The 136,003-nt window shown below is 40.5% G+C and overlaps 1 protein-coding gene across 4 annotated transcripts; it reads left to right on the forward strand.

The window, feature by feature from the left end:
• The first annotated feature begins 36,912 nt into the window (after window positions 1–36,912).
• On the forward strand, window positions 36,913–120,368 carry fat1a (FAT atypical cadherin 1a). 4 transcript variants are annotated; one of them, XM_042484523.1, is made up of 30 exons: window positions 36,913–37,029; window positions 38,601–41,887; window positions 55,950–56,264; window positions 68,448–68,509; window positions 74,147–74,476; window positions 76,611–76,827; window positions 77,603–77,671; window positions 79,222–79,361; window positions 88,276–88,551; window positions 88,856–89,066; window positions 89,677–93,750; window positions 94,371–94,567; window positions 94,689–94,842; window positions 96,694–96,927; window positions 100,915–101,301; window positions 103,308–103,522; window positions 104,781–104,918; window positions 105,115–105,258; window positions 107,525–107,722; window positions 108,338–108,934; window positions 109,198–109,420; window positions 109,518–109,649; window positions 110,599–110,756; window positions 111,658–112,126; window positions 113,467–113,620; window positions 113,992–114,102; window positions 114,226–114,869; window positions 116,325–116,462; window positions 118,315–118,350; window positions 119,600–120,368. In XM_042484523.1, the coding sequence occupies exons 2-30, from the start codon at window positions 38,629–38,631 to the stop codon at window positions 120,265–120,267; spliced, it is 13,950 nt and encodes a 4,649-aa protein (XP_042340457.1). In that variant the 5' UTR covers window positions 36,913–37,029; window positions 38,601–38,628; the 3' UTR covers window positions 120,268–120,368. The 4 variants fall into 4 exon arrangements, with proteins under 4 accessions (XP_042340457.1, XP_042340458.1, XP_042340459.1 ...); XM_042484524.1 differs by lacking the exon at window positions 118,315–118,350; XM_042484525.1 differs by lacking the exon at window positions 77,603–77,671.
• Window positions 120,369–136,003: the final 15,635 nt, after the last annotated feature.

Here is a 136,003-nt window from a genome sequence, read left to right on the forward strand (position 1 = left end):
TTGAGATGTGTTTCTTCTATCTAGACTCCCTCTTAGCGATTTTTCCCTTAAATATCTGTCTCTTTATCTAGTAAATACTCCCCTATGTGGGACCTTGACACTTAGCTTGGTTTAGCTTTTAGAGCTTTATTGCTGAAAACAGCTACCTGCTGTTGAAAACAGTGACTGTGACTCTCATTGCTAATTTCAGTGTGTTTTCACTTTAAACAGTACAGCTGCTGGGCTAAAAAACAAAACAATACAAAATAAATGCTTTAATAATGGTAAAGCCTGACCTGACTGCAAAGAATGATGGAATTTAGTTCAGCTTACATGAAGATAAATTCAGTTTTGTCATCTTGAAGCATAGCAATGATGCCCAAAAAATGTGGGATTTGTGCAATCATCATTATTATGTTTACATAACATAATTTCTTGTGGACCACATTGCATGTTCGACACAAGTACTGAGGCGTTTGCTTTGACAAAGCTTGTGAGTAAAATTAGGATTTTATAGCACATATCTTGAGCACGTTTGATTAGTTTCTCATGCACACAGAAATGAAAGTGGTTACATACTAAACCACATCGCAAACCGAAGACTGTACGACTTGCAGGAGAGATTAAAGCACCACTTGGTGGAGATGATATGGAGTGATTCCCATAGGCTCTTTCCCCCCTTTCAGCAGTGATGTGCAGAGGCTCACAGGTCGACTGTGATAAATGTTCAACATTAGAGATTATAGAGTAGTCAGTTTAATGATAAGTAGTGTTTTCACCCAAAATTACTTCGATCTATTTCCTGAGGCTCATCTTATTTATTAGCGAGTACATGGGCTGCATAAATCAGCCAGTTAATCGCTGGTTTCACATCAATTACTTTTTTTTCCCCATCGTGTGATCTGTATCACACGCTGTTGGGACCCTGATCTCAAGGTGGGTCGTCATCACGGGTTGCTGGACACGTGGCAACACTATTCCATTAATGGTTGACTCATGTCTGATGCGGGTCAAGGACTTAGTTGAAAAGGATCTCTCACCACGGACTAAAGCCTATGGGAGTATATACAAAACTTTACAGTGTGTCATATTAGTCTGTCTGCAAAGAACCTTTAAAATGTTTTTATATGGAAATTGAGGCTTGTGCAGTTGACATCAGGATGAACCCAGCTTTGTGTTCGTATGGTTTGACTCTGCCACGTTTATAAAAATAAAAAAGCTGAAGAATTCCCTTTGTTGTGCAGGTGTACAATTTCAAATGACTTCCTGCAGTACCTTTGAGATTTGAGATTTAACACAGCACATGGTGAATAATGGCATTTTGATGAGTGTTTTGCCTGTTTGAATTTGTCCTCCATCATGGCATGTGAATCTGTATTGAGGGGCCAATGGCTTCTAGCGGAGGCAGTGCTTAAGTTGCTCATTTGATGTTCCAGTTAGAAGTCTGAATATCGTCAGAGGCAGAGGGGAAATGTAAAGGACTCATTAGGTTTAAATCCAGGGCAGGGAGCAAGGGAGGGAAGATGAGGGAGAAAGTGAAAGGGGGGAACGGGAGGGATTGACTTTATAGTTTGCCTATGACAGGAAAAAAATGATCCAAGAGGGAGTTGGAATCGAAAAGGAGACAGGCAAACTTCCTAGGGGTAGAGGGAAATGATTATGGTAAATGATAGACAGCTGCGGGGGTTGGATGAGCTGAGATGATAAACGATACATAATCTGAGGCACATGGAAATCACGGGGGCCAAGTGACTGACAGATACGCCAATTGGTGGCCGACGAGTGGGGAAGGCAGGCTACAAGTCATGACTAAGTCAGAGTCCGTCATTCCAGTTCCCGATTTATTTGTCAGAGATAAATCTGTGTGCTCAGTATGACAGACGGAGTGCGTGCAGCACTCAGAATGATGGAGAAAGACCGAGCACACCAACTCTGTAATGTCCACACAGGAGTCTTGTTCAAAGGTCTAACCGAGATAAATTATGATGCGAACAGTTTTGTGAGGGAAGTGCAAAAATTACAATGCTCTCACTCCACGCAAATTTCCTTTTAAGTCACAGTCATTTCAGATAGTTTTGTGCACAGACCTCTTTTAGTGATGAAACACCTTTTTATGTCATGTAATACAATAAGCAAATGTTATCACAGCCACTGAATAACACTAAACATTTCACAGTTAAGGGATTAATGGAAGCACTTCAGGGCCGATGTGCAGGGTAAAGCCTTTATTAACAGAGCGGCTCTAAATGTTTTTCATATTAAACTGACCTGCCTGACACAAAGTGTGCGGATGGAGTGTGCACTTCACATTCCAGTTTCACGGCTGTCAGTTTTTCAAGCACTTCTTTTAAAATTTATTCAGTGAACGTTTGTACTTAAAAATTTCATCCAATTGGTGATGTACTTAATAGTCAGTAATCATGCAATGCAGCAATTTGAGCAACATACTTGCAATATATAGGGAATGGACACAATAACAATGCAATATAATACTGTGCCATCCAATAACAACAGTAGCATTATTGCACGGCTATTATATTTTTCTCATTATGGATTTTGTGGGTGGTTGCTTTTGCTTTTCTGTGGCTTGAATAGCATAGATGTTATTTTAAGCACAGTTTTAAATATTGTTTCTTATTATCTCCAACAAGGAGGTCATGTTTTCAGTTTGGTTTGTATGTAAGCAGGATTACAGAAAAAAACTACTCATCCATTTTTTATGAAATTTGGTGGAAGGGTGAAGCATGGGCCAAAGAACAAGTTTTTAAATTGTGGAGCAGATATGAATCACAGGGCAGACACAAATTATTTTTTACTTTTGTTATTATTGCGAGAGGGCATTTGGCTGAAGTAAGGGCTCTTTGAGTGCCCTTTTAGTTATATTGTATTGTCCGTACAATGTTGTATCCTAGTAACAGAGCATGAAATGCTGCCAATATGGACCCTATGAAATGAACTACATGTGCAGTGTTCAACTATGACAAAATAACATAATATTCTGAAAGGCTCCTTGTGCAGGTTTTGACCTTTTATAGTGCTATGGAATTGTTTTTCCATGAGTGGTCCAGATTTTATACATTTCATATCACACCAGGTGTTTTAAACGGTAAACACATTAGAGCGCCTCTAACATGTGCTTTTCAGTTAACTACTCTCCGGGTAGCTACAGCATTCCCGGCTGAATGCTGGTTTAACGTTTCCAACTGATGCTCTGTAAAAACCTCAATGTCGTATATGATCTTCAAGTAACATTTAATCACAAACTCTAACATCCTCCCTTCAGACTAAAATTAACCACTATTTACATTTCAAAATAACAATTGTGCAACTTTATTACTTACATTATGCTGTAATTTACAGTTAAATAGTGCCACATTATTTCAGAACAGCAGGCCTATATTGTCTACCAACCTAGCAATCATTTTCAAACTATGTAAAAACAATTACTTCTTAAATAACAAAACATGGAAAACCTTGATAACCCTCGGGCCCTTATCAGCTTCATCAATTTTGAAAGACACTTTTACAGCGCAGTCCGAGTTTTTCTCATTTTTATTTTTTTATTTAGCCTTTATTCAAACATGGGAGGCCATAGAGAGCAAGCTCTCTTTTACAAGGCTGCTGTGATTACATTACATACAAAAACAACAAAAGCACACCACAGTATACATCAAAATATAAGAAATGTGGCTGATACAAAAGTGCACTCTTGCCATTTTACAGGTGGTATTTCACCCTTAAATTAGGCGAAATCCATGTTTACACTGGACGCAGAGGCACTCCGATATGTCAGTTGTCAACAGTTGCCTGGTCGTTCTCACCACAAGCGCATTTCTCCATGCGGTCAGCAAGCAATTCTGCTCCTCTGCTCTTTTCAAATCAGATGTAGAGCTTTGTCTTTGTCTGCATGTGTGTGACAGAAAATTAGTGTACTTTGCAGTGCTTCTGCATCCAGTGTGAACCCAGTGTAAGCAACTTGGGGGGGGACAAATAATTATAGCATTATAGCATTTAGAAATGCCTGAAGATTGAGTACAAGTATACCTGACCACTTGTAATACACAACATTCAAAACCATTTGGTCAAATAAGGTGATTAACGATGGATTCAAAAGAGTATCTATTATTTCAGTTCAGTTTCAGTGGTTTAATCTTATGCAACTTGTGTATTCTTACATTTCTACAAATTTGCCTTGTAAAGCTTTAGTCCTTCACTTAGTGTGGAAACAGCTGTGTTCACGCAGGTTCACTGCTGTTTATTTGGAGTCATTAATCAAGTGAAGCCTATAGTAGCAGTATAATATATCATTCACCATAAACACACTTCCTGCTTTGTTACTCAGTAACTTTTGCAGAGCAGGGTTTAGAGCTTGTATGAGCATCATGTGATGTGGAAATTAAATGGTATGATTCATTGTATTTGTGGCATCAGGACATGAAAGAGACGTGGCATTTTTGGCAGAATGGATGTTCTGTGAGTAACATATCAAACAGCGAAAAAAGTCCATTGTATGGCAGATAAAAGACGATTGCCTTAGTGAGTAATTGCCTCACCTTCTCCAAACATCCCTGCCCAAAAGGTGAGGCTGATTCTTATCAAGGAGCAGGGGAAACTCAGAAGCTTTTCTTTCAGGTGACTTGTACTGTTATTTGATCCCAGTGGAAGAGTAAATGAGCTGTGAAGGTGAAGCAAGAAAAGAGAGGGATTGACACCTCTCTGACCACGGAAATGTGTTTACACTAAACCCCCCTTACATAAGTCAGCAGCTGGGTAGTCCACACAGTACACACACACACACACACGCACCGTTCTAGCAGATGGAGACTTCATTATTGGAGGAAGAAACAAGCCTTTGTTAAGAGCACAAGCACAGCAATTTCAGACCATAGTGGAAGACTGGCAGTCAATTTCCAACAGTAAATGAAGTCAGTCTGCTCCATGTGATCAGCCCTTTGTGACAGTCTATTGTAGCTTATAGATGTGATCACAGGGATATTGCATTATTTCATAATGTTGATTTGTCTTTTGGAAGAAAACAAAAGTGGGCACCTCATGGAGATTTTTTAGAAAACTCTCTGCTTGCAGTGGTATTGTTTATTTTAGAAAATCTATATACTGTTGAATATGGGTTTATTTGTGTGTGTTTTCTCTTTTTTGCTGTCTATCGGCAGCTCTGTAGTGTATGGCTGGCAGTCCCTTAGCAGGTGGAACAGCAAGCTGCTCTGGGATTCTGCTCAGATGTTGCTAACCACAAATCTGTCCCTACAAGCAAGAAACAGCAAGGAAATAGATTCTCCCTTCATCCTGCACACTAGGATGTACTGGTGGCTGCAAGCATGCAACCATAGAGACCATATTTTATTACAACCATACACGTTTCTATTGCAGCACCTCTGTGGGGCCAAACATAATTACAAATATATGATGTAGTTCTAATTCACAGAAGATATACAGTACAATGCAAGACTGTTTCAGGAGACATCAGCTTAGAAATGTTTCAATGTAAAGTGTAAAGACCTCATCAACTTCTGTGCATTCTCAGGAATACATTAAGCAATATATTACAATATGCTACAAGGAGGCATTGGTGTGATAAAATCTGTGACAAGTATTCATTTGTATAAGATTTAATTATCCATATTACTGCAGAAGGTGCTGATGAGATCAACATCTAAGCTTAAAAAGAAAAGGACACGTCCATAAGCTTCATGTTTGTAATGTATATATTAATATTGTTTGCACTCAAATTCACCCAGGCATGGCAAGGAAGTGAATTTCACACTTCAAATGTGAAATTAAACATAAAAGAATAAAAAACACTTTGAAAGGCATTAAAGATAAAAACAGAAATAAATCACGGTAATTCATGATGTAAGAGCAGGATGGATGAGGGCTCACACAAAAGTAGTGAAGACCATAAATATTTTTGGTCTAGTTTTACAGGTAATAAAAGTTGGGGCTCATCTTTATATCTTTCAAAGTTTGTTTCAGCTCTGTGGAACATACTTTTCTATGTTTAGTGTGGACTTTAGAAACTGTTTCACTGTACTAGACAGTCAGAGATGTGTTTTGTGCTCGACCATTGAGAGATTTAGAGAGGGGAACTCAATGCAGAGACTTTAGAATAGCTGGGATGTGTTCACTTTTCTTCGCCTTTGTGAGGAGACTAACAGCATCTTTCTAAAGTTTCCTGAGAGTTTCTCTTGGGAAACCTGAGAAAATACTGTTGCAGTAGTTGAGCTTACTGGAAATAAAAAAGTCTCTAAGTCATTCCCGAACATGACTTTTCTCATTCTTGCTAGATTTTAAAGATGGTTAGAAATCAGATCTTACTATTGATTTGACATAGCCATTAACAATGTGACTATCTCATTGAATTTCAAGAAAGAAAACTTCTTAGCTCTCCTCTATTTGCATCTCAACAGGTCTCAGTTTTGTCCTTATTTAGCTCAAAAAACAGTTGTAATTCATATCCAATTATTAATTTGTTCAATTCACTTGCAATAGGAATAAATGGGGACGTAATTACATGGTGACAGAGCTTTGCATAACATGACACCATGAAGGCATGTCGAATAAAAGAGACCCAAGGAATGAGCCTTGGGGAATGCCTCATGTCACATTTGTGTGCTCACATACCACATTGTGGGTCTGAGAGGATGGGTGGATGGATTGGCTGGTGAATGAATGACTAGTCAGAATGGATCTCTCAGTGGATGTATGAATAGATGAACGCAGACAGATGCATAATTGGATGAATGAATTATTGGATGTATGATGGCTAGACAGACAGATGCAGTAATCCTCTTTGTCTCAGTGAGAGATGGGCATCAGTTGTAGTGACTTATTGAGACTGAGTCATGTTGAAAACAGCAGGGATAAAGTGCCACTTGTGTGTGCGGGTGCTGCCCCATGAGTACCATTGTATCTTAACAAACCTCCTTTCTCTTCTTCAGAGGCAAACAAGTGATTATGCAGCTAACTAAGCTTACAGGCAGGATGAAGAAGAGTCTCTGAGGATATGTGTCTTACCACACAGAGCAAAGCTTTGCGGTGTCAACACAAACACACACCACATAAATGCAAGAGTGCTTACTTTACAATAAACACAACCTACCGTCTCTGAGAAGACAGCGACACACGTTTCTAATCTCATTATTTTTGAAAAGGTATGCAGGCACATTTCTGTATAATACTGGGAGGTTTCATGTCTGTAGTTGATACTACCTCAAGCAAAATTTAGCATTTAACGGTATTTATGTATGAGTTAAGCACTTCATGGGTAGCTATTAAAAAACCTGACTTTCAAATCTCATGCAAATTTTGTGTTTGGATTTGTGTGAGAGGGGTCTGACTGCAGTCTCAGTAGGGCGTTCCTGTGGCACACGGCTTACGTAGGATAGGAATGCTCAGTGTCATGACTTGCTTGTGGGGAAAAAAGGTGGTTATTTACAGGCTTCTGCTCATCTACCATCAATGCACAGCGGGTCTGGATTGTACTACCGTTATCTATTACTTCATTAGAAAAGATACACAAAGAATGACTGCAGACAACAGTAAACCAAGATGAGGTTCTCATATTATCCTTATCTTTTAAAGGCTATATGAGGGCATTTGGACATTCATGGTGTGCGTTTAAGCACACATATTACAAATTTTAAGACACATAAAGGCTGTTCAAACAGGACTCCATGTCCACTGATGAAATTAATCACCTTTTTGGGTAATATAGCTAAGCAGAACCGGGCTTTGAGGCCAATGTGACATAGTGGTGAAACCATAAAATTGCAATTTTCAGGTCCATCACAGGATGTCATGGGGCTCAGAGACTTTTCCCTAAGACTTACATCAAGAAAAAGACATGCAAAGCAGAATGTGTCTTTTTTGAGGTACATCAACTTCCCAGTACAAACACTTAAAAAGCCCCTATTTAAATCTTTATGTCAGAAAAGTGGTAGCTACTAATATAAAAAATGTTAGTGAACCCAAGAATGAGTGGTTGGGTTGGGTTAAAGGAAGTTTAGTGTACTTGTTCTAAGGGGGCCGTGGATGTGGAAAATACAGGTAATTTCATATCTAGAAGTTTAACATTTTGGCCACAGAGCAACTTTTATCGAAATTAGTTGGGCATAGCCGACACACACTTATACATTCATAAATACAACCTGCAAAATGAAAATGGTAAAATGAAATAAAACATTGACAAAAAAATGAGTTAAATTATACTGAAAAGTGAATGCACAGCCACTAATTTCCCAAACAAATAAGAACAGTAACCAGTGAAGTTACAGGGCAAAAAAAAAAAAAGAAAAGAAGAAGAAAGGCAGTCAGTAGTTGCTGGGCGAGCCTATATTACGTAAACCGATGATCTATGTGTTTTGGAGTCAGTGCCTTGAATTTTTTTGTTAAGTGCGAGTGTACATTTGTGTGTTTTTGTCTAATGCTTCACACTAACTAGTGCAGTGTGGATGCTGTGTGTTTAATGGTCCATTGGAAGTGCATATGCAGAGAGGTCACCAGCAATGCTCCTGTGCTGCATACACATGCTGACAAGCTCAGCCAGCTGCTTTCTGCCACTGCCAAGAGTGCTCCTGCGTGTGCAACGCATGTGTGATGAGATTATATATTAAAGGTAAACACCTATATCGCAGATTTTAGTTCAGTGATGTGAGATTTACATAGATTTTAGCTTTTACCATCCAGGGGAGTGCTTGTTTTAACGGTGAAGGTCTATGTATGTCTGTGCGTGTGTGTCTGTGTGCATGCGTGCGTGCGTGCGTGCGTTTGGTTTTAAGAATTATTTGGCAAAAGTAACTGTTAAAACAACTTCATGGCTTGTTTGTCACGCAGCAAGATTTACTCTTGCCCTAAACTTTTCTAGTCAAGGTTATTTATTTTCTTGATTTTTAGCTACAAATATGCAATATGTTTTTACACTTACCACAAGAACTTATAATTCTGCTTGTTCCAAAGCAGCTGGCCACTTCTGGGATTGAATCAGACATCAAACTATACTCGTGTATGTCCAAACTGTCAGCGTCAGCTTACATGTTAGGACTGTCCTTTGATGTTGTGCCTTACAGCTGTGACTCTGTGATCTTCATGGCTCAACTGGCACCGTGATTCACAAGATATTTATGACTGGAACATAAACAGCTTTTTGATACCTCAATACATATTTCAAGTGAACTTCGCTGTTGGATGCACTAAAAATAATTTGTACCTCGAGTGAAAAGTTTAAGTATTTAGGTTGTGTCAGTGCCACCTTTTGAGTTTCAGTACAGTAACTCTGGACAAGATGAAATATTTCTGGGGTCCCTTTTCCTAAATAAAATAATCCTACTAAAAGTTTAGTGCTGCGAGCCCTCTCCAGCTTTTAATGCCAGGAATCATCTCCTCATCTCTAAATTAAAGTCTAACTGTTACCTCCATCAAGGAGGTTAAAAGACAAGGCTAAAACATCTCATATGTTTCTATTTGGCAACAAAAGCCATTCGATTAGCAGCACCAACAACATTTAAACTTATTAACATGTATTCTCTTCTCTTCTGTGTGGCCACAGCTGAATATACTATAGGGATTTTTGAAGTGTTGCTGTATGAGATACTTATCTATAGTCTGTTTATAACATACTGTTTGCAGAAACAGACACAACTCGCACTCCAAAGCTCAGTGTTATATTGCTGTGTATGGGGCTTGACAGCAAAACATATTTTAGGGTCTTAAAAAAATGGTCTACCTAAAAAAATCTATATCAGTCTAAGTGGCCTACTTAGAAATACTCTGTCTCCATGGTATACAATAGAGTAGAAGGACTTTTTGCAGAGGGAGACTGAGAGGGGAATCTTCTGTGGAAACTGTGGAAGCTGTGTGTGCAAGCACAAGCTAACTGTGAACTGTAAACCCATGTTCATGGAGCTACCATTGCCTGGACTTGATTACAACACAACCTCAGGATCTTACTGAATCATAAGATGCCAGCAGTAGTAATACAGAAGTTATACGGTTGAGAAAATGTTGCGTCAAAGGAAAGGGTCGTCTGACAGCAAAGTAAAGCAGTGAAAATACTCAAAATATAGCATCCACTTAGATTCATATTGACCTTTTTTAGAGTGCCCAAAATACGTTTTGTTGTAACTGCCCCTTAATAGCAATGGATTGCTCAGTTCTTGGAGGGTAGTCCTGTGTATTTCTGCAAACAGGGAGCACGCCAACTGCCATCTACTGACTGTAGATAAATAGCTCATACAACCCCACTTTAAAAATCCCAAACTATCCCTTTAAAGGAAAGGCTGTCAATAATTCATTATTTTTCCTATTGGCAACCAAAGCCATGAAAAGTCAACTACAAAATAATTCTACCAGCAAGGTTTCAGTATGCAGGCAAAGCTTCATATAGAAACTTATTATTAGGGTGCCCAGTAGCTCACCAGGTAGAGCAGGTCCCCCGTGTACAGAGGCTGTGTCCTTGCTGCAGTGGCTGCAGGTTCGACTCCAACCTGCAGCCCTTTGCTGTTGTTCCTCTCTCCTCCTTTCACGCTTAATCTGTCCTATCTGTAATAAAGGCAAAAGCCCCAAAAATAATCTTTAAAAAAAAGAAACTCAATATTACCTTATTCCTCTGTGCCATAGACCTCCACTAAAAGATTAAAAAAACACACCAGTGAACCACAGCATTGACTGGCTGACATGTTCCTAAATTACATTGATAATAGGTACTGTGGTCTGTGGTTTGATTTTGACCCAATGCCAAAAACAACCTCCTGATGCCCTGAACCATCCATAGCTGAAAATAGTCCCCAACAAACTTACTATTTCCTCCTGTTAGAGTACCATTTGCTATACGCAGGTTGCAGCTGTTTCATGAAATTACAGAACCTTTTTTTAAACAGTCAAGCTACATATTTGTGAGTCGTTTTTAAAAGCTTTATGTCTTCAGTGGCAACCACTGGGCTTGGGGCTGATTGCCACAGACAGGATACATGGATGGAAGTCGAAGATTTTTGACGCTATTTCTGACATGTTGGTTTTGGACTCGGCACAAGTATCCCGTGATTGTTTAGAGCTATATTTTGTGTGCAGATTTGAACCAGATGCTGATTTTTTTTAATTCTACTACAATAGTGAATGCAGAGGGTGGTGCACTCTTGGCAGAGGTATCCAGTGTTTCCTGCATTTGGTCTGTGTTCATGGTCACAATGGTTCAAGTATTCATTTTCCCCAAAAATATAAACAATTAAAAACCGGCAAAGCTGGATGTTGGTTGTGACTACAGATTCTCCAAACATCTGTTAGTCAGATGGCAAAAACTATGATTCTGACTGCAGATTTGGAAACAGTATATCGCCAGTCACTCTCTGCCACAACCATTGCAAACTTTCACTCAGTACTGGTGTCCTGCCTTCAAGTGTAAAGCACCATGGCTAATTTTCTGTGGCTGCACCCCCCTTTAAAATCAAGCCTATCTTGCTACATTGTAAAATAACGGCCCAAAGTAAAGCTCAGGTCTGGAAGCAGGCAAGAAGTCAGAATGCCTGTGTTGATAACAGTATAACAGTGGGATATACTGTACGAGATTATAGTGATCACATACACATGTAGGCGGCCATGAGCAACACTGCTGAAACTGTAATCAAGTGCAGTGGGGTGTAAGATCACTGCCCTTACCACACCACAGTGTAATACAGTTTTTATGTGGGAGTTACCGATGGCCAGTGTTTCATTTTCTCTCATACAGCTTCAAGCGTCTGTGCCATATCACTGACCAGCCTGTGACTCGTCCACACACACACATACAAATACAGACATCACACATACATACTGAACAGCTGTCTTACAGTTTCACACTCCCTCCAGGCTTGTAGATGATGGATGTGAGCAGAATGTAACCTTATTTAGAAAGCAAATAATATTCTCTCGATGGGAAAAGCTGACATTTTCACTATCTGAACTCAGATCTTTTAATGGTTTTGAATGCAGTTTCAGTGCCGCTTTGAAGACACATTACAAACACCGTCTAAGTAAAAATCTGTGGGGTCTTATATTTTGTGAGAAGCTCAGCACCAACTTGTGTTTATCTATCCGTCTGTTTGAGGAGTAATATACAATCAGCCCTTTCCTTTTATCTCTCAAACCTGAATTCTCATTTCCATAACCAAGAAAGATAAAATGAATACCACATACCGCAAAGATGCAAATGCACCAATGCGTTAATTAGATATTTTCTGACATAAGAGACCCCAAATGTTTTTCCAAAAGATGAATGATGCTGGAAAATGTATCTTTACTCTACCCTGAGCACATGGCTATCAGAAAAGAAAATCAGGTTTGTCACTCACACTGAAGTGAAACACTTCCCTTGACTCAATATGACACGTGTTTCATCAGGCTAAACGGCACAGGTAGCTTCTTATTTCTAACTGGTAATTGCTTTTGCTGGCTGACCTTCTGCCAGCAGATATTGTTAGTTGTAGCTTGCTGACTAATAATCGTAACTTGGTTTCTGTTTCAAACAATGACCCTGTAAAAAGGGTCTTAAATATGCACTCAGTGGCTATATTCATATTGTCATGCTAATAAAAAAATAGGCTAAACATGTCCCAAGCACAAATCTGCATCCTCACGAGTTATCTGTAACGATACGGCAAGCCAAAACATTATAGCTAGGTCAAGATACCTTTTGTGATTTTATCCTTCTTGTGTCGCTTACTCCTTTCCTATTGCCACAGCTTCCTCCGGCAATGGATAATGCTGATGATACCGCTCTGGTATTTATTTGCTTTGCAACGACTCTCAGTCTGTTTTTCTTCGCCTTGAGTGCCTTATACTCATGAATTAATTTCAGTAACAGCTCCACCTCATCAGCAGTCCCAGCAAAGAAATCTCAGGTCTTACTTTTCATCTCCTCCGTAGTATTTTCTGTGCGTAAGCAACCAACCACAGAGAAAACAATTTGCTTCCAGTTTCAATGTATTCTCATACAACGGGTTATATGCTATCCTACAAAAATGCATGCACAACAGTTTGTATGATATCATACAGATTAGTGCCCTATAAATAACATTATATCCTTAACATACAGTTACATAATTACATGACAGAACATAAAACCTATAGCTATCAGTGAAACTCTCCATGTGTCATATTTTATTTATTTTCAGTTCATTTTATAATAAATACTCAAATATGATGATATTTGTATGACACATAATGCTATCCTTTTAATATTAAGATAAAATGAGATAAGATAACACAGTCTTTATTAATCCTCACAGTTGTTACAGCAGCTCAGTGTAACATTAAACATAAGAAATATTAAAAAACAAAAATATAAAATACAAAATATAGAGAAAAGGGGAGTATAGATATAAAACAGATGACCTGAGTTTAACAACTATCATAGTGACAGCTGCTAATTAATGCTATAATATGTAGTAATGGTCTGATTGTAACACAGCAAGAGTCTGACATTTTTTGTTACAGCACAGTGTTGTGCAGGCAGCGCCTCCCTATATCTTTGGTATTGGTATGTTTGCTAATGGTTCAGTTGTTGACATTAAGTAACAAGCCAAGTGAGATGATGTCAGTGTATTCTCCACAGGATAGATTAAAGCAGATGATCAAGGGATCCAAAGAGCAGAGATCGCATTAGAATGAATTGTTAATTAATTAGGTCTATCCGTCATTGCCACGAATATGCCGTGGGACTGCACAGAATATGTACTTGTTGATCCTGGTAGCGGCAGCTGTGGGGGTATCAGATTTCCCCGGAGTGTCCGTGAGGCTCAGGCGGCTGAGAAAAGAGCGAGCGTCTGGTGGCTGAGGCGCAGACAGACGCGGCCTGCTGACCTTTGAGCCAGTTGCTGATTCTGCTGGCGGTGGCATGAGGGTAAATAATGGTGACGTGCCTGTCACCTCAGGGTACAACTGCTCGGAAGTTTTGGGGGGGGGGGGCTGTCATAAATCCACCGGGGGCCAGATTGGGTGGTCCGCTGCCTCAACTGAAGGGCATTTCCATTTAGCTGTAGAGGAAGCTTAATGAACTAAATGCAATGACAGGAAAAAGGGCATTTTGAACATATCTTTCATCATTAAACATGGCTGCTGAGGCGCAAGCAAACGCAGTGGCTGCTTAGAGTGCAAGAGCCACCAGGGACCCCGAATGAAGAAATTACACGCTCTGTTCTTATTTCACTCGTAATTTAAAGCTTAATAAATCAATGTATTTTATATTAACATTGACTAAAATGACTATGTGTAATATGGAAGGGGTCACTCATAGTGACGAACCTACAGATAAACATTAGCGTTGCAGCTTTATGGAGCTTTTTTTCTGCCTCTTAAAGCTGATTGCTTTGCTTTCACTCTATGTCCAGGTCACATCTTTCTCAAACCAATTTTAGCAGCAGAGGGCTGTTTTCAACAACCAGTCCCCGATACACTGACTCTACTGTAAAACCTCCTCCAGCCTCCATTTAAGAATTACTTTACTACTTTTCTTCAGAGACATGGGAAGAAGTTACAAGTGACTACAATTTCCCTGAAATCAGGCAAAAAAAGGTAAAACAAAAAACAAAACAAAATGAATAAAAATGTAGATAAAATAGTTAATAATAATTGTACTTATTGTTATAAATATGATTATGAGGACTTTTTAAAATTATTATATTTGAATAATTTCTCTGTCTCTTTCCCTTTGTTAAACCTAATTTTCAGGTCTTTTTCTTTTCCTAATTTCTTGCAATATGCAGGACCTCTCTCGCCAAGTTGCTCATTGCCTTTTTAGCCATGTTTTCAAATAAATCAAACCAACTTGCTCAGGTTTCAAAGGTTTTAATGCATGTGAAAGGTGTCTGAACACAGCACAAGACTACTGAGGTTGTTCCAGGTTTCAAAAGGGACCACCATAGCTGACATACATAGTGCAATATCTGCAATTTCCAGTGCCATCCTATGACCTCAAAAGATAAATGTCTAAATCCAATTCACAAAATCAATTCAGTTCATTCGTCTTCTTGGTCCCAGCACCAACATGCTACTTAGCAACTTCAGTGATCAATAGAAAATAAAAGCCTGACAAAGATTTATGGTAGAAGCACCATCTTAAGAATAAATGAGCTGGAGGAAAAAAGGAAGTATGTACCCTTTGTTCACAGACTGCGGTCAATACAAGGGAAACACTTTATAAGTTGTCGGTGACAATATAATTGTATTGTGGCAATTTTCCACTGCAAGCAAACAGCACCAATTTTTCTTGTCCCAGTGGAAATGGAAAGTTGTAATTTCAGATTCTTATCATTGATATGGTTGAATTGGAGACTCTAATTGTTTGATTTTTTTTTTTACTCTGTAGATAAAACTCAGACACCATTTGGCTGATTTAATCTTGATAAACACTGACAGGGAAATCTAGTTTAAGAGATAAACAGTTGGTGTAAAAAGCATGTTACTGGTGTAAAGCACATCAAGATTTAGCAGTGCTGCTTGCTTTGTGGCCAGTTGGCAACTACAGTTTATTACTGATGCAACAGCCGATGCCCTAACCTTCATAGGTTACTATTATTTCTCATAATAAGGGCCAGCTGACAGATAAGTGAATAGAGGCCAATTGAAATATGGTTTCAGGGCATTTTCACATTTGTTGCACATAAATAATAAAGAAATGCATTACCAGGGGTTTCTGTGATATAATGTTGAATGGGGAAGCTGCCAGTAAAATCTGTTGCGTAAATTAAGATCTTCATTAAATCAAACCCCCTTTTTGATGATATATATGGTCTTCCTTTTATCAGCAATAGCCATTACATTCTGTAATGACTTCTCTATACAGGAGCTTTCATTGATAGGAGAGGAGAATGCCACTCATGTGTTGGCTTCAAATTACCTTTCTGCTCTCAAGGGATTCACAGGGGAAAAAAATGCATGCAAGCAATCCAGCGTTACTGTTTTTTATCTTATTGCATCTTATCAGAGTCACAGCTTCCTTCTATAATACTGCTTACACAAACATTTCCTTCTGTAACATTAAAATTGTTACAGTAGCAAGAGGTGGTTTTTAACAAGAGGCAGTCACAGAAAACACAAAGTATATGTCACTGGGGTTTGCTCTGACTATCACTCACTGTCAGTCAAAAATGTATCTTCAAGACATGGTCTTTTCTGCATTTTTTGAAATGCGGATCGGTTTTAAATATTGGCATTGGCAGTCACCCATGGACTATAAAAATAATGCATGTAGCCATTGGTTATGGACTCCCATTTTGAAGCCTCGAGTTTAGCATTTTGGCTTTTGCCATCTCGGGTTTTTTTTGAGTCCTAAGTGTCCATATTTGGATGAGAGGCTGGCGCTGTGGAGGAGCGAGCGGTGGGTCTGAACAAGGGGCCAAGGACACTATCTGCAGACAGCCTGTCAAATATGTCATTCTGCCCCTAATCATGCCTAATTTTAAGCCTTTAATGTAAATAGGTGAGTTGTATAAGAGTTTATCCCCGTACAGTTGTAATGAATGTTGACATTAGCTATGGAGACCAAAACTGTACCAGGTACACGTGTTTATTTCTGTTGTAAAGTGGGGCATTTTAACACGGGGGTCTGTGGAGATTGACTCTGGTTCGGAGCCAGCCACAAGTGGCCAGTCCACGACCTACAGTTTTTGGCACTGCTGGGATGATTTCATTTTTCAGCCCTGAAGTTTGCCGCTCCAGATGGAGCTTTAAAAAAGAAAATCTCGGGTTGCAGTCTGGATAATGTTCTTGGAATTATGATACCAGTACTAATATCAGTGCCATTACAGTGATACCAATACTGATAAAGTACTTCAAAAGATACGTTTTTTTAATTTTATTTAATTTGATAACTGTCATGTGAATGAGTGCATTCACAGCTGTGTAGTGTAGAGATACATCTGAACCTTTTGTTGGCATCTCTGCAGAACTTTCAACTCTGAAACACACCGCGCTTGACTTAACCACACCACAGAGTTTAGGGGTTGCAGCTGCTGCGGAAGTGGGTCAATCACACGTCACATTAAAATGAAGAATACTTGCTGTGATTGCTTTTTTTTCTAGATCTGGATAAAAAAAGGATTGGATGTAGGTATTGTTTGACCTGAGGAGTTTCAGTACTTGGTATAAGGTTATTTTGGTCAATACCTGCAAGGTGGCGCGAACCAATACCCAGCCATAAGTGTGGAAAGAAGTGAGTTTACCAGACCTCTGTCTGCTCCCTGATTTAATAAACAGTTTCTTAAAGTAGCCATCAAAATAGTCCCTGAACCACATGACTAGCATTTCAATGTGTTATTTTTAGAAGGGACCTAAATAAAGGAACATAATAACATATGGCTGAGCATAATGCCCAGATGTCACTGCGGAAGCGTTGCCCTCCTCTTGACTTGTGGGTCACAACATGAGCATCTGTGAAATGAATTAATGTATAACTGTATTTGCAATTTGTTGTGTCTTACCATGAACCCACAAGCCTAGGTCGTGTGCTCATGATCTTTTAATGACACGCCTTGATGCCTGAGCCCCGGCCGTTCACACAATGAAAAAAGACTAAGGTTATAAACATGCCAGAGAATGTAAAAGGTTGAAGATTGGACCTCATGTGTCACTAGCCAAGGGCAATTTCAGGGTGGAACTAAATGAATGATGATGATAATAACATTGTGGGTCACCCCTGCAGTCCTGTGAAATGCTTCTGTTCTATCTAATGTATTTTTGATTCTCCAGTATCAGCTATGTCCAACGGCTCTCCAGTCAGTGGCGCCCAGTTTGCTATCTATTGTCAGACTGCGCTGAAATGAAAGGATTAAATATTCACTGCTCTAACTTTGCAAAGGCACTGCAATTTTCATGATTTCTTTACTGCTTATGATAAAATAGTCATATTATTCTTTATCAATATTTTAAATTCCACGCTGACAATTTTTATGCTTTTCACAGAAAGCTTCAGTTTCACATGCTGCACACATTATATTACGAATATTGTTCTTCAAAGCTGAGCTCATATATATTACTGTATTTTGTACTAATGACCATGTGGATGTAATAAAACCCATGTGTTCATTCTGACTCTTTCGTAACGTATAGCTGCAGCAATTCAGTGCTGCATCACATTACATTCGCAACATATTATCCCTGTATAAAGACGACTTCTTGTCTCCCTCCTTAAGGTCCGGATCTCCTCAGTTTGTTTTCAATCCCAGAGGAGGTGGGAGATAACTCGGTCTGATCAAAGAATTTGAATGAATCATTCTGAAGTCTGTCGGCTTTGGCTCCAGGGAGAGTCACAGCCTGATTGGATTTTTCACTTTCAGGAGCAATCCTCTGTAATGTCACTGACACCTCACTAAAGCAACACTGTCATAGTCTGTTATCTGGTTCAATATTCTCTTATTGGCATTTTCCTCTCGGTGAAGAGCGGGGGGCAAACCAGCAAAATGAGGGAATATTCTCCTTGTTATTTCCACCCAGCGAGAGCGGCAGGAAAAAAAAATTACTGACAGAAATACGAAGCGGCCTCTCTCTGCAGGGAGTCGGTTGTAACAGCATTTTGATACAGGTAGCATTTAACAGCACCGTATCAAACTGTTAGATCCACAAGTACAACAGCACTTCATCAATTATGCTCAGAGACTAAACACGCAGGCTCATTGACTCTCAGGGGAATACTCAGTCTGTTCAGTTAGCTCGTGTGTTTGTGTATTCATGTGGGCGCATAATGGAGTACTGTTTGTGTTCTATTTGTTTCTGCGAGAACATAAATCATGAAGTCTCTAAAGGAAATTTTGACAAACCCACTTTATAAGGGAACTCTTTTAGGTGGAATACGGACGGACTACACTTTTTGTGACTTTAGCGTAGATGGTGTAAAAATAGTCTAATTTCCCGTCTTGCATTTATTCACCTGAAATATGCTGCAAGCTTAAAATAGTAGATGAAAGCTTTGCTGGAGATTATTCACAGCACTCAATTGTACTTATGTTACCTTATCATTTTCCCTCCCAGTTGGTATTCTCCCTGATCATAATACATGAATCTCTGATCCCTTACAAAAATATTGAATTTTGCCATCTCAGAGGGCAAAACTCCATTTATTTCTCTCTAAGACTTCGAGTCTGATGTGATTTTTATGAGGAAATGCAAATGACATTTCCTTGCAAACTTGCCAAAGTTGTGCCAGGAATCTCAAAACTTTTTTTTCCAATTTTCCTCACATGAAAACCACAGAGGATGTGCCGCTTGTGACAAAGTAATATAATAAAACCATTGCTAATGAAGTGGACGCCTGAAACTTTTAAGTGCTAACTTCTATTGTGGAGTGACAAGAGAATTCATACAAAGTATTTCTATTAAAGTATATTTGTGTGTTTTTCATCACCTGCCACCTATATCTAGAGCAGAAGACAGTGGACAAAGGAGCAGAATTAGCTAAAGTGATCTGAGTGTAAGCACACTAAGGTTCTCTTTCTCTGTCTTTGTTCTTTGGAGGCCAGTGTTCGATAGTAGGATTACATTACACTTAGTGATCCCAATAACATGTTTGAAGTTTGGTCAAGGGTTAATACATCAGTGTCTTGTCTGTATGTTCAGAGAAGTGCTAGATGCATTGGCTTGTGATGGACAGTCCGATTCTCTTCACGGTATCGCTTCCTTTGAGTTGATGCGGGTAAATATATTAAACCTCTTGAGTTTTGATACTGTTTGCAACATATGGTGTCAGTTTCTCTGTGACACTTCTTTGTAGTACATGCACATTCAAGAGCTATAGTGCTGTCAACCACCAAAACGTTTCCTCAATGCACCGAGCATATATTTTTAATGTTCTGTGTTATACGACGGCTGAAGCCTGATGTTTGCACAGCATCTATTTCTATTGTTTTTTCTTCGATTGTTAAACATGGTACATTTCGTTAATATGTTGTGTTCGGTATTAGTTACACTGTGTTCTTTTTGTAGTTACTGTCCCAAGGACTACAATCCCCTTGATGTCTTGCTAGTCAAGACTCAGTGATTGACACGTGTTCTGCATTAAGGTTAATGAAGTGATGTTCTCCCAGCTCCTTATGCTGCGGATTCCACGCTACCTGTTACACCTTGAAGCAGGTCTTCGACTGAAAGCTTGCATAGTTAAAATTATTTTTACACAGATGCGAATGTGCGATGTGCTTTTTTTTTTACTGTTGAGAACCATTCAGCTCCAGTTCCTCAGTTTAAGTCCAAATACCAAGGTGAGCTGTGTTTTTCTAAGATTTCAGTTGTTGATAGTCAATAATTACCGTCCAACTGTAAGACGGCTGTTTAAATAAAAAAATCTCTATTTCTACACTTTACTGTAAATAAAGGGGACTGTCCTCCTCCAAAATACGGCCAAATAGATTTTTTTTCTTTGTTAACAGAAATTATGACGTGTATTTATATTTTCAACGGGCAAGGACTTCTAGTGGCTGTAGTAATTATCATGGGAGCAAAAACCAAAAGTTATTTTTAAAAAAAGCGTAGAATGTCAAGTGGCAAACAAACACATTTAAAACCGAACCGTGATTGTTTTTGCTAAACCTAACCGAGTAGTTTGATTCAACTGTGCCCATTTATTAACGTTACCCACATTTTTTAAACTGTGACCATATGGGTTGGAGGACTTTTTGGAATAAAGATGTGAGTGTAGAGGTTTTGGAGCGGTTTAAAGGCACCTTTAACAGAGCTGTGTTACTCTTTGAACATAAAGTAGTTATGTAACATTTTTTTTCTATTGAGTAATTACATAAAGACATTTAATTACCTTTTTCATTAAAAAGTATATGTCATGACTACTTGAGTTAAATTTTCATTAACACGCCCAACACAAATCAAGGCCTTCATTTATCCTCAAATTTCTAATACATCTGCTTAAATGTAAAACAGTTCTTACAATAATAACAAACTCAATTTCAACTTGCTGACTTCTTTCTGGCATCTGTCGTTTCACAGCCGCCTCCTGACATCACAAAGACCAGCCTGGTCTCCAGCAATTTCGTGAAATGAGCACAATTTTTTAAAGATGATAACCTTCCCTGTGCAAGAAAAATGAAACAGTTACAGTTTTCAATCCCAACAGGATTACATAGCAGCAGTGCACCCAGAAAAGGCAATAGTTTGACACTGCAGCTTTACTCTCTACTGCTCTCTTTTCAGAGGTCAGGGGGACGAAAAGTTATTGCATTCTTACCACAAGTTTTCATTTTCACAAAACTTTACCTCTGCATGCTAAGAAGCTTGTGATGATATTACCGGTGAAATATTGCATCTTTTTCATGATGGAGTGTCATCTTATCGCTTGTCCACAATGTGTTTTAAATTTCAGGGCTTGTGCTCGCTTCTCTCACTCCTCTGAGGCAGTTTTGTCGTACTGACAGTGCTGCTCTTGGACTCTGGGAAACTGCCACTGCACAGAACAGCCTGTTCCCAGGTGCAGTCATATCAAGGCTTGCACAGGACAGTGATGTTTGAACAGCATAATCCTCAGCCTTCATTCTTCCAAAACTTCAATAGCCGCCGCTGTTGCCACTTCCCCCACAACAACTGCCTCTGTAATGTTTTGCACACAAACCCAAAGAGGGCCTGAGCTGCAAGAAACATTCGTTAGACCTTCAAAGGGGAGCCGAAGCTGCTTGATGATAAAACACTGTTTTGACCCATCGCTTTGAAGACTGTTACAATACATGAACTGTACCAAAAGCCTGAGCACACACAAACGCTCTCATCCACACACACTTCAACACACATACGTACAAAATGACACAAGGAAAAGATGGATAACGGGAGCGAGTACGGTCCATTTTGCAGCAACCTTCGGATCAATCCAGAAGCGAAAGGGCAGGGTTCTCGCCCTATCAGTATAACAGAGTCTGTTGACCTTTTTAAATGAGTGAAAGATACGCTAAGGTAAAGTAAACAGTGGTTTGTTTGCAGCATCATGGCAAGCTGTATTGATCCCTGTTCTCGGAAAAGGTCATGCACTTGAGAGGTGATTGTTATTAGATAAGCAAAAAAACAGACCGTGAACTTTTCAGTTTTTCGAGCGCAAAGGCAGACAATGACATTTAATTGCATTAGCTCCGCATTAGTTCAGCGCTGGAAGTTTATTTTCATTTCATGCACATTGTTGTGTTATGTACTGTACTCTCGCTTGGCTTGGGCCAGACATCTGTGCTGAGTCAGTAGTTGAGTTGTGTGTGGCAGGTCATTAACTAACGAGGGTCAGCATAATGTCTGCTAAATAGCTAATAACTGCAGTCTGAGGGAGGGCAGCCAGAAAGGGATGGATGTACTCTCAGCAGTCTCCACGTGGTGCATTTAATGTCTGTAAAGCTGTAGTTCTTTTGGCAACCAGGTCATCAAGGTAGCTTTGTTTATTTTATTTAAAAATATAGTGAGGAAGTGGATAGTTCAAGAAAAGAAAATCTATGAGTCATCTATCCTTCTTCCTGTCTGACTTTTACTCTTTTTGTCCTTTCTTTTTGGATCTGGAGCTGAAAACATTAATAAGTCATGTCTCATGACTACAAAATTGTTCAATAGGCATTTAAAGGTACCTTCTGTGCCACTGCATTTGCTCTGCAGGGGGAACCCCTCAGGTCCTGTTCCATCTTTGTTCATCTCCCTCTTTCTTTAAAATGTCCTGATGAGCTTATCAGAGTGAATAAACAGAAAATTCACAAATTCTGATGTGACACTGACAACAAAATACAGAGAACACATTTGGAGTTCAGTTAATTTGGATTCAATTAATTTATGCCACATTTCCACTGCATGGTGCAGCTTGACTCAACTCATATCTGGAACTCGATCCTTTTCTCTATTTCACTTTCTACTGCAGATGTCTAGGAAGGAATTTCAATCACATCAACATCGCAATAGCGCCGCTGGGTGAAAGTGCCATGTCATGGTATCATCTTCAACTCTACACTCCTTTCATCTGCAATCAAACACGGAACAAATAATTTTAATTTTATAAATTTAATTATATTTTTAAGACCAGTTTGTGCCACTGATATACTGATAATACAAAGCATAATGATACACCCTTTCGAAGATCAATGAACTTTAAATTCTTAAGAGTATACAGACATTGGTATTGGAATTTGAAAAAAAAAATTAAATAACCCAAAGAAACACAACTCACCATAGTTTTCTTACACACTGTGCCCAAGTCCTTATACTGGTCTGGAAAAACCTGCTGTTTAATCTGGTGTCATGTTAAAAATGTTGGTGACATTCTTATGACAACAAGCATGCGTGTTAACACAAGGCCAGTATTGTATTATTTATTGACATGATCTCAATCATGATAAGTATCTTGAAGTAGTCTTGATAAGAATATAAAGTAATTATTATAACATTATTGTAACAGGCCTAGACAGCCTGCCTGGACCAGCCCGTAGTTAGGCTGACATAGGTTTAACCTGCCGGGGGACTTCCCCTGATACGCTGAGCTCCTTTCCTTCTCTCAATGCCGCCATCAGAAATCATGCATGTCTGTTAACTGCATTGCCATGTGCAAGCTTAGCTTAGCTCTGTGATAGCCATGTGGTACTCTCACTACCTGGGGCTCGCGATTACAGAGCCTGGGTCTGTTGAACTGCACTACGCTAATCCTGTTGCCTTTCGGGAGCGTTCCTGCTCCCTTGTTTCCTAGTTTTCCTGGATCCTGGCCGTAACCTTGACTGTGCCTGACCGTGGTGATAGCTGTGCTGATGCTGCGACCCTGCCTTTGGTTGTGCTCGTGCTGTGGCTGTACTGATTCTGTGCCCCCCGCTCGCCCTGATCGTGGTCTGGTCCTGGTTGCGCCGATGCTGTGATCTTACCTTTAGACAACTCCCTTTCACATATGCATGAGACTGTTATCATCTCTATCAACATCATCATAGAGAGCAATTACTAATTTCACACCTACCATTATTGTAATATGACATGCATCTGTTTCTATTATTGCTGTGCCCCCCCCCCCCTTCCCCCACTCTCTTTCTCTTTCCTTTTTTGCCATGATTGTATTTCATTTGCTATTTACGACATCTATTGCTCGTCTGTCCGTCCTGGAAGAGGGATCCCTCATCATCCTCTACCGCTCTTCCTGAGGTTTCTTCCTCTTTTTTTTCCCCGTTACAGGGGTTCTTTTTGGGGAGTTTTTCCTTGGGTGATGTGAGGGTCTAAGGACAGAGGGATGTCGTACACTGTAAAGCCCTCTGAGGCAAACCATGTTTTGTGATAATGGGCTATATAAATAAAACTGACTTGACTTGACTTGACTTGACAGTAGCTTGGCTTTTGGAAAATGCTGGGTTTGTGCATTATGTCTGGTGTTGTGCCAGTGATGATTTCTGTGACTAATCAATGATCTGCAGCCTTTGAACTCCACCTTCTTGTATCAGCTCAGATCACTCAGAACGTCTGTGGTACAAAAAAAGTTCCAGGTATTAGCCACAGCTTTTGCTCATAAAATACAAAAAACAGTTAGTCGAGTTGGGTCCAGCCGAGCTGCACCATACCACGCAGCGTTTGGTTCCTAATAGCTAATTCTTCCTCTAACATTGCCATCATGACAATTATTGTTTCAAAAGGAGCATATTTAGGCGTATGAACTGAGGTGTGTTTGATCTGGGTGTCTCTGGCTTCCACTCTCAGCTGGTGCTTGTTGCTTGCTTGTCCCCTTTTCCATATTTTAACTTTCAGGCTTCAACTGCCAAGATGACACCAAGCAAATCAAACTCATCTCCAGACTTCAAAACATCTGTTCAGAAAGTGGCATGTGACATCACAAATTAAATATGACTGTTTTCCCAATATGATTGACATGAAGCAAATTCTGATACCAGATGTGAACAGCTGTGACTCTACATAGGATGTAAACATTATTTGGACACATGACATATGAGGGCCGTAAAACCATCTTTAGTCTCCTGCTTAAAGGCACCTTAATATATGAACATGTATTGCACCTATAGGCTTTATTCCGTTTAAACAGCCATATATACGTACAGTGTGTAAACTTACTACTTTTTATTATGTTGATGTGTTGTATTGATAATCAGTTGACTGACACGGCTGCCGTGTGCAACTGCCTGAACTTCTACATCCAAATAAGCTTAATATTACAGCAGCATCTCCAGTTCAAACTGGCTTTTCTTATACCAGCAAATCAAAAACTTACCAATTGAATTACTGGGTAAACCTTCTCCAAAAGCAACAAATCTATTCTGCAACAAGTGTCAAAAATGTCAGCGAGTATTGTGTGTGATGTCATTCTTTTAGGAGCAGAGGGTGGAAACTGATGTATCAAAAATAACCCTAAGCACTGCAAGCAGGCGCATTTTACCCCATTATATCTAATTGAATGAAAGACGAGTGAAGAAAGGGCTTTCACTCACAGAGCGGTTGACGAGCTCCAGCAGAGACGAGGAAGTTGATGAAAATGGAATGAGTTATTCTTCCAAGGTCTTTTTATTCTTTTAAAATGTTTACGTGCGGAATATTGATTTAAGACAAAACGTGACATGATAATGACCCTCAGCGACACAGTTTGGCTGCGTGTGTTTGCTTCTTGTTCATCTCTCTGTGCTGTTTGCCAGACTAAGAAAGAAAGAAGCCCATCAAACATTGATGAATGCCACTCTCCACCTGCTGCTACTCTGATTTGCATCTCTGTCCTGGCACTGATCTCCAGCTCTTGGTCTTGCAGAGGGGACTTTAACACAAAAATGCACCTCAATTTAAGTCACTATCTCTGAGCCAGTTCATTTATATAAAGTGTTACACACGTCACAAAAACACAATCATGACACACAGAGAGGAACATATCGCCTTACTGCAGGGACAGCGCTGTTAGTGCCACCAGCGCAGCCGTCCCTGAATATATCCCGAGGGTGGATTATGTGCCACCGAAGCACTTTGCCATTTTCCTGCTGAGAATCTGTGAGGAGAAGACAGAGCTGACATCCATCTCACAATGTCAGTTTCATGCACATAATGCACCGTGAGAATACATCTCATGTGCCATGAATTTTAGTAACTCTGGGGAGCAGGAAGCAGGCATGAAACAATATTTCTGGCTGGCAATCTGACCACCATATCAACAGCTGAACACGTTTTAGTAAAGATAAGAAAAAAAATACTGAACTGACTGATCAGTAAACCTCTATTAGTTACTATATGAATCAAGCTTTCTGTTCGTACACATGTACTTTAAAATGATAACATAGGCAGATTTATCACTCAGAATTCTTTGTAATTTTTTAAATAGTGTGTCTGATTCTAGACAGGGTTCAACAAAAGCAGCCTTGACAATTGTTGCTGCCAACAAATGACAAAGCTACGAGCTACTTATCGCCAGCTCCATGAGTTGAAAACTGTGGCTTGTGTCTGGATGACTTGTTTTAAGATGACAGCTCTGGAAAAAGGTCCCAAATATGGCTACATACATCGTGCTTAAAGACTGGGCCTGATGTTACAAGCCCCAAGCAAAAAGTCATCATGATAATGCGTATACGACATTGAAGCAGCATTGTTTGCAGGGTGTAGCACTTGTTACACCTACATCTATTACATATAATTAAGTATTATAAGGTTGCTAACGTGATGCTATACTCTGATACAGAAACTTCCAGAACTGGCACGTACATAGTGGGACTGAAACCTTTTTTTTTCGTAATCCCAAAGCAAAAGGCCATTGCTCCCAAGTCCTGTTTCTCCAAAAAGACACAATCCAATCACAAGAAAAAATGTTCTTATTGTATGTTTCTGTAAACCACAGATACGTTACATTTCTACAATATTTTGTAGCGAATACATTGAGATTATACATTGTTCAACAATGCTGTGGTCAATGTGTAGTGAGGTTTAGGCACAAAAAATCACTTATGGTTGGGAAAATAGCACGTTTTGGCTCAAAACACCCATGTTTAGTGGCAGAACAGCTGCTGGAAAAGCAGCAATGGGAGGGCAAAAAAAACCCACAGGTTCGGTGGCTCAAACACTGCTTCAAAATGTTGCAAAGGATTAGGAAAAACACCCACGATTGGTGGCTCAGATGACGCTGAGAAACACAGCAAAGGGTCAGCAAAAAACCCTGGGTTCAGAGGCTCAAATGTCACTGGGAAACTGAAACTAACTACAGGGAGTTTGTATTTTGGAGAGAGAGAGACTTTGGTGCTATGGGCGTTATTTATGGGGATAATGGGCTGTTGGACAAATGGGCAACCGGTTCAATGGGACATTTTTTAGACTAATCGTGTTTCAGAACTCAGGGCCGAACAATGGCATGGCACTGATACAGAAACATTCAGAGCTGGCTCACATGCTGTGAGTAAATATAAAGTGGCTGTTGTAATCCCAAAGGGGTCTTTTGCTCGTGTAACCTGTAATCCTACGGAATAATGCATTTAGCTGATGATATTCTCTTTGGTATTGAAATAGCCAAGTAGTAAGATAGGAAAAAGGGATGATAAACAGTTAATCAACAATTCATTGATTGGTCTTTAAGAATTATTGGAACATGTGAAATTTGATCAATTAATCAATAGGCTATGCAATGCTGTCGCAGTACATGCAACATGTTGCTGTGAGCTTTGAGTGAGGAAGAAACACATTTTGTGTTGTTTGAAATGAGCAAAGGTAACTATTAATCCATCATTAATTTTTCCAAAATCGAGATCCCGGGTACAAGCGACCGAAATGAGCTTCCTCCGTAGCGTGGCTGGGCTCTCCCTTAGAGATAGGGTGAGAAGCTCGGTCATCCGGGAGGAGCTCGGAGTAGAGCCGCTGCTCCTCCGCATTGAGAAGAGCCAGATGAGGTGGCTCGGGCATCTAATTAGGACGCCTCCTGGACACCTCCCTGGTGAGGTGTTCAGGGCACGTCCCACCGGTAGGAGGCCCCGGGGAAGACCCAGGACACGCTGGAGAGACTATGTCTCTCAGCTGGCCTGGGAACGCCTCAGGATCCCCCGGGAAGAGTTGAACAAAGTGGCCGGGGAGAGAAAAGTCTGGTCTTCCCTGCTTAGGCTGCTGCCCCGCGACCCAACCCCGGATATGCAGTAGAAAATGGACGGATGGATGGATAATTTTTCCAGTGATCAATTATGGAAAGTGTTAACAATTGGCAAACCCCTAATAGGAAGAGATACAAACATTTGCAGTTTAGAGCAGAGAAAGACTATCAAAACTTTTGGAAAGGCGACCCCAGTCATCTTCCAAACTGACTGTGCCTAGTAGCGGGAGCCTAACTATGATTGACCAGTCGCTTTTTGGGGAAGGGGCTTAGCAAATGGTTAATTTAGCGTAAAAGTGATCCACAGTTTTTGGTTACCTGTGGTAAAGAACTTACAGACTTCAGAAACAAGAAACCTACATTTACATAAGTTCAATTTGTCCCTGCAGTGAAAATGGACTGAACATGGCCTGTCTGTTTTCCGCTGATGATTACACAAAATATTGTCTGTAGGCAGGGACCATGCACCCATCCTGTGCTGTGAGTCTGCCAAGGACGTGCATGCATTATTCCAGCACTTAGTCACACTCTGTTTTGTACACAAGATGGAGAGACAAAGAGAACGAGGCAAACTTTGGTCCTTTTAGGTCCTTTTATGCACTCCCATGAGAGATATGACATCCTCCAGATCTGAGGATTAGGAAGCAGTGTGAGGGCCTCGGGGCCTTCCCTAAACTGTCTAAATCTGAGACGTGATATGGCTCCTATTAGATAAGCAAATGTGTCTGTAAATACATAATACATAACTGCCAGAGGACTATGATTGGCTTGTTTTTGTACAAAGAACGCAACTGAAGAGCGAGGCGGTGTCTTGTGGAGCCCAAATGAATACACTGTGAAGGACTTAATGGTTTTGTTTTATTTGCAATTTTCTGTTTCCCGAGCGCCAGTTTGTTCAAGAGAAAATGTGGGCTGGGTGAGTGAAAGGCAACATCATCCTCAGGGGTTCAAAGCACAATCCTCTGTATCACTGTCTTAAAGCTCTAAGCTGCAAATGAACATACAGCGCTGGGTGTCTGCTGTTTTGAGTGGTTTGTTGACATGTGAAACTGTCCTTGTAAAGCAGAACATTTCTGACTTGGGCATCTGTTTCTCGCTGATATATACAAATTCACAACTTTTATAGCTGTGAGAAATTATCTGTGCTCCCCGGGTGGGAGATGAGTAATGTGTGTTAACATAAAGTGGAGCACGGCATCGTTTTAATGTGCAACAACAAGAGGATGGAGGTTTCTCTACATGCACGAGCCTCCATTACAAGGCTTTACTAATCCATCCATGCAAATCCATGTCCAAAATGTGCCTTTTGTGTATAATCCCGACACAATTTCTGTGGGATTAGGATTTAGTAAGGACAAAAATGACTGGTGGAATACCGTACATCAAAAATATCAGTCAGTGTTGTGTTCAATTTGTTGTTTATCCCCCACCGTCTTTACACATTACATCACATCAAAGCGCTGGCCTCTCAAGAGCTGAAGGAGGTGTGCCTCAATAAAAAAACGTAACCAGATTCTGCATGTTGACGTGCTGCGTATGTGTGACAGTAACATATATGATGCAGACTCAGAGAGTTATTCTGCATGCAAAAGCAGATTAAATTACTTTATCCTAAACCATAACAATTTATTCTACTTCAGTCAACCTTTTAGCCTGGCATGACATAGATAGGCTGCACTGCATATGGTAAGCAGCCATGATACTGTACATTAAGTACACACTCTTCAGAGATATTATCTCCCCAAGCCTTTCACTCTGCCAGCAAGTCAATCAGCACTCCAGAGTCCAGAGTCTCTGGGGAAGAGGAGGAGGAAAGGTGATTTGACATGAAGCAGGAAAATTACATGTTTCACTGCATCTGAGCTACACGATTAAACAAGACCAAATACTTCTCTGATAGGCTTTGTGGAATAGTTTGAGATATTGGGAATAACGCTTATTCACATCCTAGTTGGGAGACAGGTGTGAAGATCAGTACCACTTTTATGTTTGTCTGTTGGAATATATTGCTACAGTTAGAATTTGTCAGAAAGACTAGTATAAAGACTAGAAACAGGGTCAAACAGCTACCCTGGCTGTGTCCAAAGGAAACAAAATCCTCCCAGTACTCACCAGCTAATATACAAAAATAGTCGTTTTTACAGATAACAGATAAATTTGGGTTTTGTTAGCTTCTAGCAGCATGTTTCCCCGTTTCCCCTGTGTCCAATCAATAGCCTATGCTAATTTAAGACAACTAGCAGCTAACCCCAGCTATATATATGTATATATATATATGTGTGTGTGTGCATGAATGTTAAATATGAAGCTATAGTTTAGCATATATACTGGAAGCTATAAATGTATAATAATACTTACATAACGGTGCTCACCTGGTGCATACACCAAGAAAAACTCTAGTCTCCAGGGTTTATTTTCAGGGTCTACGGCCCTCTGTATAGGGCCTGTGCACAGCAGTGTTTCTGCCACTGGCTCCTGCAGTGAGTTTCCACTCCACTAATAGAATTTACATTGTGACGACGTAACCGATTTCTAAATTGCTTTAATCAGCTTGAGAAAAGTTTTACTAATTTTAAACTTAACTGCAACAAAAATGAATAATAGAAAGAGTCAGGTGGGCCACAGAGGAAAAATTGGAAGAAATGCTGAGCTGCTTTCCTGGAACTGAATTTGCAAATCCGAGGATAGCGGAGGAGTGTCCCATCTTACTCTGCCTCTGATTGGCTTACCCTGACATTCTTACCCTAACCCCAACCAGCCCCACTCTGCTTGCCTAAACCTAACCAATCCAACCAAGGCAACGAGTACTAGGCACTCATCGGGGGAGCAGGACGGGTCATTCCTTCACTATCCTAGGATTTGCAAATTTGCTTCCTGGGAGCCGGACGGAAACAGATGAACAGCCCAGTTCTGTCCAATTGTAGCTACCTGCTTACTAGCACCTCTAAAGATCACGAGTAGCTATATTTTACCATTTTTAAAATCCTAACATAAACCAAAGTGCAAATAATATTTTCCAACATGGTGGACTATTATGGGAAATGCACAAAAACAAAGTGCGGCTTAAATTAGATCGACAGGCCTACCACTTCTGTGCAAGACAGTTGTATCAATCATCTCATACTGCTCAGAAAAATAGTGACTGAGCGCATTTCCCAAAATGTTGAAGTATTCAGTTTAATAATATAAACTAAGTAATAAAGTAACAAAGTAATATTACCTGCAAATGGTTGAGTGTATCTTTTAGATAAATGCCAAAATGTGACAAAATACAAAAAATACAAAGAGCTACAGTATAGTAAAATATTAACAATATAAAATCATGTTCAGTGTCCTCTGTCCTCCTGGAGAGACTACACTAGATAGACTTTGTTCTCAGGGCTAATAAGGCGAACAGTCTGTTTACACTACATTTTGAATGCACTACTGTGATCCATCTGGGGACGTCTCCAAGGACAGCCATCTTATTTGGCTTATGAACCAGTGAATAACAAAGAGCTTCGAAATGCAGCCCAGTCTGAGTCAAATGTAGAGTTTATAAGCCGAGAAAGAAGGGGGTTGCTGATTTCCCAGAGGACATGGTACAGGTTTTCATGATAACCTTGCATGCAGAGAGAAGTGCACTAATCTATTTCACACGTTTTATTTTTCCCTTGCATGCTCTCTTTAAGTAATACAACCAACTAAATAATGCAGTAATGTTAACTCTCCAAACAGGTCGCTCCAGATATAGCACGGTGTGTTCTTGTGTCATTTTTTTAGGTAATTACGGAAGCTTCTACAACCAAGGGGCTTTGCTAAGATAATCTCCTGCTTTGCTTGAGGCGGCATGAAGACTTTATTTTAAGAGCACAGCAGTTTGTCTCCAGCTGCAGGGGCAATGTCAATTGTTTATTATTATTTCCCATAAATTTCTCATGTAAGTTTCTAAAAAAAACTCCCCACCCTTAGTTGCAGGTAATTTGTGTGACAAAATAAAGCTTCATTTTGAAGCCCAAAAAAACCCAGCTCTTTGGGTAGTACTGTAGTTTATTTGGAGATAATGTACTCTTTTTGCACAAAGGTTCATCTTAAGAACAGTGGCACCAGCTCTGAGAGGGTCAGTGTCTTTACTCGAGGACACTACAGCAGGATGGATATTGAATTATTCTAATCTCTCTTACAGTTAAGCTCTGCCTCAGGATTCAGATTCTACACAGATTGGTTGGTGGGAGAAACAGATACCTTGGTGCTCTCTTGCTGCAGGCTCACTACAAATCATCTGTATCTTTTCCTGATCTCTCTCCAGTTTCAAGTTGCAGGGGAACCTACAGCTTAGGACATTAGTCATGGGGGGAAAGGAGAAGTAACTCACTCAGCACGGCGTCGTGTGCCCGCTCCTAACATCTCTCAACAACGTGAGGACAATCTGTAGCGGATTAGTATGATTTTAAGTGGAAATTGAGCCTGCAGTGTGTTGCATGAGAGGAAATATGCGGCATACTGTAGACTCAGTCATAATGAGGCTTTTAGACTGAAGACTGGAGTGTTTTTCACACAGGAGAAAAAACTGATGAGTCAGTCATCAGTCTATCATACAACATACAGTCAGAATGACATAAAAAGATAATTAATGTCCAATAAAAAAATCTCCTGGATGCTATTCTTCAGTGCCTCCTGATTTCAAGTCAACGTTATATCTCTAAAGTTTGCATAACTAATAATTAAAGCACCTACAAGTAGTTTTAAGCTGATTATGAAAGTCACAATTTAATACTAATGCCTTTATATGACCTACATAATGACACCATGTGCAAGAACTTTGACTATATCTGTTTTCATTTTTAATGCCGTGTCCTTGGGTCCGATTCCATGCATAACAAGAGGATACAATATGTGGCATGTAGACCAGCTAAAAGGGATAGTAATAGAGCACCTGTAAAAACAACTGAACCTTGGTCGGTCATTCAGCAGATAAAAATAATTGTCAGATTGAAAGAATTCAGAATCAATCCTGAATTGGTTCTCTGAGACAGCTATGTAATATGCCTATTTTATGTAAGATATAAAGTGTAACACGTGGTTTTACATCAATTTAGGAAGTAATGTTAGTGGCAAAAACATTAACTTTGTTTCATCACTGTCATATTACATTTATTAATCCTGCATAGCCACAAATAAATGCATTACCTCATTGCTACCTTCAAACAGCTGTATTTTAAAAAAGTATTAAAAGCATGTTGTGTCTTTTTTTACTTGCTTCCAAATCAAATGCACATGCTAATCAGATCAAGATCTCTACGACACGAGGTGGTGGTGCTTATGGAAACACTAAAATTTTTGTCCACAAGAGCTGCCAAAATCAACACAAAACTTGAAAAGAGGATTGTAGAGCCAGCACTCAGCGAAGGTATAAACAGTTATGAATCTTTGCAACCACGAGATGACCTTCAGCACACAGTCATACATGTGCACACAAATTATGAGGTTGATTGGTCTAGTAGTTTTTAAGATTAGCTGCGGACAGGTGCCTACGCTCACTCACACGCTCACTCACACACATCTATGCACACACACACATGCGCACACACACACACACGACCAAACATATGATCCCCTCAAGGCTTACGCCTGGTGGAGATAATGAAAGTTCCTTGCAGTTTCTTTTAGGGACTGGAGGTGCTCCCCAATGCAAACACTATACATCCTCCCCATACATATAGGGTCTATAAGGCACCAGGACCTGACCCCCAGCAGCCAGGACTGCAAACACTTGGCGAGATCAAAGCAGAGGAACCAGCCCTGGGCATCACCTGACCTGAATTCAATTAAAGCTTTACAGGCAGATCAGAGGAAAGGCAAGCGAGAGAGGAAGAAAAAAAAACAAAAAAATGCTGTTTCAGATACCTAACATTGTCTAGGACAAAAGCGGGAGTGAGATAGAGGGGAGACCAAGAGAGGAGAGAGATGAAACATTACACACTTGCTCTCTGACACACAAGCTCAATCTTTCTCTCCCTTCCTCCCCCCATTCTTCCTTTTCACTCTCACACACACATGCACACACACTAAACCCATAGGTCTCTTTCGTTTACTCAGCCTGTGGCACTCTGGCATTTTTTGGCAGCCACTTCACAGCACGGTGTCGAGTGTAGTTGTTAACCACATGTTTTTGAGGAGCTGAATGAAGACATTTGCTTCTCCGATGCTCGAGTACGCTCACTGATCACTAATAAAACTACATGGTGGTTTCTTAAAGAATGCAACCAGTAAACTGGATATGAATTAAGAAAAGCTGTAAGCAAAATTTTAAAATGCACGTGAGGCCGTTGCTTTGATTCTTGGAGGGAATAAACGCAGCTAAACTGCAGACAGTACACTGAGCTGTGCATGCAAGGAATGAGAGAGGCATCTGCGACGTCAGAGCTGAAGGTGCGAAATCCTAGATGCCTTCAAGGAGCTCTGATACCTTTAAACTGTGCGGTTTATCAATTGACTCTCAAGTGCTTTTGGAATTTAAAAAAATGGACCTTGATATTTTTTTTTTTTTTAAATGTTTTAACTGCTGTTTTTTATTCAAGAAGTGCCTCAAAGTAGGCTATGCTGAAGGATAAAATATGCATTAGACATACAATGCACGTTTTAATTAATTCATTAGACTAAGTGGTATTTATCTGCCTGACAAATAGGCTAATTAGATGTGCAGACAGCTTATAATATAAAGGCTGAATATCAAAGTAATCAATTTCTCCATCAGTATGCTCATGTGGCTGCCTTTCTCAGTAGCTCCATCCCCAGTAGCTCTGTCACTTTTCCGAGCGGGAAGGCAAGAAAATCACGACTCTGTACTGCTTTTTATGTCTTCTCGCGCTCTCCTATTAAGGTTACAATATTTCCGATATCACCTGAAGGCAGCAACAGTATGCAACTCCACCTGAGCCGTTGAGGAGGAAAGGAGAGAGGCAAGCCATAGCCTACAGCTGTACATTATAAAGCCACCAAGTCTGATGACTCTGAGCGGATCGGAGCAGAAAACTGCGAGGGACTAAAGAGAAAACACGGATTCTCACACACACAAGCCATCCTCGTCTGAGAGATGCTCGCGAAAAGATATTCACCAAAAACTGCCGGGATTTCTATGAAGTGAAGTTTGGAGCCGGCGATCATCCAGCTAGTCTGGTGAGTAGCTCTGAGTAAAATAAGAACACATACGCTCGTGGGTTTGTTTTAAAACGTATTTTACAAACTTTGTTCGCAACTCGAGGCGTATTTTATTTTGCATTAAGGAAAAGTGAGTTTTTGTCGGACTTGTGCCAAATAGCTAAATGCACAAATACGCACGCTTTGTGCCCTCAAACGCACCACACACGCGCGCGCTCACACACACACACACACACACAGGCAGGAGCAGTACAAGTTGACAAGTTGTCTAGCTGCATGCAGCACAGGCTTTCTGCAGGCGCACCAGCTGGATCACTGCAGTCCGGGCAAGAGCAGTGAGACAGCGCCATCAATCGCATAGCAGCCACACTCCTGAGCGCCTGTGGAGGGAATGTAGTGCAGCGTTTGGTCTGGGAAGCAGTCAGGATGGCTGCGAGTCAGGAGGGGGGGGTTGATGGGATCAGCGCCTTCATGGCGAGTGTACCTCCACCATCAGTCACCCTGCTCCTAATGCCAAAGTACAGAGCCTGGGACGCACTGCTGGACATGTTCAGCCCTAACCCAGCCAATAATATGAGTAAGAATAATGACAAGAAGATAATCTCCACAATTGATGCTAAAACATCTAAATTGCAACCCACACGCGCGAGGAACTTTGTATTTGCAAGTATTATTAGCCCATTTATCATCATCAGGGATGCCCTGAACTACGATTTTATTTGCAAAATAGAGTTTTCCACCCCTTTTTTCATGATGAAGACTAAATTATGATGTGAATTCACGGGTCATTTTGCAGCACAGCCAGCATAAATTATTGTCTAATTGACGCAGTCTTTGTAGTGTTTGTTTGCTTTCCACCAGCTTGAGGTCATTCTGAACTCACCTTATTTTTTTTCCACAAAGAGCCTTGTCACGGCATGTAAGTGGTTTGGGCTGCAGCTGAAGAGGGGAATATTGGATTAAGGTTAGTCCCATTTGGGCAGGAAGAGGTTTTGCCCTTTGTAGGGACATCTCACGTGCTAATATTAAGACGCTGCTGAATGTTATTTTCATTGAGGTGTTTGCAATGATATGAAAATTAGCATTGTTGAAATAGTATATGGGTTAAAAGAAAAAAGTGAGTAAGGGTTAGGGATTATACATTTTACTTCTGTCTCCTTTTGGGATATTGTACTTTTGTTTGTTTATGATATGTTTGATTTATTTATTATTATTAGTTTGGTTCCAAATAAAGCCTTTCATTCAAATGATGTGGAAAAATAGATGAACTGGAACTAGATTTCCTATTGGCTATGGAGAAAAAGTCACGAAGGGGTCCTTTATTCCTAAATTCCATCTCATAAATGGTCAAAATAAGCGATTTGAGCATAATGGCAGTTTTGTATCATTATAACAAATTATAATAACATGTCCTCACAAGTGGACGTGTTGGATTTCAAAATGTTAGTAACATAATTTCAGCAAAAGGACGCTCCTCATAAAGAAAGGCTACTTTGGGGGCGGGTGGGCATAGGTGAAGTGAATTGGTGTTTACAAGATTAACCTCATTTAATGGAGCACAGACTTTTGCCCCCATATTTTGGATAAAAATAATATGGGCCAGAAAAAAATCAAAGTAGGCTCCCTGGTTTTGGGTTCAGAGCGGAAAGGTTTTATCCTGCTGCCAGCCGGTAAGTAGATCCGGACGTGCGCAGCGCGGAAAGATACCGGGCAGCTCGAGTGAGTGAGAGAAAGGGAAGCAGTGAGCGGAGAGAGAGCGGCTGGCTGCCTGCTGCTGGTAGATGGAGTAACGGAGAGGAGACAAGTCCACGTACTACCATGCCGAGATTTGGACTCCACAAACTACATGCAAAACCTCCAAATATACGAGATTAATAATAGAAGAGGTACGTGAATCGTTGTTTTGCTTCTCGGTGGTGGTTTGACTTCTTTAGCGTTTCCCTTTCGGCATCTGTGCGACGAGTGAAAAAGTTGAGATAGGTTAGGACGGCTATTGTGAGCTGCGGGGCTGTGAAAGAAACCAACCGCCGCTGCTCTCTCTGCCTCTTTGGGGGAAGTTTAGCCTCGTGGAAACTATTGATTTAGTGTCGTTTTTAACACAGCAAATAGTTTCTGTTGTTTAGCACTCATCCTGACAGTAATTTATGTGTCGTTTTGCGTTTTGTTGGAAAAGTGTAGACCTTTTTTTTTCCCCCAAGCAAATCTCTGCTAAGCGCACGGCTGCCATCGTCTCATGAAGTGAATGGCTTTAGTTGGGGGATGGGGTTTGAAATAAAATAGTCTAAAGGCACCTAAGTTAAAAAAAAATTTTAACACGTTTTTTTTTGTATTTCTCAGTAGAACCATCACATCGGTTGAAATACTGCAGGAAATGTTTATTTTTTGGTGATCTATGTAAAAACAAAAACTAGAAGTTTTAGCTGTAGTTGGAAATTTTACAATGGTCGCCCACAAGCAGATGGTTCTTTTGTAGGCTACCTGCAGGCGATAGTTTCAGATTTAAGGTGTTTTTAGTCAAGACTCTGTTACTTATTAACCCCACATGAAGCATTAATAACTAAACCCTGCTCGGGTCGTTCAGACACACCTAAAGTAAATAATGTAGGTTTTATACACAGCACTCTTGCGCAGACATAGCAACGTCTTGCTTTTATTTGTCTTTGTACGAACTCCCACGCAGCCCGAGACGTTGTAAAGCAGCTGTAAACGGATAAATCTGCAATTTCTTAAGCCGTTTCATACACATCTCCTCTGTGGTTTCATCATTGATTGTAGCTCGACGGGATAGAAAAAGGATCACTCTTGTATATTTTTGCAACTGCAGGGTTTCTAATTGCTGGTCTTACTGGCAGAAAGGTCCAGTATCATTGTAAGTTATTGTATTACATAGTTGTTGCAGCTTGTGTGAATAATGTGCTTGTGTGTTAACTCCTTCGTGGGTGCGCAGAAATGATAATTCTGTTGCATTTCTATACATGAGAAAGTCAAGATTAAAAATAAAATGTGCACATTTAAAATGTTTTTGCATCAACAAGGAAAATATAGTTACATGTGTTTTTTTGCCAGTTTGAGCTTGATAAGCTTTGAATTCTGTTTCTCTGTTATGAAGTGCACTTATGTGGCATCTGGCATTGTGCAGAAGTGGGATCAGGTCACGCTGAGATCTTGTCACCTGACTGCTCTGCTTTATCTTATAGCCACATGTTACCCATTTAGCTATTTATCAGCCCAGCCATCACTTGTCATGACATTTAAAGGACTGTGAGAAAGCGCACAGTGAAGAAAGTAATATTTTTTTGAATTTGGATTATATTTCCGTATGAGCTGATAGCAGAAAATGCTGCTTTCATGTGCTTTTTTTCCCTTATTTTTCAATTGTAATTGCAGTTATTTTGTGTACGTGCATGATAACCTGTTATAATACTAACAGTCATATTTTTGTTTTGCTTGTTCTTAGGTGGTTCTGTGAAGGACACGGTACGATAATGGGGAGGCACTTGGTTTCACTGCTCGTGCTGCTCCCACAGCTCCTCTGTGGCTGCGCAGGGAACCAAAGGATGGAGGGGGCTGCCTCCATGCAATTCACCCACTCTGTTTACAACGCCACCATATATGAGAACTCTGCTGCTAAGACTTACTTAGAGAGTCACACCAAGATGGGGATCTATATCACAGACCCAGCCTGGGAGATACGGTACAAAATCATCTCTGGAGACAATGAGAATTTATTCAAAGCAGAGGACTACCTGCTGGGAGATTTCAGTTTTTTGCGAATAAGGACCAAAGGAGGCAGCACTGCCATTCTGAACCGCGAGGTGAAAGACCACTACATGCTGACTGTTAAAGCGACAGAGAGGAACACTAACTTTGAGTGTCGCACTAGAGTTAAAGTGCAGGTACTGGACACCAATGATCTGAGGCCTCTCTTCTCACCAACATCCTATAGCATCTCTCTGCCGGAGAACACAGCCATACGCACAAGTGTGGCCAAGGTCATGGCCACAGATGCAGATATCGGTACGAACGGAGAGTACTACTATAGTTTCAGGGAGTGGACGGACATGTTTGCGGTTCATCCAACAAGCGGTGTAGTGACACTGACCGGAAAACTCGACTACTCTGAGACAAAGCTGTATGAGTTGGAGATCCTTGCCGTGGACAGGGGCATGAAGCTGTACGGCAGCAGCGGCTTCAGTAGCATGGCCAAACTCACAGTGAGGGTGGAGCAGGCCAATGAGCATGCACCTGTAATCACTGCCGTGACCCTGGCCCCTTCAGATGCAGACCATGACCCCACCTATGCTATTGTGACAGTGGAGGACAGTGACCAGGGACCAAACGGCGAGATCGCATCATTGAGTATTGTAGCCGGTGACCCTCTCCAGCAGTTCAAGGCTGTGAGAAGCAGCCCCGGGAGCAAGGAGTATAAGATAAAAGCAGTGAAAGATGTAGACTGGGAGAGCCAGCCTTTTGGATACAACCTCACTTTACAGGCGAAGGACAAAGGCAGCCCCCCTCAATTTTCATCTGCTAAATTGGTACATGTCACTTCTGCACAGTTCAAAGTGGGCCCTCCTATATTTGAAAAGGCCGTTTACAGAGTCAATCTCAGCGAATTTGCCCCTCTTCTTACACCTGTCACTATGGTAACAGCCGTGCCAAAGTATCCACAGCTAAAGTATGCCTTTAGACATAAATCTGACAAGAACAGATTCACCATCAATCCAGATACTGGTTTAATCAGCACTGCAGGACCAATAAATGCTGATTTTGCCCCACGGTTTGAGCTAGACGTGATCACCAGTGACAAAAAAGCGGCAACAAAAGTGATTGTTGATGTGATTGATGTGAATAACAATGCACCTGAGTTCCAGCAGACATCTTACAAGGCCAGTGTTGATGAGAATGTACCCATAGGGACCAGTGTGGTGACGGTGAAAGCCACCGATCTAGACAGAGGCGAGAATGGGTACGTGACCTACAGTATTACCAATATGAGCCCTCAACCATTTGTCATAGACTACTTCTCTGGTGTCATCAGCACCTCTGAGGTCTTAGATTATGAGCTCATGCCAAGGATTTATAATCTCAAAGTCAGGGCGTCAGATTGGGGAGCACCTTACCGGAGAGAGGTTGAGGCATCAGTCACCATAACATTAAATAACCTGAATGACAACAAGCCTTTGTTTGAGAATGTAGACTGTGAAGTGACTGTCCCAAGAGATCACGGAGAGGGAGAGCAGATAACAACTGTGTCTGCCATAGACGCTGACGAGCTACAGCTAGTACGGTACCATATTAAAGCTGGGAATGATCTTGATCTGTTTGAACTGAACCCAAACTCTGGTGTGCTTTCACTTAAGCACACGCTGAGTGAAGGAGAGGCAGCTAAAGTGTCCCTTCACAGTTTACAAGTCATCGCAACAGACGGGGAACATGAGACTCAGCCAATGGTCATGAACATAACTGTCATCACAGCACGTAAGCCAGTCCAGTTAAAATGTGTCGAAACTGGTGTTGCTACCATGTTGGCTGAAAAGCTTCTTCAAGGCAGCAAAATCCACACACAAACTGAGCCGGATGACTTCATGGACTTTCACTCAGTCAACCGGTACGCTCCGCAGTTTGCAGAGTCTTTCCCAAGTGTTATTGAAGTCAAAGAGGACCTGCCTGTTGGGGCTCGGATTGTCCATTTAAGTGCCATGGACTCAGACAGCGGCTTCAATGGGAAACTAGTGTATGTTATTTCAGGAGGGGACACAGAAAGTCGCTTCATAGTCGATATGGAAACCGGTTGGCTTTTGGTTTATTCTCCTCTTGACAGGGAGACAACAGACCAGTACACCCTCAACATTACAGTTTATGATCTCGGCATACCACAGAAATCCTCATCACGCCTCTTAGGTGTTAAGATCCTAGATGCCAACGATAACAGCCCTCAATTTTTGCAAGATTCTTATGCAGTTGAAATAAGCGAGAGTACACTTGTCGGGACAGAAATCATCCAGGTGGATTCGACAGACAGGGATCAAGGAGCTAATGGAGTTGTGAAGTATTCAATTTTGGGAGGCACGGATCATTTCGCGATCAATCAGGAAACTGGCGTGGTGACTGTGACAAAGCCGTTGGATCGTGAGCTCCATCCAGTTTACGTCTTGAAGATCGCAGCACATGACCAGGCAGTGAACGAGCCACAACTAGTATCTACAGTGCCGCTTAAAATCACCCTGGAAGATGTGAACGATAATCCCCCTAAATTTGTCCCCCCTAATTATCGCGTGAAAGTGAGGGAAGACCTTCCTATTGGTACGGTAATTATGTGGCTGGAGGCTCATGATCCCGATATTGGACCTTCCAGTCAAGTACGATACAGCCTTATTGATAACGGAGACGGGAATTTTGAAGTAGACAAACTCAGTGGTGCTGTGCGGATCGTGCAGAATCTAGATTATGAGACAAAGCAGGTCTACAACCTGACGGCAAAAGCTAAAGACAAAGGGAAGCCCATGTCCTTGTCATCAACCTGTTTCATTGAGGTGGACGTGGTGGATGTAAATGAGAATCTCTACAGGCCTTTGTTCCGATCGTTTGTGGAAAAGGGATTTATAAAAGAGGATGCACTTATTGGGACTTCTGTGATGACTGTATCAGCTGAGGATGAGGACAAAGACCGAGATGGAGAGATTCGATACTCCATACGAGATGGATCCGGCCTGGGGATATTTACCATCGATGAGGAAACTGGTAAGTCTCTTTTGTCAGTGTTTCAAATAGAGCTGTGTGAAGCTTGTGTTTATTTCTGAAACAGGGATGCATCAGCTTGAAGTCATTTGCATATAGAAAGTTTCATGCAGCCAGAGTTTTTTCAGTTTGTGTTTCTGTGTGGAACAGTGAGGTAAGGGAGCATTCCAGGAGACGGGTAAGATTCCTGATTCCAGTCATTTTTCCTCTTTGGGAGAATTGACGGCAGGAACAGATGGACCAGCTGTCTCTCAGACCTGTGTGGACGTTCCTGAGTAGTTGCTGTGGTACTAAGACGATTCTGAGTGATTTCATCTCCTCTTTTCTCAGTCACGCTCTCACTGTTGTGCAAACTCCTTTTTATACTATCAGTATGTTAAATGGTCATATCTGTGGGACTATAGGCAAAAATATATTAAAGGGATAGTTCATGGCAAAATTGAAAAGACATATTTTTACGTTTACCTGTAGTGCTGCTTATCAGCATAGATTGTTTTGTTGTGAGTTGCCACATTTTGGAAATATTGGATGTAGAGATGTCTGCCTTCTCTTGAATATAATGGACCCTGATGGCACTCGGTTTGTGGTGTTCAAAGTGCAAAAAAAAAAAATATTTGAAAAACTCAGCAGCAATGTCTCTCCAGAAAATCATGTCCCAATTACTTAAGATAACCCACAGACCTTGTTGTGAGGAACTTCATGTCAGAAGTATTTTCTTTCAATTAAATTACAACTGCCAACCATGTCACAGCACAGAAGGAAGCGTATATCTACTGCTAGCTCACCTAGCAGCACTGAGCTAGCTAATGGTACAATTCAGCCAAGGAGGACACCAGTGATGTTTTTATCTCTCTATTGCTATTGCGAGCATGAGCCTCTCGTCCATCAGTAGATACAAGCTTCATCTGCGCAGTGATAAAGTCGGTGGTTTGAAGTTTGGTTGAAAGAAAAAAGTACCTTCATAAAACTGCTTACAACAAGGTCTGTGGATTATCTTGAGTAATCGGGTCATGATTCCTGGAAAGAGACATTGTTGCTGAGTTTTTCAGATGTATTTTTTGGTGCTTTGAGCACAGCAGGCAGAGTGCTATTTAGTTCCATTACACTGGAGCAAAGGCATATATCTCTATGGGCAATATCTCCAAAAACCTGCAACTCACATTCAAACAATCTAGATTGATAAAAAGCACCAGAGTTAAGAGGAAAAATCTGTTTGTGATTTTGTGTGAACTATCCCTTTAATAGCATTGTAGAATGCATAAACGTTTTTTATACCAGCATGTGAAGGCTTGCAGGTTGCTTATTACATTGCAGAAAATATGTTAATACTTGCTCAGCTGCCCAGTATGATTTTAACAGCTGACTCAAATTAGCTCAAAATAAGCAGTCTGGAATTCCAGGAGTTCCTACCCAAAACCTAGCAATCACCTGACTTGGATGTTTTGGACTTTGCTCTCTGCCCTCCTTTTAAAACTTGGTAACCACATTCTCGTGAGGCTTAATGTGACTTTTTTTTTCCTTATTTGAAATTAAATTTCCCACTGCATGATACATATTTAATGTCTAAATGAGGCAGTGAAACTTAATGCATAATACATTGATTTCTCTTGGCACGTGTAACCTCAGAGGTTCTTATCTACATAAGAAAGTTGGAAGTGCAGTTTGATAGTGTGCTGTTGACTTTTACTGATGTAAAAGTGTGGGTTTTTTTAGTTTATTAAGAATCAGATACATGTGAATTATTCAACAAGTTGACAGGAAGTCGCCGCAGTGAACCTGTTGGGAAATACTTTCTTCTGCCTGGTAAATTTAGCATAAGGAAACAAGCCTTTATGAAGGATCTGTCCTCCAGGGCTGTGTGTCAGCTATGGTGTGTGTGTGATTGTTTCTGTGGTGGTGGTTGGATTCTGATTTGTAATAAGATTTTGTTTTATGAACAGACATGCTGCGAGCTTGAACTTGGGACGTTGTGTGCTTTCATGCAAGAATTACAAGTGCTGTTCTTTGTTTCGTTTTGTGTTTTTTTTGGGGGGGGGGGGTACTCCTATTTATGCACTAAACTGACTGTCATGCAAAGTTTAACTTTGCAACAAATAGTATGGATTTAAGGTGGACTGCAGGACTACAGTATTTGCCTTGATCAGGCCACATGCAGGCCAGCGGGTAGTCCGTGTCAAACTGGAAATCCTGTGTAGGGTACAGATTCAGAGAGCTTGGTCTGATCTTCTACTTAATCCCTGAGTCCTATATTAAGTGATTATCAGGAGGTGCAATGATAGGATTGTCCTGGGTTGGGTCCTGTTATTATGGATTACAACTGAGGTCACTAGACAACTAAATACAGCTAAGGTGGTAATGCCCCTCCTATGATTTCACTAGATGAAGGGTGTGGTTGTCAGGCTACCATATACATTTAGAATATTTTGCTTCTTAGAGGAAAATATAAGTAGAGTGCACTCCCCTGCTATATATGCAGTGCTGCAGCTGCATGTTGTGAATCTTAACCAGAATGTTTTAAGATGGTTCAAAATTAGAAAACAAATGAGAAAGTGGCGTGAGGAAAAATGCCAGGAGCCGCACACCTTCAGTTATGGAATTTGTGTTTTAGGGTGGGAAAGAGTGAGGGCAATCATTTCCTGTTGTACTCGATACTTGTAATTCTAAACCCATGCAGTTTTTTAAGAGTACATCAGTTTGTTGCATAGTTTTTTTTTCTGTTTTGTAGTGTTTTGTTTGTTCTATCACCACAGTATAAATCACTGTTCTTTCAGCCATTCCTCTTACAGTGGCATTCACAATAACATAGTAACAACAATACTACTCTGTGGCTAACAGAGTGTTGCTGCGGAGAACATTGCTCTCTGTGGTGGTTGATACAAGAAGACAGTGAGTGGTTCTGTAGTAGGTCTATCTAACAAATCTAAACAAAGGTTGTATTTTAACGCAGGCAAACAGACTCGCTACCCACTTGACTGGCATTCCCAAACCACACTAGGAACAAACAAGTTATTATATTGTGAGACACAGCGAATTTAAAAGTGGTGTCCATGATTGCTGTTTATTGAATGCCATTATGTTTTCATTCAAATCAGTTTCAAGTAAAAGAGCCCTGTTTTATGCAAGCCTCTTCTCCAGATATGGAGTCTGTCAGACTGCCCAGGGAGTCCATGGCAACTGTTTGCCCAGGCATTCTCCATGTTATTAAAAGCTGTGGTCACTGGCTCGGTGCCATCTTAATTTAAATGTACTTTTATCAAGACTCTTTTCTGGGCTTTTTCCCATGCTTTAGACCAAATTTACCATTCCTCGATCATTTGGAACATTTGCTAATAGTCAAGTGATTTGTCACTGACCAAAAATACTCGGAACAACAAAGCTGAACTTTGCTATACTAAAAGCTTTGTAAGTGCTTATTTTTAACATGTTAACCAGCTTGGAGATTCAGCAGAAACAAGTCAAGATTTTGCTGTTGAGTATAAGACCAGCATTAGCTTTTAGCCCTGGTTTATTCAGCCAGTTTTTGAAAAAAATATGAGCATCTCGTAGTTTGCATTTGGGTTCCTCCACCGCCCACCAGTGTACTTTGTTTCTCCTCCATTTTGTGCTGAGGAGGAAGCATACACTTAACTCATGAGAGCTTGTATGCCAAGTGGCTTGCTACAGCTTTACATGTTTGGGCCCTCGAGGTCAACCGATATGGATTTTCAAAGGGTCATGCCAATTTTAAAGAGGCAAGTGTGGCAAATGGACGATGTAATTTCCTCTTCAGAAAGGCTTCGCAGAAACTGCTCTAAAACCATCGAAAACAATTTTTAAAGATGCTAGACCTCCAGGGCTGGACACTCACTCTCAGCTGACAGTATGGCTGCAGAGTAATCCAAAAGAGCACTGCCTTCTGTATGTGGGTCAGTAGTGAAAACAGTTGTGAGGATTGTAATACTGTGCGTAGGGCCCTACTATGATTTCACTCTTGCACATATATAAATAGCAGGAAAAAAAATCAAAGAAAAAAGATTTGCAAACACCACTAACAGTTGCAGTGATACTGAGGTGAATAAATACTTCTAGCTTTCAGTCATATAGACACACTGGCAATAAAATAATTCTTATCGTGATGAACCTGAGCAAGTCTGCACTCCTCTAAGCACACCTGACTCACAGTCACCCAGACAAACCTGCAGACATCAGGCAACAACTACCAGCTACAAAGCAAGTCAAAGTTTTTTATTGCCAATGAGTAACCATCTTTTCATTTCCTTATGCTGGGATGACTAAGAGAGATTGTGCAAATCAAGACGCTGAGCCCTTATTGATCAAAAGCTCTGCAGACAATTGCAGGAATATGGTCAAGTCAAAAGGAAAGGGAAAGAGCAGACTTCACGGGAGGCCTTTTTCAGCTCTTTTAGATAAATCATGGCATGACTTCATCTCAGGCTGCAGGATGGAATAATGTTAGATGAAAAATGTCTTATGTGTTTGAAATGAAGGATGCTGGACAGAGATGTTTGGCTGGCTCTTTCTTTTGGACAAGTGAGCCACACTACTCAAGAGTCTGCAGTGAAGAATGTTTATAGACAAACACTGCTATTAAATTAGTCCTGGATCAGTAATGGGGAATATGTTGCATAGCTGGAGGGGTAGGGTGGAATAAATGGGCTGTGCTACATTTCAAATAAAGGATAGTAAAAGAATGCGTCTTTCAAGCCAAGTTTTATACCTTTATTTACAGCCTGATGTCAAAGTGAATGTTACAATTCAGCCAAAACAATCCTTTTAAAACGTTACCTTTGCTTAAACAGTGCCTGAAATGATGCTTTCTACAAAATAAGGCACAAAACGAAAGCCAGATATTTCTCCATTATCTGTTTAAGAGCAACTGAGACTGTCACGGCAATTAGAATAGCTGGTCCACCTTAACAGTCCACCTTAAGGGAGCCTGGTCAATTTTTTATGTGTTGCTGACTTTGCTCACTAACTCTGGGGCTTACCTGCTCCATTCAGTCCGGTAGGTACTGTTTGTATATATCGTATCGCCACTTTATTGCCAGTACACAGACATGTACATGAAAATTAGGCATTATAAGGAATGTAGACATACATTTTAGGCCATATTACTCAGTCCTTGAGTGAACAGCAACTAAAGCAGGCCACAGGACAATGAATTTGTGCATCTCTACTTGAAAGGAAGGAGTAACTCAAGGTTGTACTGTCATTAAGGTGATGACATGCAGCTAGACACAACTTACTTTAAAAATGTATTCAAAGCAAGTTTTGTCTGGGCCTGAAGTGAAATCATCTAGTGTACAAGGTGACTATAGCAGAGTGTTCAGTCTAGATGAGACACAGATGCTGATTGTATAATGTATGCATCACCCTTTCTTGTTGGATAATATATGCATTGCCCTTTCACTTGAAGCTGTTTTGCAGCCTGTGCTGTAAATGTGTTCTTTGTGAAAGCAAATGAAACTGTTTAATGCATAATGACAAAGTCCTGTAAGTGTGTTTTCCATTTCCACAAAAAATCCTTCTCTTTTTCTCCCACTGTCCTCCACTTAAACAGATTCTTGACAACAATGAAAAGACGTTTACTTGTTTATGGTCGGTTTTCTGTTGCCCTCTGTCCCTAATTATGTATTCAGTGTCTATAGGTCTGAGATAAAAGTGGGACTGCAAAGTGGCACATGACTCCACATAGTCTTTGCTTGAGTGCTGTTACTGTGGAGACGGGACCAGGAATGTGCAGCTTGACAAAGTTGATTGTAGGTTGCTAAATGAAAAACACACTTTCCCTAGTTTAAAGTATGTTGTTCTCTCAGTCCATTAAATCTTTTTAAAGAAACTTAAGGTTGCCTTGTGCAGGGGATGTGCTTTTATTGTGCGCTAATTGTTGTCATGCTAACACTCATGAATTAGATCTAAACTCTCTATTCCTGTTAATGTACTGTGATAGTATTAACACTTTCAAAGCAGTGTCTTTCACAGTGGGTCCCACTGAGAAGTCAGTAATGATGCTGCGTAGATTTGCCTATTTAATTCAATAAATTACACTGCTAAAAGTCTGGTTATAGAAATCCATTTTCGTTTGTTATTATTAAAACTTTAAGCCACTGGTGCTAAACAGAACCACTGCCATAAACAGCAGTGTATAGCTCTATGTAGTAAAGAGCAGTGTTATTTTGCAAACATTATCATCTCCCCCACAGACACATCTGAGCGTCTTCACAAGGGGCTCTCTAAATTATGGCAGAGATATAAGGCAAACTGACATGCTTTTATCCTTTTATTCAAATTTCAGTGACTATTTCAAGCATTTATAGCCAATTTCATGCTGTCTGCTACTTGACAAGTGACAGCCCTGACCACAAATACACTCAGGTGCAGTGAAGTGGGTGTACTGAAATACATTTTCCTGTCTGTCAACTAATAATCTCTATGTCCGTGTTGGCTGATATTAAAATCGGACTGGGGTCGAATAGGAGACAGTTGGTTGTATACGTTCTAACCAATAGACCACCACAATGCTCCCATTAGACGTGTTATTAGGCCTGCATTTATTTTTGGCAAGTCTCTTAAGGACTAGAATGTTTAATTCAAGAACTAGATTTGGACAAATCTATGATTGCAGGTTTTACTTCATGGATGAGAAGCAAACAGGAGATAATTTTCTGGTCAGTGGAATCGTACCTGGGGAGATAACATGAATCTCCTTTCATATGAAGGGGAAATTGTTTGGTGTTCAAAGTCTGCATCCTCCCGAGGCCAGCTGGGGTTACGATTACAATGGGAATATAGACAGAGATATGCTACAGTGTAGGAAGAACAAGAAATATTCAGAGGGGTGGGGGTAGAGAAATTAATGAAGATGGACCATGTGTTTGCTTCATTGTTATCAGAGGCACGGGCAGAGAGCACTGAGGTATAGTAACTTTTCCTAAATAATACTGTGATATTGAATCAAGGAGTATTGCTCTGAGGCCTGTTCAAAGGCCTTTGAAATAACGCTGTTTCCAGTAACAATAGAAGCTTTGTATCTCCAGCTAAGTCCCAAAAAGCTATCTCAACTGGAATTAATAGGCAATTTTTTTTTTTTTTGCAAAGAAAGAATAACCCCATTCAGACATACATCACAGACATGTAAAAGTGTATTAAAAGATTTATTCTGTGTCTTTCCAAAGCTTGCAGTCAGGGCACAAATATATGATTTTTCAGGTTTTCCTCAGACACCCTTTTACATTATGACCAAAGAAAGTATGGACTTATTATCTGTTCTGGCGTTAAAAAAAAACAAAACATAAAAAAATGCAGGATTACACTAATACACGGAGTATCAGTGTTCTCCGTTGTTAGGCTGGTGGAATGATGGAGCTTGTCTTAAGCACCGTTTTCCCTTTAGCCAGCTGTTGACAGCCATTTCTCTGCCAGTACTGACAGTATACAGCATGCACAGCGATGCATGAAGTGGAAATGGCTTACTGGCTCAATAGGCTGAGATATTGAAGGAGATAAGATAGACATGGATTTTGTATGATACTTTGTCATCATTATGATTATCTCTGAGACCGATCCTAATGTATAATGACCCCTGTGTGCCCTTCAAACAAAACAGAGGGATTATTGTGAATCCGAGAGCGATGACACTTAAAGGGTCAGGACAGTATTTTTCAACCTTGACCCTATTGTCCAGTGTTTTTGTATCTCAGAGACTATTGTTGACAACATTTTTGATATTGGTCCAGTATTTAAAGCGCACTCTGGCTGTAAGTGGCAAAAAAAAAGGCTGCAATGTAACCACATGGGGCCTTTTTTCGTTTTTTGCCACTGACGGGATCGGATTATTATTCTAGCGTTTTACAACCTTATGGGAAGGTTCCCTGCAGATATAATGCTTTTTGCTTAGTCAGAAAAAAGCCTGAAATCGCAGTTACCAAACCAACCACTACCATGAGCCACAATACCCATTTAGCACAGTTAACTATGTTAGAACCATTAGCCGTGCTAACAGCACTAACAGAGAAAACAACAGGGGGCGATCACACCGAGGCATTGTGCCAGGCGTAACCGCTCCAAAAAACTCTTGCAAGGGCATCTGGAAAAATAGCTGGGAGCACCTGTGGAGCAGGTGCGTGAGGGTGGCCAAAAGTGACATTGATTAGTGTTGCAACCCTGTGCCTTGAGCGGAAAAGTTGAAAATATTTTGATGCACGCTCTGGCGACACTTCTCTAGCGACGTGTCTCTAGAGAAGTGTCCCATAATTGATAATGCTAAAGGTACTTTTTGGCTCAAAACTTGAGCTGGAGGGTGGGCACATTTTTTTTTTAATTAGAAACACAAAAACAACACAAATCAAATAATAAAGCTTAATGCTAACAAAGTTTTGAATAATTACCTAATAACAATAGCGAGGTTTGCATAATCAAATATTTATAGCATACTAAACTGCATGATTAGTTATTTATTGAAACTAGAAAGAGTTACAAAGAACTTTGGAAGGACACAAACTTACCAAAATCATTACACACAAACTATTTATCTTATTTACAGTGACTTAAGGTTTTAAGTCTTTTTTGCCTTTGCCTTACCCCGTCATCATATTGCACTGTAATGATGAAATCAATGCTCTTGGCAATGCTTTGTATAAACAAGAACAAAACATATTTTCTGCCTTGGACCATACTTCAGATCTTTGAATTTTTCAAAGGTTTCAGGCATTAATTCCAACAGGTTGGATGTCTTTGAAGCACTGATCTCAGCTACAGATGTCTGGAAACTTAGGGATGATGTGATATTAAGTTGCTGGGGAACAAAAAGCTTACTTTAGGACTTTTTCTATTACACTAGGCCCAGCAACGTGATAGTGGAATTTGAAGCATTTTGCCCGGGCTATGGAAAGAGACAGGGGCAGAAAGCACTGAGAAAGTTTATGTAAGCATGTGAGTGAGAGGCCTATGAAGGCTGAGGAATGTGGGGTAGGGGTGAGTGGAATTACCGGAGGTAGTTCAAAGCAAGCCCCAATTTTTCAACTGCAGAATGAACAAGGAAGTCCTGGAGTATGTTTTAACAGAAGCACATAATCACATTTTGGGTGAATGGTCAAATGCAAGTTTCAGAGTCAGGGCAGAAATTAGAAAACCAGCATGAGTGGTAATTTGGATGTCTTAATCTTGTAGTGACAGAATATACTATATGTGCTGCCACTTTGTCTCACTAGAGAACTTGTGACATGCAGTGAACAGTTTCAATCTGCTTTTCAAAAGCAAATTTCACCACTTTAAAGTGTGGCTTCACTGTGACTGGAAGTTGTTATAGAATAAATTCATTGTGGGTCTTTGCATGCTGTTGATTTAAATACACTCATATGTAAAATACCTGCTGGTCTTGATAATTTGAAATCCTTCAGCTGTCTGAAGGCTCCACCACACTGCCACTGTGCTCAACTAACTTTGAAGAACAAAGCCAGAGGGAAAAGAAAAGAGCAAGGGAAAAAAACGGAAAGCAAATCTGGCAGAGGCTGGTGCACGCTCTGTTTTTTTTTTTCTTGTGGCCTAAGGGCAGGTTTTGCTTCTGCCTTAGTGGGAAGGCTAGGTATATGGGAAGGGTGTGGCAACAAAATTCTTCAGATTCGCCTTTCATGTGCTTTGTTTGTAACTAGCCAGCCAAAGGTTGTGGCAGCTTTTCATACTGTCACACAAATTTAACTTTTCAGAGATAAATATGAACAATGAGTCTAGTGTGCAAGTTGGCATTCAGTTTGATAAAGTGAGAGTGAGGGTGGTATAATTCCAGTTGCAGCTGTAGTTGTTTTCATGTTGCAAGTTTTATAACAGCAACAACATATGAAGTTATCTCTAGAAATGCTGATAGACACAGGGCAAAGAACTGTGAGCGGAAAGCATGACCCTGGAGAAAGTTGAATTGTTCTGCTACACTGGTGTCCGCCAGTCAAACACATGAGCATTCAAGCATGCTTTGGCACAGGCACAAAATATGCCTCATATTTTCCATTTTGTCTCTTCTTTTCTCTTTGTACATTGTCTTATTAGCACATGTGCATGAGGTCACATGACCACATCTGCTCCACTGTACTTCCTTTCCTCACACCATCCCCTCGAACCATTTTCACCCTCCTTCTCATCTTCAACTTCCACTCTTTAATGCCCCCTTTTTAGGGCTATTGTTAAAAAGTTTTTAGTACAAGACCTTGAAATTGCTACCAGCTCCTGAATGACAGATTCTGATACTAATTTTATAAAATCCTTTTCCAAATTACATTAAACATTACTTTACAAATGTGAAATTCATCAGCTCCTTGGCATTTATACACACTCAGAGCAGTTTAAAAACACAAAATATAAAGCATAAATTTACCACAGTGTGGTTTTCTCTTTCAGTCTTTAGTTTTATACTGCAGAGCCATGGCAATTTTCCACTCAAAGCAGCTTTGAAGCTGTTTTGATGTTAAAATCTCACCTGGAATCAGTTTTCCGGAGTGACACTGACCCACCCTCCATCTTCTTTACCCCGCAGCGGCCTCGGGGCTGTGTGAGGCCGGACATTTTACCGCACGTTCAATGGACCTCCAAGGAGGCGACTGCGGGCTGTGGAGAAGAAAATAAAATAAATAACATAAGTAAAACTCTTCCTGAGTTAAGTACAGGAGGGCTTCTTCTTGCAGTTGAACTTGGAGCAACTTTCTGCTCTTAATTTTTTTTCCATGCAAGTATTTCATTGAATGTATGGTATTGTTAGCCATGGCAACAATATCCTTTTTGCATGTATTGCATTATGGGCTGTTGGCATTAAGCTTGATCAAATGGAGTCCCACTAATTTCTTCATTTCTTTTCTTATTATTTTACACCTACTCATGCAAACCGTAATTGTGCCTCTCAAATACAACAACTTTAATTGGCTTCATGCTTATTGCCTTACTGACACTGATGAGATTTACTCCATGTATGACTAGGCATTTTTGCAAATCTCCTTCATATTACTGAAGTAATTCGGTTAGTGCGATGAAGTTAAAGAGTTTGGTACCGAGCTTTAACCCTTAACTACTGATTCCTTCTCTGTGGGTGTCTGAAACATTTATCCTCCTATCCCGCTGTGTTTCTGCTCAGGATGCCTCACATAAGCATCTGCATTTCTTATTTATGTCTAACATTTGCAATTTCCAACTCATGTCCTTCCAGTAGAGATTCACTCCATGTTGTCAGCTTCAATAAGAACATAAATTAGTCAATAATTTTCCTTTTTTTTTTTTTTTTTTAATTGCAATCACATAATCATGTCATATCTGTTAATCTCATTCTTTGACGTCTCCAAATGTTGTTTTGCTTTGTGCTTATTGTCAGCTTAAAGCCAGTAGTTAAATTATTCAGAGTCATCAAATTTGCATTCTTGATCTACTGGTGGATGTTGTTTTCGCCACGGGGCTCTTGGCTTTTGGAAACATTTGGGAGCTACCTATTTTCCCTCGCCTGACTACCCCTCTTATTACATGCCTCAAGCTAAGTTGAGAGAGCTATAATGATGACTAATGACAAGAGAGGATCTCAGGCCGAAAATGCAGGGACGCCCAAGTAAAGCAGGGCGAGAGAATAAATGAGGTGTACCCCCCAAACTCCCCTCCTGTGTTAAACTTGACAATTTTGTGAAAAGTCATTTGGAGTGTTATCTCTTTTCTGAAAGATCTGTCTTTACCCAAGGCTAAAGGTTTGGCTGCTCTCAGTTACACTCCTTCATGGCAGCTCATCAAGTTACAGTGAGCGAACAAAATCAGCAGCAGCGAAGAGATAGTCTATGTACACTATTTCTACCTTTGAAATGTGTCCTTATGGGTTTGGTTTAGTGGAGGCTCCCTTATCTGGGCCACCAGTAAGTATGTTATAGATTCAGGCTAGAAAATGGACAACACCCATACCCGGTAATCATACGGGTGTGTCTGCACCATGATTCACTTTGTTAGTATCAGGCAATAAAATCAAATATAACCATAAATTTCAATTGCACCTACAAGGTTGTAGAGATATCACAAATAACACGAACATGAAAATGGTTGTTATTAGAAAGGTTGCCAGGGTTTCCATTGTGTGGAAGATATTTTTGTGTTTAGGTTGCCCTTCACCGCCTTGTATTTATGCTTGTTAGAATAATAGAACTCCACATATGCAGTTATCTAAATAATATGGTGTTGTTTTATTATCAGCAGCTCATTTGCCCTCTGCTTTTTGTTCGTGTCCCCACAGTTTTTTTAACAAAAGAAAAGCATATCAAAATTTTTTCCATATAGCATCAATCAGTTTGTTTACAGCGATTGCCGTGAATAGCCAATCAAGGTAACTGCTATATAATGGCATCCACATGCCTCACAGTTAATTGATTCCTTCATTTTATGCTTTTGTTTGATAGTCAGACGTGATGTGTTTGAGCCATCAGAAACGTAACAGCATGAGCGGCTTTGTTTTGATGTTGATGAAAATTGATGAAGGCTGATGTAAATGTTCTCGTTTGTCAGTTTTTATTTTCAACTCAAAGATGACAGCAAAATAACTGTTTACACAACCATTGCATCAGGTTCATGTTGGGACATTTTTTGTGCTCATAGAAAAAAAACACCTAGTCTGGTTATAATTGAATTATTAGTGTGCATGTAAACACGTTAAACAAATTCTTGCCTCATAAAATAATTATTTGTATATCAGTTAGTCATGCAGTGTTACCTTGAGTTTGGGAAGAAAACTTTGTTTCTCTCACATAATTCCAGGAAGAATGGTGAACAAATTGATTTTTTTATTTATTGTGGCTTGCTCAGTACGTACATAAATTTCCGCCACAACTGTATTGTTTAAAGCTGAACTGAAAGTAAACCTTTCTATGCTCTCTTCAAAGCCAGACTCCAATACTATGGGTTTTTAGTGAAAATGCATTTACGTACGACTGAATAAATGTAATTATACTGCACAAGTTGTGTGAGAGTTGGTACATAGATGTTCTGATATAGTTTTGCTATCGTATCGTTGCTATTTTACATATCAGCATGCGAAAAAAGACAAAAAACATATGTTTTTTTACTAACACAGCATGAGTTATTATGTTACAAAATGTAATTTTGCGGCTGACGTATTTTTTTTTAAGTTTTCATTGGAAAACAAACACAGACGTGCATGCACCTTCTCCCTGAAACACGCCTATTTAAACACACACATGGAAACTTACACACACACATAGATCGACACTTATCCTTTTCCTAAAGTTCAAATGTACTTACTGAGCACCTGGTGAGTGCTCGAAAGTGGGCTCCGGTGGGGATGAAAAGCACTAAAGCAAATTAACTCCTGGGAACTTAGCTGTTAGCTTTTCCTCAGAAAGATCTGAAAGAAGATTCACGCTGCTTGTCAGTTTCAGCCCTTTAAACATCTGAACTAGTGTTGTTCACAGAAGTTAACAGGTCAAGCATGTGTATGTGTCCAACAGAACTGCATTGTTTTTGCAGTAAACCGATTACATAACATATTATGACATTAAAACATGCCTTGTTGATACAAAGCTTGTGCCTCTGGTCTTTTGCCTCATTGCATCAGGATGTATTTACACAAAACATGAGCTGTTTTTCCTTTCTGCATGCAGACGTTTTTATACTCTCATTAGGCTTCATAGATCCGCTAAGGGCTTTCAGATTTCCAAATGTACCCAGCCTCCGCTCTTTCATTTAACCTTTGTTAACTTATACAACTCACAGGCCTCTGAAAGCTCTTTGTTTGCTCAGCTGAAGGCTGCAGCCCCCATATGGCCATAAAAAAAACTTCCCTGCCAGTGAATGTAAACAGGAGAGCACTGACTGGTTGTTGTTAATAAACCAACTTGACATGTTTCAGTCAAGGTGCCTTCAACCAACCCCTATACCCGCCTGCTCAGCGGCAGCTGGTGCTCAAGCTTCTGTTCTCCTCACTGTTAGAAAGTGATCTCAGAGATCACCTATAGTGCGGGCAGCGATGTGAGACTCATGGCATGTGTTCCCTGAAATGAAGCAGGCTAACAAGTTTGTTTCTGTCCTTCTCATCTCTCAGGTATTATTCGAACACAAGAACTGTTGGATCATGAGACAACACCTCACTACTGGCTCACAGTCTATGCAATGGATCGCGGCGTGGTGCCGCTCTCTGCCTTCGTTGAGGTCTACATCGAAGTGCAGGATGTCAATGACAATGCGCCACAAACCTCAGAACCCGTCTACTACCCCTCAGTCGTGGAGAACTCCCCTAAAGACGTGTCGATCATCCAGATAAATGCAGTTGATCCAGATGCCAAGGCCAGTGACAAACTCACCTACAGGATCACCAGCGGCAATCCCCAGGGTTTCTTTGCCGTTAACGCCAGGACAGGTAAGATTGCAGTTACTGTGATGGAAATTTATGCCACTGTAAATTGCTTCCTCAGAGCAGGAAGTCCCTGCTCTGAGTTATGAGCTTACATTGTATTCCAGGACAAGCTGCTAGCTTGAGAAAGAAACATCTACAATGAAATCACCTCAGATCAGGGTAACATTTTGAAAGGTAGCTCCCTATCCAGTGTATTGTTTACCTAATAAATGTCTAAATTATTAAATATTAAAAGCAAAAGCTTGTTTTACAGTCTCACTTTGTGAAGGTCACATCTTATTATTTTCATATAAGCACAGATCAGTTGGGATATCCTGGCTGATACATATACATAAATTTAGTATGAAATGTCACGGGTGTTGGCCTCTTAACTACTTTAAAGGCCATGAATGTGGCAAAGCTACATAAAGAATTGAACTACATATTAAATGATCCACTGAGACCAAGTCAGGTTTTAAGAATATGCATCATTGCATGGCGATAAGCTGGTGAGCTTCTGTGAGGATCCTGTTCCCCTTTCTTGTGGAAAAAACAAGCAGTGTGAACACAATATTTTAACCCAGGACAGGAGTGGGTTGAGCCTACAGGGGTTTTTCCTCTCTAACACTCTAAAGTGTGTTCTCATATGGTGCTCTGCAAATGGTGAGATGATTAATATTTCATTGGGCTCTTTTAAAGTTGCAGGGGCTGCCTATGTTTAGTTGAATAGCAAAGAAAATACTTGTAATAGGTGCAGAGTCAAGCTCTGCGTACAATTAGGGCCTCTCTGTAAAGTGACAGATTTATTCTTGTTTTGCTGGCTCAGAATTGAAGTGTGATTCCATTGAAGAATTTGTAGTTTGTACAAACCCACTCAGAGCCATGATGTTTACACCAGTCGTCCTAAAAATATAAAATAAACCAAGGACATAAATTAGTGTATATTTAAATGACTTCCATTTTGACAAACATAAATCAAAGAGGCAACATGAGACATTAAACTCTCAGCCGAAAGTGCCAATTACTGAATTTGTTATTTTTCCTTAACTAGCTTAGATTCAGGTGTCTTGTTGCTTTGAATGCATGAGCTCATTAAACTGAAATGAGGAACAGGCAGTGAAGCAGTTGCTTTGGTTTGTCCTGCCTGACGTGTGTGGTCCTGTTTCCCAAGGTTGTCACATCAACAAACTGGAGTTATTTTTGTTGGAAGTGGCAACGTGAATTTTCTGACCAAATAAGGATTCATCATGTAGCATGCCTTTCCCAACAAGTCTCACAGTAATGCTGGGCACTCCCCAATAGACAGGAAAAGTAAAAATAAATGATAAAGCGGGAGCCTTAGGTATGCGGACACATAAGGTTGGTCTGCATGCATGACAAGATCAGCTTTCATTTGTTGATAAGGACTCTGGGAGGCTGAAAAAGGAAAGTGCATGGAAATCAAATATTTATCTTCCGACAAAGCAGTCATACATAACACTGTTTTAACAATGTAGGCAGACCTGGAGCTGTGAAGAAAATATCTTTGCAATCATGTGTCTTTTAGATATTTTCTTTTTTCCCCCTTTTATGGATGAGTAACCTGTAATAATATGGGACCATAGCTGGAAAGGAATGTTTACACCAAAGCAGCTGAACTGAATGGCATTGCTTTTTGCTATTTTCCACACAAGACTGTGTATGTATCCCTTTTTCATCTGAAGAGGATCTCAAGAGGATGAATTCTTCTTGAAATATTCTGTGATTTTGTTGTGTTTTTCTCAGACAGGTCTGCTATGCAAGTTGTCTAGATTTTTGGTAAACACTTACAGTAAACTGAAAGTGCATCTCTTATCCAGCAGTCGAAAGTCTTCTTAGCCCACACATAAGATAAGAAATAATTATTTCCCACTCGTAGGATTACAGAGTTTTTATGAAGCTTATGGTCAAGCCCACTGTGGACAAAGCCTCTTTACAGTAGAATTGGCAGTATATTTGCATGGCTCTTTTTTTTCAGTGAGTATCAGAAGAACTCTTTGGGAAAAAAAACAACAACTGGTTTTACTGACGCATAAGGATAAGACCCATTCATGCATATCAAAGCATGTTAAAACTTTTATCAATGGGACACCAGAGCCCCTCGCGTCAGGTTCAACAAAGAGCGGGTTGGACAAAGAAAACTTCATTAAATCACTGCTGTTTTGCTTTGATTTACTTTCTTCTTTGTTTTTGAAGATTGCAGCAGAGAGTGGAGGAAGACAGGTGGGTGGGAAGGAGAAAAAAACAAGAGAAAACAGGGAGCTGAGTGTAGCTGCCTACTGGAAAAGACAGTGATTTATGCAGAGCACCAGTTAAAATGACAGCAACATGTTCAACTAGCCAGTGTTTTTAGTGCAGAATTGGATTGGATGTCTTGAGGAGTGATTACAAATTCGATTTTATTTTCTGTATCTGTGGTATTAAATGAGATGAAAATAGGCCTGATATCTCTCCACATTATCAACTCAATATGGCATTCTCGCCGCATATTACAGGTTTTTGAAAATGTTTAAATTTACAACATGTAAGTCTCTGTAATTACATGTTCTAAAATTGCATTGGAAGCATCGGCCCTTGGCATATCTACAAAGCTCTACAAAGGGGTGGGAAAAAGGAAAAGACGTTAAGGCCTATGTTTTGTGTGTGGCTTTTGGAACGTGCATGTGTTCCAAGCTAACTAGCTAGCCCTCTATCATGGGCTGTAGCCTTGTGCAGCTTTCCAAGCAGCCTGTCAAGCTTCAAACACATATGAAGGCTTCACTTGACGCCTTGGGTGGCGCTGGGTGCCCTTTTTCCGCACAGACCGACATTGGCTCAGTAAAGCCCAGGATGAAAGGCTTAGGCCTACTTTATTTCTGCCAAGTAAACAAGTCCTGCTGTTTTGGCTGTTTTCTGCCTTTAGTTTGTCATTAAAGTGCAAGGCCAGCTCTTCTCTCTCGCAGACACTACTGCAACGTCTGAGAGTTAAGAACTCAATGGTTTGATATAGCCTCGCTTTTGAGGGGATTGGAAAAGGGAGAGAGAAATGGACGCAGAGCCACGTGCAGTGAGAATTGTGCCAGTCAGCTGGATATAAATTATGTGGTCTGAATCAGTATGAGATCAGTGAATTAGAATAATGCTGTTTTGGGTCTGGAATTTTTTAAAAAGATGGACCAGTGCTCAGTTTGTGATGGCACGGATCATCTCATCCCACCCACCGGCATGACCACGGTTGTTCCAGGCCTTGATTTGGCAGCTGAGGAGAATTGTATTACCTGGAGAAAGACTCACAGGCTTGTTGTCAACAGATCGCAACAGGATATGGGCTGTGTGAGACAGACAGATAGATAATCGTGTGTGTGGTCTGTGTGAAATGTGTAAATCAAATGATGTGCATTACTTAGGTAGAAGGAGGACACTTTGTCCGCACATACATCACTTGAGACAGCCAGCCTGCTTCTTTTCGCTTCATAAAGGAGTTGTCAGAGCTCTGAGCTAGTTCATCTGAGGTTGACATGAGTTGCCCACCTTTTACTGTGGGAGAGTGAGCCGTGTTCATTACCTGGTGAATCACTCTCTCTCTGCTCTGAAACACGGTTATCGTGCTATGACTTGCTGGACTTTGAGCTGAGCTCTTGTGCCGGAACACGCATGTGTTAGGAAAGGGCAATCAAGCAGAACATGTAGCAAGCACACACACACACATACACAGACACACACACACACACACAGGAAGTTTTTCGCATCTCAGCTAAGGAGAGGGAACTGGAGCAAAGATCAATACGATAGCTATCTTGCCAAATGCTCATTACTCTATTTGCTGTTGTACCCATTCTTCCATTTTTGTGTAGTTTTAGTACTTTCTAAAGCTTTTCTAATTGTCTCAGTGTTGTCCATTGACTTTTTAGAACATAGTGTTATTAGTCTGTGGTGACCTGACATATGAGATTTGTGCTCAACTCCACCCTATAATGATGGCGCCTATCTGTATTCATCACCAGACAATGGTGTAGTTATAGCTGACAAGAGCGTGCCTTTTATAAGATAAGGCTGTCTCTACCTGATTGTATTTGCCCTTTAATGGCAGCTTTCATTCCAGTGGTTTAATCCAAATGAAGAAAGATACAACCAAGTGAATCCTCGTATTGAACAATTTTGGCCCATCCTTTTTCTTTGCCTGCAGTCAGCAACTCATTGTCATCATTTTAAAAGGGGTGCCTTGGGTAATTCTTTGGCAAGCTTGTCTACCTTCGACAGGTTTTATGTGCATTTGTCATCCTGGAGGTTAAATGAAAAGGAAAGGGAAAACAGCCGCTGGGACTGACGCTGCGAATCATCCACTTTTTGTGGTGCTCATATCAACTTTCAGTAACGCCTTTTCGGTTTGACGGAGAAAACACACACCAGTGTTATCAGTGGTCTACCAAAGCCCCAACCACTATCAGGGGAAGTGAGATAGGAAATGGATACTTCCAACAACTTCCTGATGTTTCCCGTTATTTGGAGGCTGAACAATTGTTACAGCTCTCAAGAGAGATTTAGAGAAGAGCATGTGGAAATGAAAAATTGTTGATTGTTTCCCTAAAACTTCAAAGAGTGGTCATGGTGGCTTAGTTGGCGTAGACTCCGTTTAAGTATCTTTGAAACACATCCAGCCTGAGACCTTTGCAGCATGATATCTTTTTTAGAAAATTGTCACCATTCTCCCTTTTTCAAAAAGTGAAGAATGCCACTTCTTGGCATTGTGGGTGCCCAAATTTATAAAGATACTTGACTGATATGGAGCTGAAAATCAGATTGAATACAATCTGGAAATTCAAGCAAAAATGAGGGATACGTAAACAAAATTCTCAGCTTTATAAAAGCCCCACATGAAAACTGTGATTTATTCAGTGCACAGTAAAGCCAAACCATTATGTGCTGGGTAGCCTACCTCCTGACCTTAAAAACAAGAAAAAAACATAACCTGACCCAGTAAGCTTCTTTCTATGTAAAAGGAAGCATAGTAACTATGACAACCATTTGTGGCATCAACACAGACAATGTGACGCCTTATAATCAGACTTTTGATTGGTTGACTTGCTGATTTTTTTTGTTTGACACTGGCAAACCCATCTGGGTTCACAGAGACTGCAGTCAAGACACTGTATTGACAAATCTGTCATAACACTGTCACTGTTAAAAGGAGGTCGAGTGAGGCAAAACAAACCGTACAGATTAAACACTGATGCGGACATTATATTACCACAAACTAAAATTACAATGTGCAGTGTTTTAGTTTAAGTGTTTTGAAATGTTCCTGCTCAAGGGTTAATGTGGAAGCTCTCTGAGACAACTCTGTTAAATGGACCAGGTTGCTCTTGTTAGTGCATACCATAATGCCTCACCTACTCAAATGAACCATACATACAAGCACTTTAAATATGGAAGGGGTAGAATTTCAAAGCTACAACGTGTAGACCTGTATGTGCATAACTCTGTGGACAGCACCACATTTGACTGTAACTGCATTTTGTGTTAGTATACAGTTGCATCCAGGACTCATTTATTTGGAAATATGAGGTACCTTGTAGAGACCTGGTCACTCCGAAATTTGCACAGTCAGTGTTATTCATGCATCCTCTTCACTTTTTTGGTCCTTAAAATTTGGTGATATAGTTTGATGATAGTGTTTCCCACAAAGTTAGAATCTTTGTAGTGGATGGCTTCTCCCTTCCCTCAAACGTCAGCACCATCAGCACACTTTGCTACTGCCCATCAGGATGAACATGTAGGTCAAAGACGAACAAAAGTTTACTTAACATAACAAAAAAGCCCAGATTTTCTGAGAATATCCAAGTGTGCGAGACATCCAAATTTATGTATTGCAAGGAAAGGTAAGCATTAATGTATGAACACACATATCTCTCAAAAAACATTTGCTTAAGGACTCATGAAATGAAAAAATCCATGTGACATCTGCAAACTTCTGCAAAGAATTACATTTTGTATCAATTATCTTCCCACAACTCATGTCACACTCACTTGTGAGCATTTGATTGACCGGTGGTCAACAGTGTAATTAGGCTTACAGATTTATTCTTCAGACACGACCACAGCTAAGTGATTTTCCATGTAAATTTGACAAATATCTAATGACCAGTGTGAAATCCACAAGGTCTATGAGAAAGAGACGGGCAAATCACGCAAACAAAATATGCAAAAATATGTAATAAAACCAAATAATCTGCCTTGTGATATCAACAAGCATACTTCCACGCAGTCTCTTACTATCTGTAGTGCTTTGTCTTTAATACCTCCCATATTTCATGTGCACATATCAAAACTGACAAAGGTCAAAACGACCAGTATGCACTATTGTACCTCAGCTGCTCCACTGCTCCCAAGCATCTCATTCATGTAGACAACTTCCCATAACATTCACTTTCAACAGCACTTGGGAACCTGAATCCCCCATAGCCCCAGGTCTTCCATGACGTGCTTGTCTTTGCAGATTACAAATAAGCCTGGCAGCTGTGAGGTGCTGAGATACCTCAATCCTAATGTAAGCATTGCTTTGCCGCTAAATGCCTTTTACTCGTTTTCACAAAGATGGTATGATTGTGTTTACAATAGCTTACATGGCCTCTTTTGTTGCATTTGTCAAAGTCTATGCGTCCTGGACAACAGGACAAGACGTTAGTTAGAATATTCTGCTTTTTAAATGGTTTGCTAAGCATTGCTTTCCTTTTCAATAAAACAGTCAGTGGCTGTTGTTCAGCAACATATTGGAGACTACGTTATAAAGAAAGAAACAACTCCCACTTTATTGCCCAAATCCCTTCTTAAACTCCCACAGTCCTTTTGGATGTTGCTCTCCCACAGTTTTCATTTGAGAGTATAGATGGCATCATGAGCAGTGAGAACTGATACATTTCACAGTGTTGTTTTAGGCTCGGGTGGCAGACACTTAACTCATAATGAAGCTGCGGATATTGATATAGCTGTCTGGGGTTGAACGTTGGGTTTCAGGATAAGAAATGTTGCAGTCTACAATCATTATTTTCCCCACACGAGAGAGAAATAGCAGGCGTTTAAATAATGAGTTTTCACAGCATAGTGTCAGTTCATAAACAACAATACTAAATATCTCGAGGACTTTGAAATAGCACAAGTCCAGCCGCTGCAGACACCCGGCACATTCCCGATTGTCTGGAGTTACAGCTAAATGTGTGTGTCATAAATATGTGTGTCACTCTAAAGACTGCTAATCACAGCAGCAATGTCCGGGTATGAGCTGGCCCAACAATGTCCTGGACTCCTTAACTCCCTCCAGGCCTCCATTTTGGAGCAGTGGTTGTAGTGCTCAAGGACATGGTTGAGAGTGCCACCGCTGCTTTGCTGTTGTTTTTCTCCCCCTCTCAAAACAGCATGGCTATAATTACTGTCGGCCCAGCTCAGCCCACGCCTGAGGATGGCTTTTGTGTGTGTGTGTGTGTGTGTGTGTGTGTGTGAGGGATTGCAGCGGATATGTGTGTATTGTGTCCCATCTATGTCTGTGTGTTGAGTCAGTGTGATGTGCTAGTCTAAGACAACAGCAGAAAGGTTGTCCCCCCGGGTAAATAATGAGCTGCTCTTGACACCAATACAATGTTCAACTCCCCTGGACTCCCAAAACTCCCCCTCCATCTCACAGGCCTTGGAATAACGTTTGTTAGAGCCAACTCAGTATCACCTTTATCTGGTATGGCCAGCTTTCTTGTGCCTCAAAGTGTGTGTGTGCATGGAAGTGTGATTGTGAGTGTGCCAGAGTGAGAAGACAAACTAGAAAGTTTTTTTTTGCTGCAACTCGTCCTGGTGTTTTTATCTCCCCTCTCCATAATCACAGCATGGACTATACGTTTATGTCCCTGGCGCCCCCAGAGAAGGTTATGCAGCTTCAAGCAACATACGTACTGAAGTGAGCAAAGGTAGTTTTTTGGTGTGTGTTGGCTTGTGTGTGTGTGTGTGTGTGTGTGTGTGTGTGTGTGTGTGTGTGTGTGTGTGTGTGTGTGCGCGCGTGTGTGTGTGTGTGTGAGTGTGAGAGAGAGAGAGACAAGGGTTGCGGGTTGGAAGTGCAGACTTCTCTGGTAAGCTCTGGCTTACCAAGCAATCATTTTACAGTTCCTTAACGTTTAGGTAGAGACAGAGAGGTATGCACCTTTACTGGCTGGAACTCAAGCGCCAGCAAAGCTTGTTTTAGGAGTGATAGGACCTCCATGATGAGTTTAACTAGAGTTGGATTTGTGATAGTTTTGGTGTTTTGGAAACAAGTTGTTTCCAAAAGTGAGATCAGTGCTCAGATATTAGAGTGGGCGGCGAGTCACGTGGTCAAAGATCTGGCAGTGCGCTGGCAGCATGTCAGATAAAAAAAGAACAGAAGCAAACAAAAGCAGTTTAAACCACAACACAACATGAATCAAAATAGCTTTTCTCATCTGTAGTGGGTGCAGTACATTTTTTTCGTACATTTCAGATGACTCTACTCCCAGACATCTCTACATCTTGAAGTGGATGTTGGTTTCATGCACCATCAAAATTCTAAAATACTTAATTCTTGAAAATATGAGAGAGCAAGAAATTTGAGCTTGTGGACCAAACATATACATTAAGAGGCCGTGCCCCAAAACCGCTTAACTTACTATTACAGAGCTGAAACAGTTAGTGAATTAATTGATCAGTTTATCCAGTGAAAAAATAGATCTGCAGCTTTTTTGTTAGAATTGGTTAATGGTTTACAGTCATCTTGCCTGAGAAAAATGCAAGACAGTACCTACTTTTAGTTTCTCATATTGGAGGATTAACTTCATTTCTGTGTCTGACATTATAGTACACTAAATAGATGTCTCGTTGGACATTTCTGACATTTTATTGAACAAGCAACAAATCTGTTAATTGAGAAAATAGTCGCAAGATTCATCAGTAATGAAAATAATCACTTGTTGCTATGGCTACAACGATACATCGATCTGGGCCGATATATATACAAAGTGATTCAATAAAACAATGCAATGTGAAAACATTAATACACAGTTTCATTTTTAAGATATGTCTTCATTTTGAAACTGAATGGCACGTCCCTGTCCCCATTTTCATACAAGTACACGTTTCCAAACCTCAAACATTGCTAGTGGCCAAGTGTCATGCAGACAAACGCAAGCAGCTTAAACGAAGACATTGAGGATATTTACTGACATTATGTCATATTTATCAAAATATCAAAATGATAACTTTAGTAAATATCGTATCGTTGTTGAATATATATGTGTGTGTGTGTGTGTGTGTATATATACGTGTGTATGTATATATATATATGTATGTATGTATGTATATATATAGCATCATAATGAAAATTGTGATTTACACTCCTACTTATTTCAGTCCCAGTCGACTAAATACACCTGTGGGACAGACTTTATTCGATTGAAAGGACGAACATGGAACAGACCACAGAGTTAAAGGCGGCTTCTCTCTACATGATGGATTGTCTGTTGAATTTTAGACCTGTGTTAAGAATACACAGTTTGGCAGAGCATGTTGCTGCCCTGCTGTAAAAAGATCGCCCTGCTGTTGTTTAAGGCACAGCTGTATCTGGAAAGAGTCCCATATTTATCAAATATGCTTGATACTTGTGACACCTTGCCAATTATATGACCTCCCCGGACAATGGAATTCCAGCAGGGCGTTGTACATGAAATCTGAGCGTGCTTACTACCTGAGGTTTGCTGTTGCTATTTTTACCTCAGCAAGTAACCACAGTGAAATAATGACCAAATAACTTTAAACTTCCTGTTTAACTTAACTCACCCTCTTGCCTGTGCACTCTCTCCAAATTTCTTATTCCTATTTTCAGCTGGAGGTAGCACTCTAATTTTTGTAGAGAGAGTGAGAGAGAGATCACACCAGAGTGAAAATAGACAAGATTTTTGAACAGGCACGTATACCCACAAACAAAAGGCATCCAGTGATGTGTCATTAACTCATCTTCTGGTGTGCCCGCTGTCATGGCGTCAAGGTGTAAATTATGTTTGAGAAATGGGACTTCTTTGCAGTCCTTAGCAAGGCATAACTAAAGCCAAATTTCTATTCTTCAGCGTGGGCTTGGAATTAAGGTCAGTTGTTCTGTGATTTTGTTGCTTTTGTTAATTTTGCAGCTTCTCTTCTGAAAGTAAACTGTTTACATTACAATCACTGCATCTGCTGTGATATCTCACCGAGCTTTGATTAGGCAGCTGATTTGCAGAGGAATTATAAATCGGCAGACTCGGTGTGGTTAATGCTGTCATCTGTATTCTGCTCTATAATACATGTACAAAGAGAGGAGTTACCTAACACAGCACACAGGGGAGCTTAAAAACATTATCATCCATCAGCTCCAGCCTTGCTAAAGCACATGAATAATTAGTCAGCGTGGTCCGTTTTGATGTGGCACAGCAGAACTATTAGCTTTGACGGTAATAATCTACAGCTTACTAACTCATGTAACCTATGCTGATCCTCTGCAAACTTTCTTGCAGACATCATGCAACACTGCAAAGAATAATTCCTGCAGGCCATATAAATTTACCAAACTTGAGTTGTCAGTAGCGGCTATTTTCACTCACTGGGGAGGGGCATGCAACAGTGTTGAGAAAGCCAGAAGTGGCTGATTTTCATTATGTTAATTAAATTTTTCTCTCCCATTTGCACCTGCAATAGGTGCTGTTTTATATGACTGTAAAATTAACATTTGAATTTGTTGCCCAACAACATGAATCATTTTAAAGTAAGCAATGCAAAAAATGAGTTGCACCTATAGGAAGTGTTTGGTGTTTTCTATTTTTTCCATCCGAATATCAGCAGACGTATGTCTTTGCAGCTCACTGTGAAGATTAAATAAAGCCTAAGAAGGAGAGGATAAAAAGGGGGAGCAGAGCGCCTCGCTCATATGCCTCAATTGCAGTGCTGAGGGAGGGCTATTTCAGGACCTGTAAGTTGTGGCCTGCTATTCTCGTTGCAGGCATATGTGCCATTGATGGGTTTGGGTTTCGGAAATCCTTTGCTTTATGCTAATCAGGCGCAGTGTGGCAAGCAGACAGCTCTGCTGCGGTTGAAGTTGGCATGTCTACTCTACACTCAGTGTCTCTGCAAAGTTGCAATTACATTGGTAGTGAGAAGAGAACTCTGCTTATAACGTAGCCATGTAGCAAGATCCTCCCCCCCTTCTGCTTTCTTTACTTGTTTGTGAATTAGATTCAGAGCTGCATTTGCCAGGAACTCAAGACTCAAGCTTGTTTATTTCTACTTTTGTCAAAGCCTAGCTTAACAAAGTCTCCTCTGTGTGACTGATGTCACGAGATATCAACTGCCCTACTTAAAATGAATGATAGAGCGCAAAAAGACCACTGAAACACTTCAGCTAGCAGCAGGATCTTTTCTGAAGTTTCCTTTTCTGTTTTTCAAAGAGTGCTCGGGACTGGGGGCGATGTCTAACTGGCTCGCTATTTATTCAGCTTGCAGAGGAATTAAAAGCAGAGTGTCAAGGCTATGCTGCTGTTTGGGCACTCTTTGCAGACCTCTGTGATATTTCACATATGTAAGGAAGTGTGGTGGGCTGTCTGGCAACTGGTTTAACCAATAAAAAGGGAAGGCCTACTGGGAGAGCACTCCTCCAGATGCAAACTCTTAACTCATGGGTGACTGATGAGATAACCAGCGGGGTTCAGGTTATGTCACCCAATACTGAGTGGAAGGATTGTTATTTTACAGGTTCATGAACCGGATATTGTTTCACAGTTACCGACGGTTGTTTTCTGAAAGTGTCTCTTTGTCTCTCAACCTTATAACATGAGCTACAAATTTAGTTAGCTCGCCACATAGTCTACTGATATGAGATATTTGATTTGATTTATTACCTGAGAGTTACAAGAATCTGATATCAACAAATATGTAAGGCAAATATAATTTTTTTGTCCATAAACACATAACATCAACTCGTTTTAGAAAGTGGTCCTTAAGATTTGGTTATTTCAGATTTTTACTGAGTGAAAAGTCCAGCATTTTTAGTGATATTTAAGTCATGATTTCATTATTGCTTCATTATGAAAAAAAAGTAAATGAAACTCATCAATAGAAACTGACTTGGTTGTCTCTTAATGAAATGAATTCTATATCTGTATAATTAATGTCATTATTGATTTTCTCCAACAGGTCTGGTTACAACGACTTCAAGAAAACTGGACAGGGAGCAGCAAGATGAGCACATTCTTGAGGTAAGCACTTTATTTTGTCAAATTAAAAGCTGGTGACAGGTCCTTGTCAGCCTCTTTTATTTATCTGAAAATAAATTCATCATTTGATAATCAGAAATCTTAAAAAAAAAACAATAGATTTTCTGTCTCTGATGTTTGGCATTCCTATCCAACTTTGGCTGAGTGCCACCGGCTGCCAAGGAAAACAAGTCTTCTTGTATATGCAAGAAGGGTCCTTTTGGAATAATTTCACCTTGTACTGATTTCCGGACGGGGTAGGAAGGAGAGGTGGGAGGCGTGCGGGAGATCCTGGTGACTGTTCCTTTGTTCTTTCCCACTGTTCCGTCTCGTGGATGGAGCAAGCTGGGACAGGAAGCTGTTGTCAGACCAAAAGGCCAATGTCTAAACTTGTGGGTTTTAATTGAGCTGGGCTCTGTTCTCTCCTGATGCTTCGCTCCCTCATTCTCACCACAGCACCGAGGCTGATAATAGCTGCTTTAATTGTGTTTCCGGTGCTGACAGGCAGCAGATTGGACGCCTTTTAATTATTGTTAGAAGTTGCACAATTCAGTGATCACTGGGTGACGGTTAATGCTGGTTCATTTGGTGCCAGAGCAGTGTTGTATTTCATACTTTGATTGTACATTGCGCCACACTAATTGCATTATGGGACTGAGAGTAAATGATAGGGATAAAAGTGGGAAATATGGGAGACTGTGTTTGTTTAAAGAAATGTTTTGCTGATGAGCTGAAAAATCAACAAAATTGAGTCTTTTTTTGCCACACCTGTTGAATATTTGAGGACTATTGGGTATAAGGGTCAGAAAAGGTTCCCGTGCAAATCCAAAGCTCCTTTGAGCGGTTTCCTGTAGACATAGAATTGCTACTTCCAACATGTGGTTGAAAGCTGCTGAATTACTAGGTTGCAATTGGTGTCTGGTTCAAAGTCTTCACGTCTGTTGAAAAAAAGGAGCAAATTCCCGCATGACTTCATGAATTTGTTAATGTGTCTCATTTGATGAAATGCCTCCAGACAGACATTTAATAACCACATTAAACATTCAGTTTAAACTCTGGTCGACTTAAATGCTTTGCCAATTTCAACACGCCTGTTCTCTACATGCTAATATTCCTGCTTTTCTTTGTAATGTTTATTACTAAAGCTTGCAATGATACCAGAAACTATAATTCCACCGAACAAAGAAGTAACATTTTTTTCTGAAAAATAAATAATAAAAAGCGGCTTTTGCACAGTCCCATTTAATTTGAATATGAGTTGGAGGGATAATTTAAAGCAAGTAACTTTTGACCTAAATAGGTAGAAAGCGGCTGAGTGAACGCAGCTTGGAAAGAGCTGTGTAACCATGGCAACTTAAGAAGTTTGTGTGTGTTGGTTATTGGGAATCCAGCAGGAAACTCTTTATTGGGCCAAGCAGTCACAGAGCAGCACAGATCCTTTAACCCTACAATTTGCCCTCTCTACACACACACACTCACACACACCTCTCAGTGTATCCGCAGGGCAGCTAATCGAGGGATAATCATGACTCAGAAGAATAGATATGTGTGCGCACATGCCTTTGTGTGTGAGCTGGGTGCTGGCAGAGCAAATCAAATTGGAGTCCTAACCAGTGTTGAAGTTTTTGTACAAGCTTGTTGTAGAAGAAACGAAACATGTGGGGCCATGTGGAACATGTGGAGCAATTAGGGTGGGGGCTGTGTCAGCATTGTTTGCACCAAATGCCAAGAGGAGGTGGAGGGAGCGCAGGGGGCCTTCAGCTTTTATGATGAGAAGGATGGGGGTTGGTAGTTGTCGTGTGCCTGTCTGTGTGTCTGTGTGTGTGTGTGTGTGTGTGTGTGTTAGAGAGAGAGAGAGGGTTAAGGGCAGAAAGGCAGTGGGGGAATTTGAGAAAAAGCAAAGCAGCTCCTGATGGTCTGAGTGTGGGCTCTAGCGGCAGGATGAGAGGGCTCTGTCCCAGGAAGGAGGGGGGTGGGTAAATAGCAAAAGTGGGACATGCCAGGACATGCTTAGGATTCAGGCCTGGGACTGTAGAGAGCGAATATTTTAATGGAAAAACAGAGGTGAATGGGCTGTTCACATCTGTTGTCTGGAGCCTATCCCAGCATGCAGTTGGCAAGACGTGCGGCACCTGGGCAGGTCAACAATCTGGCCTGTTTGACTTGGATACTAGATCCTACTGAGTCTATTTTTTGTGATCAATCACTCAATTTATAAAATGTCAAAAATTGCAAAGCAGACAAAAAATGTGTGTCATAAATTGAATTGGTTGTTATGTCCAACCAGCATTCAAAAACCCAAACATAATTAGTTTACAATAATCTAAAAGAGAAACCCTAACATATGAGAAGCTGTAAACAGTGGTTATTTAGCTTTTTTTTCTGCGATCAAAACCAGGGCTGTGTGTTGGTAAGAATCTAGCATTACGATTTGTATCACAGTATGGGGTAACCATTCAGTTATGTGCATGATATTGCAATACTGTAAGCAAAACAATATATTTAGATTTTTAAAAAATCTAATTTGTTATTTGTTCAAATCTAACCTGTTTCATAGGACTGTGTTCTTTGTGTTAACACTCGCGACATGTTTTTGTACATGAGAGTGACAGAGTTAAATGGCCGAAAATAGGTTACAACAGGTAATAAGGTCGGATCAAGCAGTTGGGGGTTTAAACACGACACAAAATGAACCACTTCCAAAATTCCTTGCATGCAAATAATTTATTACATACCGATAGTTTTTTTGAGAATCAATACAGTATCACTAAAGTGTATTGATATTTTTTTTACACCCCTATTGGAAACATCCTAGGATTAGCAATCTTGTAACAATGAGACATAGCACACGTAATTCAGCAGTTACAGGGTTACCCCAAAGTTTTTTGTCCAGATGGCAACTATCTTTTCATTGGGCACGGCATGATGGACAAGTATCTTTTTTGGTGGGAGCCAGAGACAGACAGAATGCAGCTATGTTATTTAAAATATTTTTTATGTGTAAAAGGTAGCACTTGGTCTTATATGCATATGGAATATGATACAGATTTGTTTTTTATTCATGAGTAATTTCAATAGGGTGACAACACAAGATTTTGCATAGGGCCCCCAAAAATACAAACATTGGTGCTAGTGGGTGTGTCTACATGACAAGAAGCCCCTGTCCTGAGGAGACATGCAGCATGTTGTGAAGAGCAAAATCCAATGGCGAGATCTCATTGCAGCCTTAAGTCACACAGGAGTTTGTGAGTGTGTTTTTTTAATTAACACTGAATGCATTAAAACAACAGCACTTACATGTGGTCAGTCAAAAAAAGCTAAAAGTTTTGCAATAGATCATCAGAGCACAAAGGATTGGCTCAGCTCAGTTTACTTAACAATAGCTCTGTACTGATGCAGTGAGACAACGTCCCTCTGGTGGAACTTCTCTGTCTTTTGTGTGGTTTGCCTAATTATCAAACAAAGGCTTTTGATGACAATGTTCCAAAGAGAGATGTGTTGTAATGAATAGCAGGGTAGCTGTAATGTTCACGCACACAGTTACACAGTTTTACTGGGATGCCATGCTGGGACATTTCATTTCTAATACGTCTCTGTCCATTAACAGAGAGCCCCTTTAAAGTATGTTATATAATCAGGGATATCAGGTACTTTACCTTCATATAAGAGGATAGAACCCGTGTGATCATAAAGGTAATGTTCATTACGCAGCACAGGATGGGCACCGTATCCAAAGTAACATATCCTCCCAGAGAGAGACATTCATACTCAGTTTCTTGTCAACCCATTTAATTAATTCTGCTCGTGTGAATAGTACGGACAGCTGCAGACACTGCAAGAAAAACAAAAACACATTACTTTCGTAATTGAAACTACAGCACCAAATGTTGTGTTCCTGGCCCTGGACTCCTCACTGTTTTTAGTGAAGCACTTAGCAGATGGTTTTAAATGACTGTGACATTTGTTCTGCCCTTCTACAGTATTTTGCAGCTTGAAGCTAGAAATGCTCACATCTCTGCCAGCGCTCAGCCGCACAACCCTTGAGCCCATTTTCCTGGGACTAGATGAAAATTGTGTTTGTTTAGGTCAGCCTGTGGCTCTTTGCTTTTGATTAAACTCCTCAAACTGTGCTCTCAAATGTCCGAAGACACAACGGAGTGTTAATTCATGGCACAAATTACAAAGTGCTAGCATGCCACCAGTACCGCTTGATGTCATGATTTAAATTAGGGCCCCATTAATGATGCAGTTGTGCGACAGCATCTTTTATACTGAGCACTTCTGGGGTTTAAATAAAGCCCCCGGCCTTTAGCAGAGTGCAGTAATGTTTATTAGCAGTGCAAAATCTTTGTTTGCAAGTTTGACACACGGCAGCGGAGTCAGTGCAGCTGGTGCTACCGTAAAGAGGTGCAGCTAATTAAAAATAATTAGCTCTGGTGGGTTGATGGTGGAGCAGCCATACAAGCTACTGTTATCATGATCACAGGCAGACATAATAAATGCTATTTCAAATTAGTGAACTTTTTAGTTCATCATAACAGCATGCAGATGAAACAAATCATGTTTACCTGAACACATCATCCCCAGCTAGTGATTCCCCAGGGGCAAATATGGCTCTAGCATTATTTTTTAAAAAATCAAAAAATGTCTCTCTTGCTAATTTATATGGGCTTTTATTAATTCATTTCCAAGGTGCATTAGAGCTGATACTGAAAAGTGCCCCAAAATAGCTCCAAATTGATTTGGATGCTTGTGACAGTGTACCTTTATGCATTAAATTAGATTATTAAATTTGTATTTTTCGGGTAAATGAGGGGCTAAGGACTCTGAAAGCCCCAGTAGTGTATTCTGCCTCTTACATTCAACCAGACAAAGGTTGTTTGAACTGAACAGGCACATAACCAAGAGACCACAATTGCTGCTATTTAAGTCCCGTACTCACTCAACAGGGATAAAAAAAAAAGAAAAAAAAAAAACATAAAATCCAGTTTAGTCTTGCATTTCCCTGCTGGAGAAATTTGCCTTACAAGACTCAGATTTGTGTTTCTGAAAAAGTCCCCCTTTCTACCACATCAAGACATTTCCAGTCAGGGAAGAAGCATGCTTTTTGGAGTACTTCCTGAGTGGATTCATTTATTACACTGTGGAGATGTAAGTTATTAGGTTACAGCCTGATGTATATTTGTGTTTTTATTTTAAGAATATGTATCAGAAAGGACCCCCTGCTAGCAAATCTCACAGGGAGCTGCCTTTTAGTCTGGCTGCTTAGTTAAGTCACTGAGAAAGAAGTGGAATGAAAGAGCGATAAAGGGAAAAGGACGCTTACCCCCTTTTTTTTCATCTCTTCTTTGATTAATTTTAGGCTTTGAAATGATGAGTTTCTAACTCAGCTGTATTAATCTTGATCATTTTTCATAACGTTCAATGACTTTTTTTGGAATTATGGACCTTCTCCAAAATATTTACGGCTACTTGTTCCAAAACTTAAAGGGATCAAGGTCTTAATGTTACTATACAACAAAAAAACGGGGGATGATTTCAAGTTCACAACATCAGATTGTCTTTGCTTCCTTGTAGTCAGCCCCAAGCCTTTGACTTTTTTGTACTTCTTGTTCTGAAGTTTTTATTCTTTCTCCTCAGATAACAGTCACTGACCATGGTGTTCCGGCCAAATCCACCACCGTCCGCGTCATCGTCCGAGTCCTCGACGAGAATGACAACAGGCCGTTGTTCCTGGAGAAAATCTACAAGATCAAGCTCCCGGAGCGAGAGAGGCCGGAGAGAGAGCGAGCCATGAAGAGAGACCCAGTGTATCGGGTCATTGCATCAGACCGTGATGAGGGACCTAATGCTGAGATCTCTTACAGCATCGAGGAGGGAGATGAAAATGGAAAGTTCTTTATCGAGCCCAAAACTGGCCTGGTGTCTTCCAAAAAGTTCTCTTCTGCTGGAGAATACGACATTCTCACAGTGAGTATCTAATCCCAGGGCTTCACCCTGTCCTCAGCTTGATAGTCTCTGAGTGAGCAGTAAATATTTACAACAGATGCTTGTTTTTTTCTTTTACTGTGTTCTCATCTTCCTCTCAAGTTTTCTTACCTCCTTTGTGTCTCTACCCAGCTTTTAGGTTTTGTATTTAAAAATGCAGCAAGAAAAGTCTCTGTAAAAGAGACGAAGGGATAATTGGTCCACACACATCGTGGTGGAGAGGGAAATTACTTGCAAAAAGCATCTACTGTATATTTTAGTGAGCATATTCCAAACACCAGCCCAGACTATCCAATTAGGATGTCATTGTTACAAAGTAGTTCAGTATGTTTGCTGTATTACTGTAGTCTTATTATGCTGCATTCCCTCTGTGTGTGGTACAGCACGGCTCTACTCAACTTGACTCTGCGGATAGTTTCCTTTTTTTCTGTACCACCTTCGTCAAGCCTCAAAGTAAGCTGAGTCGATACTTGATACTGTACCAGACTCGGTACAACTTTTTTTCCATAATAGAGTTTGAACAGGGTTCAGCAAAAACTTTAGGGTGACATCAACGTTCACAGAATATAGTAAATATGCCAAGTTAGCCCTGCGAGCTAATGCACACTAACTACACTTACAGCAGACTGTCCAGCAACATTTTTGCTGACACAACATTTCAAACAAGAGCCATAGACTGTATATTATTAAGCTGCTGTGAGCTGTAAAATCCTAACTTCTAAGTTAGGATTTGATAGGCAGATGATAACATTATCCCGGAGCCTAACCAGGCAAAGCTTCTTTTCCTTTGGGCGGCTGCCTCCGACTCACTCAGACTCACCTTGGGTCTGGGTTCAAGTGAAAGTGAGGAGCGCTCACTCTGAGGCTACATGTTGGGACTGAAACACCCCCAAAAGCACATTAACTGACAGTCTCATTCGGAGGGTCTCCGACTAATGATTGGAATCTCTGACTCTCAGAGAGCAGCTCTAACTAGGCGATGGAGTTAAAACATTATAAACCACTGATGGTCAGAGAGAATCACTTGTGCAACACGGGACATCCTGCACAAATATGCAGTTTTTAAATAGCTAAAAGCTGTCAAAAGTGAATGCAATTTTTTACATACACGAGACTCAGATTTTAAAAAATACAGACAGCACGTAAAGCTACGCTGTACTCTACAGCAAACACTAAATACTCTAATGTACAATTGAGGACATGCAGACGTTCTTATGTTTGGTTGCCGATGAAAGGACCTTGTAAGTGTCATGTTAAAAATGATGTCACAGCAGTTTCAGTCAGCGTCACTGGTGGTGATCAGCCGAGAATCTCACCTACACTAAGAGGACACTATCTGCAGTGGTGAATGAAGCAGAGAAAAGGACCTGGTGAGAAGAGCTGAGTCAAGTTGAGCTGTACGATGCAGCTGAAATGAGGAATTACTGTAGTGCCTGCGTCATCAAAAGCCAAATATGTCAGTCATTGATGCGACTTGTTTTTGGCCATTAACAGACTTAATTGCGTGTACAGCACTGGAAAAAAACCTCCTCTCATCATGGCAGCTGTTATGAGTGTCTTAGAATTACTGAGGAATAAATGTGTTATATGTGTGAGAAGAAAAGCAAGAATCTGACTCTAGTTTAGTCATTACAGTTGGCTGTTATGGCTCTTTTTTTTGGTTTAAACTGATTTTCACCCTAGATTTTATGTCCCCATATGTCCAATATTGTGTCTCTTGCTGTAAGAAGATGCTGCTCACCACAGTTTACAGGAGCTGAAGTCCTCACAAAAGGTTAAATCACAAAAGAATACCACACAAAAGGTGTTTTGTTATTCAAAATGCCAGCTCTATTGCTATCTTGACAGATCGCAGTACAGAAAAGCTTTTAGAATTGAAACACAACCCATTTTTTGGATTTGTGTCACAAATCAGTGGTTCTACTGACAGTACATTCAAGATTTAATAAAGTTTTTTGGTGAATTTATGCATTTTCAACTCATATACTGTACATAACCAAACTTGCCTGTACATTTGCTTCTGAAGAGTTCCAGGCAGAGGATCCACAGAAACTCATTTGCAACAAAATGTTACATAACACTGTGTAACGTCACTCGTTCTCCCTCGCTCTCTCAGATTAAAGCTGTCGACAATGGACGCCCTCAAAAATCCTCCACTTGTCGTCTGCATATCGAGTGGATTCCCAAACCAGAATTACCGGCTGATGCAGCGCCCCTGCTTTTCGAGGAGTCCCCCTTCACCTTTTCTGTAATGGAAAGCGACCCCGTGGCGCACATGGTGGGAGTCGTCGCCACAGAATCCTCTGATGTTCCTGTGTGGTTTGAAATCACAGGTATTACCTCCTTCACGTGCATCTGTCGTTATGTGTGTGTGTGCATGAATACTGTAGAAATGCCCCATGTTAAAAAAATGCATCGTAGGTAGAAAAGCTGTTTTGAGGACTAACATAGTGTTTGTGTGATATATCTCAGGGAAAAATGGAAAACTACTGAAAAAGTGTCATTTAAAAGATAGTAATCTTTTATAGTATATTAAGAGTTTAAGTTCCCAGTAGTGTGTCAGTGAGCGACTGAAGGTTTTTTAATCTGCCTAAACATGCATAAAATGAAGGCAAGGCCAATTTTAATTGTTGAGTTGTTTGTCAGCCAGCTTCAAAGATTTCACCATTTTTCACAATTTCACAGATTTTGTGCTACTGCTCACTGCCTTTGTAGAGAAGATTGGATGACAGAATTGTATCATCAATTAATAGCTCACAGACAATAAATCTTGATAGTTTTCCTGCCTTCCCTATGTAAACCAGCTGATATACTGTATATGTCCTTAAAAATTTTAATTGGCAACCCTGCTTTGAAGTGTTAAAACTTAATTTGTCTTCTCATGAATGTGTTTTTTTAACGTGTGATAGGCACTGTATGCATGAGAAGACTTACTTAAATTGACTGCTTTCAAAAAGTGCTTGCCTCTTCTTCCTTCCTCCCAGCCTGTCCTCCCTCTAATCAATGTCTGACTGACACGTCTCCTTTCTTCTCTTCTCTCTTTCTGTGCTCTGCTTACCGCTTTCCTCTTTTCTCTGGAATGTTTTTGTTTGGTTGGATTTTTGCAAGACGGCGTAGAGGATACTGAGATGTTTTACATCCTTCAGATGGCTTGTGACCACAACTGTACAGCAGAAGGTAGCTGCTGGGATCTCCTAATAGGCCGTGCCGTGTTAAGAGATCATCCTACACTGTGTTGGTGCTGCCTGTTGACTGTGGTTGAATTGTGTTGTGCTGCTGGATTGATGATGTGCCACATTTCCTCCATAAAACTGTGACCTGATTACAAGTCTCTGAAGAGAAAGGGAAATCTCCTCTCCTTACATTTTGTGAATTAGAGCTCCATTTTATATCCACTCTTGTGTGGTTGATCCTTGAGTGTTAAGCATCCATTATGCAAAAATATGTCAATATTAGGGGTGTAACGGTTCACAAAATTCATGTTTCAGTTTGATACAACACAGTGGTGTCACAGTACGCTATGATGTTCGATACAGCAAAATATTAGAAATGCCAGAGAATTTTTCTAGATTTTTAATTAATAATAATTTAATTTATTATTTATTTATCATCATGATGTATTACTTTAAGGACCCATCATCTGGGGTGTCTTCCTAGGATCATATAAAACAAAAACAGCTCCTTATGAAATATAAAATATGTAATTGTAGTTACAAAACAAAACAAAAAAAGAATCGATTCTTTGATTTTTTTTATTTTAAATGCATTAAAACTAACATCAAAATTTGGGCTTTTGTGTTTGGTACAAAGCAGGAATTACTGTCTGGCTGAAATGGGCTTGTGAAGGAATACTGTTACGGGGCTTGAAAACATTAAGCGTGTTCATAAAGCCTGCGTTTTTCTCTGCTGAGTACGTGCCCAAATCCGTGGCTTTAAATGTAGTGGATGCCACAGCCATTTCATCTTCCGTGTTTGAATCAGTAGAGAATGGCTGCCTAAATGCTGCGGACATACCGTTGGCTTGTAGCTTGTGTTGCTCATTGTTTTCATCTAGTTCCACCTTTAAACACACTGAGGTGTAGTCGGTGTAAATTAGTGCATGTTTGTCGTGTAGCAGACGTGACCACTGTTTTTTTTTTATCCTCTTAGCACTGTCTTCATAATTCACTGTATTGCAATGAGCTAGCTTAACATGGCGTGCCTCCAAAAATGTCTCACTTGAGCAGAGTATTTTGGTTTGGGGGGTGGGAGGGGTCCATCGTGTGTGCTGCCTTCAGGCTGATTTGTTGAGTGCAGTGGCACTGAGGACATTATGTTTTAATTTAAGCTGTATATTTTAATTTATAAATGTAATAAGATAGTTCGACGTAACGTTTGGTACATCGAACCGAAATCCTCGTACTGAACAATTCAATACAAATATGTGTATTGTTACACCCCTACTTAATATGTTATGTAGTTCAACATTCACCATGTCCCTATCCTGGAGTGTTGGGTCGAATTGCATGAAATAGCTATTATGTGAATCATTTTAAGATAAACACCAAACCTGCACTGAAAGCTAGTGATATCTTCGACATCAGCACGGCAGAAAATTGATGTTTATATGCTCATCTCATCACCCACATCTCATGTTTGTGTAACCTTGCTATATATGCACACAGCTAAGCGACGATTTGTCACTTATCTTTGTCTTTCTTTGTTTGCACTAAAAAATAATTCCACAGGTGGTAATTATGACAGCCGCTTTGACGTGGGCAAGGCCAGTGGAACCTTGATTGTTGCACGGCCCCTGGACGCCGAGCAGAAATCAAATTACAACCTGACGGTGGAAGCCACAGATGGGACACGAACTGTCAGCACCCAGGTAATTGAAACACTAATGAAACGTTTGGAAGCTGATGAGGCAGTTGTCATGGTTCTGTTTTCCCCATGTTAGAAATAGCAGGAGGAGAGGGACGGGTAATGAGTGAGGCATTTGCCAAGCCGTCCTATTTGTTGTGATATGTTTATGTTGTGATGTTATCATTGCTCTCAACTGGCCCGGGAAATTGACCGTTGTCTCATTACATCCTTACATGACCTGACTTCTAAATTTCTAATGTGAACATGAAAAAAATGGACCGATGATACAAAAAATATGGTATATGATTCTGTAAGGCTGTGTTGTTTTAGGGGATCTACTTATAAAATGGGAACTGGTTCTTAATTGTTAAAACCTGGAAGGAGTTATTGGTGCTGATATCATTGCTTTCGGGAGTGAGATTTCCATAGTGGAAAATAAGGCTATCAGGCAGTTGAAGTCAACGTCACAAACCCTCTGTCTGTCTGTCTCTCTGTCTGTCTGTCTATCTCTCTGTCTCTGTCTGTCTCTCGGTTCCTGTCTTTGTGTGACGGACGTGGTTGTGCTTCTACACACACTCACACACTGACATAAGCCCTAGTAAAGAGTGAGGTTATACCAGCAATTTATAAAAACATTTGGTGCTCAAGTTTAACATCAGTCGGCAGAAATGTGTAGTTTTTGAGAGTTTTGCTAGCAGCACTCCATCCTCATTCACAGCATTTAAGGTTACCCATGCCATGTTGAGTTTGCTAGGCTAAAAGTTGTAATAAAGAATAAGCTAATAAATGAAAGCTAATCACTTAACTAAATGTTTAGCTACAAATGCATTTAAAGGTTTTTTTAATAGATGTGGTCGCTGTTCAATACAGACTATATGATTCCATAAGAAAAAAAGCAGTCTTGATTATTTTTTAATAAAATAATCAAAATGAGCTGATAGAGTATTAATAGGAGTAGTGTAATGATAAAATCCTAATAATATCCATCCCTATTAAGAGTGGAAATGGGTGAAGGCCTAGCTCTAACAAAATCCACCTGTCAGCCCATCTAAAGCTTGCTGATTAACATGTTTTATGTTGGTTGTTTTATCTGTGCAAACACCAAACGTAAAAATGACAAGTTGGTATTCTACAAGCGTTGCAGTAGTTTTTGTGACCTGGTTCAGTGCTTCATTCAGCAATGGCAAGACACCCAAAGTAGGTAGATTTTTCACCCGACAGTGCCATTTTCCTTGTTTCCAATCGTAATGCTAAGCTAAAGTAACCACTTCCTGGCTGTGGATTCATATTAACTGTACAGCCATGAGAGTGGTTTTATCTGCTCATCAAACTAATATCAGAAAGCAAATAAGAATATTCCCCCAAATCCACAAACCTGTCCGTTAACCCTTTGAAACATAAGAAGATGGATTCTTTATTTCAAAAGACTGGAAAGAAGGCAGTGAGCATTTTTAAAAGAAATGGCCAAAAAATTAGCGAGAAAAAGATCTTAAAATGTTGCAAGAAAATTACCATAAAATCAGCAACACAAATGAAAAGTAAAAAACAAACAAGAAATGCCCCTAAAATAGAAAACAACAAAAATGTGTTTTCTTTCTGTAACATCATTTTAAATACATAATTAATAAGAAATATAGTTATCCTGTCATTTTCCCATTTTTTGATAATGTCTAATAATCCCCAACCCTGCCCCAGATCATTTTCAGGTCATTTTCTTGTCACTTCACTTTTTTTTCTTCTTATTTATCAATTTGTGGGACTTTTCTTGCTGAGTTTTTCATTGCATTTTTCCCAAGTATTCAAAAGAAATCAAACCAATTTTCTCAGCATTCAGAGGATAAAATGCTTGTGAAAGGCCTTTGAATACAGCACCAGATTGATGTCAATCCAGGTGTCAAGTCAAGTCTCAGTTGACTTCAATACATTCATCAGTTATGTTTTAACTCAAAGAAAGAAGACTGTTCTAAAGCAGACTTAACGAAGACTCCTTTGTTAACAAAAGCTTGTAAACCATGATATGGACAGTCAGCGCTCCTCCTCCTCTGTTCTCTGCCATCTCAGTTGAGCATTTAACTCCAGGAATCTTCCATTGTCTCATTCCTGACGCAGAGCTGCTGTGATGTTAGAGCCGTCTAGCCAAAGGATTTTTTTTTTTTTAAAGTATACATTCTTGAGCCCCCTCCACTCCCTCCTCTGCTGCGTCTCTCTCTGAACCTGTGCACCCTCTCTTACTCTTCTCAGAGAGGAACAGATTGCCTCTGTCTTTTCTGAATGGACTTTAAATAACTAAATATATTGCACTCATACATATACAAGTGTGCTTATGCTCCAGTCTGGAAACTACAAAATCAGCTGAAGAGATGCTTTAATGCTTTAAAGACGAGCAGTAAGACCCTGTGAACCATTTTGATGAAAGATGAAACTAAAAGTTGCTTCCAAAGAAACTTCCAACGCATACTTGCATTTTAATATATTATTATGCTAATTTAATCCTTCTTGCATATATCTTGCTTCCCAGCTGATACCAAAGCTGAACCGCCACGATAAAAGCTTTAAGCATGCAAGTTGTCTTTGGGTTTTGTTGGGACGGTCATGCCTTGTCCATGAGATTTCAAAGGTTTTTACATGGTAGTTTGGGTCATATGAGATGGTGGCATTCAAAATGTTTTGTCCTTTGTCCTCAAAGGGGAGCTTCAGAGAACTGTAGCTGGAAAAGAATCTATTTGTTGTCACTCCGTATGAATAAAGCCTTTCATCATCTGGCTGCTGTGCTCTGCTGAGCCTTGGATGAAGCGCCGCCTTCACTGGCATTTTGCAGCTCATCCGAGGAAGCGGCACGTCCTTTAGTTTAGTGCAGAACCTCAAAAACAGCCACAGAGTACCTATTTTCTCAGCCATGATTTTTCTCTTCACATAAGACACTTATTTAAAAGCCCCCTCAGTAATACTGTATGCAGTGACATTTTAAGTCAAATTAATCACATTCAAAGGTTAACTTATTCAGAAGGTCTAGTAATTCTCAGTGGAGCTCAATTCTCAGTGGGACCGACTGCACGAGCAACCCTGTCACATTACAGAGAATGATTTAATTCAGTGTTCATATAAAAATACAGGGTCACTTATTAGACTTCAGAACTTACTCTTACTTTAATTTCTATAGTTCACACATAAAAGCAATATAAATGAATGAAATGCAAAGGGTGTTGTTATGAAACATCATTTACAAAAAAACGTTAAGACTGCCTTACATGCTCACATATCTTTTCAGTGCGACAGCAAACTTTGAAACATGAACTATAGCAATTTTAGAAGACTTGATGACTGGCAGTAAATGTCAAAACCCTGAAGTAGGTTTCCCGATAAAAAAAAAAAACTTGCAGTATATCTAGGGTTCCTGCAGATCCTCAAAAAGTCTTGAAAGGCATTGAATTCATGAATTTAAAAATAGATTACTGTGGAGAATACTGACCAATAATGCCACATATTTCCCACTTCTGCTGGTAAACCAAATAGAATATATAATATGTTTATTGTCTTCCATGTGTTCCACTGTAAAAAGGGTTGTTTTTCTAACATTTGGCTAAGGTAATCTAACTTTTTCAACTTGTTAAAAAGTCATGTTGTATGTTACAATCAACATTTGGGCAAAATGAAGTTTTCCTTCCTCAGTTTTGCTCATTAGAAAATTGGTCTTAAACTTAAATCTGAAAAAAGCCTTAAAAAGCCTTAAATCTTCCTTGCCTTGAGCTGTAGGAACCCTGATATCATACTTAATACACTACCTCAGATGTTCCTGCTGTGATGTAAAGTTTTACGGTTAGTGCTGCTTGATGATCAGCTTTATCAATCACATCTCTCCAAGCCATCACGATTCAATTGAACCGCCAGTTTCACACAAGAAATGGGTCGAAGAATAATCGCTGGTAAAGCACATCAAATGAAGCTTATTGCCTGCAACAGTGCACTCTTTTGCACTGCCTGCAGATTTTAAATGTGCATATTTTTGAATGTATTATTTTCAAGAGCTGTGTCCGATAGCTTCTCTGGTTGACTAATGCCAGGATTCAGTAAGATTCAGTCCTGCAGACCCAGCTGACCGCTGTAGGTCAGCTCTTTTCCATAGAGGGAACGGATTTAGTGAATTTGTATGCTCTATAAACCACACTTGTGGTGTGATTTAGGCCAGTTGCCTGGGTTTTGCTGAGAGCCAAATGGGTGACTGAATAAAAAGCATACAGAGACTGTAACAATTACCAAAATTTAGTAGGCTAGTAATACATACAGGGAAGCAGAAATGTATTGTAACATAACAGATAATTTTACACACACAAAAAAAAAGCTTTTTAGTCAGAATTTAAGTGAGAAAGTACCTTACGTTTTGACTGTAATGTCTAACCTTCATATTACCTGAAATTGTGATACATCACATACAGCACCAATCGGACCACTCGCACATATTTTGGGGAGAGCCTTAAATGTCCCGTGGATTCAGCATACTGAGTTCTGCATGTTTCAGGAAAGCCATCTGAGTGTTTTGGCTGCCAACTTGTTTATCTGATAACATTGTTCAGCTTTGACAGTATTTGCTTTGTCAGCAGGGAGGGTTAATAGAGACTGTAAATGCACCTTTTGCTGGGAAGTACATGTTTTCTGTAACAGCAAGTAACTCATAGGGCTATGGTTTTGAAAAGATTGTGTCAAACCACAATGAAATGAATTAATTTTTGAGGTAGGTTTCAAGGCAGATAAGTGAGATTGACCCCTTAGTCAATCCACTTGATTACACAGTGGTAGGATTATGATTGCATGTTCTAATCTGTAGATTATTACATAAAAGACAGATTTTGTGAAATCTATTTGTCCATCTCTGTTCTTGCAACATAAATTGAAGCCATAAAGAGGTCATTCAGTAGGAAATCATATGCAAATGAGTTGTTAATTGTTCATTATCAAGTGTGAGTTTGTTTTCTTTGGGGATGGCATTTGTTTAGCTATTAAACAAGTCACACAGAAGTTCACTGCAAATGAAATCTACCTGATTACACACACACGTGCAGTGCACCTCGTGAAAGCTCAAAGTTGGACTTATCTATTCCTCAAATCAAAGTCATGTGGAGGCTGTGCTGCCAGACGGGCTGGCCTATTTTCTCTCTCCTTGGAATGTTTTTTCCCCCCTTTTTGTTCTTCTCTCCTTCTCCCTCTTTGTCTTTCTTTCTGATTTTCTTTCCCTCGCCTTTTTTAGAAGGCTCCACATTTATTGGCCCGGCGTGTGGGGATGATGATTATTCTGTTTGGGTAGAATAGAATGCAAACAAGAGCGCTGGACCTCTGTGGGTAGTGGGCTGTGTTAATCCTGTTTTGGGAACATGCTGGTGTGCTCGGTGCCAGTGCCCTGCCTTTGCCCAGAACCTGCCACCTGGCAGGGGGGCTTCCTCTCCTACACATGGCACAGGAGGACAATGAGCACAATGAAAGGCCCCATGTGTCCTTATCTGGGTACAAAACCCAAAAGGTGTTTCGTAATTTAGAAGGCTGTTTTTGTGATCTCATAAGCACACTTTTGTTTTTGAGTGTCTATTTTAGTTTCAAATGACTGAATTGAAAATAATGTTCAGTCCAACCTGACTCCAGTGGTGATATCAGCATGAAGCTCACGGCCTGTGGGAGGTCTATGGGAAACAGTCGGCCCTTCTGTTATGTGCTTTCCATTTGGCCATTGTAGCTCTGAGAAGGCGTCTCAGAAGGATCAGCTGATGTAGACGAGGGGTGCCGCATTCTAGCTCGGGCACCTCATAGCCAGGAGCTGCGCCAACAAGGCAGCCTCGGCATGCAGCCCAGGCTCCCTTCCCCCAGCTCCAGCTATACGACATCCTCCCTTGGCCGTGCAAGCACCTCAAGCTGTTCTGCTCACAATCTGTTCCTGGTCTCCTGTTTCTCATGTTATCTCAGTCCACAAAGACTCTCTTTATGTCTCACTCGAAGCTTCACCTTATTCACTCATATGTTTTGGGATTTTTTTTTTGCCTTCAGTATCAAGGCTGACAATCGTATCTAGGACTCTTTTTTTTCCTTGAGCTACATTTTTTGTACGTGTATTTTTTTCATTCCCACCCACAACCTGTGTTTTCTAAATTTGACCATTTCCCTCAGCTTTTTTTTTGTTTTCTCACCGTCACTTTTCTTTAATACTCTCATCTCACCCTCACAGCACTTTTTTTCTTAAGTATCTCCATCTGTCACGTCTGTGTCTCAGTCTCAATCTCGTTCCTATCCAGCATTCCCAGGAGGAAGCCATATACAAAGACTACCGAGTCTTCTTCTCCACCAGCATTTCTGCCGCAGTCAGGCTGTATCATGCTGCTTTGTGATGTTTGGGGGCAAAGTTCCTTTGAAGTGTTGTAGAGCCTTCTTGCAAAGGGAAAAGCAAGTTTGTGTGCATATGGAGGCTGAATAGCCTTTTGTGTGCTTTCTGAACCACCTAAAATAGTACATTGTGGATAGATGTGGATACTACTGACCCGGTTCCATTCCTTTCTGCTTCTTGACAGCACTATCAGCTCTTGCCACCTTCCTCACTATTCACAAGACGTGTTATCTGACGCTGGCCAGATTGAGACACATTGGGCAGCCTCTCTGTGTGGATGTATGTGTGGAAGTGCACATTTTATGAGCCCGTGTGTGTGGGTGCATGCATGTGCATCTGTGTGTGTAAAAGGTGGATTGTGAGACGTCGCAGATCTGGGGCTATATGATGTCTGGCATGTCATGAGAAGACATGCTTGGAATGAGGTAGCTTGTCAGCCTGCAGACGGTGCAACATACACTAGAGGGCCAATTTCATACGTTTTTCAGGGTTAAGTCCTTATTAGAAATTGTATTTATTCTACATTACGCATACTAATTAGCAGTGTGACATGGGTTGCTCATGACACATGACTTGTGGCAAACAGCCAGTTTGCAGCACCAACAGACAGCATGCAGCCCAATGCTCCCCCTGCAAGATGACATCTGTGAGCTTCAGCAGCATTGCCAACATCACAGCACACAGCAGATTGTAAATGTTATCAGTGCTGTCGGATTGAGTCTATATTTGTCTCTGATATAGGCTCTCAGCGCATCACAAACAGTATTAATGCAGAAAAACAACAGCGGGCAGTTGTGCTGACCACAGATCTGACAAATCCTGGTCAGCTAGTGAGCTGTCATCTGGTCAGGGCTTTTGTTACTATAGTCTCCTTCAGTGTTCCTACACCAAACAGCTCGGCTTCGCCTGTTTCCTTACGGGACATCACCCCCTGGTGTTTGGTATGCAGGTGTCTAATCTAGGCTGATCCCTTTGTTCCCCATGTTTGGCAACGGTAGAAGCCCCTCGCTGGTCTGGGAAGCAGAGATGGCATTCCAGCAGCTCTCCATAATCCTCTGTCGGAAGTCCACTAGACGAGTGGCTGGTGTTGATAAAACATGCTCCCAGTGGAATTTTACAGTTTGGGGATGTTAGATTCTTTGTTGTGTGTGTGGCAAAAGAAACACTGTGACTGCACTTTTTGCTGTCCAAAGCAAGAAACACATGTGTAGAGATTTGTCTCACGGATTTGAGTCTGAACAGTTGTGAATATATTAGCAGAATATTGAATCTGCAAAACATGAACACTAAAACTTGTCTAAACCATCCAAAAACGTACTTAAACTTAGTGCTTTTAGATATGTGGAACAATGTTAATGTCCCTGGAGATGCCCTCTAACTTTCTACAGTTGGCAGCTCATTGTGAAATGGTTTATCACACATGTACTCTCAATTTAATCACCTGCTCCTGTACGTAGCTCACAGTTCATTTAGATGCATTGTGGTTTCTCAGCATTGATTTCTTGTTTCCACTGTTAGCAGTATCAAGTGGCCATTCAGTTAAAATATTGCTTTTGCCATCATACATATCGATCTGGTCTATATCTACACAGAGAGGGGTTTCAAAAGTTGAGTGTGTATGTGTGTAGACGCAGGGAGAAGAGACTTTACATCTTTTGACCATTTGATTGTACTGAATATTTATGTTTTTTAATTATTATTCTCTCCAAAACTATAGGTACATATGCACTTGTAGTATTTTGGAGTAAGTAGTTGATGTTTTGCCTATGTAAACCTTGCCCTTCCAGACACTTCAAGTAGCAGTGTGTAAGATTCAGGAGGATTTAGTTGCACCTAGCTTGAAGATTGCAACCAGCTCAACTTCTCATGGTTAGACTTCCATCAGTGTTCATGTTCAGGAGGTTTTTACTGGGGCTAAATTATCCACAGAGGTTTCCCCCCTCTCCAAACCAAATGGATTTGATGTTTTATACTGGTATAAACACTGAATAAAGCAGTCACCTTTAAAAATCAGTGTTTTTCTGACCCCTGCCTGTCACAGAGTGGCTGCGAAATACAGTGGCCAGTAAAAAATGTGCATGACCCTTTATAGAGCCAGTGTTTGGTTTGTACGTTCTAGGCTTCTGTAGAAACACGGCGACACAACATGGCGGACTCTGTAGATGAGGACCCACTTTCTATGTAAATGTAAACAGCTTATTCTAAGGTAACAAAAACATAAACCTTATTTTCCGGGTGATTATTCTCTAAAGAAAACTGCTTATTATATAATATTGCATTTCTTCCAATATATCCCCCTGAATCCTGCATATTAGACCATTAACCCAGGATAAGGATCCCTGTTCCTTCTGTGAAAAGAAATCAGTTCAAGCACATCGAAATTCTTGATAAAATGTTATGCATTTTTGGCAGGTTTCATTGTTTAGATGACACTTTTATCATTCACAGTGTGCCCCCAAATATCTTCAAAATCATCCTCTTTATGCTTTTTATCAAACCATAATACATGTTCAACATTAAGTTGAAGTTGAAGAAAGTAAGTACATTTTTCTATGTTTCTTTTCTCCTATAGGTGCTTATCCGTGTCATTGACACCAACAACCACCGGCCACAGTTTTCTCAGCAGGTGTATGAGGTGAATGTCCCTGAAGACAAACCAGCAGGGACTGAGGTACTGCAGATCAGCGCCGTGGACAGAGACGAAAAGAACAAACTGACCTTTACACTCCTGAGCAGCACTGATCCCTTCAGCCTGAGGAAGTTCAGACTAGATCCAGGAACGGGCACTCTATACACAGCGGAGCGACTGGACCATGAGACGATGCATCGTCACATCCTCACTGTCATGGTATGAACCAGTGAACACTGACAATTTAACAATAGTTTGATGAATCATGAGAAGTTCCTATGTGTGGTTTAGTGGAGTTTCTTTTGGATTTGTTTACTACATTGGAAAATGAAACATCCATGAAATTAAGATAAGCTTGTTTTTGCTATGCTTTTCAAAATATGAATAATTTGCTCTTTTATTATGTTACTGTTGAAGAATGAGTTTGCCCCTTAAGGGCTCTCAAGCTGTTGTCTGTCATTGTTTTTATTGTATTTCTCCCTCCTTCTGTCTGACTGTCTCTTTCTAAATTTCTCTCCTCCAGGTTCGAGACCAGGACATCCCAGTTAAGAGGAACCTTGTGCGTGTTATTGTCAATGTGGATGACACCAATGACAATGAACCTTGGTTTATAGGCACACCTTACTCTGGCCGTGTATTTGAATCTGCAGCCGTAGGCTCGGCTGTGCTCCAGGTCACGGCTCTTGACAAAGACAAGGGCCATAATGCAGAGATTATCTACAGCATTGAATCAGGTAAATGCACACAAAATTGCTGCGCAACATGTTTTTTCTCATAGCAGAAAGCTTTCATTGTAAATTCATGCAAATGAAATCAGCTCGTAAAAGATGCATGAGTCATCTTGAGTCCTGCTGCCCACTGAATCTTGATCATGAATGGAATACTTTACAAAGAGAAGGAGAATACTAAGGACTTTGTGTAGAGGCTCTCTAAATACGTGGGAGATGGGCAGATCCCCCCTCAGAATTTCCCACGATGGTTTTCTCCTACAATAAGCTGTTGTATGAGAATAAGTAACATGTGGCGATGAGTTTTTTGTTGAATACATGCATATTTGACATAGCTAAGATGACTTAATGCAATTGAATTGTGTCTTGCTTTGTTTTGAGTAAAACTGAGGGTTTAGAATGACGACAGTGGCTTGGAAAATGTCTGGCATTACTAATACTTATTAACCGTGTCTTCCTGGTATAACACGTAGCAAAATTGTTATTATTATTATTATTATTAATATTTCTATAAATGTAGCATTCATTTTGCAGGCCTATATCACAGGCCTGACTGAAAATCATATCTATTGTAGCCACTTAAGTATGCTCTTCTTTTGTTGTCTCTTTCTTACAGGGAACGTAGCAAACTCATTTGCCATTGACCCTGTTCTTGGGACAATTTCAGTAGCCAAAGAGCTTGATCGCACCAGCAAGACCCTATTTGAACTCACCGTTAAGGCATCAGATAATGGAATTCCTCCTCTGTCAACAACAGCCACTGTCCACATTGTGGTTACAGTTTCTGACAACGCAGCCCCCAGATTCACCGAAAAGGAGTACTCTGCAGAAGTCAGCGAATCAGTCCATCCAGGGAGTTTTGTGAGCTTGGTTGTAGCTGACAGCCAGTCGTCTGTTTTTTATCAAATCAAAGGTGGCAACATCAATAATGCTTTTGATGTAAACCCAAACTCAGGAGTAGTTGTGACCCAGAAAGCTTTAGATTATGAGACAACTTCTCAATACAAGCTCATCGTACAGGGCACCAACATGGCAGGACTTTCAAGCAATGCAACGCTTCTGATTCACCTAAAGGATGAAAATGACAATGCTCCAATCTTTCTCAAGAGGGAATTCAAAGGAGTAATCAGCGAGTCTGCCCCCGTCAACAGTGTCGTTCTGACCCGTGAAAACTCCCCTTTTGTCATCCGTGCCTCTGATGCTGATTGCGACCAGAATGCCATGCTCATCTATCAAATTGTCGAACCTTTTGCACATAACTATTTCGCCATTGACTCAAGCACCGGAGCCATCAGAATCACAACAACTTTGGATTATGAACAGCAGAGTGTTTTCCACTTCACGGTTCAGGTCCATGATCTAGGAATGCCACGCTTGTTTGCAGAAACGCCAGCCAACGTGACCATTGAAGTAATTGATGTTAATGACTGTCCACCAGTTTTTAGCCAAGAACTGTATGAGACAACTGTCATAGTGCCAACATACAAAGGAGTGGAAGTCATTAAAGTCAACGCAACAGACTCAGACTCTGGGCCAAACTCCAAACTTCTCTTCTCCATCTCTGAGGGAAATATTGGTGATAAATTTAAAATTGATCCAATAACAGGCATAATCTCTATTCAGAATGTCACACAGCTCAGGAGCAGATATGAATTAAAGGTCAGGGTTTCAGATGGTAGATTTGCTGCTGTTGCTACAGTAAAGATAAATGTGAAGGAAAACAGGGAGAGTAAGATAAAGTTCACCAGGGAGTCTTACAAAGCCACTGTCCAGGAAAACTCTTCTGAGAAGAAAACACTTGCAATCATTGCAGCTGTCGGGAACCAGGTGAATGAGCCCTTGTTTTACAGAATTTTGAACCCTGACAGCAGGTTTAAAATCAGCCGCACATCTGGAGTAATCTCAACAACAGGGATTCCTTTTGATCGTGAGGCACAGGATACATTTGATATAGTTGTTGAGGTCACCAAAGAGGAGAAATCTGAAAACGGGGCTCATGTTCTAGTAACTGTGACAGTGGAGGATGTGAATGACAACAAACCTATGTTTGTGAACCTTCCCTATCACGCCCTGGTCCAGATGGATGCAGAGGAAGGCCAGGTCATTCGGCAAGTCACAGCAGTGGACAAAGACATCGGACAGAATGCAGATATCCATTATCACCTGAAGCAACATCAGGAGCACTTTCAGATAACCACCTCTGGTGAAATCTCCCTCAAAAAGAAATTTGAGAAGGACTCACTTAACACAGACTTTGTCATTGTTGTTATTGCAGAGGATAATGGAGAGGTAGCACTCTCAGCAGAAGTAGAAGTGCCAATAACAGTAGTGAACAAAGCAATGCCTGTGTTTGAGAAGCCTTTTTATAGCATTGAAATCCCCGAAAACATTCAGTTACACACACCTGTGCTTCATGTACAGGCCAGTGATTCTGAAGGCCCTCGTATTGTGTACACCATCTCTGAAGGGGATCCTTTCAAACAGTTCTCCATTGATTTCAACACAGGTGTAATTCATGTGATTCAGCCTCTGGACTTTGAAACACATCCCGCCTATAAGTTAAACATAAGAGCCACAGATTCTTTGACTGGAGCCCACTCGGAAGTGTTTGTTGATATCATACTGGAGGATGTAAATGATAATGCCCCTGTATTCCTTTCAAAGGCCTACTATGCCAATGTTTCAGAGGCCTCGGTCATTGGTACATCTATTTTGCAAGTTGATGCCAAAGATGCTGATACTGGAAATAATCAAGAAGTGTTCTTTCAGCTGGTTGAAGAAAAGGGGAGGAGCTCAGATTATTTTACCATTGGCCGAGACACAGGAATAATCTCTACAGCTCAAGTTCTTGATCATGAAGAGATCCAGCAGCACAAGTTGAGGGTCCGTGTTGTGGATGGAGGAGTTCCAGCTCTTTCTAGTGATGTCATTGTGACAATAGACGTTACTGACCTGAATGACAACGCTCCAGTATTTACAGAGCACACGTACAAAACTACTATTAGCGAGTTGGCCCCACGTGGATACTTCATCACCCAAGTCCAGGCATCTGATGCTGATAGCTCAGACTCAAATAAGCTGGAGTTCTCCATCATATCCGGCAATGAGGATCAGAACTTTTCCATCGACAAACACACAGGCGCCATTGCCATTTCCAACCACCGTAGACCACATATGCAGCCTCTTTACAACCTCAATGTATCAGTCACAGACGGTGTCTTCAGAAGCTCAGCCCTTGTTATGGTAACAGTTACTGGTGCCAACTTCCACAATCCCACCTTCTCTCAGGTGGATTATGTGGTAGAGCTTGTTGAAAACTCACCTGCTGGTACCTTGGTAGCAGAGGCAAAGGCGACAGATAACGATGAAGGCATTTTTGGGCAAATTACATACCAGATTGTCAATGACTTTGCAAAAGACAAGTTCTCGGTCAATGAAAACGGAGAGATTTTCACTCTTGAGAGCCTAGATCGAGAGAACACCATTGAAAAGGTTATTCCTATTTCACTCATAGCGAAAGACGTCGGTGGAAAAGTGGGCTTTTCTATAGTCAATGTAATTCTCACAGATGTCAATGACAATGCCCCGCAATTCAGGGCAGCCGAGTACAAAGCCACCATTGCATCAGACGTCCCAAGGGGAACCTCTGTGGTTAAAATTGCAGCTTCAGACATGGATGAAGGAAGCAATGCTGACATTGAATATTCAATCGAAGCAGATGTTGAAAACGTGGGTGAGAACTTTGAGATCCACCCAACCTCAGGGGTCATTATAACTAAAGAGAGTCTCATTGGACTTGAAAATGAGCTCTATGCATTCTTTGTGAGGGCGAAGGATACTGGGAATCCACCCAAACATTCTGTTGTACAGGTTTACATCAGGATTGTTGCACCAGAGACACCAATTCCCAAATTCGCTGAACCACATTACCGCTACACAATTGCTGAAGACCTTCCCATTGGTACAGAGATCGATGTAATCCAGGCTGAGAGCGAGCAACAAGTCATTTACAGCCTTGTAAAGGGAAATACTCCTGAGAGCAATGAAGATGGGGTTTTTGTTGTAGACAGAGATAGTGGAGCCTTGAAGCTTCAGAAAAGTCTCGACCATGAGACAACCAAATGGTACCAACTCACTTTGCTTTCTCAAACCAAACATGAGAATTATGACATTGTGGCATCTGTAAATGTAAACATCCAAATCAAAGACCTCAATGACAACAAACCTGTCTTTGAGTCCGACCCCTATGAGGCTGTCGTTGTGGAAAACCTTCCAAGTGGGACTCCAGTGATCCAAGTGAAAGCTAACGATCAAGACTCTGGAACCAACGGCCATGTTGTCTACAGCCTCGACCCCAAGCAGAACTCACAGGAGATCTCCGAGCTGTTTGCCATTAACGGTGAAACTGGATGGGTGACCACCTTAAAAGAGCTGGACCGTGAAAAGATGAGCAAATACACAATCGCTATCCTCGCTACAGACCAAGGCGACAAAGTCCAACACGTCAACGGCACCAAAGTTGAGGTCACAGTCGCTGATGTGAACGACAACCCGCCCCGCTTTACAGCGGAGATCTACAAGGGCACAGTGAGTGAAGATGACCCTCCTCCCAGCGGGGTGATTGCCATCCTCAGCACCACAGACGATGACTCCGAGGACATCAATAAACAAGTGAACTACTTCATCACAGGTGGGCGTTTATTATTTTGCGCAACACATAATAAGTAAGCCCAGAGAGTTTAGTCCCCACTCCTTTGTGTAACAGTTTTTCATAAACAGAGCTTAGGGGGGGATCATCCATTTACGCCACTTAATATGATGATAATATCTCATTTTTGAAACATTACACAGTCCTATTATCTGTTAGGAGTCTGAGTTATCGCCTAATCTGCCAAAGCTCAAGGCAAATATTAAGGTCATCATAATACAGAAATGTATAATTATCTGAATAATTCTTTGAAATAGACTGGGGAAAAACACTTCCTCTGGTGTTAATTAGCAAGTGTGAATAACTATGCCAAGTCTGGGAATATCAAGAGGAATCAGCATCCAGCGCTAGTTCATGTTCATTTTCTGTTGTTTGCTTGTGTACCAAACATATTTAATTTAGAAAGAAAGGGTTTGCTTTGTGAAGTAGTGATGAGCACATAAAAGATGATTTCAGTAATTATTGATAGATATTTTGTGGAGTTCAGTTTAAAATTCAGGACATACCCTAATCCTTGTGTCTTTTTAATGACTCCGGCTGCTCTCCTGCCTCTGAGTTGTTGATCATTCTGAAGTGGTATATTTCTTTTTAACACCAAACAGGAGGGGACCCTCTTGGCCAATTTGCCATCGAACACATTCAGAATGAATGGAAGGTCTCTGTCAGGAAGCCCTTGGACCGTGAAGAGAAGGACAATTATCTCCTCAACATTACTGCCAGTGATGGCATCTTCACTGCCAAGGCCGTTGTGGAGGTCAAGGTGCTGGATGCCAATGACAACAGTCCAGTGTGTGAGAAGGTAGCGCTTTTCTTTAATCGACTTTGTTGTAATTTCAGCTCTTAATTCACTGTTCTCTTTTCTTTCTGGAATTCATTTTAATTTATTCTCCCCTCTGTCATTTTCCTCTTACATCCCGCAGTCACTGTACAGCGAGAGCGTCCCAGAGGACTCCCCTGCTGGCAGACTTGTCCTGCAGGTCTCTGCCACAGATGCTGACATCCGCTCAAACGCCCAAATCTCTTATGAGCTCCAGGGAGCTGGATCTGAATTGTTCATCATGGACTCTGATACAGGTGGGTATCTGCAACAGGAATGGATGCAAATGCTTAAAGAAGTATTTCACTGTTGGAAAGATGGCCTTACAATGAAACCAGGATGTCCATGCTGTGAAATGATGCATATACTTTTAAACTGGTGCTACATGACCAGAGGAAACAGAGGAAAAGGAGGGGTTTGCTCAAGAGGTCTGTCTGTCTGTCTCTTGACCTGCTTGTATACTCTTTGTGGTAGCATAGATGGGGTGCAATTCAAAAATGCTGAAGTACAGCCTTTATTTAGAGCCCAGGAGAGCTAGCAAAAGTCAGCTGGATGATGTGTTTTGCATCAACTTGCGTCATTGGGCTGAATTTCGCCGGAGGGGGGAGGAGGGGTATTTAGGCGCTGGTTAAATGGAGGGAAGTTTACCACAGTTCATCTACACATACTACTCACATTGGTTTGATGCAAAGCTGTCTGAACGTATCCCTCTCAGTCTAAAATGTGAAGAAGAGTGTTGATTGTATGGTGTTTTGTGGTCAGTGTAAAATAGTAATTCTCTATAAATGATTACTACATTAAGCCTTTTATTTATTTCTGAAGGCTTTTTGTCCACAGTCTTCAAGTTAGATTGCATTCCAGCAGTGTTGTAGGTTATTCTGAATATAGCAAAGCAGTATGTGGGACACTCACATTAAAGTCTCTCATGAAACACTATTGGCCCTCTGCTTCGAGCCACAAAATCAAAAAGGCAGCTCAGCTTGACAGCAGTCTTACATGCTACACTCTTAAGATTTGAGAATTGTGATTCCTCTACAAAATGTTTTTTGTGTGTGTGTGTGTGTTTCTGTATGTGTGAATCATTATCAGCAGCCGAGGAGGCAAGCGTGTTTTCTTCTGCCCAGTTGTTATTTACTTATTCATTTTTAAAGAGCCGAGAGCATTTCCCCACGGGGCAACAGAAAGACCCACAGTGGCACTAAAATACAGAGTTGCACACTTAAATTGAATTTATGACTGCCATACTTCTTGCCTGCAAATAATTTCTTCTGGGAGACCCTTTAAATCAGAGATTCCATCTGGCTGTGAGGATAAAAAAAAAAAAAAGAAAGCAGTGAGGGGAAAAGAAAGGAAAACAATGCCAGTTAATCACCACCAACCTGTTTTTAAAATAAATGCAAAGTTAAAGCATGAACAGACAAAACAAAGTAAGCCAGTAGATTTAAACAGCCATATAACACGTCTGCTGCTGCATAGAATCCCAAATAATCATGAAATTCAGCTTTAATATGCTGAGAGACGGAAACCGAGGCAAAACAATACCATCCAGCTGTCTTTTGGCAACCTTCAATATTGAGTTTCCAGCAGCAGTGCTACTGTTATGGAGAGGGGATGTTATTTTTTTCTTCAGTGCAGACAAGTAGGATTATTGCAGATGAGGACCGCCAAGAGGCTCCGGAGTTTTCCAGAGAGGTTGTGGTAATGTTGGCTGCCTCGCATCCCAGGACACTTCCAAGATGCTCTGAGCTGCCAGCTCTGATGGTTTCCTTCATCCCCCCCACTCTCTTTGCCATTTTCTCCCTCCTCTAGTGCCTCAATTACTTATTTATTCCCCTCTTCTCTCTCTTGAAAGCCATCAGTTGTTTGGATGTTTTTTGCTTGGTTAGTAGACAGCTGACAGCGAGGTCACAGTTTTTGAGAACATTCATGGTTTGTACTCTTACATATGAACACAATCTCTAGGTTGCTTACATGGATTTATAGTTCTGTTTGTACGTTAAATGTTTTTGATTCTATTTAAATAGCAGATGACATCCCTCTATTCCCAAAGAGTGACTGTCTTTATGTCTGTGTATTTTTTTCTCTAAATTCTTCTGTCTCACTTTCAGGGGAATTGAAGACGTTGCAGCCCCTGGACCGAGAGGAGCAGGATGAGCACCAGTTCAGAGTGCGTGCGGTGGACGGAGGAGGGCGATACTGCGAGGCTGACATTCACATCACTGTTGAAGACATCAATGACAACCCCCCACTGTTCTCATCCGATCCCTACACCTTTACGGTTTTCGAGAATACAGAGATAGGCACATATGTGGCCAAACTGCTGGCAAACGATGTTGATACTGGTGAGTTTGACATGCATGCCATTCCTAGTATTATAGTATCTAAGCCATGTTTTGACATTCGCAGCTCGGGGGAGAGGTTTAGGGACAGTCAATTAAATGAAGGATTTGAATTTTTCTTAATTTTATCACCTGTCAAATGCTTTATTCGGGCACTTGAAAATTAAATGTTGAAGATTTTGTTTAAAAGGGAAATCTCCTGCATGGCTTCAAACCACTTATTGCATATTGTTGCTGTTAGTGAAATTATGTAAGGTTGTAGAGCGTGTATATCAAGACACATGTGTCTTGCTGATAGTACATACAACAGGTATGTTAGGGTTAAATCCTGAGCCCTAGAAGTCAGATGGAACACAGACAATCATGCAGCACAGCTAGAAATGTGAGCTTTTAAAGGTATACCATAACACAGGGATTGTTACTGTTTGTAAAAATGCTCGCCAGTGAAAGTGAAGGAAAAGCCAACCCTTGATTGACTCTCATTTGGCATTTCACCTCATTATGTATGTGTTTTTTTCAGTGCTTTGTCTTTTGGATGCCTGCTGCTTACAGTCTGGCTCCTAGATACCATTTTATAAAGCCCTGACTTCACCAGAGGACTGTGGCAAAACACACACATAACTGTCCCAAACCCAGAAAATAAGAGAAAATCAGAAAATACAGGCAAAGGACATACACAAAAAAAACAAAAAACACTTTGCACCTATAGTGGGTCATAAGTGATGATTGAGAGGGATTACACTTCTGTATGTATCGTTGTTTTTTCAAGAAAATCCTGCATGGTATATCTTTGTGAAAGGAAGTCTTCAGGCAGGAAAAATGCAATTGAATGTCTTTCAGTACGAGGTGCCTTAACATTATTGCTGCAGTGCAGTTAATAAATAATGAAATGTTGAAACTATGTTTTAGGTTAACTTTTAGAGCTTTTGCTGTGGCAGTAGAAAGTCAGTTGTGAGGCAATAAGCTCACAAACAAAGGCATTAGTCAAGGTCACAATAGAAAAGCATGTGTGATTCAAAACTATTTTGAGCATCATGGTATAAAGAATGCATATACATATTGGCTAAATGCTGACTCACGATCCTCAGGTCATTATCTTTCCTTTATGCAACTGCATTACACTAAATGGCAAGAGGGAAGGATAACAAATGTGGAATTTCATGAATGATCAACCCCTCAAATTAAAAGCTCCATTACACTCTAATGAAATTCCTCTCTCTTCAAGCTGAATTCTCAAAAGGGCTAATTGCAATTTTCCATTTGCCTGGTGCAAAGCCACAGCACCACATATTTATCTCTGACGTCTTCACCTTTAAGCAAGCATTGCCAACCTTTTAGAAGCTAACTTGTGGATAAGACAGAGAACTTAAACCATGTGCTTAAACAGTCATTTAAGCTCTTGGAGACTTAATCCAGGAAACTATTGGACCTGCCGCTCCCGATTACACCTTTAGTTTAGTAGAGCAGGAACCATTCAGGCCTGTTCCCTGTCAGAGAGTCGATGCCTTCTCTTTCTATTTCCCTTTTCCAGTCCCTCGTTTTGGGTGGACTGACAGCTTGACAGAATGAAAGGGATGCTAGAATTGGGTCCCTCAGAGAGAAACCTTAAATAGTGAAAGGAAATCACTGGTATTAAGACATTTCTTCCCCGAGGCTTTGCACAAAATATGCTTCACATTTTGAATATCAAGGATAAGGGTACTTGAAGGAGGGGTGGAGAAAAAAAGGTGCTTCCTGCAGTTTAGCCAGGGGCAATAATTATTTGGAGTTACACTGAGTGAAAGCAGAGGAGGATTTGATTAGTATTTCACCCACTAGTGTGGGTATCGCACACATCAGGAGTTCTTTTTTTATGTGTTTGACTAATGTTTTTTGATTTAGGCGCAAGCTTGAAGCACAACTGGCAAGTCCCAAGCAACGTGTACGAGAAGAATAGGCATTGTAGCTTTGACCCAGTTCACTCAGGCTTCAGTCAACTGTCTTTGCAGACAACTATCAAAATGTGAAGCCAAATGTAACCCTCATCCAAAGAGAAAAGAGTTGCTTTATCCACCATCGATATTTGACTCTGCATATCTCTGCGAGGACTCATTCTTGGCAGCGGCTGCTGTGTGCTACTGCCTCCATGATCCGTCTGCCCATTTGGCTGGAAGATGTTTGATACTTACCCACATTGCTGCTGCTCAGTTCAGCCTGCTGTTACAATCTCCGAAAGGCAGTACTTATCAGTGCAGAATGGTTATGAACCAGACAGACAAACAGATCCAGACTGATGGCCTTGATCTGTGATAAACTAAAGTTATGCGAGCACACATTCCTACTCTGATTCTGCTTTATCCTTTATCACTCAGCCTCGTTCCGAGTGTCTTTTCTTGCTCTCTGCACTTCCCTGCTGTTGTTATTTTCTTCATTCAATTTCTTATCTTGTTCCATTGTGGAAGAATTTAGTAATTTCTGCTTTTTCCACCATGGTGCTGCACCAGATCCATACATGTTCTTGACCATCTTGCCCGCAATACTGTAGAGAAGGGAGTCTTAAATTGCCAGCTGCCAAAATCTGTCCTCTAAAGATCAGTGTGCATTTAGCACATTTGCTCTCCGCAATATTACATAGATTTAACTTTAATGAAAGTTAACCACGCAAAGTCATGATTAAACTGTTTTAGACTTGGCACTGGATCCTCAATGCAAGAAACAATGACCATATGGCAAAATTAAAAATTCAAATTGGAGTGCTGTCCTGATCTTAACTACACTGATGAAAGTGCAGTCTTAAATTTGGGCTGCAGCTACGAACTAGGACTGTGCCCAACTCAGAATTTTGTCAAACCTGTTAGATGTGACTGTTCAATACAAATATTCGACTTGCTGTTTTTCACACAGACTGTCAGGCATCCCTGTTGCTTATGTTTCAAGTTGCGTTCACATGGAATCAGGCACGGTAGAGGGCGGTTGGAAAACACCTTCTGTGTGGCACGGAAAAAACAAACAGTTTGATGTAATGGCGGGATGGTAAAACGAAACATGCATCATGATATGTTGCGATTGTGGTACTGTCCAGCTGATGTTTCGAATCTTCGACTTTCAGGGGGCAGCCCTACTAAGATTAACTAAGATTATTTGGTTAATTGTTTGTCAATAAAATTTTTGAATATAATTTTTGACCTCCCAAAGTATTGTATTAAAATTTCTTGTCTTTTTTTTCATCAATAAGTGCAAAACTCAAAGATATTAAGTTTACTATAATATATGACAAAAAAGTTCCTTTTTTTATCAATCAACTAATAATTTAGGCTTTACTTAAACATCTCAGCCATGGGACCAAGATGAGCATACAGTCATAAACATACCCATATGAGGCAATACAGCCAATCAAGATTCAGCACAATTCACTTACCCACCATTAAGCAATTGTCTCAAGGATGATAAGACCTGATAAAAGTGATGGGAAACCATATAAGCAGGGCTCCCTGTGGTAGTCTCTCCTGCACGATAATGAGATCCACAGAGGACGGGGGCACTTACCTGATAAATGGGGATATAATAGCGTATTTCAAATGGGGGCCACCTGCAGAAAGGCATTATGATTATTATTGTGATCCGTCTCTGTCTTGTTGCTGGGAGCGTCTTGCTGGTGGGAGGACGTGAGTTATGAGGATGGCATGGATTAGGCGTTTACAGCCTCTGTTTATCAGAGGCTGCGTGAAAGATGGATGGTTCAGTATGAAGACAGAGGGGGACAATTTTAATCATTCAAGAATCAATACATCAATATAAGAATCAATATGCTTGTTAGGTCCTGTATTTTTAGTCTTATTGGTGAGGACAGCATTTTGCCCAGCAGTTAAATCGCTGAATGAGCAGACGGACAACCTGCCAGCTTGTAGACTGAGAGATATCACATCCCAATGAACAGGAGTGATTGTTTAAATTTTAAATATAAGATTCACTTGCAAAAAACCCTGAAGTGTCCTTTTTCTGTCTTACCAGGTCTCAACAGCGACATCATCTACTCACTGGCCGATTCTGTTGATGGATTTTTCTCAATTGACGAGCACACTGGTGTGATAAGCCTGGAGCGCCCCCTAGACCGGGAGGTGCAGTCAACATATGAGCTGAGGGCCCGCGCCAGTGACCAGGGCGCCCCACGTCTGTCTTCGCTGTGCCAGGTGGTGATCTCCGTCCTGGACATCAACGACAATCCACCAGTGTTTGAGCACCGTGAATACACAGCAACCGTGTCTGAGGATGTGGCGACGGGCACACAGGTGCTCAGGGTGCAAGCAGCCAGCCGGGACACGGAGGCTAACACAGAGATCTCTTACAGCATCATCAGTGGGAATGAACATGGCATGTTCAGTGTGGACCCACGCACTGGTATGTAGTCACATTAAATAGATGACTTTTCTTTTTTTATAGTTTTAGCTTAGATTTTACTGTGCTCTTAGCTTTCTCACTATTGGTGGTGTAACAAAGAATTTAGTGTTATTTCCAATCCAATTATATTTGATACTGAATTTAACAAAGAAGGAAAAAAATTGAAACCAATTTAAATTATGCATATACAGTATTTCCTGTTACCACAGGGGTTAAAGGTAACCTGTGCAGATTTTGACCACTAGTAGTGCAGTGGAGCAATGTTTTATGCATGGGTTCCTGTTTGGTTCATATTAAGTATGCACACAAGGAAGCACGTCAGTATTTCACCGATACTGATTTGGTGATTTGGTGTCGATGGCAAAAGAAGCAAAGCAATGTGCCAACAAAGGCTATGAAGTAGATGACTGCTAAAGCAAACATAGATGTAAATGATGCACAACTAAATTAAGGGATGTACTATGTTGGATTTTTACCAATATACAATATGGCGATATATTCCAACTCATTTTTGTAAAATGCCACTGGTGATTTATGCACATTTTTTCACAGTATTGCAGAGAACATCAAGTCTCTCATGTAGAGGAATATTATAATATATAATATATTATTATGATTACTTTTATTTTAATGGCCCGCTGGCAGACTCAGACAAAGAAAACAAAACAATGCTTTTTAAAATGCACACATTCCATGGATAGAATATAAAAAAAAACTTTATGTTAGGTGACATGTAAAATGTGCCAGATTTACATTTATGTGACATTTTCAAACAAAACTATAAAATCCATCCTACTTTCACACACTTGAGTGACGCTCTCCTTGAGACAATCCTGACAATAGCCACAACCAAGTCAAAACTGACCATTTCAACTTATCAAAGTTGCATAATTACAGCTTCATCTAAATGGTTTATATATTATATAAATGGTCATATTGGCAAAAATGTTTATTTTAGGCCAATGTCAATATTTGGGGTTTTTTTTAGATTATTTTTTGGGGCTTTTATTGCCTTTAATTGATAGGACAATGTGAGTGTGAAGGGGGAAGGGAGGGAGGGGGAGACATGCAGCAAAGGAGTGAGGCCAGACTCGAACCAGCGGCTGCTGTGGCGAGGACACAGCCTCTGCACATGGGGCGCCACTCTATCCACTGAGCCACCAGGCGCCCCGTCAATTTTTTTTTTTCAACCCTCTATCAGTCAATACCAATGACATGCGGATATAATTATGCATCCCTAACTAATAAATTCAGAAAATCTGCTTTTTGTAAGTATTTTGCGAGGAAGGAAATATGCTTATCAGGTTTTTAGGCTTTAAGGATACACACAATACAGAACTTTTTTTCCCTAAAAAAGTCCAGAGGACACAGGGAGTTTAAACATCAATAGCTTTATCGCACATGCTAGCTAACTGTTGTTGAGTCTACACAGTCTGCATTCCTGTCTTAACATTATCATGGCATCATGCTGAATTGCCATGGGGACAAATGAAAAAGGGCCAACACCCTACCACGAGTATCACCGCATTTCACTTGAATTTCATGTTGAACTGTGATTGGCTGGCATCATTGTTGCAACATGATACCAAATGAAAAAGAAACACACTTTCCTATGGTCTGGCTGTCGGCAGTTCTGCAAGTTAGAGCAGCGGAGTAAGGGATAGCTTTTGAATTTCAAATGAGAGTCAGTGTCGGGTGATGATTTGACTTCTGGTTTGCGGTTCATTTCAGCTGAAAATGTTTGCATGTAGAGTTGCAGACCAGTTGACAAAATTTATGACGGGAGCAAAATAAGGAAAGAGTCACTACTACCCCTCTGCAAAAAATGCGCCAAATATAATGCATCAAAATTAAAAAGCCCAGTGTTCGTCATCAGGTTTTGTTCTTTGGTGTGTTGTGGTGTCATAGTAGTACGTTGAGATATCGTAGCGATATTGAAGCGTGTGTTCTAACGTGACACCAGCTCTGCCTCCCTCTCTGACCTTGTGCTGTCTCTTTTTCCCCAGGTGACATCTTTGTGATTGAGCCGTTGGACTACGAGATCTCCCATGAATACTACATCACCATTGAGGCTACAGATGGTGGCTCACCTCCGCTCAGTGACATAGCCACTGTCAACATTAACCTGACTGATGTCAATGACAATAGACCTGTCTTCAGCCAGGACATCTATACCACGGTCGTCAGCGAGGACACTGAGCTGGGAAAGACAGTGTTGGCGGTAAGAATATATCTGTTGTGGAGAAATAACCCATAGTTAGAATTTAACTTCATGCAGGGTGAAAGACATTTTTCATCCTTCTTAACTTTCCTCCAGTCAAATCTGTTCATTCACCTTCCTTCATTTACTCCCCTCTAAGCCTCTCGCCTCTCTGCCCATTACTCACTGCATACACTATCACATATCTGCACCTGTGGCAAATCACCATCTGGTGGCACAGCTAAATTAGCACCAGTGCTCTTCATGCTCACTGCACCCCTGTTCTCATGCATTATCTGACACACATGCTCAAACAGTTTAATTGAAAGGCATTTGACTCATTAAGCCCCTTTCCAAGATAAGGCTTTCTCTACCTTTTTGCATGTTAAATTTTCACTCCATCTATTTTTGTCTCTCCCCGCTGCCCACCTCTCCTCCCTCCCCTCATAAAAGACCTCTGCTTATGGCCATTTATCCATGTGTCTAATGCACCAGAATATAAATTACCCATCAGAAAATTAGATTTTAATACCTGCCATTGTCTCCGACTTGTAAATCTTCACTGTCTGCTGATTTCCCAGGGGATCCCTTTCAATATGTGACGGTTGGTGGGTTTTAGGACTGTGTGTGTTTTGGAGGGAGGTGCACAGGAGAAAAATAGGCTGTATGTATCTATATGATCGTAGGGCTGCGTTTAACAAATGTTTTCATTGTTGATTAATCAGGAGATCACTTATCAATAAATCAATTAGTTAAGTTTGGGCAATGTATTGATATTATATTGATATTGTGATATGAGAGGAGATATTATCTGAGATTTTGGATATGCCATTGTGATTAAAGAGGCTGACTGAGACGATTTGTTTAATGGCCTTTAACACGTGTTGACATTTAGGTTGTCAAAAGCATTGACACTGATACTTTTTTGATACCTTATGTTTAAGACAATTCAATCTCCGTTAATTATACATCCCATAGTATCAAAAGTACCAAAGATATTCAAAAATTAAAAATGGATCTACACTTGGATTTTCAACTCAAGGCTGCACAGATGAAACAACGGGGAAGAAAATCAGTCAGTCTTCAGTCTGTGGCTGTGAGAGTATTTTGTCAAGGCTGGAAGTGTGTTGTTAGACTTTTCTGTACCAGCGCTGTGTAGAGGTTGTTTAAAAAAAAATGAATCTTTTTGCCATGGTATCGAAAGAGGTATCTATTCGGAAGGAATGTTGATTGATAGTTTTTGTTTGTTTGTTTGTTTGTTTTTTTAATTGATCCACAGGTGATGGCAGAGGATCTTGACGGTCCCTCTTTCGATCACGTGCGGTACTCCATTGTGGACGGCAACCAAGGCAGCCCCTTCACCATCGATCCGCTCAGAGGAGAGCTTAAAGTTGCTCGCCAGCTGGACAGAGAGAGAGTAAGAGAAACAGCAGATACAGTGCTGACTGTACACATAGACTTTAATCCACTGAGGAACTAATTGCTCTCAATGCAGAATCCAATCAGAGTCATGTCAGGCCTAATAGGGAAGCTTGTTTACTGATCTCCGCTGTATTATTGCTTACAAAAGCAGCTTTGCCTTTGTATGGTAATTCTCTCCTTCTCTTCCTCAGACTTCAGGGTACACCCTGACGGTGGTCGCCTCAGACAGTGGGGTGCCTCCTCTTTCCAGCAGTGCCATGATCAACATAGACATCTCAGACGTCAATGACAACCCACCACTTTTCTCCCAGGCCAACTACAGCCTTATCATCCAGGTGAGAGGGGGAAATGGGTCAGTGTAGATGGCTGATTAGAGGCGGAGAGGATGAGATTGAGGAGGATGGAAAGGGAGAAAGGGGGGGGGGGGGGGTAGCAGTGGACACAGAGAGAGGGATTAACAGGCAGGAATAATGGGAGACTGTGCGACTAGAATGTCAAGAAGCAAGTAGGAGGTTGGAGCAAGAACAGAGGTAAGGACAGCGGAGGGAGAAGGGGGGCGAGGGAATTAAAAGACAGAGGCTGCATGTTAAGTATAAGAATTCAGATAAGAGATGGAAGAGAGAGGCTGTAAGACAGGAGTGATGAAGAGTGGGAATGTGCAAGATGCTGAGCTGATAATAGATGGTTGACTGAAGTAAAGAGAAAATGTGTGAGAATGAGAAGAAAGAAAGGAGATGCATCTGTATTCCAGTTTGGGAGATCAAAAAAAATAATGATTCCAAAGGTCGGATGGAAGATGATTTCGTTTCCAATTTTCCTGTCTGTTTAGAAAACTGAAAAAAAGCAATTTAAAAGATACTGTGGGGAGGCTCCGCACACATTGTGCACAGCCCCAGCACTTCAGGATGAAACATTGTTTTGCCTCTGAAAAAATCCTGACTGGCTTTATTTTACTTACTGTGGATCCTTGATCAAAGTGAAGCACAAAATCACGCTAAAACAGAGCAATAAAGAAACATAGGGCACACGCTGTAAACACCACCAGGAATATCAAGAGGTTTTTGTACTTCATACTTGAGAGTAAAAGTGAGTTTTGAGTCATGATTCTAAAAGCATCAACAGAAAGGACAGATCTGAAGCCAATTCAGGGACACAGAGACATTAAAGGCAAAGCCTTTATTTTGAAACTGACTGGCCTTTTACTGCGATTCATCAGAAGCTGAGCCCTAACATCGTGAGCCAGTGGATACTTGTGGTGGTGATCAGTGTTATTGAGTTAAAGGAATATTTCACCCACAAAATGACCGTATGTATATCAGTTACTCACTGCATGGCAAAACTTTATCAAGACATCCATTAACAATCTCTCACACAACTTGTGCATTTTAATCAAAGTCTCATTTATCCAACTTCACTTGAATTTTATGCTCAGTACTTCACAAAGACATGCATTTTTGCTAAAACTGTATAATTCAAAACACGGCTGCATAAAGGCACAGACAAATAACACACAGGGCAAGAGCCTGAACTCTGCTCAGTGAAAAACACAAGCAGAGATCAAACGCACAGGCTTGCCCATGCTGGTTACTTACATGTTGAAATGTTTTAAATGATAATATTTTACTAAAATTGCATGTGTTTTTGAAGCACTGAGCAAACGACTGGATAAATGAGACTTGGTTTATACTTCAAAAGTTGTGTGAGAGTTTGTTAACAGATGATTTCATGTAGTTTTTCTGTTGTTAAACATGGCCCCGCTTTACTCCGGTTCATCAAAAGTGTTTCCATTTTTGGATTCTTTGTTCATCATTGAGGCATGCAGAAAAAAACATCATACTGGGTGAGTAATTGACATATAAATGATCATTTCTTGGTGAAGTATTCCTTTAAAATAAATAGGAAAGCTTTGGTTTTTCCATTTTCAGCTATAAAATGTCTTGTCAGTTATTGTTGTCGACAAACCTGTTTAGACCTGGTATTTATATGTGTCGTGAGAGATCTGATAACAAGTGTACGGTGCGTAATACAGGTGTAAATGACTACAAAGACGCATTGTGATCCTTTCACTCAAACCACTTGTTGAAATGGTCTGGGGTGCATTTGATCACATCTTCTCTAGCTTAAAACTCATGCGTCCTGATGCATCTCTGACAAGGATTAAGTCATCGATGGTGGTTGCTCGAACATTTTACCACGAGGTGGATAAAGAGTTGCGTGATCGTTCATCATTTTGCCCAATGGAAGGAGACATGTTGAATGCTGCCGACATCCATATCTTTAGTTGTACCAGCACAACTGCTAACGCGTCTTGCAAAGGTGTGGACAGAAACAGTGTGCACAAGGCCCTTTGACCTTCTGATATAAGCGACGTAGTCAGTAATGAAATTTTAACACAAGTAGTCAGCTAGAGACGCATGATAGACAAAGGTGTGCACCTCAGTGTGTTTCGGCTGACCACTTTTGTTTGGCTTTAAAAGAGAGTTTCAGACAGTCGCCGTTGAGTTTTCTCTCACATCGCCCAGCATTATAGAGCCGAAGAGCATCAGGAGAACCACCTCCTCTCATCACGAATATTAAACATGCCTCTCTCGTATCTCACAGGAGAATCGACCAAAAGGCACAAGTGTTCTTCAACTCACCGTAACCGATCGGGACGCTTCCCACAACGGCCCACCTTTCGCCTTTGCCATCGTGGATGGGAACGAGGGCGACGCTTTCCACATCAATCAGCAGGGAGCTCTAGTGTCCGTGGGGGCGCTGAATAGGAAAAGTAAAGAACACTACCTACTTCAAGCGCAGGTGAGTCACAGCGCTGAGGAGAAACCACAGTTGAGAGGGTGTATTGATTTAGCCGTCATGCCACAGCAGCCTGATCTATTTGTCTTCCTTCTCTGTACCTTTTCTCCATCATGCTCACTCATTGCTATCTCCTACTCTGTTCTAGTCTATGTTCATCCCTCCATCTTTTAATCCTTTCAACAGCAAACAACTGTCTATAAGAATTGAAACAGGCACACAGTAAAGCTTCTGCATCACACAGGAGAATCATAAATCAAAGACATTTGCTTTGGCATGATGGCGTGTGTTGCTGGGTGTTGATGTCGCACCTTAGAGGAAAGAACACAGGGAAAAAAATGAGTGGGCAGGCTGGATATGAAGTGTAAGTGTGATGTCTTGTTACACACGAGATGAGTCATAGTTGTTTTTTCCTGCAGAACTGGTGTGAGAGTGTGAATGTTAAAATGCATGATCTGTAGATGTTTCGCTGGCTTTAATATCCAGTGAATCTACAGTATGTAGACACCATCAACTATCAGTGGAAGAGCTTGATTGCCCTCTGCTGTTGGAAGAATAAAGCTTGCAGATAGAGTGGACATTATTTCCTCATGTCTCCTTTCCCTCTCTCATGTTCAGGTGTCAGACAGTGGTAAACCTCAGCTCTTTTCCACCGCCTTCATCAGCGTGCGCATAATAGAAGAGAGCGTCTACCCTCCTGCCATTCTTCCACTGGACATTTTCGTGACCACAGCTGGTGATGAATACCCCGGAGGTGTCCTGGGCAAGATCCACGCCACCGACCAAGACATCTACGACACTCTCACCTACAGCCTCGCCCCCTCTTCCTCCTCTTCCTCAGAGGAGAGCGGTGCTTTGTTTTCAGTTTCCGCCTCTGATGGGAAAGTTATCGCCCTGCGACCACTCGATGTAGGCCACTACCCTCTCAATGTGACGGTGACTGATGGGCGCTTTACCACAGCGGCCGACGTCACCGTGCACATTAGGCAAGCAACTCGTCAGGCTCTTGACAACTCTATAGCAGTGCGTTTTGCAAATATTGCTCCAGAGGAGTTTATTGGGGACTACTGGCGTAACTTCCAGCGGGCACTGAGGAACATCGCTGGAGTCAGGAGGAGTGAAGTCCAGTTAGTGAGCCTGCAGCCTTCAGAGCAGGGAGATCTGGATGTTCTGCTGGCTCTGGAGAGATCTGGCAGCCCGTACCAATCTCAGGAGGTAAGAACAGCCATGATTACATTTTATGTCTTGAGAGGTTTATTTGTAGCAGATGGTGCCAAACTGTTATTTTGTTGTATGGCTACAACATTCATCAATCAATCAGTCTATAAAGGAATGTGAAAGGTGTCAAATGCAATTTCCAAGAGCCCAAGGCGATGTCTTCAAACTGCTTATTTTCTCCTATCAGCAGTCCAAAACCCAAAAACAATTCAGTTCGTGATGGCATGAAAAGCTGATGTTCATGTCTTAATTGTCTTCAGGTCGTCTTCCGTAAGCTGAATTCCTCCGCAGCCGTGATCGAGGAGATGACGGGGGTTCGGATCGTGCGGGTGGTGCAGAAGCTGTGCGCGGGTCTGGACTGCCCATTAAGCTTCTGCGATGAGGTCATATCCCTGGACAAGACTGCTATGTCCACTTACAGCACAGCTCGCCTCAGTTTCGTCACCCCACGACACCTGAGAACTGCAACCTGCCAGTGTGAAGGTCCGCTGATTACACCACACACTCACACACACACACAGATGCACATTCACTGTATGTTAGAAACTCCCATGCTGAGTGGAATCATGTTGTCATTCAGGTGGCAGATGTCCCGTGTTGAACAACCTGTGTGAGAACAATCCCTGTCCTGAGGGGATGGAGTGTGTCGCAGATCCGAGAGATACCGTGTACAGTTGTGTGTGTCCAGAGGGCAAAAAGGGCAAATGCTCCGGTAAGACAAACCATCTCTTAATCTGTCTTCTCAGATACCTCAGTGTCCTTCATCTGTATCCAGCATCTTCTGCTTGTAGTAATAATGAAAATAATGCAAAGTTATCATGTTATCATGATCCTGAAGCCACAATGCAATATTATCATGATTTTAATCGTTTTGCGATATGCTGAGTATTGCAATAACATACACTGTGATTCATTACCTTTTTTCAGCTGCAAATTATGCCTCCAGAAAAGAAAACTTCAACATCTGTTTCATCTAATAAGGAAGATTTCAGCATCTCACTTCAATCATCAGTCAGTTTTATTGCAGCTAAATTTATGTAGTAGACTGAAACAGCTGTTGATGTTATTATTCTTGTAGGCCACTAAAAGTTTAACTTGTATTTGAGGTGGGACCAAGTTAATGGCTTGCAAGTCATAAGTAAGTCCAAAGTCAGGTCCCAAGTCAAGATAGGCAGGTCCTGAGTCAACAAATATTTTGATATTTATTTGCAACTGGCACTCTGATGTTTATGTAACATTAATTCTTCATGGTTCTCTCTTGTGACTTGTTTGGATGCTGTCAGATTAGTCCAAATGAGGTGGATCATCTTGGGAATTAAGTGTCGCCTTGCTGGGAATGAACATTGTTAACATTAGTTGATTCAGGACATTCAAGAAATTAATTGATTTGTTGCACACTTTCTAAATAAGTTTTTACATTTTGAGCTTGGGAGAAGGCACTGAGTAATTTCAAGTAAAAGGCTCAAGTCCAAGTGAAGTCACAAGTCATTAGTGTTTAAATTCAAGTCAAGTTGCAAGCCTTTTTTCATTATGTCAAGTCAAGTCTGTTATTTGCAATATTGATATGACTAAAAAATCAAGTCATGGTGTCCTTATGCAATTCTATTCTGTATCAATTTCCTCCCACTGCTGTTATTAATACGTCTGTGACTTTCTGTCAGATGGCCACTCCCTGACGTTCAGCGGCAGCGGCTATGTAAAATACCTTCTGATGGAGAATGAGAACAAGGAGCTGATGAAACTGTCTCTGAGGCTCAGAACCTTCTCCAGCCATGCTACTGTCATGTATGCTAAAGGAACCGACTACAGCATCCTCGAGGTGTGTGTGTGTGTGTGTGTGTGTGTGTGTGTGTGTGTGTGTGTGTTTGTGTTTGTGTGAACCTATTTGTCCAGCCTTATTACTCAGATGTAACCTTGCCTTTATTCCTTCAGCATCTTAAAAACTGAAACGATAACCTTCGCTTATCATAATTAAGTCTAGACTGACAGTCCCTCTGCATTTCCTAGCTTGTCTCTGTATTTCTACCCAGCATTTAATATCAGAAGGGCTTAATAAACACATAACTTACCCACCCTCCCATGAGACCATCCAGCCATGTGTACCAATCAACTATGCTGAAGGGTTCAAAAAGCCATTTTCATACCCCTTTCACATGAGGGACTATGGGAATGTGGTGGTGGGTTGAAAAAGATTTTGCACACAAGAGCTATTTTAGTGCTGGGAGGGGAACAGAAAGCAGTTTTCCACACATTCCTTTCAGAGTCTGTCTGGTATAGCAGTCTGCATGCCAGACTTTAGGCTAAAACCTGGCTGGCTGAGAGGCAGTAATTGTTTATCAGACTGCGACACAAGGCTTTTAATATCTCCTAACTGTTTGGAGAATGGCTTGTTTTGTTTAGAGGCATGAACAGAAGCTATAATGTTGTGTAAAGAGGTTTTCCTGTGAAGCTTGTATGGCAAGTAGACATTAGTTTGCCTCCTATCAAGATTCAAAATGATTTCATAGCATGGTAATAAATTGATGCACACTATATTTTGTTTTAGGGAGGGATTTATGACTTTGATTTATAACCCTGACTTGATGATTTGATTATGATTTCTCCACCTAAGTTTTAATCCTGAGGAGTTTTAATTAAAAAAGGGAAACAATAATCTCCTTAACTCTGCTATATACTTGATGTTTATCATGTTCTAATTCTGTATTCTCTGCCTCTGGTAGATTGTGAACGGCCGTCTGCAGTACAAGTTCGACTGCGGCAGCGGCCCTGGCCTCGTGTCAGTCCACAGCGCGCAGGTTAACGACGGCGAGTGGCATACTCTCACCCTGGAGGTGGATGGTAACTACGCTAAGCTTGTGCTGGACCGGGTGCACGCTGCCTCCGGGACAGCACCGGGTACCCTGAGGACCCTCAACCTCGACAACAGCATTTACTTCGGCGGCCACGTACGTCAGCTCGCCTCGGCACGCCTCGGGCGCAGCCTGCCCGTCACCAATGGGCTCCGTGGCTGCATGGAGGCCATCACTCTGAACGGCCAGGAGCTGCCTCTAAACACCAAAGCTCACCGGGCCCACGCCGTGCTGGAAGACATTGTGGACGTGACCCCGGGCTGTGCACTGGCACCCGCTGAGAGTTGTTCCAGCAACCCCTGCACCAACGGAGGGAGCTGCACCTCGCTGCCTAATGGAGGTAAATCACTGTGCTGCTCAGCTCATTGCACTCACTCATATTCTCACTGGAGTAGCTCAAGTTAAACTTCAAGTGGTCCATTTTTGCATGCTTTACTACCTGAGTATTAGTACAGTATGGTAGATCACAGTGAGATTAATAGGAGTTTTAATTGTACCTAATCATGTGTCTGTGCCTTAACCACAAATCAAACATGGCTTCCTTTCTGCTGCATTCAACCTAAGAGATTAACCTCTCAGAGTCAGGCATCTTTTATCATCATTTTGCACGACCTTTCCCTGTTTTCTTACGTGTCCCCGTTGCTTTGTTTATTTGCAGTTCGTGCTGTTTGCTGTTATTGCCAACTCAACACTTCAGCATCTGTTTCACATTAAAGTGCTGCCAGTGGTTCAGAGGGTATAGTCCCTCACCGTCCCTGGAAGGCTTTTTTGTAAAACATCTGCAGGATGTGTTAAATTTCAATAACATCAGCTCAATTTAAAAAAAAATAAAAAAATCACACTCCAGAGAGTGTGGTAAGCACATCACTGTGCTAGGGGAATTCATATAAATTATGCAAATTTTAACAAGTGAATGCATTCAAGTAAAACAGTAAATTTTGTATATTAATGTCTTTGCGCTAGAAGCATTATGTTTTCAGGTTGTCCGTCCTTACATCTGTACATATGTACGCACATCCCATCCTCTTCAGCACAAAGAGATTTCTTCAAGTTTGGCACAAACGTCCACTTGGACTCATCGGTGAAGTGGTTAGACTTTGGTGGTCAAAGGTCAAGGTCACTGTGACCTCAAAAAACATGTTTTTAGCCATAACTTGAAAATCCATCCACTAATTAAGACAAAATTTCACAAAAATGTCTAATTCATAAACGATGATAAAAGGTTAAATTCACTGTGACATCATAAATTCTTTCAAAAGCACTTTTCTGGCCATTACTAAACATTGCAACTCGGGAACAGAACAGGAGACATTTGGTCAGATACTGAAATGGTGACACTAATCTTGGGTGTACACCTTGACACTGTGCTGATTGTATAGATCTGTGCTGAAGATGTGTGTGAAGCATCTTTGTTTTAGAATTTGTAGCTTCTTTGCAGCTGCGTATGACTTTGGACAGACATGGATGTTGATCGTATCTTGTCTTGACAAGTTCGTGGATGCATACAACCACAAGCTAGTATTTCTAGTTTTCCCCTGACTTTTATACGTGAATGACCTTTAACTCTTTTAAAAGACGACTCCTTCCGGTGATTCATGCCAAACTTATTTGGATTTGAGAATTTACATCAGTTTCAAAATGTCATCGTCTTCATGAGCCTTTTTTCTGTGAATTCTACAGGCTACTTCTGTAAGTGTCCTGCTTCTTTCATGGGCACCCACTGTGAGATTGGCATAAGCCCGTGTGCCTCCAACCCCTGCCTGTACGGGGGCACCTGTGTACCTCGTGCAGAGGACTTCTACTGCCAGTGCAGAGGGCAGTACTCAGGACAAAGGTATTACAACATTTTGCTCTTTAGTCTAGTTTTAAAAAGTAAAAGTGACCAATTTTCACTGCTATGTATCATTAACACCATGTTGGTAGAACAAACTTTATAACCCTCATTGCACTTTTAATACTGAAATAAATACTTAATACTAACATTCAATGTTAAGTTGTAGTTTGAATTTTGAACCTGCATTTTCATGCCTGGGGGAATTTGTAGATCTGCAGTCATAAATTATGTCTTAAACGTAACCGCAGTACAGCCTGCAGCAACGTAGAATGTACGTTTGCAAAAACACGTTTCAGAAATGTAGTCTTCATGTATGAAGATTCATGTATGAAGATTTTGAGATTTCTTAAGTGAAGTTGTTTTGAATTCAGGTGCCAGTTGGGTCCGTACTGCAGAGACAACCCCTGTAAAAACAGCGGGAAGTGTATCGACAGTCTGGATGGTCCAGTGTGTGAGTGTGAAGCAGGCTTCCAGGGAGACAGGTATGTAAATTTTGTGTTCATATTCATTAAGTTAACTCTCTAAGTGATTGAATATCTCCAGCTAGGCATCTCTTGCATCAGCGGTTTCTAACACACCTCACTAAATTCCATTGTTTTGCTCAGGTGCCTGAGCGATGTTGATGAGTGCATCAAGAACCCCTGTGCCAACGGAGGCCAGTGCCAGAACACATACGGCTCCTACAAGTGTAACTGCTCGCTGGGTTTCAATGGACAGATGTGCGAACTCCGCGCCGAGGTCCGCAATGAATTCATCTCCACCTCCTGGAACATCGGCCTGGAGGAGGTGATTGGAATCGTGGTCTTTGTGTCCAGCATCTTCATCCTGGTCCTCCTCTTCATCATCATCCGCAAGAAGGCGTGTCGCAGGAAGTCAAAGACCGACAACGACAACAAACATTTGGGAGGTTCAAACATGCCTCACTCCTTCCTCCAGAGACCGTACTTTGACGCCAAACTCAACAAGAACATCTACTCCGACATCCCTCCTCAGGTTCCCGTGAGACCCATCTCCTACACTCCCAGCATTCCAAGCGACTCAAGAAACAACCTGGACAGGAACTCATTCGAAGGCTCAGCTATCCCGGAGCATCCGGAGTTCAGCACCTTCAACCCAGACTCTGTGCACGGACACCGCAAGACTGTGGCCGTGTGCAGCGTAGCACCCAATCTGCCCCCTCCCCCTCCCTCCAACTCCGTCTCAGATAGCGACTCCATCCAGAAGCCAAACTGGGACTATGATTATGACGGTAAGTCCTCGACTGCTTTACTCAAAGTGCCTAGGAATGGATCCAAATGACTGCTATTATAACATTCATTGCATTTAAGGCATTAACAAAAGTATTATTGACTTTCAGTGGAATCCTGTCATGATGATGTTTAGTTATAATTCTGGCTAACGCTGTTTTATGGGCCCATAATTACCTAATAATCTTCTTGAAGTGTCCTGGAAAGGACAATGTAATTTAGTACTAATTACATGAAAAATAGAGGCAATCTTGAATTGGTACACTTCAGTTAATTACTAGTTTAACTTTGCCTCCATTTCCTCTATAATTGTGAATCAAATTATGTAGTTCTTGCCAGGAAACTTGCTACATTAGCTGCTGAACTGTTAATCCCAAACTAAATTTAAAGAAAATTGTGGTGGTTTTACATGTTTTTATCCAATTATGGGATTTTTGCCGCGTGCATAACAGTGGAGCACAGCTCATCAAACAAAAAATCCATTATGTGATTTGGGAGATGTTTGCCATATTGCAGCATATAGTGGGATTTACATTATATGTCACATTCACACATTCATACACTGATGCAGAAGCTACGATGAAAGGTTCCAGTCCGCTCATTAGGATCTCATGTCATCTAATCATTCATACGCACATTTGCACACTGATCGTACATCGTGTAGTTTTGCTTCAGGTCAGTGTGTGACATTTTATTTACCGTCATGTACATCTTTATTTTTCCCTCCCACAATTTGTCCCTCCTCCCCACTGAAGTGTTTGAAAACCACCAGGCAATTGGGGAAAGAAAAATGATGAAGTGACAGTGTGGTTTAGCATGTAAGGTCATGATTCTCAAAATTTCCGTACTTATACTCCAATCATATTTTGAAATTGCACCACATTTTTGAGACTGAGCTTTTGACATGGGCAGCTCAGAGCTTTAAATTGCCACTCGGAGTGCCGACACACACTTTGATTATGTTTAAACTGCTTTAGAAGGAAAGTATGGTAGTTCAAAGGTACGGATCATTTTCTTTTCATTCATTAGTTTTTTCAGTTAAATTAACCAGTTAGTTGATCAACCAAACCATCGACTTCAGCTCCTCAACTCTGCGAGCTCTACTGCTCTGTGTCCTTGGGCCACCTATAATTAACATTTGGAGTAAAATAATGTACAGTTCAGTTCTTGTTATACGTTTGATTGGTTATGGAAATTTTTCTCATGGTTCTTGAAAAGCAATCCATGAAAATGAGTAGAAACCATGTTTAAATGTACAAAAATCCCAAAGAAATGGAAAAGCAGCAACAACCCCCGCAAAAGTTGATATTGTGTTTTTGTCTATTCAAAAATGTTTTTGTTGCATGTCCCCACACTAATGGGTTTCAACTATACTACTGAGTCCCATATGGGACATTTTTAGATCTTATCCATATCTGTGAGTTTTCACTAAAATCAGTCTGTGCTTTCTCTTTTAGCTAAAGTGGTGGATTTGGACCCGTGCCTGACCAAGAAGCCTGTGGAGGACAGCGCCTGTCACCCCTACAACACCAGGGGCAGCATGTCTGAGGTCCAGTCCCTCAGCTCCTTCCAGTCAGAGTCCTGCGACGATAACGGTATGCAGCCATTCAGCATGTTAAATTACTGCTCTTGGCCATAAAAAGGAAAACCAACAAGACAACATATTTTGAGAAAAAAAGCCATATTTTTACAACACATACATTTCTGAGATGTTTTTGCACTTGTTTTGAGTTATTGCTTTTTCCTTTGTTTGATCAGCCTGCAGGGTTTTGCAACAGCTACCTTTGTCTTGATTGATTGTCTTGATTTTTTATGCTAACTCTGTTTCTTTGCATGCTCAGAATGGATGGCCCAAATGGTGTTTTTGGGGTCACATGTTCTTTTCTCTTTCTTTTTGCTGCGGGGCTTCAGCTCCCATATGGATCAAATCAGTCCACAGATCCAGAACAAGGTTTTAAATAGGGGGGTCCAGTCTGTAAGTCCTCAATCACTATCTGTACAGACGGAAGCAATCACAACAACTCGTACTGTGGAATTCTCCCGGGATTATATATATAAAAATATATATATCCAAAAAAAAAAAAAAAAACCAAATAGTTTTTTCTAATCTGCCGCCTCTCAATTTATCTGCGTTTAAAAGGAGTTTGATGACTTACTCAGAAAGCAGTTATGTTCATTTAAAAATCACTCACAAGGTCATTGACTTTGAAAGATGCTTTCATTTCTTTTTTCTTTCTTTTATTTACAGCATGCTTTTTCTTCTTGTTTTGTTTGTCTTTTCATTTTTTTCTCCCCAAAGTTTAGCTACAAATGGATGTTTAAAGCAAACATCAAGGAACATATTATAAGGGTATACACGCATACATTACAGTTATTTCACCTCATATCTCACTTATTACCCTGTCATCACTGGGATATCATGGTGGGGATTATGCTGCTCATAAGTCATCAAAACCTTCATTTCCTGCCTCAAAAATGCAAATGATTCCTAAATTGAATTAGAGAATATTTCCTAAACGAGTCCTCTCTGTTTCCTCATTTTCCTCAGTTTGTTTTCTAAACACACACAGGCTTTTCTGTGTGTTAGGGTTGGAAATGTGTTCATATCTGCGGGGAATTTCACTGATTCTTCCATCTGTACTGTCAATGGCACCCCGTAGCATCTCAGTATGTTGTGTGTTATCTTGCACAAACAAAGCCAGACCCTCCCTCCCACTGTGTCGCCTCCCACCATTGTCTTGTGCCCAGCCATGAATCCCCCCCCGGCATTCAGTGTCGATATAGAACAGGGAAAAAGAAAAAGTGTCCAGCAACAGGAACATCGATGTTTATGGGAAGTGTAGCTTGTGTTGGCATCACTCCCACCACCATGCACTCCATATGTGTTTATTTTTTCTTTTTTCTAAATGCTAAAAGCATTTGTACTAATGCTCGCTCTCTTCCACCCACTCTCCCCTCTCCTGCCTCTCACAAGCCTCCATAGTGACTGTAATCCACCTTGTCAACGCTGCTGTTGACACGGTGGAAGGAGAAGGTACTCTTTTATTGCTTCCATCTGCCAGTAGTTTTGTCCTTGGTGTTGGGATGTGAAGTGCAGGTTATAGAGCTGCCATTATCTTACTCTGACAAACCTCATCCAACCTCGACATGTTTCCTTTTCAGATTCAGCCGCTAATTAAAAAGATATGCAAATAAATCAAACAGGCACGGAAGTGTTGCCTTTAAGTCCCAGTATTGATCTTTGCCAACTTTAGATTACACACCCGAGAAGTCTGTTTAAGAAAATGGCGAAGCTGTTGTCCATTAATTAACCTGCCACTTTTTTTTATCATCATCGTGTCTTTCATTGTTTCATTGTCCTCATTTCATTCTCAGGCGATTGTTCGTTCTTCTCGGGTTTTAAACTTGTTCTTTCTCTCTTTCTCCTCCTTCTTGCCTCATATAAAGAGTCTTTTTTGGCTCATGATCTCAAGAACCCAAGAGGTGACTTTTTACATCTTCTGTTTGCCTGATGATTACTGGTGTTCCCCCGATCCCCCCTCTAACTCGTAACCACTAACCCCAAATCTTAATGAGGAGAGGTTCAGGTCAAGCTGGTGTGACGCTAAGCACTTTCTGCATCATTTGCCTCTTAAGATGACTCATCTGCCTCACTTAGATTATTTATCAGCCTAAAAACGTTCTCATGCATGGCTGTGATGCTGTGACAACTATAAAGACATTTTAATGTGAGTATTATATGATCAAGGGTATTGCTAAGTAACTAATTTTTTAATTTAACTGACAGGAGGTGTTTGCATGTGTGTGTGTGTGTGTGTGTGTGTGTGTGTTAAGAGTTTGTCACAGCCTTTACAGTTAACTGTTATAAACAGTTGAAACCCTAAAATTGACAGTATGTGGAAGCGTTTTAGTTATCCTGAAAGTTTCATGATATATTGTAAAAACGATTTATTTGGTGACGTGGTGGAGGGAACGAGAACTCTGTCCTTGTAAACAAAATACACGGGCGAGATTTAATTACTCGATGAATTTAAATCAAATCCTATAGATAAGGACGAGTAGAGTTTCGTTTGTTGAACAGTGTGAGCTAGAGAATATTACAGAAAGAGAAAATAGAGAATAGAGAGATTTTGCTTATTTTCACTTTTTTTTGCATATAATGAGATAATCCCAGCTGGCACCAGATGCAGTGACAATATTTTAAACGTCTTAACAAAGGAAGAATTTCACACAGTGTCGACATTAAAATTATCATGTTTTTTCTAAATAATGGGTTTCGTCCTCCAAACTTTATTCTACGTCAAATTGACGTTGGCATTAGACGTTGAATTTTGGTTAGCCATTGTAAAAACCTACATTCAACCAAATACCAAGATCTGGCAACACTGGTGGCCGGCTGGGATAGAGCAGGTAACACAGGGAGCCAGAACTAGGTTTTTAATTGTTTGTAGGTTTTTACAATGTCTAACCAAAATTCAACATATAATTAAATGGATTTTTTTTTATTTCACTGTCCCTTTAAAGTCTGTGAATGTGTTAAAAAGTTCTCACAAAGTGGCGTGAAGTTTTTATTAATGAACAACTCCTTGTGCTGGTGTGACGTGTTGTGTTTCTGTTGCATGGTGTGGGTTTTTAACATTAACATGATGTCATTTGTTAAATGTTAATATTTGTCTGTGCGCTCTGGTGCAGAATACTGATGAGTGTCTTTGGGCTTTTCCTCATCAAACAGGATATCACTGGGACACATCTGATTGGATGCCAAGTGTTCAACTTCCTGGAATCCAGGAGTTTCCACAGTATGAGGTTGTGGAGTCGCCCGCCCCTCTGTACAGCGACCCGAGTGCCATCGACACCGACTACTATCCCGGCGGCTTTGACATTGAGAGCGACTTCCCCCCACCGCCGGAAGACTTCCCTGCAAACGACGACCTGCCGCCTCCACCTTTGCCGGAGTACAGCTGCGACACGCTGCGGCCCAGAGATTTTGACCCGCCCGCGACCGGTCCCGGCAGCCCGGCTGGGGTCCGTCAGCGCCCGGCCCTGCCCCAGCTCTACAGCCTTAACCAGTACCTGCCACAGCACTCCTACCCAAGCGACGGGGGCGACACAGAGGGCCATGGTGCGACTTCCACCTCAGGCACCACCACTCCAGCTTCCACCATGGGCACCGGGGGCTACAGAGGGGGCTACCCTTTAGGTTGTAGTCGGGACTTTGACTCCTCAGCTCTGGACAACATGTCCATGTCTCTGTACACGTCCACAGCCTCCTGCTCGGACATGTCGGCGTGCTGCGAGGAGTCCGAGGTGATGATAAGCGACTACGAGAGCGGCGATGAGGGTCACTTTGAGCGGCTGGCCATCCCGGCGCTGGACTCCCAACAGCACACTGAAGTCTGACACTGGATCCAAACAAAAGTGCCTGAACCCACAGCTACACCTTATGTTAACCCCTCACACACCACCCACACCAAACATGCACAGTATGCGTACGCAGAAAACACACACACACACACACACACACACACACACACACACACACACACACACACACACACACACACACACACACACACACACACAAAGGATGAATTGCGTCTAAACACAGGGGTTGTTGAGAATGGTTGTGAAGGCCAATCGGCTGAGAAGATCTCATGAAGCTATCGGAGAGACTCTGTAGCATCTCAACATCTGCTCAGTCCAACTCCTGCCCCGCTGAGTTGGCGGTGCCATCGCTTTAACTGTCATCATTCACAGGAAGTGGATTGTCTGAAGGGTCAACATTTCAATGTACAACAGGAAAAGCATCATGAGAAGAAAAAACAAAAGAATAATTCACAACAACATCTTTGTTTCTATAAATAAAACCAAGCAAAATGTTTTTATACAAGTCCTTATTTTCAATGTAAATTTAAATGTACAGTTTTGATTTCAAAGTTTACTAGGTTTTGTAGATATTCTATGCTTTTATTTTCAACAAAAAAGAGTTAAATGGTGTGACATTATCAGCCTTACTGTGCTTACATTCACAAAAAAAAGAGGAAACGTTAAAAAAAGAAAGAAAAGAGAGTGGCTTTTCCGAACACAGTGTACTCGTAAAGTTTATTGTCTCCTGCTCATTTCAAAAAGGGTCTTCAATGAACGACTGCATATTCTTGTGTTGTTTTTTTTTATTTGTTTGTTTGTAAATTTTGACTTTGGAACCTCTTTATTTTTCCACCAAGAAAATGGGACCCAATATATTTATAGTGCAGAGTTATCCATGGACACGTGACTTTTTCAGGTGTCTATGTGTGTGTGAGCAATGCTATGGTCTTGTTAAGGTTTTTATTGAATACTGCCACAAGCTCACGCTTTCCTACTGGCAATAAATTATTCCTAAAAAATACCTCTGCTGTCTGTGTGCAGTTATTTCCAAACTGTTTTTATGAAGACAACAAATGTTTGCTTAAGCTAGTATTGTTTGTGCAAAAAATAAAGCATAAATGTAATATGTTTGGTGCACTGGAATATCAATACGAACTTTTTAGCTGGACACTTGTCATGTTATTTGTTAAAAATGTATTGTAAATGAATCAACTATTCAAAAAAATCATTGTCAGACGAATCTGTAATTAAAATAATATTTAGTGGCTGCCCTACAATCTATTGCAACATATGTGATATTTTATATTCATAGTAACATGCTTTGTTCAACATTGGGTGAAGAATTTTAAGTGTCAAACGTTTAATTTCATGTATTCTGGAGAAATTTTTCGCCTTTTTTGCATCAATTTATGGTGTAAATGTCTTTAATATTTTAAAAATAAAGTAATCTGCTACTTTAATGTTATATTAGGGGGAACAAATGCACATGTTCTAAATGTTGACGGAGACACGCCCCTTGTGTGCCTGTGTGTAGAAACATTTATTTTTATCAGAGCAACAAACTGTTAAACTTCTTAACAAGCAACCTGATACTACAAAGAGCCAAACACGGTACATCACTCAGAACTTTATTGACGTTTTTAATACGATGGGCTGATGTATATAAAATGATACGGAAAACATTTGAAATATATGATGGAAGAATTCAGCAATAAAATAAGTTTTGTTTGTGAATATTTCACTCTGCATCAAGGTTTTTATAGTCAACTAAAATATTTTCTTTTTCCTCACTTAGCTTCAATTATTAGTTCAGTTTCAGTCATTTTTATTTACAAAACTAGCTAAAATGAAATACAAATATACAGGAAATGTCAAATTTTAGTATTTTGTCATTTGATCAAATATGTCAGTTTGACATCCTGCTGAGGCATTGGTGCATGTTTATTGATAACTGGGATGGCTACATGACATGAACCGCCATCACAAAGTGTTTTGTTTGTATTGTAATACCTGTTTCTGAAATCCCAAATTTTGCCCCAGACATATACCCCCATTTTATGATAAAAAAAAGGACTAATGCTAAAAAGTAAAGTAATTAAAAACTAAACTTAAACTAAATATTTTAAAATGGTAAAAACTTAACAGAAATGTGAAATCTGAAGACTAACTCAAACTAAACTGAATTCAAAAAAAAAATTAAAATACAAAAACTGTAATAGCTCTGCTCATCTTTAGAACGAGCTGGTCCAGACTATATACAGTGCATTCAGAAAGTATCCAGCTTAAGTAGTTTAAATCATTTTTTTTCCCCTAGTCAGTCTACACTCAATAATGAAGAAACAAAAACAGGATCTGAGACCTTTTGCAAATTTATTAAAAATGAAAACTAATATATCACACCTTTAAGTATTTAGACTCTTTGCTGTGACACTTGAAATTTAGCTCAGGCGCCTTCTGTTTCTCCTGATCATTTTTGAATTTTTTCTGCACCTTGATTGGGCTCCACCAACCGACCGAGAAAGCACACACCTGTACGAGGTCTCACAGCTAACACTGGACATCAGAGCAAACCGCGAGCGGAGAGACGGGACTGTGTCGAGGCACAGATCTGTGAGAAACAAGATTCTCCAAATTCTAAAGACTGAACTGTTTTGGTCTCACTTCTAAGTGTCATGTCCGGAGGAAACCAGGCATCGCTCATCACCGGCGTGGTGGTGGCAGCATCATGCAGGGGCGTTTCTGTGACAGGGACTCGGGGTCTGCTAAAGGTGAAGGAGAAGCTGAACAAAGCAAAGTACAGAGATATGGTGATGAAAAACGGGGCAGAGCATCAGGACTTCAGGCTGCACTGATCCAGGTTTTTCTTTGTCATTATGTGGAACAAGTAATTGAAAAATTTAACCCTTTAAATACCAATTCAATGTCACTTTTCATGTGCTGTGTTCAGTGTTCCCTCTCACAAGCTATTTAACCATTGAAAACCAGAGCAAATTGGTTTAAATTGGGGGAAAAAAGGCAATGAGCAACATGGCAAGAAACGACCCACAAATTGCAGGATAGTAAGTGATGAAGAAAATGACCTGAAAGATTTATTTAAAAGGGTGTAGAATTTGTTGAAAATTAGAAAACTAGGTGAAATGTCCAGAAAAATATATTTATAGTCTTTATAATTCTAAATTTAAAATTGTGTTACAGAAAAATAAATAAATAAATAAATATATACATAAATATTCTGCACCTTTTTGGGTCATTTTTTGTGTGTTTTTGTTATTTATTTATGTATTTCTTTGTTTGTTTGCTTATTTTCAGATCATTTTTTGTAACTTTTTATTGATTTCTTGCTAGTTTTTTGGGCCATGTGGTAAGTTGCTCATTGCCTTTTCCCCATGCTTTTGAAAGAAAACAAACCATTCTGCTCAGGTTTCAAAGGGTTAAGGCTACAAGGTAACAAAATGTACAGTAAGTAATGGAGTCTGAAGGCTTTCTTAATGTGTTGCATGATATAAAAAAATAGTGCAGACTAAGATGATTTTAACAAAGCGTCAGTGCATGAGGGTAGACTAACTCAGTGGAGATAAAATGGTGAACTCTGGATGCCACTCTCCAGTCTGACAGCTCTGTGTCAACTCCCTCCTCCGACTCCCTGCGGCTGCTTGTATCAATAAACCCTGGTTGTCTCACACGAGGATGTAAACTAACATGACCCCGATACCTCTGGGCCTGTTGCACCACTCCAGTCCTCTGTGTTTTCTCACTCTTTGCTCTCCGCACATTGCTGACCTGGTCAAGGATCCACACTGGACTGACTGTTCTTCTTCGGGGCGCTGCGGTGGACGCTGACCTTTTGACCTCCATTCAGGGCTGCAGAGTCACTCAGCATTATGCTGTTATTGGCTGACTATTGTCCAGATGTATCTCCCCTCAGCCTCTATAATTAATCACTCTACCAACATGACTGACGAAAACCTTTATTTACCGCTTTATTTTGAGACATACTTGATAAGGAGTGTTTTTAACCCCCTAATACCTGGATCAGCATAAGTTTTTCTAGTGCTGTGCTGAGATGCCCTTCACAAGGTATTTAAACCCTTGAAATTGGTTTGATTTCTCTCAAAAAAATGAGGTAAAAGGCAATGAGCAGCTTGGCAAGAAATGTCCAACAAATTACACAAAAGAAAATAGTGGTGACAAGAAAATGACCTGAAAATAAGTTTAAATAAGAGGAAAACTGGGTAAAAATATATATATATTAACCATATTTTTAGAATTATATTACAGGAAATAATGCATACTTTGTTTTCATTATTTTATATTGAAATATTTTATATTTTATATTTTTTTGGTTTTTATGGGGTCAATTTGTTTTTGTTTTTCGTGTTTTTGTGCACTTGTTTTCAGGTAATTTTCTTGTTGCTTGATTTTGGTCTAACAACTCCAATGCAATATCTGTCAAAAACAGTTGCAATAGGATAATTTTGTGTGTATTTTTTACATTATTCAAATCCCCTGAGCTGATATGATTATTCAGATCACCTGTTGTGCAGGGTGTGGTACAGACTCCTAATTAAGGATTGAGAGCAGCTTGGTGCGTTTTTCTTCCTGGGCCAATCAGAGTGTGACAACGCCCTTTTTTTGGATTTAAGAAGGGTAAAAAAAATGGACACCAGGACACTCTGATCTTTCCTCAGCCTAATGCAGACCTCGTGTTGGCAGCAGCCACGATCTCTGGCCTGTAGGCTCTTCTGAGACCTCTTTGTTGTATTTGATGTTCTGGTTGAGGGAGATTTTTTTTTTTTTTTGGGTGGAGGGACTATTAAAGAACATATTTACATTTGGTTACCTGCACCAAGATAGTTCTTAGTGTGTGTTTTGGGCAAAGGTTTTGCATGCCCAACAATCACCTTAAGCCCAAAGACTTTTTTTTTGTTATGATTTTGTTTCTTTTGTTTATTATTATAACCTCTAACCCCTTATATAAGAATTTTTTTTAAAGACAAGGCATTTGTTAAGCACTATTAAGGAGCCTTTCTGTTATTGTGAAGGCTCTTGTGAGATTTTTTTTTCCAAGTAAATATTTTTTTGTGTCATTTGGTTGGGAACTGGTTCTCAGGCTTCTTCCTGACCAGCTGGAATGTGGCGTAACGCCACAGCTGAGTGCACTGTGGTGGCTTCAGCAGCAAACCTGATGGATTACTGACTGACTCGCTTTAATCTGCAGTTAATAATCTTTGTAAGTTATTAATTAAGCGTCAGTGATTTCTCAGTCTCCAATTATCCGTCAAGACTGCAGTTAGAATATTTAAAGGAAAAGTTCAACATTTTGGAAAATATGCTTATTCACTTGCTTGTGTGGGACCAGTTAACAGAGCCAACAGACCCTCCAGTTACTGGTCTGGGCCAAAATGTTAAATAAATAAATGCGATTTAACATGTTTATTAGTTTGCTTTAAAGGTGCTGGTAGACTGACTTTGTTTCCTCTGCTTCGGTTTTCTTTTTTGTCTTTTTTTTTTTAGTTCATATAATCAACTAAGCTAAGGGTCTCATAGATCACTGGTTCCCAACCTGGGGCTTGTAACCCCCACTAGGGGTCGCCAAAGCTTTATGTGAGGTCACAAGGCCTTTCTGATTTTAAAGGGTGTATGACTACTAATATATATATATATATATATATATATATATATATATATATATATATATATATATATATATATATATATATATATCAGCAAGCCTCTATCTCAGCATTTCATTTTTAAGATAATTAAATTAAATTGCTATTTTTATTCAGATTGTTTTTCAAGATACATCCTTGAAAAAAAAATCTCTCAGGATGGGGGCATAGTGAAGACCTGGACACAAATAGCCTTGTCCTGCATATAAAAATTACACACTTAAAGAGCTAACAGAATAAGGGTCAAACATCAGGAGCAAAAAACACTGAATTTTTTTTAAAGAAGAAGCCTGTCAAATATGTATCATTGTTTAAAAATGTTTATTTTACACACACAGTTATTGCCGTTCACTATTTGGGTTCATTGTACAGTTTATCAGTTGTTTTTGTACTGTTATAAATTGAATATAATAATAATTTCTATAAAATTTGTCAATCATCAGTCATCAGTTTACTCATTGTTAGGAAAGGGGGTCCCTTAAGAAAAAAAGGTTGGGAACATCTGTTGTAGTTCTAGTTATATATCTGTTGTATGACTGGTATCAGGCTGAACTCCTAATACATTTGAGTATTTGTAGAAAAGCAACTTATGCTGCCAGAGGAACTTATGAAGCAAACTGAGTTTTCACAGCCTGGTAACCATAAAGTTGTCACACTTGCTGATCTATGAAGCTTAAATAAACGACTTATTAACTAAAAACAAAGCCACAGTCTACATATTTCCTTTAAAAGGCATGCCTCATTAGAGAGCGGTACAAAGTTGAAAGGTCATACAGTCAAACAGTCATTTAGGACTTCCTCAATTCACAAACTAAACCAGTCCTCACAACATGTTGATCCTATGTGTTCATTCAGATTACACCACACTCAAGTCTTGCTACTTTTTATTAAATTAACTTTTAAAAATAGAGCACTTTATGTGCCCCCCCCCCCCTCACTTTTGGAAGTAGACTACATCATGGCTGCAGATTAATTTACCCTCCAGTACACATGATTAGGTTAAGTGTAATTGAGAGAAATTCACAGATTCACACAGAAAATGGGCTCTGTAATTCTTCACCTGTTTTCCCATAAGTCTTGTCATCACGCTGCGCTGATAGTGCAGATAGACATTCCTCGGTTTAAACTTGACTCCATTTTTACATGCTCACCCTAAAAGGAGGCTGTTGCTCAGAGCGAGACTCAGAATGGACAACTATTTCTCAGTTGGGTTGCAGAATAAACAACATTTTCAGAAAGTTTCATGTGATGAATGAAACAGCTCCGGTCTGAGAGGTATAATGTGAAAAAGAACGTATATCCCAAACTCTGGCTGGTAATCAAATCACTTTGCAGCCACTCATGTGCTGCTTAATCTCATGCTTGGTGGATCCAATTAACTCTGGAAAAGGCACCAGATGTTCTTCCATTAAATAAATTAAGATTTTCATACTTATTAATGCATTATTCATACTATGGAATCACAAATGAAGGACTGTGGGAAAGGAGGTGTTCGGCGTCAGAGGATGTGGTTATTAGCTCTCACTCGGGAGGCTGTGAGTCAGTAATACTGTATGAAAACCACAAGATGGCTGCATTTGACAATTCCTAAAAGCTGAAGGAGAGCAGGGTGAAAGCAGCAGAGCAACCCAACAAGAGACACGTGGAGTCTCATCAAATGATTTCACTCAGTGGATCCTTCTGGATGAACGACAGAACACAAATCAGTCGGTTCATGGACCGGTTGGTATGAAAACCCGCACAGTGATTACATGACGTCAGCTCTGCAATATTTCCCCCCACACTGCTCTGTGTGCCAGTGATAAGTCTCTTTTTCCTTACAGCTGAATAGACACATATTTAAATAAAAAAAATAGGTCCACATACCTTCTTTATGCAGCTCACGTGTACATCATAAAACTTTTTCTCACAGAAAGTCATCAAAACAGTCAGTGTAATCCAGAGCTTTTGACAGCGAGATTAGTTTTTCATCAATCACACCTCAAGCTATGATTTGCTGTTTGCACAGACTGTGTGCGCAAGACTGTTTATGAATGCAAGCTGAAGTTCTTCAGACGAAATGCAAATATTAAAATACCTCACATATCAAGTCAAATCAAACAGTGTCTGAGAGAAACGCAGAGGGTGATTAACAAGAGGCTCGAGTGTTGTTTAAACATGTCTATACAATACCGAGTGTCTGAAGAGAAAAACCTGTCCAGTCATTCATGAGAATGATGCCCCCCCCCACCCTCACATGTCTGATCTATACAAAGAGACTCAGAGCTGATATTAACATCGACCCACCTCAGCTGTCTGACCAAACATTATTCTCCACAGACAATGCCGACAGCGAGGGAGTCTGAGCTGCTGCAGGAGAACAAAGTCACAACAGAATCAGCAGGCAGAAAAACTCCTGTCATGTCAAATTCAGCTGCATCAAACATCTCAATGATGTGTGTCACTGTGGAGGAGATACTTAAGCCGAGCTGTGTTTGTTAACGATAATGTACCCAATCAGACCATCTGAGAGAATAATGATTAAATTCCCATCCCAACTGCCAGAATAAATGTTGGCATTGTAAGTTTTTGAAAACATTTGACCGTTATGATGTAGAAAATATGTTAAACTCATTTACATTTCAACAACACGTGGAAAACATGTGGTTATAGTTTGGCACAAAGACACTGTGGTAAGGAAAAGATCATGTTTTGGCTTAAAATACATGATTTTGGTGCCAAAATGGAGCCAAAAACAACCGCTTTTGTTGTTTGTTGGTCTCTAACAGTGGTATTGCTCAGGTTTCACATCATCTATTCTCCCCTCCTCCTCTCGATGACTCAATCAGCTCCTGTACATGTATTTAGAGCTACATCGCTGTGGAAGTGTTGATGATTTGTATAAAATGTACAAATGTATCTTATTTGTGGTTTCGGAAATTTACAATGCCGACATTTTCCTCTGACGACTGGGCTAAAATTCCAGCTAAAATGTAACATTAATGGTATTATTAGCAAAAATATGGACACATTTACAACAGAACAACCGTGTAAAAAGGCATAAATGAAGAGAAGTGTGATAAAATAATCCAGATGATTTCATAGTGACATCATGAGGGGTCATTGGTTTGGGCTTGAAGACCACAGTTGCCAGTTTAGTCCATTTAGATTTGACAGCATGTAGACCCTTTTAGCAACGTTTTTACAACTTGCAGTCGTTAATATTTTGCCGTGAATTGACTGTGCTCAGTAAGGCGGAGAGAGCAGCAGCCAGACACTGAATGAGCAGTGAATGTGTCTACCAGTGCACCTAATGACCAAACACTAATCTCCGTGTTAACCCGTTCTACTTGAAATAACTTAATTATTTCACTTGGTTCCCTTTCCTAAACCTTGATGTTCTTATTTTCTTATTGATTTACAAGAGTTATTCAGTCCGGTCACTAGAATGCTGGAATACTTTTCTGTAAACCGCAGAACAGATACATACGTGACATTTCATGTATCTGAGCTCAGTTTCTCTTTAAGAGCAGGAGTGGATGGTGGATGGTATGGGACATGTCCAAACTGGGTATCTTAAGCCAAAACATGATGTTTTTCTAAATTTAACCAACAGATTTTTATGTCTAAACTTAACCAACTTAACCACAGTTTTGGCAATTGAAAATTGAAACATAAAGTTTCAGCATATCCCCTAAATAGGAAATGTACAAATATAACATCCTTAAACTGCAGAAACTACAATGCCAACATTTACTCTGGCAACTGAGTTATCTATACATAGAAACACTAGTTGTGGTACATTAATAGCTTATGATGAATCTTGTTAAATCAAGGAAGCTTAGCTTGACTTTATTTTGTGAAAATGTTTTCAAACTTTTAATATTTTATTTGGTGATATTAAAATTTTCCAATAAAGGATGGAGTGTTTATATGGACTGTAATGTAAACCAAAACGTTTGTTTGTTTGCTTGTTTGCTTGCTTGTTTGTTTGTTTGTTTGTTTGTTACATGGTTTTAACGAGACAGCAACAAGACATAAATTATCAAGCAACTTTTGGAGCAGGCTCAAGCAGCAGCATCCAAGGCTGACTCCCTGGATCTTATTTCATATTCACATCAGAACCAGAAAAAATATATTACGTGCAAGTGGCAACCTCCAAGGCTGAAAAATGATGCCAATGCAGAAGTGCCAAAAACTGTACTTCATCTAATGACCACTTCAGGCTAGCTCCAAGAGTGAGTCAACACGCATAGGCCTCACTGTTAAAATGCCCGACTTTACAGCGGAAATAAACATGTTTACAGCCTGGTACAAGAGCAGCTCTGGTCTCTACAGCTAATTTACACATTCAGGACAACTGTACAGAGGATGCATTTTTATGTAGCTTGTCTGTTTACATTTTATTAAAGCCTAAAGTTACACACGTGTGTAAGCGTGGCTACTTGACCTACAGACTGTCTGCAAGGCATCGCCACAGTCTGAGTAAGATCCACCCCTCGCTCACTGTCACTTCTGACTTCAAAAAACAAGACGGCAAATTTGAAGCACACCAAAAAATAATGGGTGATATCACGGGAGTGACATTCATTACTTATATAGTCTATGAGCAGGGCTACTTGTTAAGGACAACACTGTTACAAAACACATTTTAAAAAAATAATTAAGTATGTGTTACGAATGGAGATGTAGACTTTAAAGGAATGGACATTCACTAGATATGGAGGGTCTAACAAAAATATAGGCAGCATTCAGTATAATGGAGTTTTGTCCAATAACAGGGACTAAAAGTCAGAATTTCACAGCTTCACTGTCACTGATTGATTGAACAATTAAATTAAGAATATTAACAAAACAAAACAAACTGTTCATCCATTCATGTAAAGTATACCAGTTACTGTATTGTTATGTGTCAGTGCAGAATCATGTGCCGTGAGAAAACGTGTGTATGTGCGTGAGAGAGACAGACGCACACACGCAGAGACCACTGACCCCAATAATCCTCTTTCTACCAGCATACACATCTCTTTCCTGGGTGGAGCTCCACTGTTGTCATGGCAACCGACCGGGTGGAGGAAGAGGAGGAGGGAGCATCGGCAGATAAAAGCAAACACTCTTGTTTCTCTGTGGGATGTAGTGATGACCAGTGAAGCAGCAGAGACATGCCGGGGCTGTGTCGAGACCGCGCTCATTACATTACTTCTGTCTCCTCTCCTTCATTTTGCTGACAGCTCTCTCAAATGAGAGACACGGGCAGGCGTGTGCGTGTGTGTGTGTGTGTGTGTGTGGGGGGGGGTCCTCTCAGCACCCTCCTGGCCTCATCACGGGTGCATCTGCCCCTTCCCTCCCCCACACACAACACTTCTCTCCCACTCTCCTTTTCCCACTTTCACCCTTCCCCTTTCCATCCCCTCCTTCCCCCACAAAACTCATGACAGCTCTGTTGAACCTGTTTGTCTGTTTGGCGTGATGATGAAACCAGACCGTACATCTCCTCCCTCCATCTCGCCCTGTCTTTTTAATTGTCTCCTTAATTTAGCCAATAAAGTGAAGAAGCTTCTGCGGAGGTGTTTTTAAGAAGATTGATTTCTGGTTTTTTTTCTGCTCTGTCAGTTTAAGTCACTTTAAATTCAAAGGTGCTCAACTGGCATTAAATCCAAAAAGTACTTCTGCCTCATCTCTTACTTCTCATGTTTCTCTAAAGAAGAAAACGACAACATGGTTTAAAGTGTTCACAAGTGCGTCCTACGGCGGGGCATTATCTTATTTGCTCTTTAAGAGCATTTTAGTACAACTAAACTCTTGTAGCAGCACTGTGATTTCTTAAAAGCAAGAAAGTCAAAACAAAACACAATATTCTGCAGATATGTCTGTCTTCATCTCAAATGCCTGTTCATGACTTGTCTTGGGATGGGTTACATGTTCTTTGCTTGCTTCTCTGCTGCGGAAATGACTGATTTATAAACCGCTTCAATTATCCATTAGATAAAAGTCTTTTTGCTCTGAATGCTTGTAAAGGCAGAGCAGGGAAAACTCAAACTGACATGAAATAATGGCATTTTGAAGAGAAAAGAAGAAATATTTCAGCGTGCATGATTAAAATCAAGTCGTTTTTGTTAAGGCAACCAGTGTATGTATTTTGGCTTGATTTCAGTCATTTATTACTAATTCCCAAAAGGATTTCTTTTTTCTTTTTCCTTTTTTTTTTTTTTACAATGCCACTTTCCGGGAGAAAAGAGATTCGTCAGTGCTGTAATTTGATTGATAAAATATCTGTGTGAGTGGGGCAATAAAAAAAGTTTAACACTAACTAGACTCCCTCATTTAGATGGCGTGGGATGAACACAACACTGAGGGCAAAATTAATTAACAAAATGCTGTCATGCAAATATGCCCTGCAGCTTTCATTTTGTGAGCGAGATCCACAGTGCAGGTCAGACATGGAATTACAATGAGATCACTTAACTCTGAAAAGACATGATGACGTATTGATCTCTAGTTAGTGCACACTTGACTAGCTTAACAAAACAAAGATAATTTTAGTCAACGATTTTTAGTGATTTTAGAGTCCATTGATGGTCAAGTTAAATTCGCCTGTAAAACTGACAATTGGAAATCTTCAGTAAATCCAGCAGAATACATTTTCAGCTGCTAATAACATCTCCTCCTATTACTTACATAATCCTCCATTACATCCATATGCAATGACAAAAGTGAAGGCTGAAGACACGCATGAATGACACTGCAAACTGTGACTTCAGCCTGCTGCGTCTGCATTGTGGGGCATACTGCATCACAGCTGTAGACTGTGAATAAAGATGGATGATGTGTCCCCACTTATTCCTGCCATGCTTAAGTGAAGCTAAAATATCCAGCAAACACCTGCTGCCTTCCTGCGCTGGTGACGTCATTCAGAGCCGGAGTCTGTGCAGTAGCAACAGACCCTACGCAACACAAGGAGTTAGAAGGCCCTATGGGGCGGGAGGGGTGGTGGATGGGTCCAAAACCCCCTGGACTTTCAACTGGGAGCCCAGTGTTTGCTTCTCGTGTGATTGTCGAGCCAAAACGTGATGTTTGTTGCTAAATCTAACCACCTACTTTTGTTTTTCTTTCTTTTTCTTAACCTGAAAACCCATGCCTTTGTTACCTAACTTAACCATGTGCTTTTGTTGACATCCCGGCATTAGTTGTGGCAATCCAGAACATCAACAGCAGATGCAGGAGGATACCTAGAGTGTAATATGTAGACATGAAAGTCCACTGATAAAGCAGCGATATGTGATGACTTGGGATGAGAACAGGTTGGGCTTTGAATTATCGCTAACATTTTGAAGTGGAAGCTAGTTAATCCAGTTTGCCAGCTTTTATTTTCTGAGTGAAACACAAACTTTACATTACTATGAGTCCTCCCAAATATTGTAAGGGAATAGAAACAGCACAAAAGCCTTTTGAAAATCTGAGATAAAATATGTGTTGTATCAGTGTTTGTAGCCTACAGGGCCATGACATGCTCCAGTCACGGGTGGACTGTAGGTCGTGAGCTGTCAGGCACTCAGCAGGTGTTGAAATAGTATGAATGAAAAGTAGTGCCCAGTGGGAATCAGATTTAAGGCTACAGGACTATGATGTGCTCCGGCCAGTAGTGCACGTGGTTGGTTGACAAGCGTGTCTCCTAGCAATGCTGGCCCTAAAATATCAGTCAACTGCTGCCATGGGAACTGCCCGCCCAGAGGCCTGAAGCGTATACTGCTTCCACAAGTATGTCCAAAAAAGGTTTTATCTTCTTTTGAAAAAAATTGAAAAAAAAGGCACGATGGCTGCACTGTTGGTACAGTTCATATTTCCTAATGCAAAAACTGAGAAAATAAATGTGTGGAGCTGAAATTGTACCATCTGTAAGATGTTGGTTTGATAAGATGATGAAATGTTAATTTGAAATAACAGGAGTCTCTCTTTACAGCATTCATGACTCAAGGGTGGGTATAGATTTGCAGTGGTTGAGACTGGATTTAATTGGAGCAAATAACATTTCTTTGTTGGTCATTAAAAAACTCATATCCTGTTAATTTCCAGTAAAAGAAGAGCAACTCTTTTACCATAAAATGTAGATGTTGAATCACAGGCAATTTATATGCAGCTCTGATGAAGTAGCTAAAAAATGTTCCATTTGTTCTGCTGATGCTGCTAAAGCTTCTTTTATCACCGAGCATAATGGAAATGATTGAACATCAGCAAATGTCTTTCCTTTCCTCCCGTCTTTTACTGTTTCTTACAATATGTCTGCTGTCTCACTAACTGCTGTAATTATTCAAAATCTGCCCTTGCTGCTGCTTTTTCCTCCCTCCACTTTATTTTGATATACAGCAGGGCTTCTTGTAAAGTGTATGCACTAAAGATTACATGTGCCGAACAATGTCCCGCAGACAATTCAGTGCAAAGATTGGGCCGACCTCAAATGTAATGTAGAGAGATTAATAAGCAGAGATAATGATCATATTTTGCTTGAATGAGATTCACAAATATCCAATAATAAAGAGCTTTTGGAAATTATATGACACGAGTCAATGAGACGGAGGATAAAGGATAAGTTCAAAAGGCGGCTCAGGATTATTATTGCTTATCATTTTGGGATGTTGTAGCGTAATAATAATTTGTGATGGACAGAAAAAATGAGTGTCTTCAGAATAAAAGAACATCACGGCTTGATCACTCGAAAATTAGTGAAATATGTAAAAAAAAAAAGATGGATGAAAAAAGGATTCTAAATTGGTAACTACATTTAAAAGTATCCTCATTGTGTCTTAAAAAGTGAGCTGTCAATATTGTTATTTAGTTTTGGGGCCATTTATGTATTTACAGATTTATTTTTGTAAAGTCAGAGCTCTTCACTGCTGTAGGCATTTTAGTGAATAATGTAAGAAGTTTGTTTCTTGTTTACTGTCATGTCATGACGACGGAGAGGGCAATTCATTGATTTGGCATTGTTTTTAATCAGCTTTAAGCTTGGAGCACAATGTGGCAGCCTCATCACTCTGGCGTCTCATCACAACTAAGGCATTTATTTGTGTACTTCCTGTAAAGCTGCAGTGAATGCTAATGCAAAACTTTTTAAAGAGGAAAAAAGTCAAAATTCTCTGATTTCAGCTTTTTAAATTTTGAATCTTCTCTGGTTTCTTTACTCCTCTATGACAGTAAACTGAATGTCTTTGGTTGTGGAAAAAACAACACATATAAGGACGTCATCTTGGGCTCTGGGAAACTCTCATCCACATTTTTCAACATTTTTTGATTTTTTTGTAAAGCAAACAACTAACTGATTAAATGAAAAATAATTGACAGATGAATCAACAATAAAAATAATAGTTAGTTGCAGCCCTAATTTCCTGTGCGTGTAACTAAAACAACACCACTTTTCCCAAGAGAGATAAAAAAAGTCCTCAAAAAAAAGAAAAAAGAAAAAAGAAATCACCTTTTGGCTGACTTGCAACTTTAACTCGTAGAACTTTGGAGTTGATGTTTTGCAATGAATATATTGCTTCCTTTTGTGATTAGTAAAAATGGTTGAGAGCAACTGCTGTATATAGAAAGGCTATACCAACAGAGGGACTGATTTGGAGGACTTGATGACAGGAGTGGTGGGCTGATAGATACAGCAGATCAGTCTACAGTCTCTCTCAGACATGATATTCTTGTAATTGCCAGCATTCAAATTTGCGGATGAAAAATAAACCATTAGATGAGAGTTTTCCCATTTTATTATGACAAGCTGTCATTTTCTGAGACAGCTCAAGAATGGGCTGCTTGTGTGTGTGTGTGTGTGTGTGTGTGTGTAGGTGGGGGTGGGTGACCCATTTATTGTGAACATCATTAACTAACAATAGCATAATGGCATCCATTCTCAGGGATATTCGAACAATACACCTTTATTAGTATCAGCAATTAGTATGAGAGTCGGATAAGCCAGTAATTTAAGTTGTACAGAATAAAATCAGTGTGAAAAATATTTAAAATGCATTTCCAGTGCAAAGTGTGGGCCAAAAGTTGACTCCCCATAAAGTTGGGGATCCTTTTTTGACCTCTTGGAAAACCTGTGATAATGTGAATTTTAAATGTGCATA

Source organism: Plectropomus leopardus, chromosome 4 (genome assembly GCF_008729295.1).
Source record: "Plectropomus leopardus isolate mb chromosome 4, YSFRI_Pleo_2.0, whole genome shotgun sequence".
NCBI lineage: Eukaryota > Metazoa > Chordata > Actinopteri > Perciformes > Serranidae > Plectropomus > Plectropomus leopardus.

What these genes read in the sequence shown, in the direction of transcription:
- fat1a (XM_042484523.1), top strand. Translation starts at nt 38,629, where the DNA reads ATGGGGAGGCACTTGGTTTCACTGCTCGTGCTGCTCCCACAGCTCCTC. An exon ending in TGCCGTTAACGCCAGGACAG is followed by an intron (nt 56,265 to 68,447) that starts GTAAGATTGCAG and finishes TTTCTCCAACAG; the next exon opens with GTCTGGTTACAACGACTTCA. An exon ending in CCACAACTGTACAGCAGAAG is followed by an intron (nt 77,672 to 79,221) that starts GTAGCTGCTGGG and finishes ATAATTCCACAG; the next exon opens with GTGGTAATTATGACAGCCGC.